Source organism: Struthio camelus, chromosome 2, assembly GCF_040807025.1.
Source record: "Struthio camelus isolate bStrCam1 chromosome 2, bStrCam1.hap1, whole genome shotgun sequence".
Taxonomy (NCBI): Eukaryota; Metazoa; Chordata; class Aves; order Struthioniformes; family Struthionidae; genus Struthio; species Struthio camelus.
In genome coordinates this window covers 50,905,999-51,032,425 of record NC_090943.1, presented here as the reverse complement: position 1 = coordinate 51,032,425, position 126,427 = coordinate 50,905,999, and the positions used below count along the sequence as shown (strand labels likewise).

The 126,427-nt window shown below is 45.3% G+C and overlaps 4 protein-coding genes across 17 annotated transcripts; 3 read left to right on the top strand and 1 right to left on the bottom strand.

Moving 5' to 3' along the window:
* The first annotated feature begins 9,915 nt into the window (after window positions 1-9,915).
* Window positions 9,916-24,011, top strand: TGM4 (transglutaminase 4). Its single transcript, XM_009687810.2, has 14 exons — window positions 9,916-10,055; window positions 13,556-13,735; window positions 13,921-14,027; window positions 14,339-14,468; window positions 14,912-15,030; window positions 16,523-16,630; window positions 17,176-17,350; window positions 17,921-18,059; window positions 18,341-18,444; window positions 19,885-20,136; window positions 20,793-21,179; window positions 22,380-22,549; window positions 23,000-23,136; window positions 23,663-24,011. The coding sequence occupies exons 1-14, from the start codon at window positions 10,040-10,042 to the stop codon at window positions 23,802-23,804; spliced, it is 2,166 nt and encodes a 721-aa protein (XP_009686105.2). The 5' UTR covers window positions 9,916-10,039; the 3' UTR covers window positions 23,805-24,011.
* A 2,399-nt stretch (window positions 24,012-26,410) lies between these two features.
* Window positions 26,411-64,082, bottom strand: ZDHHC3 (zinc finger DHHC-type palmitoyltransferase 3). 14 transcript variants are annotated; one of them, XM_009687812.2, is made up of 9 exons: window positions 63,599-63,982; window positions 61,755-61,824; window positions 61,560-61,643; window positions 49,333-49,662; window positions 46,411-46,535; window positions 43,021-43,117; window positions 41,005-41,086; window positions 39,169-39,299; window positions 26,411-30,282 (listed from the first exon to the last, which is right to left on the bottom strand). In XM_009687812.2, the coding sequence occupies exons 4-9, from the start codon at window positions 49,636-49,638 to the stop codon at window positions 30,037-30,039; spliced, it is 987 nt and encodes a 328-aa protein (XP_009686107.2). In that variant the 5' UTR covers window positions 49,639-49,662; window positions 61,560-61,643; window positions 61,755-61,824; window positions 63,599-63,982; the 3' UTR covers window positions 26,411-30,036. The 14 variants fall into 14 exon arrangements, 13 of the variants coding, with proteins under 13 accessions (XP_009686107.2, XP_009686108.2, XP_009686106.2 ...); XM_068935664.1 differs by lacking the exon at window positions 26,411-30,282 and adding an exon at window positions 34,996-36,701 and having other exon boundaries at window positions 61,755-61,821; window positions 63,599-63,994; XM_068935662.1 differs by lacking the exon at window positions 26,411-30,282 and adding an exon at window positions 34,996-36,701 and having other exon boundaries at window positions 63,599-63,966.
* On the top strand, window positions 63,998-88,713 carry EXOSC7 (exosome component 7). Its single transcript, XM_068935668.1, has 8 exons — window positions 63,998-64,205; window positions 67,558-67,659; window positions 68,378-68,472; window positions 74,513-74,678; window positions 79,120-79,190; window positions 84,174-84,297; window positions 85,264-85,419; window positions 88,578-88,713. The coding sequence occupies exons 1-8, from the start codon at window positions 64,149-64,151 to the stop codon at window positions 88,680-88,682; spliced, it is 876 nt and encodes a 291-aa protein (XP_068791769.1). The 5' UTR covers window positions 63,998-64,148; the 3' UTR covers window positions 88,683-88,713.
* Window positions 88,714-101,072: 12,359 nt separating this feature from the next.
* Window positions 101,073-112,473, top strand: CLEC3B (C-type lectin domain family 3 member B). Its single transcript, XM_068935657.1, has 3 exons — window positions 101,073-101,318; window positions 108,896-108,994; window positions 110,342-112,473. Exons 1-3 carry the CDS (start codon window positions 101,213-101,215, stop codon window positions 110,740-110,742), a joined length of 606 nt encoding a protein of 201 aa, XP_068791758.1. The 5' UTR covers window positions 101,073-101,212; the 3' UTR covers window positions 110,743-112,473.
* Window positions 112,474-126,427: the final 13,954 nt, after the last annotated feature.

The following is a 126,427-nucleotide window of genomic DNA, read 5'->3' as shown; positions in this document are numbered from 1 at the left end:
GGATTGTCCGTGAACAAAATGCTGGAGGATTTCTACCAAATGGGAGTTGAGCTCACTGCCGAGTCCATAGCTGGAGCCCAGAAAAACGAGAAATTTGTTCTTCCCATTCTAGTTTGTGCTGATTGATTAGTTGTTGGCCATTTCCCCTCTTCCTAACATACCTTTGAAAAGATTTTTAGCATAGACTGTTTCAAAACTGCCATTCCCTTACAACATTGCTGGTAAAGGCCTAGAGATGTTTGTACATGTGCAGGAAGTACAGCTGCTTCACCTTTGTGACATTGGCATTTAAAGTAGAAGACGAGAACATAAACGAGGCTGTAAATGGGCTGGACAAGACTTCATGAATACTTGGGGCTGGGAACTGAAATCGGGCTCCAGCCTCTGTGGGAGGGAAGGGTTGTTAAGCAGGGTGCGTTTTTCAGCAGAATTCCCCTCCTCTGAGTTTACAGGGTTTGGCCCATCTCTGCCAGCGGTACCTGTCAGTGCAAGGCCAGGGTTGCAAGGAAGGCTGCGATGGCTGAACAGCAAAATGTTGCCCTTCTGGTAAATACTTTGTGTGTGGTCACTCCAAATGCAGCTGGGATGATTTCTGAAAGCAGCAGTGGCATTTCCAAACTAAAACCCTATCCAAAGCTCAGTAGCTGGAATTTCGTATTTGTACATACTTTAGACCACGTACACACACATGAAAAGTGGTGTGAGGCTAATGAGCGAGCTGTGCCTGATTAGTGCACAGTTCAAATGCGGTAGACTTGGCCAAGTAAGCTGCCTGAAGATCCTGGCCAACCGTAGGACCTTGGCTTACAAGGCCAGAAGGTGGGTTGCCCTTATGCTGGAGCTACCATAGTATGTTTGCATGGAGTTTCTCCACACTTAAGCCGAGGTGTTTATAGAGAAGAGTCTCACCAAATCATTTACCCTGAAACGCCAGTGAAATACCGCTTCTGTTTACGCATCTGCAGAGTACATCTCCCAGGCCTCAGCCGTAATAAGTCTCTCCTAAGCCTTCCCCTCATTCTTAAACACAACCCTAATTTTTTAAGCTGGTGCATTGTTAACAGTGAGGCTCACAATGTCACAAAGGTTGAAATAAATATATTTGAGCTAATGGTGGGAAGTGTTTGAAAAATCTGTTGTATAAACAAGGTCCAAGAATATTCTATCCTAAGTTAAATAATACCTGATACACATTTACAAGGAACAAAGCCAAACCAAATTAGAGTTGAACTGAACCTTAAAGCATAGTTTAACTTGATTAGATAAGGAACTTTACAGCAAACCTTTGAAATGCCCCTGTTGTCATTGACAATGAGCCACTGAAACTTGGAAGGAGCGTATGGTAGATCGGCCACAGCTCATATCAAAAGAACTTAATCCATACTATGTTTTATCAAAGTTGCATGGCTGATAAGTAGCAAAAGTAGATATGATAAATAAGATTGTTAGATTATTCTGCTGAGTCTGGAATATTTAAAATAAGCCCTATCTTTCCAAGGAATTCTATTCAGAGCCAGTTTAAGAAGTTGCTTCAGAGAGCTTAAATACTGATGACTCTGCAAGGGTGTCAGGTATGCACTTAATTGCGCTAGAGCATTGCAGCTTTGGTGTGTCTTCTGAGAAGGAAATCTTGATGACTCAACCCACAACAAGAAAAGTGCTGTCATGGATCTGACCTTGGCTGTGAGACAAAAAAAATGAAGTTAGGAACAAATTGGCAGTAATCCCAATATCTTTGTGGTAGCAATCACACAGCCAGATGCTCCACTCAGTTACTACAGAAGAGAAGCACTAAGCCTCAATTTTGAAGGTTTGTGAGCTGCTGAGGTGAGCCATGCAGAGCGGCAACTTGCCCACAAAAACCTCACACTTCGGGCGCTGCCGCAGGACCGGGGCCAGGGCCAGGGCCGAGCCAAGGCCGGGCTGGCCGGTCACCCACAGTTTAGAGGGCCCGTGGCCGGGCAGCAGTAGGGACAGTAAGGGCTGTCAGTGCCCCCAGGGCCCAGACACAGCCAACGGCTCAATGTCAGGCTGCCAGCCGATAACAAATGGCACACCATCAGTATTCAGTGTCTTCATCAATGACTGGAACAGTGATAGAGCTCTGCACCTTCAGCAAATCTGAGGATGATACTGAGTCATCAGGAGCGGCTGATGAGGCCAATGGTAGAGCTCTGATGGAGGGGGACTTCGAGGATGGGGCCAACAGAGACCCTGTGAGGTTCGGCAAGGAGAAGGACAGTGTCCTGTGCTTGGGGTGCAATACCCTGTGACCAGCACAGGCAGGGTGTTCAACCATGCCAAAAGGGACCTGCGCATTACAGGGGGTGCCAGGCTGAACAAGCTAACAGTGCACTCTCAGGAAAGAGGTAACTGCATGCTGGGCATAGCAGCAGCAGTGGGGCCAGCAGGGGAGCAGACCTTTTGCCTCCCTTCCTTCCGCTCTGACAGGGCTGTATCTGGGGTCTTGTGTCCAATGCTGGACCCCCTCCAGTTCAAGAGAGGTGCTGGGAAACTGGTCCAGGAGAGGGATACAAGATGGCCAAGGGCCCACAAGGAGAGGTTGAGGGACCCGGGCTTGTTTAGGTGGAGGCAAGGAGGCGCAGGGGTGAAGCGGTATCAGCCAACAACTACTTGAGGGGGAGTTACAGAGAGAGCAGAGACTCTTTGCAGTAGAAACAGACACTAGAAGAAGAGGCAACAACCACAGATGGTGTCTTAGGAGGCTCAAGTTGGACACTAGGAGAAAATTTTCACCAGGAGGGTTTAGTTGCCCAGAGGGATGGTGGCGTGTCCCTCTTTGGAGGTTTTTCAAGACCCAGATAGACATAACCTCATCTGACCTGCACTAGTGTTGGTGATCATCCCACTTTGTGCAGGAGGTTGGACTTCCTATGACCTTTAGGCAGATTTTGTGAGCAATACCATGTACAGCTGGCTTGCCTGTTTTCTTCCAGGTCTGACTGTTCCTATTAAATGCTGCTGTGCTACAGAAAGGAAGTATCTTCTTGAGATACCATGCAGTCGTGGGCTACTGGAGGCTTGACAGCCAACTGCAGAAACCTTAACATGTACTTGTGTAGACATTCACAGCCTGAAAACGAAAGCACTGCTATCAAAGGAAAAGACCACACCACATGCAGCTGCCGGCATGCTTTGTATGTTTGAATCTCTGCCCAGTTCAAGAGACAGACTGGTCGTGACTTTCTGGGCAGGGTATCACAGAGCAAACTGCAGCAACCCAGCATGAGGTGACAGAAGCGTCTGTGGGCATTCCCCTTCCAGCGCTCATTCCCAGCGCTGCGTGCGGCACCACATTAATCCATAGCTATAGTAACACAAGACTATATGGGGAACTTGCTTTTTGCTCTCCTGAGCAGCCAACCAACCAGTCTGCTCACTCTCCAGGAAGGGTACAATTTCCTTTTGTTTTCTAATTGTTTAATAACCCTGTTAGTTACTTTGATTTTTTCTTAGAGTTTAGGGAAAAGTGGCTGGTGAATGGCTAGATTGGGCATGCACAGAAAACCCCGGGTTTGCCAAGGGGAGATCGTGCACGCTCAGCGCTCACCCCCTGCGCGGGCACTTGCTGTGCTCCATGGAGATAAAGCCACCACAACAGCCACAGCTGGGAGGGGAGGACTGCAAAGAGCAGTAGCAAGCAGGGTGCAATGCCAGAGGGTGCCACCGCTTTCTGAAGCGCGCACATGCATTTTTGAACCCTTCGCTCAAAAGTGGAAGAGTTTCAGCTGCCTTAGAGGCCACGATGGGCTGCGGTTTCTTAATGCCTGCAGGAGCAGGGCCCTGGCTTTAAGAGCAAGCAAAGAGAATAACAAGCAAAGCCCTGGGGGAAAATCAATCCTTTGTGAATCCCATCTTTCCTGGTGCTGAATGACTATTTCTTAATCCAGAGATGAGATAGTCTGAATGAATTTCTTTCCCTTCAGGACACTCTTGATTACGTAACTTGGACGCGTGGATATGCCAGGAGCTGGAGCTGCAGGAAAATGCTCACTAGGAAACACTGGCAGCTGTTGCACCAGCTGCCCTCCAGGACGAGAGCTTGTGGTGTCCTGGCTCCTGCGAAGACGGGTGAGCTGGACTAACCTCATGCACCACAGTGGCAGTTTTAAACTTCGTTTGAGTCGTGGGCTCCAAAACTTTTCCCCAGGGTGCTGCGGTACTGTGCATTTCCCTCACAGGCAGCAGTGCTGCCAGCTGGGTTGCTTTTCGGGACAGATAGCCATGGATCCTTGGATAAAATCGGCTGTTGTCAGTCGGTCCCACCGTACTAAACAGGCTGACCCCAGCCATGCAGTCCCATGGGACACGTGCATCTCCAGGATGGGCCAAAGCCTTTGCGCCTGCAGCGTCCTGCGATGTTTTGGGCCCGCTCCCATACACGGCATGGCCCAGGCGTCTGGTGCTGCCCAGGGACGGGCTTCTGCCTCCAGACTTTTCTGATCTAGAGAGATTTTTCCTTCTCACCTTCTCATGCCGGTTTCACTGGTAGTTTGCAGGGATGCTGTATGGCATACACTGACCTAGAGTCTATAGACGCCATACGTGCAGACAGAGAGACAGGTGAAGGAAGCTATCACACTACCCCTGCAAAAAAGGGACGTTACTTGAAAATACTGGCATGTGAGTTTCTGTTTTCTCACTTACACACATGTGCGACCAAATAGATCTCATATCCTGTAGGTGGGAAGGTATTCAGTCAGTATTTTCCTTGTTCTCTGAAGCTGTTTTTAATATATATGTAAACTATTTTATCCCTGTTTCAATATTTACGCTATTGATTTCCTTGCCCTTACCATTTATTTTCTGCAAACCTTTCTTGCTTTATTTTTCCTCGTACCTTTTCATATTGTTTGCTTTAGGTGTAGTCTATGGGTACGTGTCCACACTGCAATCAGTACGTGTGGTCGTACATGCATACTTGAAGCTAGTGCAGGGGTCAGTGGCCCTAGGGTGGATGCAGCCCTGCAGTAACCGCATCCACCCCGTTGAACCTTTTCCAAGCACACATCATGTGCTGCGGGATGGCAGAGCCCTTCTTCACATCACACGATGGGAGTCCTTCTCCCCACATCGGGTCACTTCGTGGGGTAGAAGAAAGGTATGAGGTACAAATTAGCAGACCAGTACTATTCAGTGTGATAAAGAGACAATGGTGGTATGTAACAGAGGTCGATAAGATCATGAGGTACATGGAGAAGACAAATTGGGATAACTGTTCACTGATGTCTCTGCTACATGGACAAGGGGTCTCGAGTGAAGCTGGCAAGCAGCAACTTCAAAACCAAAGGAGCTGTCTCGTCATACAATGCTCTCCATCATAATTCAGCCCTGAAGTCCCTCGCTGCCAGACATTGCAGACACTAGAGGTTTGCACGGGTTCAAGAAGGGATAACGTCATGAAAGAGAAAGATGCTGAAGGTCACGGCATACAGATGGCACCTCTGACTGGGGAGGCTGCTGGGCCGCAAACCACTGATGGGAAGGAGAGGTGACATTATGGACCTTCTTTTTGTCGTTTTTGCACACAAGTCTAAAGAAGTGCTTTGCTGAGAAGCACAAGTACCTTATCCTGAGCCACTTAGTCTGACGTATCATGTAATCATCTCAGCACTCAGCATAATTATTTCAGCGTTTCCAGTGAAACAGTAGTTGTACCGCAGTTAAGGCTCAAGTTGGCATAATAATGAAAAAATCAAGTTTAACTTTCACACATGGATGCTCCCTGTGTGGGGACAGATTTTGAAATTTTCTCTCTTCCATCTCAGCCAGGGAAGGGGAAAGCAGTCTTGAGAAATGATCGGAAAAGATATTTTAACATTATGGCATTTTAGTTTGCTATTACAGCAGGTCTGTATTTGCATGGCATGGCCCAAAAACCTCGATTTTCTGTGGTGACCACAGGGGCTTTGCTTTCAGAGAAAATGCTATACAAGGGAATTTTGCCTGAGTAAGAGTTACAAGGCTTACCTCTTACAAGGCTTACTAAACTTACATTTAGTATATATGCAGTTTCGGTCTCCATTTTAAGCTAAAAGGGCTTCTTTGCCTTCTCCAGGGCCAGACTCCCTGGATGGTGCTGGGTTTGGCCCAAAGTGATTGATATGGTTGCCATTCATTCTGGATGTAAGTGCCCAAAGCTAGGCACCTAAATCCATAACCTTAGATCCAAAATCCCTCTCTCAAGGTCCCAGGAGAAGCCAACAATGAGATTTCCGTAATAAGCTTACTGATATCTCTTGCTTTGCTGGTGTTTGCCCGTGGGAAACCCATCACCAGAGAGCCGGGGCCGGTCGTTTTGGAGCCAGTTGAGAGTCAAGCTTGGCAAGCCCCCGTCCAGCCCTGGCGTCCCACCGCCCATCATACATTGGCTCATGCAAGAGCGACCGCCTCTGCCCGCCGGGGACGTGGGATGCCCTCGGGGAGCAGCTGACAGGCCACTGTCATGGCCCATGTTTAATGTACATGAGCGAGAAGCAAGCAGATTAATGCTCCTCTGACAACAGCAGCAGAGAAAGCATGTCAGACCCATTATGCAGACAGGGATGTGTCTTACTATTAGGAAATTCCTCATGACAGAGATAAAAGCTTAAAAGAGAGGTAAAGTGCTAGTGGGGGGCAAAGTAGCACCTCGAATAAGATCCAGCTTAAAAAAGATGAGCAAGAGCCTTAACTGTTCTCAGTCTGTGCCACTTCTTCTTCTTTTTTTTTTCTGCAAGACTTCTCATTACTTATAGTCCTTTAGGCCAGGATTCAGCGAGGACTCGCCCCCTACTAGACTTTCGGTATGAGAGTCACCCCATGCTGGTCCGGGGAAGGTGCCCTCTCCGGCAGCACTCGGGAGCAGGCGGTGGTACCCTGCTGAACGAGGGGCGCCGGACGGATGCTTTAGCTGAGCCTTTTGGAGCTGATGCGTCACTCGCCGCTTGGCACGTCGCAGCTGCCCTTCCCTGTTTCGCTGTAAAACTGGATGAGCATCTACTTTACACGGAGGCTGGGAGGATTTCCAAAGTGCTGAAAAAGGGAAACTGTGGTACTTAAGAGCTGTTTTTTTCAACAGCACTGATTTATTTTGAGAGTTACTCTGACTGGACATGTTTAAAAAAGGACAATACGGAAGCAACTCAAAGACTTACACATTTCTAAAAAATGTAGATCCGCATGTTACTTTTATGAAAGGCGGTTGCTCCATAGCTAAACATGAGGCTGGAGGAGAATGAAAACATAAAGCTAAGGAGTGGGTGGAGGGGCTGCATTTCATTCTCTTAAATGCGATCAATATTTGCGGCCGCGCTTACTCCAGTCATCTTCAACGCACAGAAGAAACCAAAAGGACAAAAGACAAGCCCATAATCAGGGGAGCAGCCCCTGGGGAATTCCAATTTTGCTTGTTTGCGCTCTGTCACCTCCTGCACTGCCTAAGGAGGCGACTGTCCCTCTGCTCGAGGGCGATGATGCAGATAGGACTAGCGGATCCAGCCTCTGGTGTCTGATTGTTGCAAGCTGGGAAGCGAATTGTTGGAGTCTGCCAAGAGCGTTGCTAAACTGATCGGTAACACAGGCTGGAGTCTGCCCAGGAGATTCCTTTCTTCTGTTTATCAGAGGAGACTATAGGCTTTTTTATGAGTCCATTTGAAGTGATTAATTGTTGTGACTGTTCAGGGAAAAAACAAATTCAAAACGACAGATACCTTTCATTGCCTGGAACTAACAAGGAAAAAAAAAAAAAACCAAAGTGCCTAACCACAGCCAGCCGCTCTGTGTAGTTACGTTTAGTTGATTTAGCAAAGCCAGAAAGAGATTTGTATATAGGAAGGACAGAGATCACCTGCTAACAACACAGAACAAGCCAAAATTATGTCCTTGAAAAAAAATTCGTGCAGTTGTTTAACTTGAAATCCCCTTTCTCCAACCTTGCCAACAGCTGTCTCGGAGGGTGTTACCTTACCTGGCAGGGCAACCTTGTGCGAGCTAAGGGAGGAAGGTCTTATGTGGAAGCGTTGTGTCATACACACAACATTAGAGATACCATCAATTTATCAGAAAAGGTAATGGGAACAAGGAAGAACAGCAGCTGCAGAAAATAGAAGGAGAAATTAAAGCTAGATCCTGCCTGCTTTCTGCTGGCACAAGCCAAAAATTCCTGCAGCCGGTGAAAAGGTCAACTATCTTCCAAGATTAAGCAGGCTCGTTGCAGGGCAGAATGCGCCCCATCTAATTTCGTCAATCCTTGCTTAAACTCTGAGGTTCAAACCGAGGATCAGAGCACGCATATTGTTGAAACCAGCCTTTTGCAAAACCCTGTATGGCTAGAAATGTGTCTATAGCTGGTGAACACACTCCCTGCCTCCATCACTGACCCTCCAGCAAACACCTACCTAAAACCTTTTCAGGAGCAAAGTTAATTGAAAGCAGCCTGTCCTGTTCACAAAAATCTATATTTTTTTGCTGTAGGACTATTACGCCAGCACAATTTAAGCTGACTTCAACCAAGCTTAATCCCAAGCTAGTTTGGAATAAAAATTTCTTTCACCTTCTAGCATAAAAGAAATGCAAAACAAAAACAACGCGGGAAAGTAAATTGGGGTTTTAGTGGTTTTTTTTTTTCAATAAGGAGATATGTAGCTGCCAGCATGTTGTCTAATTCTGAAAGGTAAGTGATGCTTGCTCTGTTAGCAGGGTTGGCAGTGCGGACCTTCATATGGATGCACTGCAGGGTCACAGCTGCATGCCGAGCCCGTGGCCGAGCCCATCCCCTGCGATGTGGTAGAGTCACACTCTCGAGTAGGGACATCGAGCAAGCAACGACATGCACGAAGCGTGGCATCTGCCAACTCAGCACCCAGCTTGCCCTTACATTTCAAGCACCAAATGGAGCTTTCCTAAAGCAAATACCCAAATTCCGGAACTGATGGAGACAAGTTGGTGCCTTTGGAGGCTTCCACGGGGAGATCATGTTTAGGGCACTCTTAGGTTTAGATGTGCGAGTCCTGCAGACTGAGCCCTACTTCAGTGGCCAAAATGTGCCACGCGGCACTCGGCCTCGGTAGCCAGATTGCACCGGGGGCTGCTGTAACGTGGGGGGCATTGGGAGGGAGGCTCCACAATGGCATTGCTGGACCTGGTCCCCAGCTGAGCCTCTCCTCTGCTTTTGAGCATTTGGGGATGTGGTTGCATCTCCTTCTGCCGCTGGCTGCTGTGCCCCATGCAGGCTTTCGCCTGTGCTGCTAGCTCACCCCAAGGCACCCCGGGGAGACGATGGGCACCTGGGGCCCAGCGACCCGCCCCCTCCTGGCCTGGGACCCTCGGGATGGCTGTCAGCACACAGCAGCCCGCAAACAGCTCCTGATCCACCAGCTCCCTTGCTCCTTCAGTTTCTCCTCTTTCCCAGCCCACTGCGACAGCCAGACTTTCTCTCCCACCACTGTGTGGTCCCTCGGGAAGGGGCAGCCAGCACCAGGCTCCTCCGGCTTTCCAACCAACGAGTACAAATACTGCGTTTTACCCCACAGCCTCAGCCACTTTAGTCCTAAACCTGACAACAAGGATCTCATTGATTCAAAGAAAGTCACTTCTGCCTCTAGCTGCCCTGATGGCAAACCTGTTTCCTTAAGAGTTAAATGTTCATAGGCTGACTTTTACAGGTAGCCCTTGAATTACAGTTCCCATAGTCTGGATTTTATGGCACAAGTGCCATCCAACCCGTGCTCTGACTGCTCTGTCAGTGAAGGGCCCGTCCACTTGTTGTTATCCAATTGTACAGTCATCTTTCATGTGAGTTGAGATTTAAGTTTCACTGCTCTTCAGGGTCCGAGTATGTGCAGAGGGAGTTTTGTAGTCATTTTTTTCACGGGAACTTCCTTTCGCTAAACACCACCCCTTGGCAGTGGACCTGCTGACACCTCATAGCTAGGCACAGATAAAAAGGGCAGCTGTCTTCCTTCTGCACGTTCAGCAGCAAGTGGCCTAAGAAACCACTGGCATCGCAGACGCTTCGACTCAAACACCAGCAAGAAACATGAGCCAGCAAGCTGGTGAGTTTTTAATGATCAATATGACTTAAAGATAACGTGCGTTAGATTTGTGGCTTGGCAGCCAGGACTGGCGCTCCAGGAGAAGTTGCAGGCTTTCCCATTGCGCTGGGTGCTGCGGAGGAGACCTTGAAGGAAAGTGTTTCTGTGCAGCTGGGGAATAGCTCCTTCTCGGGGATGGGCTTGTTCTACATGTGCACATGGTGGCTGTGTTGGACTGGTAAACCAGACTGAAAAATGCAGCCTAATTTGCGTCATTTTTCACCCTGGAGAAACCTGGCTCCCTCAGTGTTATAGCAGAAAAGAGATGCAGTCTTTAGAAAAGCTCTGTGTCTGGCTGAAAGGATTTTCTTTCTTTCAGGCTCCTTAACCGGGTAGGTTATTGTTCGTTAGTGATGGCTGACATCACCCGACAAATGTTTCAAAACAAATGAGGAGTGATTGCTTTGGCATTGAGCTCTCCCCCAGGGTGGTCCTTCCTTCCCTATGGCCAGGAGATCCCGCGCCTGCTTGGAAGGGTGCTTCAGCCACCCCCGCTGCAGCCACTGGACCGCAATGGCTAGCGGTGCCCATGGGGCCAGCATGACCACGGGGCACCCAAAACCCCGAGCCGGCGCACTCTCGGCGTGCTCGGCCCTGCTATAAACCGTCGCTGACGGAGGAGCCTGACGTCCCCGTGCTCCGCGATCAGGGTGCCGGCCGGCTGCACGGCCTGAGGGCTGCGGGTGCTCAGCGCCCGGCAGGACCGAGCCTGGGGAGGAGAGGCGGCAGGAGGTGGCCGGGGCTGGGGGAAAAGCGGCGAGGGGCGAGCGGCCAGCTCGCTGCGCTGCGCTCCTGGGCGCGAGAAGCACAGCCGGCCAGATCAGAGGAAAGCAACCCTGCGCGCGTGCGCAGATGAGTAAGTGCAGCGGCGTGGACCCGCAGCGCTGCACAGGCACAGGATCTTGGGACGGTGTTCTGGAAACTGAGGACATATTCCAAGATTTCTGTTTTTTTAGTTTTTCTCTGTGTGTGTCCACAATTCCGATTACGTCCAAGAACATCACTGTCAAACAAAAAAATGAGTCCGCTCCCTAAGTTAGAAATGGCGGATCCGTGGGTGCACCCGCCTTTCGGCATGGCGTGCGCACGCAGCAGGAGGCTGCCCCTGGCTCCCACGGGCCTCGGTGGGCAACCTCCTGCCACCAGGCCTGTTTGCTGGTAGCTCTGCAGCCCAGCTCCAAAGCCAGAGAGACCCCAAGTGTTTGTGAGGAACGAGGATAAACAGCGTTTACATAAGGACATCTACTAATTTAGAGAAAAGCATGCTTCCCCTTCCTCTTTCTTAGGTTGGTAAAGCAAGTTCGGTGGAAAATGTTGACACGTACACACGTTGTTGTGCAAAGTGTCGGCTGGGGGTGGGTGTCGGGCATGGGGCATTTCAGCCCCAGTGAAAGCAGGTCGACAAAAAGCACTCAGAGATGCAGTCAGTGAACTGAAAGTGCTGCGTAACTTTAAGTCTGTTTACCGCACTGCTGTTAACGGTTATGCATTTAATATAAACACGGTTGAAACAGTTACGGGCACATTTCAGCCTCTTTGATATTCCCGCGGCCGCTCGCTCGTTCGTGTTTTCGAGTTAAGCACGGCCGCCTGGTGCCGCGCAAACCTGTCGAGCTGTTTTAGGAACTAATCGCTTCCCCATTAACCATTACGCCTTTGGCTTGGCTGCCTCTAAGCTACCGTAAGTGCTTTTTAATGTCCTGACTCGCCCATGTCTTTATCTGAATCACTCATGAGCCGAGTGCGAGTGCCCTGTGAGGTATTGCTACTCCCCACTGTTTACACAGAACTTATCCCTTAAGGTTAATTGGCAGATAACGACGACTGTAGACATACGACAGGCTGGACACGCTGCCGCACAGGTACTAGCTCGCCAACTTCTGGCGCGGTGCGCCTGGCGGGGAGCCTCGCCGGGGCCCAAAATTGTGCCGAAGTCAAATGGCAAAAGCAGCTGTTGGCTTGCAGAGGGCCAGAGCGTCGCCCCCCTCGAGTTCAAAATGTCCCCAAGGCGGGTGGCAGCTCTGCAGGCAGAGCTGGCTCCTTGCCCGAAACCTTCCCTTGGCCTTTGCTTTGTATGGGAAAAACGAATTATTGGAAAAACCTTTTGCAGCGGTTCACAAATGCAGACACCCGTAAAAGGCTGATTAAAGACAGTTGTAACGTCATTTAGGACTAATATTTGAGGGGAAGTATGTTGAATCAGCCTCAGTGTCTTGAAAAGTCCCCTTTCCCAGTCCTTCGGCATCCCTGAGGCTTTGGGGGGGGTCTCAGCAATTTCGGGGGGGAGGGACCTGCATTTCAGCACATTCGGTTCGATTCCCTCTCGACTGCACATGCTGCATTTGGAAAGGAGCAATTAAAGCTACTGTTAATTATTATTTGATGATTACTAAGGACGTGTGCCATGCTAATATAGGGCCAGTCCTTGGCCGGAGGGAAATAAAATCCCAGCAGTGGGGACTAATTTCCAGGCCGCCCGGGGCTAGCGGCGGGCCGCTGGGGCTGCCCAGCGTGCCTCGGCCAGCAGCAGCCTCTCCCGCCGTCCCTCCGAGCGAGTCGCCGCCAGCGGCTGCGCGGACCAGACTGACGGCGCGGACAAGAGGCTCCCGTCCACCGACCAGCCGGAAACCAGGATTAGGGAGACGTCGACCAGGGTGGGGGGGACTAAACCTGCAAAATTGCACCAAGGTAGCCAGGGGGCGACCTGGGGGCAGGAAAAAAAAAAAAAAAACCCACCCTTCCCTAGGAGTCTCCATGGGGAGCTTGACACGGGTGTTGTTATTAGCACGGTAGCTGCTGTTGTTATTTTAATGCCTGGGATAACGAGGAGTTGTTGGAAATACCCCAAGAGCGGACCCTGCTTGCGCGCGGCATGACGCAGCCTGCAGCACGGCGGCCTCGCTGCAGCCCTGGGGCCGGGCGCCGGCGGGGAGAGGAGCCCCCGGGCCGCGGTGGCGGCCGGATGCTGAAACTCATCCGTTTCTGCAGGGACAGGGCTGGTCAAGGCAGTGCAGACACTTGTCTACTGTATAGGGTTGTGTGTACCTGCGTATGTATAGGTTAGCTACCAATATTTCAGATTAACAAACCCAGAGGGATTTAAAATATCTGCTTGATCTGTGCCCGTGGAGTTTTCGTGTTGCTCGTTTCCATCCCTACCAGCTTTCTCAAAAGGCTGTGGTTTCGGAGGATCGTTTCTGGCCAACGTGGCCTCCCGCTCTGCTGGTGCCCGGACCGCGGTGTCCGGTGCTTGGTGCTTAGGGCAGGAGCAGAGAGGGCATTGCTGGCTGTGTTACACCACCCATTGCCTGCAGAGATCCTTGACGTGGTTTCTTACGCGATCGCTGGACGCTCACAGACATTTCTGTGACCCACAAAGCTCCATTAAAAAGAATAAAATTGTCTTTACTGTGCAATTTCATGTCCGACATTTGTCTCCCTCTCTGCTGATGGCTTTCTAGGGACGCAGCTGAAGGTCACTGGGGTTGATTTCCTCAAAAGCCAGAACACGCGTCTGCACCACACCGATGCGTACGACAACAAAAGCCTGGTGGTGAGGCGCGGGCAGGGCTTTCAGCTGAAGCTGACCTTCAACAGGGACCTGAGCACCACCGACAAGGTGAAGCTGCAGTTCACCATCGGTAAGTGAGTCGCTCGCCCCCGGCGAGGGGACACCAGGCCAAGCAGACGAGCCCCCAAGTGATTTGGGCACACCCAGTGGCACGAGGTACCGCCTCGCTGCCCGTCTGCTCACTTTTGCCATTAGACACTGCGGTGCTGTCAGCTCATGCGGCTGTCTTGAGTTTTTTGTTGGATTTGTTTCCAGGGGATAAGCCGATGAAGACCTTGGGGACCCTGATGTGCCTGAACGTGAGGTCTGGGAAGGACTACAAGGGGTGGCGTGCCACCATCATCAAGTCCTCCAGCAATGAGGTAGAGCCCGTAGACAGACACACTGCTCCCCGCGGGTCGACGGCAAGGGGAAATAATGCCGTCTCTGCTGGGAATGGCAGAACAAATTCTCATGTTTCCATCCTGCTGTCCTGGTAATTTTCCATGAGCAGCATTATCTATTTGATTCACTGCTCTGCCACTGCGTACACAAGAGCTGTCCCATCCTTGGCCCTTTCCCCTATCTTGGCCCTTTACTAGCCTGTGCTTGTGCCAGCATCACACAGGTTTGCTTGCGCCGTGCCTGTTGCTACCGTGAAGGATCTGCCATCCCCACCTTGTCCTCTCCCTAGTGCCAGGTGGCTGTGACCAGTCCGGCTGATGCCATCGTAGGAAAATACTGCCTGGAGGTCATGACGGAGTCAAACACCTATAAGCCTGAAAATGATGCTGTCTACCTTTTGTTCAACCCATGGTGTCAAGGTAAGGAGATGGATGTGGCAACCGCAGACTATAATTACTGTTACCAGAGATCATGCTGAGGGGAACTTTTCCTCACATTTTTCTTCCTCTCTTTCCCTGGTACAACTCTTTTTCTCCTTAAAACACTGCAAGCACTGTCCTCATGGAGCCAGCAGTAAGGTGGCAACAGCAGCAAGCTCCACTTCTCTCTGCAGTCCACTATGCATAAACGTTTATTCAAAATGAAGCATTTTTCTGCTATAAAATGGTAGTCTTATAGGAATAAAATAAAGAGTAGTCTTATAGGACATTCCTCCGCAATAGGAAGAAAGGTATGAGTATTGGTATGGCCATCATCTGATGTGAAGGTTACCACCCACCAGCTCCCAAGTTTTACTTGCCAAGGAAAGCTTCCTAGAGTATGCATGTGAAAATCGAATAATATCTTGTGTTTTTTGCTCAAGCGGATACTGTATTCATGGCCGGTGATGCTGAGAAGAACGAATATGTGCTCAACGACACGGGATACATGTATGTTGGATCAGCAAACTACATATACAGTAGACCTTGGAATTTTGGGCAGGTAAAACATAGCTACTTTGTCTGTGTTATTACCATCATCCTCTCTTTCTCTCATAGGCATTTGTTTAAGTAAGTGAATCAAACCAATGAATAGTTTAAGCTCAGGAGGAGCTCAAAGCCCTTGAATAATCCTTCCAGTTTCACTGGGAAGGCTCACCTGCTTGGCGTAATCCTTGTACTTAAGTGTTTCCCTTAGCCATGGCTTGGGAGTAGAGTTTAATGATATGTTTATAATTACACCACGAGACCCTCTTGAAGGATATGGAAATTAGGAACAGAGCATTTCTGGCTGAAAAGAGTCTCTTAAGGAAGCCTCTCTCCTCTAATGCTACTGATTATTGATTGCAGTAAACCAATTGTTGTTATCAAAGTAAGGAGCTTTGGAGAGTGCTAACAAACAAAAAGTCTAATTCTCTACCTGTTGCATCATTATCAAAAAAAATAGAGGAAAAAGCGCTATTGGAGGTTGTTATTCTCTAACGGATACCTTCACTAACAGCTTGGTGGAATGATAGGTACATGACACCACATGTCCTCCCTCTCCGAAAGGTTGCTCCTTCATGATCCCTCCAGAATGACTTCAGTAGAGTGGAATGGGAAACTCGCTTGGGTTAGAGCTAAGAGGTAGATGCTGGAGCAGGACTAATTGCACCCATAAAGACCTCACAGGAGCGCAAACAGAGCATCCGGCACACTCTCTAGGCAGACTCCAAAAATGCTGGGGGAGGGATGCCTTATCAGATTTCTTTTTTTGTTTTGTTTTGTTTTACAAATCTATGTTTTCAAAGTTGCAAAATAAAGCAAAGCCCAGCAAAGGTCCCCATGCTAACACCCTTTTAATACCTTTAACACCTTGCCACAATTGGCAGACGGGCATTGTGTGTAGGGCTGTTCCTATCCTAATATTTATTCTTCCCTTAAGCAATGAGAGTCGATATAGATATCCTCTCAAGCTTCCTGACCTAGGGTGTTTGACATCCCTATGAATTGGGCCTGAGGAACTTTATCAGCAATTGCTAATGAGGAATCTCCTGCTGTAATAATCTGCATTTGTGTACCCTTTTTTTCTCAGAGTGTATTTTTTACCTGTGTCAATAGACTGGGTACCTCTCGGTCTCTCAAATTTTCGTCATTCATATGAGTGAGTAACCTGTGAGCCTTCAGGGAGATGACGCAGGTAACTTAGGACTACTCATAGAGGTAAAGAGCGTTGGGCCCGGTCCCAGCTACGTTTGAAGACATGTGACACGGTGTGTCTTGCACAGTTTCCCTCCGAGGTGGTTTTTCATCTAAGAAAGTCCTTCCTAGAAGAGAACAGCCTTGGAGAGCCCCAGAGGCTAGAGAACGAGGTTCATTCAGTATCATAAAACAAGTTTAGAAGTTAGGACTAGTTGGATGGTTTCCTCCAAGTACCTAAACAGACGTCGTACTGATGGAGCAAATTCTATTTTAGAGCAGTATGTAAAAATGTCTCCACTTTCTCTCCAAAATAGTTTGAGGAATTCATCTTGGATGCCTGCATGTATCTGCTGGACCAGAGCAAACTCAAGCTAGGCACTCGAAGGGATCCTGTGGCTGTGTCCAGAGCCATGTCTGCTTTGGTATGGCTCCCTTGGGGAAGTACTTTGCCACCCCACCTTCCCCTCCCCCTTCTTATTTGTTCTCCTTTCCCTGGGGCTTTGAACAGTATTTCGGGATGAATCTGAAATGGGTTCCTCTGGGAAACTGCAAGGGAAGAGGCAGAGGCAGTTTTGAGTACAGGGAAGGAACAAGCAAAATAAAGCGTCTCCCCAGCAACACAGCTCACAGCCCCGAGGGCTGCCCTCCTCCAGGAAGCTCGCCTGCGGGACCAACGCAAGGGCTGCGTTTCGTGAGGGAAGCAGCTGCTCTGTGCCGTGGCACCGTTTCTGGGGCTGTGGGGTTTAGGATGCGAAATGCAGGCTGCACCAGCACTGCCCTGAGCAGCAATGCTGTCTCCCACTCTGGATTTCACAGGGCAACCAGCCCTGGCAACCTTGCCGGGGGCCACAGGGCGGGAGGGCACATGGGGAAATGCAGGCTGCGGAGGGACCTTGAGGTTTAAGCCCCTTTCAACCTCATTGCTGAATTTGTCTCCTCTGCGCGTGTGTGCGTCCGTGTGCCACAGGTTAATGCCAATGATGACAGAGGTGTCCTGTTCGGGAACTGGTCAGGGGTGTACACCGGCGGGACCTCCCCTGTGACATGGATCGGGAGTGTCTCAATTCTGCAGCAATATTACAAAAAGAAGAAGTCAGTACGTTATGGTCAGTGTTGGGTCTTCTCAGGAGTCCTCACTACAGGTAAACAGTCAGTTGTCTCCCTTGTAATTATCCTAATTCCCATGCAAATAAACCTAATTACCGCACCCTCCCAGAGCACTGGGGGGACAGGGGAGCCTCTGTATGCTCTTTGGGCATGATGTTTTGATTGCAGGACTGGAGCATCTCTCATAGGAGGAAAGGCTGAGAGAGCTGGCACTGTTCAGCCTGGAGAAGAGAAGGCCCAGAGGGATCTTATCAATGTGTATAAATGTCTGATGGGTGGGAAATAAAGATGACAGAGCCAGACTCCTCTCGGTGGTGCCCAGTGACAGGATGAGAGGCACTGGGTGCAAATTGAAACCCCAGATAGGTCCATCTCAATGTAAAAAAACACTTTTTTACTGTGAGGGTGGCTGAGCACTGGACCAGGTTGCCCAGAGAGGATGTGGGGTCTCCATCCTTGGAGATACTCCAAAGCTGTCTGAACATAGTCCTGGGCAACGTGCTCTAAGTGACCCTGCTGAGCAGGGGGGTTGGACAGGATGATCTCTGGAGGGATCTTCCAGCCTCAGCAGCTCTGTGAATCCATGTTTTGTCTGTCTGTCACAGTCATGCGCTGCTTGGGAATCCCAGCCCGGAGCGTGAGTAACTTCGACTCGGCCCATGACACGCAGGAAGACCTGAGAGTTGACGTTTACCTGAATGAAAATGGAGAACAACTGAACAACCTGTCACAAGACTCCATCTGGTAGTGCCAAAGACAGCTAATACTTGCCAGCCTCCCTGCGGGTTGCACTGCACACGCTGCATGTCCCGGCCCCGGCAGGCTTTCCTTTGAGGATTTCCGTATTGCTTGGGGTTTGCTGTCCAGCAGAGGCAGAAAGCCTGGGGTTTTCTGCACACAAATCCCCATTAAACCAGCCCTCTAGGAGGATTAAGCAGAGGTGTAGGTGCTGGAGGTGTATATTATACCACAGTGAACCAATAATCCTTTTTTTCCCCTTTCCTTTGTACCCTAAACGCACCCAGGAACTTCCACGTGTGGAATGATGTGTGGATGAAACGGCCGGACTTGCCAGCGGGGTTTGACGGCTGGCAGACGATCGATTCGACCCCTCAGGAGCAAAGTCAAGGTAAGATTTGCCTAGGAGGGTCCTTCTGTGCTCCTGGGGGAGGGAGGGACATTTCACATGAAAATTAGGGTCCCTGGTCAGCAAAACCCGGAGGTCCTCTGTGCCTCTCCAAGCACTTGGGCAGTGCCATCCACCAAACAGATCAGGGGACGGAGGGAACAACATTTCTTGGCAGGCAGAAAACCAAGCCTGCAGGATGCTGTGGGGAAGTGAATATCATTTCAGAGGTGAGAGCCCACAGCTGGAAATCAGAGCTAATTTCTGTCCCCACCATCCCCTGATCTGTTTGGTGAACCTGAGCGCAGGCAAAGTCCTGTCCCCATCGCTCAGTTTCCCTGTCCTTCATTATCACTCAGAGAATGGAGTTAAGACACATGGATTCACGCCGGAAACATATTTTTAAGGGCCTCAAACGCGGTGCACAACTGAAGGGCAAAGCAGGTTTTCCTTCTCTTTTTTACTTTAGTGTTTAGTGGTCACACAGACACTTCTCCGTGCATTGAGGGCGCTGCGTCGCAGCCCGGGCAGAGGGCTCTCAGGGCCTGAGCAAGGCTCATTCATTGTCTTGCCACCCCCCAGCCTGGGGCACCCGCACAAAGCCAGGATGCAAGGAGAAGTGCAGCAGCATCATTAGTCGCTGCAGGCATTTGAACCTGAGGAAAAACTTCTTCACTGTGAGGGTGACTGAGCATTGGAACAGGTTGCCCAGAGAGGTAGTGGAGTCTCCTTCCCTGGAGATATTCAAAAGCCGTCTGGATGTGATCCTGGGCAATATGTTCTAGGTGACCCTGCTTGAACAGGGAGGTTGGACTAGATGATCTCCAGAGGTCCCTTCCAACCTAAACGATTCTGTGTATTTCTGTGTATTTTTGCTGAGGGCTCGGGACTACCCTACGGAGAGGAGCTGCAGCTTTCCTGCATAATGACACTTTCTATAAAGCTTTCCCAAGGGCGTCATTAGTCCATTCATTTCTAAATGAGAGGAAATCCTGCCAAAATTGGCCACCACCCTCCCTGCACACAGAGGGAATCTAGAGGCAGAAAGAGGAGCATGACTCCTCAAGGCCATGCAGAAGGTCAGCTATTGCCAAGAGGTCGATGTTGGTGCCCAGACTTGGTGGACTCCATCACAGAGCTGTGACTTTTTCGAACCCTAAGATGGTTATGAGGAGAAAAAACACATAAAGGCTCTTACGAGACCTTTGCAGTGTGTACCTTTGATACAAAACACAGTTGGTCATGCAAAAAGACCAACAAACAGCTATTGTTGGAATGAGGGCTTTTGGAGTACCTAACTGAATTGGAGGAGTATTTACTACTAAAAGTCAACTACCATGGCAACAAGTTCCTGCTTTGGGGGAGAGGGGTTCGTGGGTGGAATAAAAGTTGGAGGCTCTGCTCACATTTGAAAAAGTGGATGATGCTCACTGCGCTTTCTAGGTGTTTTCCAGTGTGGTCCATCTCCACTGACGGCTGTCCGAGAAGGGAATGTGTATTTGAACTTTGACTGCAAGTTTGTGTATGCGGAAGTGAATGCCGACAAAGTCTACTGGTACGTGAAGAACGTGAATGGCAAGCAGAAGTACATCAAAATTGCCGTGGATACCAGAGCTGCTGGCAAGAACATCAGCACGAAAGCCGTGGGGCAAAACAAGCGGGAAGACATCACAGCGCAGTACAAGTACCCTGAAGGTGACTTCCCCCCTCCTATAAAACAGTGTCAAAGAGGAGAACCTTGGCCACCTAAGTCATCCCACAGCGTGTTATTCCCAGGAGGAAAGCACAGGGGCAGGTGCAATGGCAAGTGCTGTAAAGCCCGGGTACCTTTGTGCCTGCAGTGACACCTATGGGCTGCTTTCCAAGGAGAGGTGCAAGCAAGCCTACAGGCAGTGAAAGGAATGGGCCAAGCAACAAACCTAGTGTGGTCTGACTCACAGTTGCTTAACTTCTTTCCTTTTAGTCTTTCCAATCCTCACACCACATTAGGAAAAATTCCTAAAAAAAACCCTCCCTCTCCCTGGTTCTCCCTGCCTCAGCCCCAGAGGTGTTGTGCTAGAGTATTAGACCCTTCCCAGCGAGGCGTGGGATGTTCGCAGGCTAGAAAGCTTAGGAGCATCCATCCGCTAAAAGTGTCTCCTCAGATAAGTCCCCCAGACCCTCATCAGTCCAAAAAGCTGCAGTTAGATTCAGTGGTAGTGTAAAACTACTTAAGGCTCCTGAGCTAAGACAGGAGGCAATTGGGGCCCCAATATCCTCTCTGCCCAGCAGCAGCAGGATAAATAAAGGGAAGGTGGCTCTAGGCAAGAAGACTGAGATACACCTGATCACCCACGTTTTTCTCCATCCAGGCTCGCCAGAGGAAAGGATGTCCATGCAGCGAGCTTCCTCCTTCATCTCAGGAAATGGGTTTCTAGCACGCTTTGCTTCAGCCACGCTCCCCATGGCTGGGGTCCACCCTGATGTGCACCCCAGGTCTAGGAGCCCGCATGAGGTGCTCCCTAGCACAGAGGACCAGCACAAGGTGGTCGCCAAGCCTGATGTTCAGCTTGAGATAACCAGCAAAACACCTTTGTATCCTGGTAATCCTATTGATCTGGGCCTCATAGTGAAGACCTCTGCTCCTAGGAGCTGGACCATCAATCTTGCCGCCTCCTGCCAGCTGCAGTCCTATATTGGTCAAATTAAGGCCAATCTTGGATCCATCAAGCAAATCGTCAAGCTTGAAGGCAAATCTGGTAGGCACAGAGATCTCAGCTACGTTCTGTAGACTATTTGTTGTGACAATCTTTGATTTTCCGGAAGCCAAGGTGTAGTGGCTCCACTATAGATCAGTCTATGGCTCTGCATAGCAGAAAGAAAAGAAATTGGCTACCTGCTACCTTCCTCTCTTGTGACTGCATCAGAGAGTCTTAGTCATTGATTGGGATCCCTGTGCTGTGGCAGGGATCAAAACATGGAAACAGTCCCTGCCCCGCTGCAATGTCAGGGAGCTGGTTAGAAATATAGCTCTTTGAGCTGACAGACATTTTCACTGTGTGGGTGAGGTGTGCCTGTGTGTCTCGCTCATGAGCATCACGCGCAGCACGGCCCTGCAAAGCACTGCATAAGCGTAAGCGCTCCAAAGATGGCACCACAGCCTCAAGATGTGGATCGTCCATATCGGTCAGATCCCTCACAGGATTTAGATGGGCTGAAAAATGTCAGCCTTTTCTTTCTTGTTCTTGCTGCTGTAGTGCTGATGAACGGATTGTGGAATTCTTTTCTGAGTTCTTTGCCAAAAAAATTTCAGCCTGTGGGCTGCCAGCGTAGCTGATTCCTAGAGCTGTTTGCTGCTCGCTGCGCATCTCTGAGCTACCTCGGTTGCATTTCTGATCCCCAATATTGTGACTGAAGTTTGCTAAATAAGAAAATAGTAAGTGATGACTAATTAGCAGCACTTGCTCATCCCAAGAATGAGTCACTCATGCAAAAAAATCGTCGCTTCTGGTGCTTTCTGAGTGTTTTCACATATGTACTGTGGCTGTCAAAATGCAGCAGGGTAGGACACAAGGTTAGCTACCTACATTTGGAGATAAGGAAATCTGAAGTGAAAGGCGAGCAGCTAATTATATAGCAGCACTCACTGTCTTCCAGCCAGTGCCTTAGAGAAACCCCAGGGGAAGTGCGCTTAAAAGCATGCAGGCAGATGCTTCTCAGCCACCTTGGGGGCAGCTAAGGATGAGGATGGACTGAGCTGGGCTATGGAGATGCCACACACGAGGCCGAGCTGGTGCTTGGAGAGGAGATGGCGTGAGCCCAGCCAGCCCTTCGCAGTGGTGGTGGCCCCTCATCCCACGTCCCACAGGCACCTCAGGCATTTGCTGGCAGAGCTGGCTTTGCTGCCCAGTTCCTCGGTGCGTGATAGAGCCGCTCTGTCGCGTTTTCTCTCCCCGCAGAGACCCAGATCCCTCTGAAAATAGCAGCTGACAAATACATGGAGGTGCTGGCCTCAGTGGGAGATGAAGATCTCATCAAAGTCACTGTCATTGCCGAGACTGAGGGAACAGATGAAAAAGTCACCAAGGAGACGACGCTGGTCTTCCAGTACCCCCCCATCACCGTCAAGGTGAGGCAGCACCCAGCCAGGCGTCCTCCAGGACGAGGGTGGAAAGCCCTACTACCCTTAACGCCGAGGTTTCCCAGCAAAAGTTTCCAAAAGTAGGAAGCACGCTCAGCTCAAAGCATGCCGGTGTGGCCGCGTTATTTAGCATGAATAGCCGAGTGGGCTGGTGCAAGGCAGGGCCCACAAGGGTTTGTGCCCAGGATTTTGGGGGACCCCACGCTGGAGGTGGGAAGTCTTCCCCAGGAGAGTTTACGGCACGGCCAGGAGGGTTTACGGCATGCAGAGACCGTCCGGAGGGGCTCCCGCGTCTCGCCTGGTCCGGCCTCCTCTGTATGGGTGCTCCAAACGCGCGGGGGTTCAGAGCAAAACGGTAGCAGGTCCGGCACCGACGGTCTTCGTTGCCTCCCTGACCCCCGGCGTTCGCGCCTGCTTCTGTCTCCCCTCCCTTGTCAGATGCCAGAAACCGCGAAAGTGGACGAGGAGTTCACCTGCGCCTTCATCTTCAAGAACACGCTGAGCATCCCCCTGGACGACTGCAAGCTGTTCGTGGAGGGCCTGGGCATGTTCAAGATGACGTCGTTTGACGAAGGGTAAGGCGAAACTTTGAGCGAGCCCAGGCCCTGTATTAAAACAGCACGGCAGAACTGTACTTTTTAAATTCCCCTTAAAGAAGGGGAGAGGGGACCTAGAGCCACGCACCTCTTCGAAAGCCGTGTCCGGGCTCGTGCTGCGCTCGGGCACAGTCCGGGCGGCAGACGCTTCTGCCCGGAGGTTGGCGCATTCGGCCTGGCGTTCAGACGACGCGAGGGCTTTCTCAGCGCTTTTCCTTCAGATCCAAATTCAGCTGCTCCTTTCAGCTCCAAATTTAGCGTTTCAGCAGCACGGGACGGGCTCGGGGGCTCCTTCCCCAGAGAGCGCTGGGACCACCAGCCGGCCCCACGGCGCCGAGCGGGCTCGAGTCCCGCGTGGGTTACAGGACGAGGGAAACCGCAGCGCTAAACAGACCTGATGGCCTAAGTGGAACGAGTAGAAAGCATTGAAGTGAAACGCTTAAGTGATTAAGTGAAATGCTTGCAAGCTCATGCCGAGACTGTTTGGTTTCTTTCTTCTCCTTAGGGACGTACAGCCTGGTGGGATCTTTAAGTCTCAGATAATCTGCACTCCAAAGAGAGCAGGAGAGAAGAAAATAGTAGCCACGCTGACCTCAACCCAGGTCAAAGGGATATCCGTGGAGAAGGCCATCACCGTCAGCGAGTAGGGCTGCGCCGCCGCAGGGTGCGAGCGGCGACCTCCCTAAACGCCTGTCACAGCTGTGCGCCACTGGCGCTTTTTGCCTCCTTGATTGCTGGATAATAGTTCCTAAAAGCAAAAAAAACCCCTCCCATTAAGCTAAGGGAATGTAAGTGACTTAAAGGGCATAGTTGCTTTGATTGCAGTTAACGATGATTTAATAAAGACAGTTAAAAACCCACGGCGTGACTGCGTGCTGTGCTATCGTCGCCCCCCCGGGGCCGGGCAGCGGGACCAGGATCGCGGGCTGGGGCTGGCTCGTCCTGGCTGGGCTGGTCCCAGCTTTGCGCAGGTTTGGCCGGCCAGGCCCAGGAGGTGTTTTTTTGGGGCTGGCGGAGCCGCGGTCCTGTCGTGGGCGGGAGGCTGCCCGGACCTGGCTGGGCTGTGGGGCAGCCGCAAGGCCACCGCGCAGAGCCCTCGCCTCCCCCTGCGCGGACCCACGCTGCAGCGCGAGAAACGCTTGAAGCAAACCTCACGGGAGCCATCTGCTCTCCCTTTTTTTTTTTTTGTAACTCTTTAGACAGCGAAAAGAGCAAGCCTGCGACTGTGGTGCCTTTCTGGAGCCCTTCCAGCAATAGCTATGTCAGGTGTGAGCAGGAGGCACCAGGCACGCGGCGCCGGGCAGGAGAAGGCCAGCTGTGCACAGCTGGATCACCCGCAGCTCCACCCTGCCGGCCCACGCTCATCGGGCTGAAGATGGCTCAGTGCTACGGGACCACCGTAATGGCTGTAGGCTTACGCTTTCCTCCCTCTCCACCGTCAGGTAGTTAGGGTTTTCCAGCGTTCCCCCAAGAAAAGAGCAGTTTGAGCCACACAGCAATATATGTTTCACTGCGATTGTAATTTTGTTATTTGTTTATTTTTAAAGTAAATGTTTGGAGGCACAAGTTCACTCGGCCCCTGCTCCGGGTGCCCTGACACAGTGGTGCCGGTGGCTGCCATCAGCGGCACGAGCGCAGTGCCAGCTCCGCTAAGTCCTTCCCAGCCTTGTAACGCCTTGAAATAGTTTTTGCATTAAGATCTAATTTTCCCGCTGGGCCTCTTCATTCTCTGCTTTGAAATTTCCTAATTTAATTGAGTAAATCAGTCAGCTTTCAAACGGCGAGCAGGAGCTGCATGCAGCCAGAGGTGGGGACGGGTAGGAGCCCAAACCTCTCCAGTTCATGACCAACATCTGTGGCAGGCTGCGAGGGTTTCTTGGGCGCTGTCATCGCCCAGCATCTACTGCAGCGACAGTGACTAACGCTGCAGTCTTCCTGACTTAAGGCAGTTCAAACCCATTTCCAACACGCCAGGCGGTGCACTAGGAGCCACCGGTTGGTAGATGAGCCCCTGCCATTCAAGGCTGCTGCGGCTCCTAAATCATCCCATCAGCAACGGGGAGAGTAAATACCTCCAAGAGGACAAGGTAGGCTAAGCTCTAATAAGAGGAAACCCCTTTAATGCCTTTATTCACATCAGTTACTTGCAAGGCCATGGAAGTTTATGGAGAAAAAACCAAAACCAAAAAACACAAAAAAAAACCAAAACCAAAAAACACGCAGCTGTGCTCCTGCTCCCAGGTTACACGAGCCAAGAGGGAGCCTGGACCAGGATGTGACTTTCTCCCTTTATGCTGCGAGTTAGTTGGGCTTATTACTGCCAACCTGGCCCCCAGCAGCTTGGATTTCTGCAGTTCCTGTCCCTCTCAGTGGGCCACAAGTCTGCAAAGTACCAACTCAGCGTCCAACAAAACGATTCAGGAGGTCCTGCCTCACCTGCACGGTTTGCTCAATGCAGGTGGGTTGCAGGGAACCACTGCAGGAGTGACTTTCCTTCAGCGTCTCAATTTTTTCCAGGGCTCCACCATTCACTTACTAAAAAGAGTCACTGAGCCACATGGGAGGAGACAGGATCACATCCTGAAGTGCCAGTTACAATAGCAAAAAAAATAAAAAAAAAAAAAAAAGTCTGATGGAGGCTTTCCAGTGGTTGCATCCAACTCAGGTTGCCCATATCCACCACCAAAAGTCTCCCAGCAGGGAGCAAGTCTAGGATGGATATTTCCAACAGAGAAACTGGGGTCACCTATCCATGCAATGTCACCTGCAGTCACTAGGCCAGACTCCATCCACGAAGCACCATGCAACGCTGCCCAGCTCCTGCTGAGGAAAAGGCGCCACACAATGTCCTCCAGCAGCCCTCCTTTGCCCGGCTCTTGCCCTGGCTCGTCCTGCAGAAATGCACAATCCAGCACGCAAAAGTGAAGTTCTGCCAGTGCAGAGGAGGAAAAAAAAAATGCCCCACCATAAACAAAAAAAGGTAATTTTTACCACTCCCTCGCCCTTCTAAGATCTGGGGAACACCAAGAGGAGGCAGCCATTTGGCCACAAAATGTGCTCACGCTCCCTCTCACCGCTTGGCCCCCGCGGCTAAGCTGCCCCGGTGCCCCTCGGTCACCGCAAGGCCACCTCCTCCCACGGCACGGAGACGCCGGGACCGGGGACGCCTTCTCTCCCTCCCTCCCTCCACGCAGAGCGGGCACAAGGGCCGTGCGTGTAGCCATTGCAGGGGACGGAGGAGCACGCAGTTCTTAGTGGATGGAAGTATTAAATCTTTAATAAGTACAGTAGCAACCGGACGCATAAAATGAGTTACAAGTAGCAAAATATATATATCTTTGTAAGAGATGTAAATTCTTCACTTGCATAGAAAAGCTGCTTTAGAAGACACCGGCTATAAAGCACAGGAGTACTTTCCACATCTGTCATACCCCTCTCCATCATCAACAACTCATACTTGAAGCAGGGAGCTGATCTCAAGCAGATCGGGTGTCCAGAAAGCTTTACGGTTCCTTCGTTTGGAGCACACCGTGGTGGGGCAGAGCGTTATCCCAGGGCGTCCCACGTTTATAACGCACCATGAGTGCAGTTAGGCATTCACCAAGGGTCCCCGTCCCTTACAAGCCAGACGGGACACGAGGCACCGGCCTTTCCAGTGATCCGCAGCTCTGCTGACAACAAGAAAATTCATAGCAGCAAACAAGTAATCTGGTCCGGAGACTAAGGCACGATTTAAGAAAGGGCAACAAGCACATGGGTGGAAGGTGAGAAAAATGGTGGGCTTGGCTTCAGTTTCACACAAATCACGTTTGGTCTCAAGCTACCAGCTACATATCAGAGAGGTTTACGCTCAACCTAGGAATAAGACATTTTTTGCATCTCATGAAGCCTGCTGCAATTTCAGACTTTTTGCCACGCTACACTGAGACAAAGCAGAGCAGGAGAGATCCCGAGGGCCGTTGGGGACAGCAGGAAGGGGAGGGAAGGAGGCGACCGACAGCCGAGAGAGACCCCAGAAGAGCCAATTCGCTGGACCTGAGAAGTCACCAAACTGTGGTGACCAGGGGGCCCCGGCTGGGGCTTGGGGGACAGCAAGCAGGGGGCTGGACTTGGTTCCCCACAGCTCTGCGTATGGTACAGGGGCATGGCCCTTGACTCTCATTTTGACTCTAATTTCTCCATGGAGTGGAGAACCCATTTCTTCATGGAAATTTAAATCACTACCTACACGTTCAGCTGGAAAAAGAAAACCAAAACCTCTTCGCTCTCAAGAAGTCGACTTGCTTCCTGACAGAAGTTTTGTGAAACAGGTTTTTGAGCAACCCCAGATAAACCAGTCACTTTTCCCTTTCTTGTCAACTATGAAGAAAAATGATCAGAGGCAATTTTCCTATTCTGGTGTTTTCTCCTGCTCTTGGCTGTCAGCCAGGTCTGCAAACCGGGGAGTGCTCTGGGGGAAGGAGAGGAGGGAAAACAGCTCTTCTCGCTTTCCTGCTCTTCTTCACGGCTAAAAGAAAGGAAAAAGCCTAGGAAGGCCGGTGCATGCGGAGCAACGCGAGAGGTGGGAAGCAGAAGTGAAGGACATGACTCCCCACGAGGTAAACCAGGTCTGAGAGTGGAGGAGGAAACGTGCCGCCTCCATCCACGCGTACCCAAAGCAACCTAAGTGGTGCTGACGTCCCGAGAAGCGTTGTCAAACGCGGCGCAGTCTCCGCCGAGCCGGCCTTCAGCACGCTCATGGCAACGCGCGCCTTCCCTGTATTTTTTGGCCCTTTGGAAACTATTTTCCAGAGGCCGCTTGAGAGCCAGACTGCTGTCGGAGCGGCTTATTCGAACGAGCGGACGCTTGCACGAAGCTCTGCTCGCAGAGCCAGCACCACAGCTATTTCCCAGCGGCACACAAGGGACACGTGACTGATCCTCGCTCCAGTCCCTGGTGGAGCGGTCCCGACCCGTCTGAGAAAAACAGCAACAGTAATAGGTCACTCGAACAATCATCACTGCAGATACGACTATCGCATTGCCTCAAAACGCTCTGTTTGCAAAGCTGTCTGCATTTCACGCATTACTTTTCAACTAATAACTACTTTTCCCTCCAGGACCCTGTAACAACCATTCCCACTTTACCGATACGGCAACAGAGGCAGAGAGGCTGACTGGATGCTGAGGCTGAACAGCAAACCAAAACCAGAACACATGAGTTGAAAGGGCAGTCTAAGTTTTCTCCTTACACATCCTTATTTCTCCCTGTACGAAAGCCCTCGCAGATCTGCTTGTGCCCGGACGTCCCTTTGCCGGGATGCCCGACCGGCAGGCGCCGGGCAGTGCACCACGACGGCCTCTTGCCTCGCATCTCACCGCTACGGAGCACACAAATCCAAGACCTCACGTCTAAACGACAAGAGAGGACACCTCAATTCCCCCAAAATACGGAAGGGGTTTCCTTTAACTAAAACGTATCTAACACTACACAATTCCTGCAGGTTTTTTTTTTTCCATCTGTTTTTCATTTAAAAAGAGGTGACACGCAGCGGGGGCTACAGTTTGGAAAGAGCCCCTGTTTTCTAGCCAAGCTGTGCTCGCACCAGTCACTGGACTCTGTGTAACAGTCCCCTCATAGGAAAAAGGGACTGCGGTGGCAGAGGACGACTCCTGCCCCTTAGTGTTATATCTGAAGCTCACACCGTTAATATACATCAAGATGCTTTTGGGGAGGGGGGAGGTGTACAATTATTCCATTTACTATTGCTTCAATCCATAATAAAAACTTCATCTAGGCCTTTCCCCAGCTCCAGCCCTTCATCCCTCAAATCCTTTTTCTTACTTCCTATAAGAAGCAATTATCTTTGTGCCGTGTTACCAGGTGGGGGCCAGACAAAAATCAAACAGCCTGTGGTGGAAAACCAGCAACATGTGTTTCTAAGATCCTGCAAATTTTCCTGATAATTAAGATAAGGTGGAAGACAACATGGAAAAAAAATACTGAAATACAGTCTAAGTCAAAACTACAGTAACTAACATCTGCAAAATGCAGCCTGCATGGCTGGCTTAGAGCAGCTGCCTACTTTTGGGGTTACAAAGTTCAGCCAGATGCCTCCCGCACCAATAGTACCTGCTAAGGAACTGCAGGTGCCGCGGTCCACCTCTCCCGTTTCCCTCCAGAGGGAAGAGCTGGCCATGCAGCACCTCCACGGATGCCTCTCCGACCCCGTGGCCACGCGCCCGTGCCCCCACCCGGCACCGCCACCAGCACGGCTCAGCCAAGCACCATGGGTCTCAGGCAGCCCCAGGAGCACAGTGGGTTAAATTTACCCCTCGGGATATTTCAGAGCCCAAACAAGAGAATCGCACCTGGGCTAAGCTCACCCATCTGCCCGGGCTTGAATTCCCCCTGCTCTTGTAAACCGGAGACAGCATCTATAGGAAGAGTTAAAAAAATAAATAAATAAAAAGGAGACACGTCAAAAAAACCTGAAGAGCGGGGCTAATCTGGCCATTGCCAGGTGCTTATCTTTTAGCCTTCCGAAAGGTGACAAGAACAAAAGATAAACAAGTCCTTTATGATTGCACGTTTCTGGCAGCTGGAACCAACCTGTCCAACCATTACAAACTTTCCTTAGAGGCCAAGAAAAAAAAGTTCAGTAAAGCAATTGACAGGGGTAGGGAAAGGAGCTTAGGAATCACACATCATCTATAAAACTTTCTCTGGAAATTTGCATTGCTTCTGCTAGTGTTGTACCCGACCTCTGGATAAATACTCCTGAATATTTTTCACCTCAACAGTCCATTTAAAAATCCCCTAAATCTTCAGCACAAATAGTTATTAAAAAAAAAAAACAAAACGGAAAGCTTCTCTCGACATCTTGGAGGATGTTTTGGTTATTCATGTAACACTTGGACTGCAACATCTTGAGCTAGAAATTGCTCAATTTCTTCTTGGGTCATAATTGCAGACGCAGGAGCTGCTGCTGCTGCTGCTTCAGGCGATGGTGGTTTTTTACAGTCCAGATTCGAAAAAGGACTGAACCAACCCAAGGAGAAAGCACCACCGAACGCCACTTTCATTCCTTCCCAGCCGCTGATCTTTTCCCAAGTTGGCTTCTGATTTTTAAGACGCTCAATACCCTGCAAGAAGAGAAGAGTTTGGGGTTGTTTCACATTAAAAGTAGGTGCTACAGCGGCTGCTGCACAAACATGTGCGAAACTATGCCTCTACAGCTGGGCTGTCGCTCAAGTTTTAGTTAGCAACCTGTTTTACTGATGTTTCATCTCCAAATTTAATAAACACCTCTAAAACATGACAAAACTCATGCACAGTCTGAATCTTAATGCAGCTATTTCAGTATGAATTCCCATCGATTTTAATGGTAGAAAGATGGCTTCTAAAAAGCCATCCCCTTTGGGACTTGGCTCTCTCCTCCCGATGCTGAGTCCCCCCGCAACAAGTAATGAAATTTTAAGTTGGCATCGTATCTTATTTGCTCATTTTTAGTAGTTCAGACACAGGCAAAATACTGCAATGTTTTCCAGTCACCACTGGTTTACTGTAGCCGTATGTAGCCTAGAAGTTGACGTAAGAGCAAGTTTACTTTGCACCAATTAACAGCAAATATTGAAGAACAAAAATCCCATTGAACACATTCTTAAAGACAAAATCAAAACGCAAGCTTGATACCCACTGGGGTGCGAAGAAATCTATACGGACTGAAGTGCAGGCCTCAAAGCGGGACCCATCATTTTCTAAGAGGCCTTGGTCAGTCAGTATTCTCACTTCTTCTCTAAGAGCATCCCCTTACTAAAACAAATATTTTGACTGTATTTTGATCAGGTCCATTGAATTTTGGCAGGGATGTTTTTCTGGTAGTCTCCTCCATGTAGGAATATGGGACTAAGAACACTTTTAAGGTTACTGCTACCTGAAATAGGGCACAATTTTTTATGCACGTCTTCCGCATTGTATAGGAGAGGAGTCAGAGCTATAGCTGAACGTTATATGCTCATAATAATACCAGTGACAGTGTAGCAGCTCTGTTCTTAATAAAGCAGGGATACTGGGGATCAAAGTTTTTAGACACTTGAGAAAAGGAAAAACAAGCATGTTCAGTTTAAACCATTTAAAACAGCAGTTTTATAATGGCTAGATTAAAAAATTACGCCTCTTGTTATGTTCCAGTTCTGGAAATTTTCTCTAATTACCCACAAATCATTTCAAAACTTTGCAGGGAAAAGTAAATACATGCAATATTTCAGCAGCATCCCAACTGCACTCACAATAGGCCGTATAAATAACATAACATTTTAATGAACAGCAATGTGGTTTTGCAATGATACCAAGTGAGCATAAGCAGGCCCAGGAGAAAAGAAAAAAAAAAAAAAACATCACACCATAAACAGAGGAATTAAATGCAAAGCTTTTGTGAACTTCATTCACGCCACATTTCTCATGCTGACTCTAGAGTAATTCAGCGGTGAATTTGCAGAATGAGAAATGACATGATATCAAGACTCAAGTCTTCGAGGTTGGCAGTTCTGAGAAAAACTCAGCCCCTGGAGCACAAGTGCTCACCTTGCAATGTTAAGCACAGAGGGGTGTGCTTTTGTGCTGGTCCCAAGCTTGCAAGCGCATGGTTTGGACCACGTCCACGTGCTCCGGGAAAAAGCCCTTGCCACCTGCAGCCCCCTTCGGAGGAGGCACGTGGTGCTGTGCACCACGGTGCCCAGTGCCTGCCCTTACCTCCCGGGCAGGCCTGGAGACAGGCAGCACTCACGCACAGCGGAGCTGAACCTTTGCAGGCTGCTTTAGCTTGTTTTTTTCCTCCGCAGCAATGAAGAACTCTCGTTGCAGAGTCCTGCGGCCGGGCAGCTGCGAGCGGGAAGGCTCTTTCGCAGCTAAAAGCACAGAAGCAACTTAGGCTCGCTCTCAGCTGTTCTTTAACCAGTTGGAAAACATCTTCTGTATTAGAACCAAATCGTCATCATGGCTGTAGCATTGGTTGTGTGAGTATTTAGAGAGAAGAAAAACAAGTAGCATGGGGCAGGAGGAGAAACGCATCACGCATTTAAACTCTTCCCAGGCAGCACAAGCTCAAAGCCCGCCCTCGCTCTCGCGCGTAATCCAATTCAGCCGACGTTGCCATCTAAGCCGGGAATAAGAACCTTTAACTTAGTTTCTGGGGAGCGACCCTGCTCCTCCCTGCCAAAACCCAACATCGTTCACCTCGCTCTGAACAGTAATCTGCTAATCAAGGCGATCAGCAAGGTCAACTGGAGGCTGTACTAATGCCAGATTAGAGTGCCGTTAATCAGACTGGATGGGGCATACTTTCTCTCTCCTGGCCTGACCTCACCAATCCCTTTAATGCATGTATTCAAAGCAAGAACTTTTAAAAATTGCATCCTGTCCTAATTTTGTCTACCTGCCCCATGGGCAGTAGGGTCTGAGGAGGATTATGGAAAGGGAGGAAAGGATTAAGAAAACAAACAAAAAAGAGTTTCCAGGAAATCTGGGTTTTAGTGATGCAGAATTAGAAAAGAGAGACCAATGGGGAAAAAAAACAGTAATCAGTAACTTACTGTTTTACTTAAAACGTTACCTAAAAAAATATGGAATCCACAAAATTGTAACCCCCTTTTGCCTTTCAAAAAATATAAGGGGGAAGGAAGAAATGCAGAATTGCCTGTAATGTTGCAGACACTGCATTGCTGTTTAAAGAAACTTTTTAAATCTTTACCAAGTACCTCCCCCATTATTTTAGAAAGTGAGGATGTTGTATTTCAAATCAAGCCAACACCTGTTTCTCTTTCCCATAACGTACCTACTTCACCTCAGGAAAAGAAAAAAATCCTTAACTGTTCCAAACTATTTAATTTTTGAACAAATACTCAAGAGAAAAACCAAACACACAGAAATAGATATTGGCCACTTCCATTTCACTAAAAGGTGGAACTCTGCAAAAGCAGGGATAGTAGGATAAGATTAACCTTTGCTATCACTGTGATGCTTAAGGATATATCAGAACAGAGACAATTGCCCCGTTTCTTACGCTCTTTCCCTTGGTACCTGCTCCTGCGTACCGCTGGAAAGAGGAGGCTGAGCTGGATGGTCTGACCCAGGAGAGGTGATCTGCTGGACAGCTCTCACACGTTAGAAGAGTTATAGGAGGTTCTTTTAACACACTTCAAACCCCAGAGCAAAGAGAACAAGCAGGCATTGTAATGGTTTGTAAATTAAGGTTAAGGCACAGGAAGTATTGCTTACTATTTGAAATCACAATTAAGGTAGACTTTCACAGGAGATCCTCCTGGCCCCATGAAACACCGGATGTCGAAGTTCCTTGAAATCATTCCTGCTTAAGCACTGCTTAATTTTTCAGAAAAGAAAGGCATGACCATGGTGTGAGAATTGCCACTTCGATGCAGAATCTGCCACAACTTATGCCAAGCTGTTCCAATAGCAAATAATCAATTAATCACCTTAATTCCAATCTGAATTTGCCTAGCTTCAACTTCCAGATTTGCCTGCCATAACGAAAAGGCAAAGCTGTGTTTGCCACAACGGCACTCTGCCTGTGATCAAGTTTGTCGTTCCATTTCTCTTGGCCACGCTAAAACAGAACAAGCACCTGCAATCAGGTAATCCTGTTCAAGAAAAGACTTTTCTTGAAGAAAATCTGTAACCTGCCCCTAACACATTAATGCTGGCCCACATTTGGTATCATTCGAATTGCATCAAATTGCACCACCAAATTGGTTGGTGCAAGTAAACCGGATGACCCCGGCAACCGAGACAGACAGGCAAATAAGTGACAGACAGCAATGGGTATTTCTACAAGCTGTGAGGATGTCATATAAAACAAAACCAGTTTGACTGAAAGTATCAGTATTATATAACACTGTTTAATAACTTGAATTTGCTAGAAACAAGAAAAATGGAGTAACAACGCATTTTTTCCACAATGGTCTGAACACCAGAACAGTGTAACCGATCTTCCTCCAAAACACGCAGGCAGTAAGGGTAACTAAAATAAAGCAAAACTGGAATGTGCACCAGTCAAATTCATAATCAAAACCGTTTTTAAAGCTGTGAAATGTATGGAGACATCCATCTGTGAAATATATGGAGACATTCATTTGTTTTTTTCTTGTCTAGGTAACTAAAGGCAAAAAAAAAAAAAAAAAGTCATTTGAGTTTGTGTCAAGACTGTTTTAGGGCCAGATGCTCCACCAACTCAAGTTACCACCTGCACACACCTCACCAGCTGAACTCATACTGCCCTAAGAGCCATCCCTTAACTGTTAAGCTGGCAGCATTACCTGAAGAAAACCATATTATATACATACTAAAATCAGAGCTACATATTTATTTATAATAGCTTTCCACTATCAGCAGACCATAAAAACAACTAAACTTTTTAACTTTTCTCCACGAGGAAAAATTGTGACCACAAAAGCCACATTTCCTTCACGGTATTTTCCTGCCCACTGAAGCACAAGTGGGGATAACGCGAATCCTTACGCACAGTCTTGTAACAGAGAGGTGACAACATGGTTGTGCAGATCAAAACCTGAACAAGCAGGAGAACACAGGCTATGGCAGAAACAGTCAATTTGCACAGCTGATGCAGTTACTGACAGCCACTTCCCAATGCGGAAGTAACACTGCTGATTAACAGATCAGTACATTACTGATTAACTCATATTCAAACTTAAAAGTTGAGCACTAAGCTAGTTAACCTTCATTTGCTTCTGCCAGCTTGCATAAAAAAGTGAAAGTTAAGAGAGTACCATTACAGATTTTGCCAATGTTTAGAGCGAAGAAAGAAAATAAGAACAGCAAACCATTTTTTGGAAAAGTTTTATTGCATTTGTTTTCCATATGGAAGCATTGACAGATTGAAAAGATGCAGCATTCACATTACTTCCAAAGTGAGACAGCCATTAATTTCTCCTTCCCTGATTTCCCTCCCTTCCCCCACGGCTTTGAATAAGTCTAAACAGGTCATTTTCCAAAAATATGATTTTATCTTAAACCAACGAAAGAAAAGATTCCTCGGGACTCACGGACACAGTGGATTTACGTTTTTCCTTTGTTTATGATCATTTGGTGAGCCCATGGGAGTCATGATGCAAAAATATAATAAAATTCCTGCCTGAACACCAGATGTCGGCTGTGGTCATGAATAGTTTAGCTTTACCGGTTTTTGGAATGCCTTCTGTCCCTCCCACTTTCGACAGCCCATACTTTATTAACCACACAGTTCACGACAGCATGCATGCTCCTTACCATCAGTATTTCCCAATTTAAAATACATACACATATATGTGCGTGTATTTATACACATAACACATGTATGCATAAATAACAGATTTACAAAGCTCTAAACCAGGGCAATGCTAAGAATACAGAGTCAATCACCCTGGTGTACCTACACATCCCATCAATATCAGTTTTTATTTCAATCTGTCTGCCTCTAGGCATTCATATCAGTTTTTCACATTAATAATTTTTTACCAGGCATTGCTCTAACAACTCATTTATCAAGACAAACACACACAAACAGATATTCCTGCTATCCTAAACACTTGAAAATTAGATTTCTTTTTTTCCTGCACATGTAAGGCATTTAAAATCCAGAAGGTCTTCTAAGTCTGCCACAGTTACCCTAGGAGGGCAACAGTTTTCTGCACACAAGGGAGGAAACAGACAAAATAATGCCAGAAAGATGAATTCAGTTCTGTGGCTGGAAGGAAAGGGTGGAAGGAAAAAGGCCAGGGTGGGGTGGGAGTACGGAGAAAGTGGTGTTGGCAACATTTGTTTTAAATACTTTAACTGCACGTGATCACCAGGTCAATTGGCTCTCTTGCTGTGTCGCACTGTTGTCTTGCACCTTTTGGTAAATGAAGTATCTACTTCCCAGTTCAAGTTCATTTATGAAAGAGCAACATGCTCCTTCAGGAAGTCCAAAGGTGTCTGTGTAGGACTTGGCACTCATTCGTCTTCCACAGAGCTCCTCACGGTTAGGAGACAGCACAAGAATCGACTCAGAAGTGGTGGGTCACAACAGAGAAAGAGGATCCCCTTCACATTAGTTACGCCATACAGAAAGCAGATAGAAACAAAGGCCAGTAAAGTTAACAAGATTAAAAAAAAAAGAAAAAGAAAAAGAAAAAGAAAAAAAGGAAAAGAAGCAGCAGCAGTTTCAGCCAGAGATATAGAATTATCTAAAGTTGTGGAATACAGGGCTTTTTTTTCTCTGCAATTATCAGCCATTTAATAGACATAAAAAAAGTTTGTTTTGCTTTTTGTTTTAAACATTCATGGAAAATTTATAACAGTAGTGCTGTATTATGTTTCTGTTTTAGTGGAAATGCTGGTCAAGAATTCCTCAGACCACATATTGGTACGGGTCTGCTTTTCCTTGATCTGGTGTTGCGAATGGGCTAAGCCATGCTATAGAGAACGGATGGCCAAATACTGCTTTCATGTTCATCCATTTTGTTTTTTTAGCCCATCTTCTCTCTTCCTTTTTCAACTGTTCTATTCCCTGAAAACAGAAATATCACATTTTCAGTCAAATACTTAATTTGGGTTCTGGATTTGGGGGAAGTCTACCCTCAGTTACCCCTTATCCAAGGGATGCTGTAAAGCCTCTCCTTTATTTCCTCATTGTATTATACTAAAAAAAATTAAGGACAGAAAATATTCACTGGAAATAAAATTACTCTTGTTTTTTTCAAGCCTGGAAAGTTCATCAAACTTTAAGACCGGCCCTCCAATTGCCACAGATGTCAATTAAAAAAAGCCCACCAATTAAAACCAAAGAAAAAGTATGTGTTTTAATGGCTGAAAGCATTATGTGCTAACCAGATGGAAGAGTTGTAGAGGAAACCATTATAAGCTTGCAGACAAAAAAAACCAAGATAATCTCTATAATGCTCCCAGATTCACCAAGCAAGTTCAGGAAGTGCCCATGGTTCAGTGTGGCTGAGTCTACCTGGTGCCTCTTCATGTTTCATTAAAATCACTGCCAAAACATGCATGGGCTGACAGCAGGGAGAAAGGGTTAAATAAGTACACTGATTTGAGAGAAATCATTGGCATTGTTTAGTAAAGGTTAGAGGGAGAACAAAAATAAGCCACCAAGCAAAATCAGCTGAAATATTCACTAGTCACTCACTTAAAAAATAACAAAAAAAAAACAAACAAACCCCACAACAACAACAAAATATATCATATCTAAAACCCACAAAGTTAATTGGGCCTTCCAGGAAAGCTATGCCTAGCTGCCACAGAAGCAAAATTAACCAGTGCAGACACTGGAGAGCATTACACTTCAACAGGTATGAGCAGCAGACAGATGATTCTGCTCTTTAACTTAGGATCTTTTGAAAGGTAAGCTTCTCCTGACCTACATCTCTCTTCTGTGCTACAGATTAATGCACTGTAATGTATCTGTGTGTCTCAAATTCCTGATTCTCAGAGCTCTGCAGGAACAACACAGTCAATTGCAAGAGTTGCACTGACTACTGGTAATGTCACGTCCAGAGATAACAGCCAAATACTAGGGTTCTGGGTCTCTTCTGGCAGAAAGGAACCATCACTGTGGGACAGTGTACACCAGATGGTGAGGTGAACTTTCCCAATGGTTGGAAGAGGGAGGTGAGAAAGGGCAAGACAAAGCCCTGTCTCTAAAATGTGAGGTACAACAGAAAAAGAGACCACATCAGGAGAAATTTCATTGGGAAATATTCCTCCACTCAAAGCACATTGCATACCAGACATAGCTAGCCCAACGCTAGCAAAAAAATCAACAATGAGAGATATCATGGACAACACAGAAGTTTCCAAAGAGCAAAATCCCTACCTGTAAGTATTAAAAACAAAACAAAACAAGCAAACCAAAAAAGAAAAAAATCACTAAACAAACAAAAAAAATCCACCACATACACACACGGGGTAGCCTATATTTCATTTTAATTTTAGATTGTGACATAGGCAATAACCTCTATGGGTACCCAGCATTTGAGAGAAGGGGAAAAAAATCAAGGGACTCATTTGGGTGCCTGGCTGTAGGAAACAGGTTCTAAATACTCTTGCCAAGCTCTCAAACACTGAGAAATTCAGATGATGATTTCACAGATAGCATTATTAATTTATGTGGTAACAAAAAAATTCAAGCTTGGGAGGATCCTGTTGTTCTGTATTATACTGTACTTCCTCCTGAGAATCTCCCCATCAGAAAAAATAGTTGAAATCTTCCTCTGGACACAGAGCAGCTGCACAGTGTGATCATCAGCTTCTTGTAGAAGCCCAGCACAAAAACAGTCATAAAAAGTCAGAGGAGCGATGGGTTCTTACACTCCATGGTGCCAGTTCTAGCTCTCTTATGGCATCAAGTATACATATGCCAGCTTCAACTGGCCATGCGCAAACAAATGAAGGGGAAGGAAAACTTAACAGGGGGCGGGGGAGAAGCAAATAGAGTTGTTACTCTTAAGATAATTGCTTCTCTTCAGCCTCTCCAGTTCATTTCAATCTCCTAGGGTGAGCTATCACAGATTTCTGAGCATGCTTGGTGAAGGTCAGCCAGTATTCACAAGTGTGAAAACATCACCACAACTCACTGCACACAGTGATGTCATGGCATCCACAGCATTTCAAATTTAAAATGACACCAGTGTAACAGCACTCCAGAAAAGGAATAAGGTCCTCCAATCCACAGGGACAAACGCTCTATAGAGAGTAATCGCACTGACCAATGCTACCTTATCAAAGGCACCGTCAACACAACATCCCAGCCTACAAATACACAAGTGCACACTAGTTCTCACAGTAAGAGAACTTCAGAGAGTACAACCCAGGACTGTGCTAGCTCAGTTTGTTACATCAGATTTTTCCTCAAAGGGTACACATACACAAAGTCCCTGCACATTGAGGTAGAGCCCTGTAACATTTCACTGTTTCTACAAATGGCGAGAGAGACAGGGTGAAGGACAGCATGAGACACCCACCGTTTCATCAGTGCAGATGGAGTGAACTTGGGTCCCAAACATTACTGAGGTGAAGATGAGGAATAGGAGAGCCTCAAAACACAAGAGGATGAGAAGAATCACTGTAGTTGGCGGAGAGAAGGAGCTGCATTCTGCAAAGACAAAACAATGGAGTTGGGAGGGGAAAGATCAGGTAATGCAGCAGCTGCAAAATGTCCGCTAATCTACAAGTTTTCCACACTAAAATTGTAAAAATAAGCTAAAAGAGTGACCATGCTCAAAAAGGCATATGAGGAAGTTCTGACATTCTTGAAGATATGCAACAATGAATTGATCACTCCTGTAAAGTGCCAGTGCAATATTTTCCATAATGATAAAGTCCACCAGAAATCTCAAGCTGGTAGTCAGGATGCAAGGAAGATTGCTTCTGCACCAATATAAAAATAGAGCATGCTTTCTTTCATAACTCCTTGAAGTCATAAACCAAAGAAGCGTACATTAAGTCAAATTCTTGTTTTTTCTCATACTCTACCTATACTGCAACCTCATAGCAAAGTTTAGTGAGAGCTGAAAAAGGCAGAAAAGGTCATTATAAAGGAGGAGCAGAAGAAAGGAAGAGGGAAGAAAATGTTATAGGGCAAAAATCACAAGGTGGGGTTGGTTCATCAGAACATTTCCAGGCTTCTCTGAAATCAACTAGTAACACTTAAAAAAAAAAAAAAAAAAAAAGTATTTTTCCCCCTGTGAGAAGATGCTCATCTTTAGCAGACATGCATTAATCAGGGGCCAACACCATCAATACAGATCCCTGACAGAAGGACCAGCACATCCACCTCTGTTCTGCCACCTGAATTCGGGGCAATTGGGAAAGTGCTTCACCTACAGAGACCAGGCTCTGAGAAAAGGTGCAGAGGAAACTGCTTCCTTTGATATATCCCTCCCACGAGGCCCTGGCCACCATAGTCAAATCCAGACTCGATCAGTGTCATTTGGCACCTGACAAATTCCTGCAGAATAAGCTTGTCAAGTTCAGTTCATATGTGTAAGTGCACACATCCTCTGCAGCATTATTTACTAAAACTTGACATTATATTGAATGACAAAATTAAATGCCGGTAAGAATGAAGCTAGAGCTCTTCCAAAAAATCTTCAAGCAGCAAAAATGCATCTTCACACAGATCTTTCATCAGCTAGCTGTTTGCCTCAGCATTATCTAGGTGATTTCCTATGTCTTATATTCTTTTCTTTAAAAGACAAGCAAACAAAACAAAAACAAGAAAACCCATACATTTGAAACAGTTTTGTGAAAAATGTACTCGTTGGACACTCCAGAGCCAGGGCTGGTAGTTTTGCTTGTTTTGGGGGGGGTTTGTTTGTTTGTTTGTTTTAAATGGAGAGGAATTGTTTGTTCTTGTGAGGGTGGATTTTTTGGTTCTACGCTGACATGTTTTCCTGGCAGTCTTGCAAGAATGAAAGAATGATTCACATTACTCTTAAAAAGAGCATACACGTTCTTCTTATCTTGCTTTGACATTCAGGAAATTACCCCATGCAACACTTGCATAAACAGTAAATTACTGCACACATACTGTCTAGGAGTTTTTACATCTCAGGACCTCGGCAGTCTCAGGCTAAAGTTGAAACAGGACTTCTCTCTTGAGGACAGAGATCCTAGCACATTAGACAGAATTATTAAGTTCCAGGATTGATCTTAAAAATAGAGATAGCACAACACAGCCCTGAAAGCATTCCTCTGACAGCAGCATTAAAAGGGGTTGCCTTACAAGCAAAGCGCATTGTAAGGTCTGCTTCATAGGCTAATCTGATATTTGGAAGAGATACTTTGTTTGTACTCACTTGTCCAGTCCTCTTCAAAGCAATATAAGAAGTGAAATCCCACCATGATTAGAGCATGCAGGGAAATCAGTGCTATATACATCTGAAAAACAAAGGATGCAACACAGCTATCAGGCAAAGCTTAAAATGAAAATTCTAAATCTCATAACCACTGCAAAGAAAGCAATCAGAAAGCATTATGATTTACATATACTAAAAAAGAAAAGAAAAGAAAAGAAAAGAAAAAGAAAGAAAATAAAATCGAGCCCAGAAATGCCAAAACCACATATGCGCATTCTGGCATTGCTAATAGCTCTCAGTGCCATTTTACAAAGGCACAGGAAAGGGACTGTTTTATCCAAAGCCAGCTGGACGCAGAACCCAGTCACCCACGCCCCAGCGTGGTCTTCCACATAGCCTACTACCTTCGTCTCTGCTGGGTACAGCACAGCTTTCAGAGAACAGCATCACTCTGACATCAAGGTATCATTGCAGAGCTTCAGTCCTTGCTCTCAAGCATGAGAGCACTGTACTTTCCCAAAGAAACAACAACTAATTTGTGTTAATCACAATAAGCACTTTCTCTGTTTTCTAGAATAAGTTTGAGAAATACGATTTCTTTAAAAAAAAAAAAAAGTATTTCTTCTGAGGTAGACATTGGCATGGAAAATTTTTGTCAAGATTTAACAGTTTGTACTTAACCTATTTTTTAAATTATGTCTTCGCTTTGTAACAAAAGCTTTAAATTATGCATAGTGCTACATGCACACTCTACAATTTACAGACACAGAACTAACAGGAAGACTCCCCTGAATGTACAGACTGCAACAAGAGAGCCCGTTGATGCTGGAAATGAGAGAGATTGTGTTACTGGGAGAGAGTGCTCCCTGGGGAAGCAGGAAAAGGATAGGAAACTGTTTTGCTTTTCCTTGAAGCTTTAGTGTGCAGCCATTTTTTCACCTCCCCAGGTCTTAGAAAGAGTAAACAAAAATAAAACCGGTAATCTTTATTTTGCTTCTCTCTCAGCCAGATTAAGCATTTAAACACAGCCCATTTCAAAACAGATGTTAGTTTTAACAGAAACAGAAATCCTTCTGATAGGATTGAAGCCACCAGCTCACTCTTTGCAGTGAAAGGACCTCTGCTCAGGGGAAATGAAATGGCAATCGTTTTGTTCTGTAATTCACATCCCAACACCTCACACTGTAGAATGCAAGTTTAGGAGTAAGCCTCTCCATCTAACTGAAAATGTTCCCCCCTTTTTACCTGGTAATGAGAACATTCTTCTCTGAACTTAAAATTTCCCATAAGATTTATTAATAAAACAGAAACTGAATAATATTATTAATAAAACTGAAACTCAGCCTTGTAATGCTCACACTACTCCCACAGCATATATGCAGTTGGCTTTGGTGAAACAGATTCCAACCATTCCATAAATATGCGGTATTAGAATTTGTGCTCCCATTTTCTTATTCATTATAAGATAGATAAGGTATAACAAGTTAAACACCTCCTTGATTTTTGAGGATGAAAATAAACTATTTGCAAGTAGAAGGCAGATAATCCTTGCCAAAAGGGATGGAGACTTCCTACTCCTTCTCATCAAAGCAGCAGCAGCAACTCTTGATTTTACGGTCCCGCACAGGCATTCATGCAACTACAACATTTAAGAATCCTAGATATGGACCAGGACCCTACTGGACATGACATACCATAAAGCAGAACAAGACGGCCCATGCCTCAAAGATCTCAATGCAATAATAATCTACGTGCATTACTAAACAACACGCTAAGCAACTGATTTTAGAAACCTCACAAAATCCTGGCAAATACTTCTTGTGAGGCCTTTTCCCTTTTGCTGTATCATATGTGTTCCCTAATTAGCAAAACAGAAGTCTGCAATACTTCCCTATGAAGTTTGATGGTTAACAGGAAAGAAAAGAAAGCCAGCCTCCAGAGCTGCTTCGCAAACTACACGCGGCATTGCACTGCTGCCGACTGGACAACTGCAACCACCGCTTGCAAAATACTTACTGTAAACAGTACAAAGTACTTCTGGTTATTCTCTCCTACACAGTTATTGACCCACGGGCAGTGATGGTCCATTTTCCGAATACACCTCTTGCAAACACTGAAAGAATACAGATCTTTATAGTACATTTAATTCCAGAAACACAGCAAGAGTTCACATGCATTTTGGGGACGTGGAGAAATAAAAGGGAGGAATCAGAGATGAAATCTGAACCTAAATAAATTCACTGGTCACTACGTTCACGTTTCTGGTTTGCTCACTTGACTATTTCTGTTCAAAATGAACCATAAAATGCCAAATCACTGTTGTAAAAAAAATAACACCAAGTAAAACACATTAGCATAACATTCTCATCAGTGGTTATGCCAAAACGTGGTTTGAACAATACATTTAAGCAGATGATATTCGAATATGTATGTTTCAGTCTAGGTTTAACCTACTTGGTCTATGAAAATACCCGCAGGTTAGAAAAATAACAACAAAGGTATGAAAAACAGTAACAAATAACTTCTACAGTTACTAGTAAATAAGCCTTAATTTGTTATTAACACTAACCAGCAGCAGGTGCTCACAGGAAAGAAACATAAAACGTTAGAAAAGATTCTTGACATCAAGGTAAGGCACACACTAGCATAAACCAGCAGTGGGAGTCAGTCAGGAATACAGTTCCACAATATCCATTCAAGGTAAAATTACATGTTAAAGCACTTCACAAAACCAGACTAATAAAATACAAAATTCAAATCCTGCTAGAGTGCAGACTGGCTAGGAGTCAAACAACTAAAAGATTACTACTTTGTCTAAACATCACACTCTTGGCTAGTAACTGCTTCTACTCACAGCATAAAAGAAGTCTTTTTCTCTGCTGCTTTCTCATATGATAGGAGAGGAAAGGCAGTCTCCTGACACCACATTGCACAAACAAGTACGAAAATCAAATATGAAAAAACCCCAAACCCCAAAACAAGCGGAGAACCAAAGGAAATAGCCATTTCAGAACAATTCTGGCCGCAGGGAAACAAAAAGCATTGAGGGCTCTGCTAATTTCATTTGCATTTTTCTTCTTGTAAAGAAAAACATTTTGACCTTAAGGGAAACATATAACAACATCCAAACACTTAAGAGAGACCAGAAACACTCTCAAATAGAAATGTAAATGTGGTCCTGTGAACACATATGAATAAATAATAGAAAACCTCTCTCAGAACAGCCTTGCAATCAATCTAGGAGATAATCCCCAAGGATACACGCCATGCCTGAAAAACAAATGAACTGGGAGAGCCCTGATCCTACAGGAAAGGCTGGCCAGGCAGGCCCAGCTTCTCAGCACTTGGCTAGATCCAGAGCCACTTTTCCCCAGGTAGGCACAGGTAGCCTATTTCCCGCAAGCCCCAGGTACAGTGGTCAGCAGGAAAAGCCTGGTCTCGTCGGGAGAAGCAGCTTGAAATGAGTTTGAAGCTGCATGGGGGCTGAAATCAGCTGGCATGGTAAAAATAATAAGTTATCTGCCCAGTAATGCCATACTCCATTGGACAAGCATCAGCTATTGGTATTAAAGAAAAAAAATAAAGGGCAGGGTGAGGGGAGAGACTGTAAAGAAGGAGGATGCCTCCCTGTGGTCTAATTTACTTTGTACATTTTTCAGCACATGCACACACGCGTCCCTTGGGCTCTTAAATGGTAAGTACCAAAGTGACCCTTCAATTGCTCCTAGGTCTTAGTCCCCCCTCCCCTCCCCTCCCCCCCCCCAGAGGGGCAACCTGAAGCAGCCAAGCCAAAGACGACCTCTGCGAAGGAGGTAGCTAAGGTGGAGAGGGGACTTTTCATTCCACACACACTTTCCAAAAGCAGTTAGAGGCAGTCCGCGAAACTAGCCAGTGAAAAACGAAACAGAAACTAAGATTAAGAACAGTAGGCAGTAGGGATTGTCCACGTAAGACACCCCCACCAAACCACCCAGCTTCCAAAACCTGGAAGGAGTAGTTGGCTGGGCATGGGGGACTCGCTTAATAGCATGAATCAAAAAGCCCTCTCCCCCTCAGGCACACAGCTAGCAGTACCTCCTGCCGAAGCACGCGCACAATCTTGCTGTGTCAAAGTCCAGCACAAAAAAAATCCACACACAGAAGATCAACTGAAGATGCTCTACAGCAGCAGTGCTCAGTGGATCAGCTTCCCAAATCTTAACATCTATACAACTATCTTGAAGCAAACAAAGAGGTGCCTGGAGAGGAGGTTTTGAGTTCAGCTAAATAGTCTTATCCATTTTCCTACACTGCGAGTCATCAGCAAGATAGCATTTTAGATGCAAATTTTCATTCATAATTGAATAAGTGTCAGAGGAGATTTTACAGTAGCACTAATAAGTGACAGGCACGATCACATTGCTCCTGCTGACTAACCAATTCCTGGTTTTGACTAAAATAAACAAACAATCAAAAAAGCTCACACCACTGACAAACTGCAGCTTTGAAGAGAAATTTGAAAAATGCAGACAGTAGAACAAGTTTGTTCAGCTCAGTACCATGTGCTCCCCTTCCCACAAAACCCCTGCATGAATCAGCAGCAATGATACAAGCTTTCTCAGTATGCATTGGACTTGAGTAGCTAAGAAAGGGATATCTGTGCAAACCCTTTAACTACTTACTGGAAAGAAGATTCACTTCTTTTAAAAGCTGAAGAGAATTTTAGGAAGTAGGGTTTTGTTTTGTTTTTTACTCACTGTCTTTAGCACTAAAGAGCTCACTATCAGTAACTCTCTTCACAGAAGTTTATCATACTAGAAAAAGAAAGGACATGACAGATCAGTAGGCATACTGATCTATCACAAGGCACAAAGTTACACTATTTAATGACAACATGGAAGTCAGAACCTAAAAAAAAGTAGTTACTTGAACTTTAGTTTAGAATTTAAATATCACTTCTAAACAGAATCTACAGTTAGACAAATGGATCCTTGAGTAACGAGTAAAATCAAAACTAAAAGGGACACTTGCCCTTTGAGAGTGATTACATTTTATGAATTTCTATGCATTCTCATATCAAACGTCCCCTTTCAAGCCATGGCTACATGATGATACGTGCTAAGAAAACTTATGGAATGCCAATTAAAGTCTGAAGTCAAGGCAGTACTAAATTGAAGCGTTTCTCACTTTGTGAGAAGTGGCCCCAGACTGCTGTAGATTAAAACTGCACAAAAAAAGGCCAAGATTTTTTTTTCAGAGTAGCTTAAATGCGTTTGGCACTACCAGTAACAGAATTTGGATGCAAAACTCTTTAATTGAACCACTGAAGTCTCACGCTCCAATAATACATTAGATCAAGGCACACTGGATAATCCCTGAGCTCCAGTCGCATGTGGTACAAGAGCAGTTCCTCAAAAAACACATTACCTGCAGTGATGTGCTCTGTCTGGTTTGATGCTACAGCATTTTGGGCACTTATAAACCACCTGTCCTGGCTTTAGCTGTAAACTCTCAATGAACTCCTTGGTGGCATTACCTTTGGGTACAGCACCCTGCAGAGAGAAAAAAAAAAAAAAAAAAAACAGAAGATTAATCTGTGGACACAACCAGCGCTAAGAACAAAAGACCTAACTCAAAACTATGAGAGGGGAGGGAGAAGAAAGACAAAAACTTCCTAAAACTCTGTTGACATTAAGGCAAGAAGATTCAGGAAAGAAATTAAAATGAGGTCCTAATATATGGAACCAGGTACTAAAACCTAATTTTGCATTTATCTACCTTTTTTTTTTTTTTTAAATCAGAAGCAGCGATTAATCCTCATTTAAGGGATTAGTCTTCTGTAATCCTATAGTACAATTACCTTTACAATATTTAAAAATCCTTATCCCTTTCTTGACATCTATCAGTGAATTTATCATCCCAGTGTTTCTTATCACAAACTGGAGGCTACAAATGTTTCATTCCAGTAGAAGCAGCAACTTCTGAAGTATCAGTGTGTACATTAAGAGTTGCTGATAAACATCTCAGGTATTTATAGCCACGCTTCCATCTGTGTATTTGTTATTTAAGTGAGGGTTTAACATTCAAACAGTGCACACTTTCTAAGGATTCCCCCTTCCCAAAATAAGACTAGAAAAACATTCTTAATTATGCAATTTCCACTATAAATACATATCTTTAAGTGGGCAAAGCACTGTTCCTGCAGGAGCATGAACTTTCAAAAGATACCAAGTCTACACTCTCCAGCCTTTCTAGGACCACGCATTAACTCAAAAAATAAAATAAAATAAAGACAGTCATGAAACACACTGCATGAAGTCACTGCTGCTACATAGGCACAAATGCATCTCCAAAGACGCAGGCTTTTACATCAAAATAAACAGGAATGTAACATTATAAACAGATTTCTGAAGGAACAGTCTCCTCCTGACATATTTATACAATCCCAACAGCAATAAACTGGAATAGTACACATTAATAAAAGAACTACACCTTAAGTCACTATTTCAAAACTTTCTTGAGCAGTCTTTGGTTTTTTTTTTTTTTTTCCATAAAACTTCCCAACAGGCCTGACCAATTTAAAAATCAACCAAGACCAATTTCCACAAAACGCTACAACTCATGTCTGATTGACGTTCCCTCTCTTCGGTGCACAGGAAAGCTCAAGACCTTCGGGACGTATTTAGCAAGGACACCCAGGAAGCTGATTCTGAAGAGCATGACACACGCTATCAACTTCTAAAGGATTCAGGTTTTCATTTATCCGTAAAAAGAATCCTATTTCTGTTTGCCTCAATAGTGCTTTCTTTTACATTCTGATTCTAGATGTATCCCTCGTTCTCCATGTCCCAGCATCCTCTTCATCCCAGACTCACACTGCATGCACTACATTGCTGCATCCCATCTTGCCTCTTATCTTTACCTCCTCCATTTTGTTTCGTTGATTTTCTCATAAAAATACCTCCAAAGAATAAAACAAAATCCTACTGGCTCTCTCCATCCATGCACAAAAAACCCCACAACATACTTGGCACTAACATCTCTTTTTCCTGATTACTCTGCTTTGCGATTCTATCTGTTTCTCCTACAATTATTTTGCCCAGTCAGCTTTATAATATAGCTTTTGTTTCAAAAGAGCTATAGCTAACTCGGCAAAATAATTCTGGAGACTCAAAGATCCCTAGGAGTTAAAGCCACAAAACATATAATAATTAAAAACAGCAAAGGTTTATGTCTCTCAGGATATAAGCTATGTAACAAATCGCTGCCACCCCCTGTTCCTGACTCCAATGGCTAGAAGTTTCAGCGCCTCAACTGCTGCTCACAGTTTTGCCAAGCAGCGGTAGCATGCAAAGAATCAGTCTTGTCTTTAACAGTGAAACTACCCAAAATCAAGACACTTCTGCAGTGCTGTGGCTTCTGGGAGAGCTGGAAGCCAAGCAATAAAGACTACACTGAAGTTTCAATGGCATGTGACAAAGTTCTATATAGGAAGTGGCATTTAGAAGGAATAATTAGAGTATCAGAGACCCCCTGCCATCCCCAGCAGCAACACGTAGACTCAAGAAGAGGGGAGTAGAGGAGGCTAAGCTTGTTTCTTCTCCCACTGACGAGGGGAGAAGAGGCTTTACATTGAATTGACTGTCCAGAGGTTGATAAGCAAAATAAACCATCACAGGGCATTCAGAATGAGCAGCATGGTATGAAAACATAGCTTTTCACTAGCTGAAAGATGAGGAAGCAACAGATCAGATCTCTCACGATCTGAGAAAGCGGGCGGGTGGGCGTCTTACAATCCTTAAGCTTCCTGCCTGCCTAGGAACTTTCGGCGCTCTGATTCAGGAATCCGGCAGCTTACTGCAGACGTAGAAACACAACCTCACTTTCGTAAAGGGATTTAATGAAAAAGCATGCCCAGGTAATATTTAACGTGGCCTGATAAACTTGATGAAATCATCAGTATGAGAGATGCAACACAGCTTTTCAATTCTGCTGAAGCAATACTTGCCAAAGCAGACAACCAAAACCAGTTTTGCCTAGCTTTCCTGTTTGCCAAGACATGACAAGCCCCAAACACAGATCTGGCATTGGTGAGAAAACAGTGTCAGAGAGAAACAGTCTTTGTCAGTGTGAAAAGAAGAGCTGTTCACACAATGCGAGTCTAAACCTCGGTCCCTGACTCTACCTCTGACTTGAGCCGGATGACAAATTAGCATACCACATCAGCAGCTGACACCCAAAAGTTATTTAAAACTGCCACTCACTCAACAAATGAGTTACTCAGCATCTAGCAGACAAGAAAAACACTGCCCGTTTCTTGCTGAGACATACAGAAAGAAATATACTTACTGGATCTGTCAGCATAGCACGAAAATGTGAAGCCAAAGCGAGGAAAGCCAAGGTGTTGAACAGTGTGCCATTGATCACGCTATAAACATAATCTCTTGATGGAACTAACATGACAAGAAGGACTACAAAGTCAGCATAGAACACCAGCATCCAGGTAACGACAGCACACGCAATACCACAGCCATCCCGAATAAACCACATCGTTCCCAGGGAACTGCGGCTGGGAGGTGGAACACACTTGTCTGGCTGGAGGTATTCAGGTTTCCTTTCAATATCTCTGGAGCGGTGGACTGGAGTAATCATCATAGGCTATAATGTCCATACTTGCATCTGAAAAAGGATCAGAAACAGTTTTTCACTGCTTTGCGAGAAATGCAGAGCTTCTTTCACACAATGGTATGAGGATCGTGTGGAAAATTACAAGTTGCAGAAAGAGTTGAAAAAGCAAAAAAGATAAATAAATCAATCAAGAAATAATGGATTTGGAAACCAGACTCTCATGCTTAGGAAAACACTTCTTACTCAGAAGAATGCAAAAGTGCTTTTAAGACTCGCTTAATTACACATTAAATCCATGAGCTGGCCACCTCCGCCCCTGTGGAGAAAAGGCAACAAGCGTTTAAGGAAGAGTACCGTGATTACACAGGTGCCAACCAGAACAGCCACAGCAGGGGTTGAAGCAAGAACTGGACACTGGTGTGTGGGAGAGGACTAAAGACTTGACACAGCTGGCAAGATCCCTGATCTCTGGATCAGACCTCAGGAAGGGTCTCCTACAGACATGGCAAGTTTAGCAAGTGGGAGAGGTTTCCTTTTTCCCTTCCTTATCCATGGACTCACAGCTTTGGGGAAGAAGTGCAAAACCAAACCACTGAGGAGTCACAGTGACAGGAACTACTGAAGAAACCATCTGCACAGAGATCTTTTCAGGAATTTCTAGTCTTCTCTGGAGCATACCTGTCCTGAATGACAGCTGTCTCCCACTCTCACCGCTTCTTCTAGCTTTATATCTCTCTCAAGTCTTTTACTCTGCTTTCCTTCTCCTGCCACCTCTGCTCCACACCCCAATGGCATTTGCTTTACCTCCCCTTTAGCACTCCTAGCTACATCCAATCCACTATAATCAGGGCGATAACATGACATTTGTTGCCATTGCCATGTCCTCTCTGCCTCTCCAAGCACCTCATCTATCCAGAGGGTAAGGGACATCTCTGAGGCAAAGACTGCACTACTCCAGGCGTACACAGTGTTAATTTACTCCCACCAAGTTTAGGCGTTTGGGGAAGGAAAAACAAACAAAAACCCCAAAACAAACAAAAACCCCAAAACAAACAAAAACCAGCAGCGCCCATAAAACTTTGGCAAGGAATCAATCAACCTGTGCTGAGAACTTACACCACTCCGAATGTTAGCACACACCCGAAACGTAACACTCTGAAAGCAACTCTTTACACACCTAGGAACTTCTTCCAAGGACGCTTCTTTAAAAGTGCCAAAATTCATACTTACACAATGCTCCTAGTGCTCAAAACTCAATCTTCATATTTAAAGATCTACCTTCTAGAAAATCAGATACAACAGTTTTGCTACCAAATACACTGTATTCCATATACCTAAACAGAATGGTTCAGCCTCCTCCTATTTCAACACGTAAGGATCATTCATAAGGAACGTTCATATTTCTGGAAGCCACTGAGAAAAGTACAGTGCATTTTTCCATTTTAATTCAGAGAAAGGGAGACTGTATATGCAATATCAACTATGTCTTCTGCCAAAGAAGTTCATGCTGTAGTTATGTTTGTGTTTAATTGTTCAAAACTGACACTGTTGCCCAGACAAAATGGATAAACTACACAGAAAACATGCTGAGATCACAAATAATAACAAATACTTATTTATTTGTTATTTAACAAATATTGCAGTTTCTCAAAACATTTATGGTGAAGTTCTGTCATTTACAAGGCAAGAGCTCTATTTGGCTGTAATGAGTAATGTTGACCTGAAAGGAGATGCTACTGCCCCTATCTAGACAGCAAAGGATTCGATAGCTTGCTTTCTGGTTGTTATTTCAAGAGGATCAAATTCATAAGAGGAAAATTAGTTTCTTGCAGTCAAAGGTTAAGGCTATATTATCAGGATAATTAAATCTAAACATAGAAGGGATGACCTTGCGCTTGTTAAGGTAAGTGACATGCAAGAAAGGTCACTGGATACTTAAACGGAGCTGGTATTGCCACACAGAGGCAAAACTCAAGAAAGCGAAGCTGCCGGTGCACAGAAGTGGATGAATCACACAGGCTATGAAAGCAAGTACCTGATCAGCAAGTGCTAATCACAGCAATTTTTTTTTTCTAACATAACACTGATAAATGAATTAAGAGAATTAAGGTACTTTCTTATCTTTCTGCTTTTAACATTTAGTATGTTGTCCAGTGAGATAGTTTAAGGAGTTTTATGAAACTGAAAAAGTTGCATGAATTAATGTTAAAGCATACCAGCTTGTATATTTATGCATGTAACATACAGAACAGAAAATCAAGATTAAAAATGTGCATATGCATATCTTATTTACTTTGCCGAGGGAGAATCTCCTCTCCTCATTCACAAAATTCACATACCACATTGTAATTTGTTTTCAGTTTTAACCATAGCTACAATTTAGCTTCAGCACTCCTGATACTCAGAGAAAGATGCTATATAATTTTCAGAAACAGCCATTATCCATACAATCTGCTAGCATAAGGTCAAATAAATCAATTCCTACAAGTAAGTCCATATAATTTCCCCCATTTTTCACTATCTCTGTAAGGACAATCACTTATTCATACGTTTATACAGCTTAAAAATGTTTCACAGACTTACTCTCTCCCACCACACACATAGGTTAACAATTTAAACTTCATTACATCATTTCATAATCTTATTACAAATTAAGTTGGTTTGCCGACTCAAAGTAGAGCTAACAAGATTAAAGACTCATGCCTGACAATAAAGTTTTAATTGGCAGTAAGATCATATTAAATTAAAATGAAGAAAAAACTAGTTTTAAAATTTAAACACCTAAATTACTAAAGTTCTAGATCTGACATCAGATGCAGTAACAAGCTGGGATAGTCCTGAATATAGACAGTCATAAATTTTTTTTAACCTAGACTCTGCTTCACTTATATTAAAAGGTTTGGTTCTGTTTTCCAAAGCAAAGCATGGAAAGGGTCACATGAAAAGTAAAATCCTATTTAAAAGGGGAATTAGTCTGACAAAAGTCACTACGCTTTTTTAGTGGAGACTGATACCTAGGCAAATACACAGCGATTAAAACTGTGGTTCCATTCTTGAATAGCACACTACCAAGAGTCAACTAAAAATTCAGATCTCTTGCAAACGCTGGAAGTGGTTTTGCTCCAGTGAAATATCTACAACTCTCTCTCATAAATATCATTGGGGTGGGAGGAGAGAGAGCGAGAGCGCTATTGCTGCGGAACCGCCTAAAGAGGAATGGGACACCACTGACCTATCTCAGCCTGAAAGTCTGGAGACTAATTTCCACAGTGCAGAAAAGAAGTGGGTAAGTGGACACAGCGCAGGTGTTCAACTCAAGACTTCTGGCTGGAGGACAAATCTGTTATTAAATACGCTTTGTTAGTCAATACTTGCTTAAGAGAGAGATCTTCAGGAGACAGAATGAAAAATCAGGACTCAGTACATAAACACCATTCATTACTTGAGAAATACATAGGTATTTCCGTGTATATTATCTTAGAGTCATGTTATAGGAGCACAAAGTCTCAGGTTCTCTTCTATGTGGTCTGGTCAATTTTTTTTAATTCCTCGTTCTTATATATACAAACATCTGTTTTTGTTTACAATGGCCAACCTACTATTCTCATATAAACAATATCCCCCTCCAAAAAGGGGGGGAGGGAGGCGTAAGGGGAATAACTCACCCTAACTGATCCGCTTTTGAATCATACTACATGTGAACTTAATTTACAACACACTGACAGAACATGTCAGCCCTTCCTGCTCTGCAGGGAACCCAGTATTTAAACACTAAAGGTAAAGGACTTAATCACAGCGTAAGACTACAAGAGAGGCCACTTAGTAAGCGTGAGACACAATGACAATAAACGCATCAGTTTAGCTTAAGGACATGTCAGAGCAAAGATCTTTTCTTTTGCATCTGGAAGGCATTTGGCATTGCAGGCATAATCAAAAAATACATAACATATGCACTAGAGATATAAATAAATTAAAATCAATTTCCTGCTGCAATGAACACTTAAAATACGCTTTTACACCCTATATAAATTGAGTAACTTGTTTTTGACATGACATAAGCCATGTCCAAGGGTTTTGTTTTGTTTTAAACAGCCTGGCCTGCAACTCCTGAAGAACGTGTTAACAATGAGCTAACAAATGATTTGGGCCTTCATCCTACTGGTAGCTGTAGGGTACCTGTGGTTCTGATGCTATAAAACTTACACTAAGCTTAACACCAACATCATCATCCCACTTACTTCCATATAATTACTCATGCTATAATTGTCAAGCACATGGGTATGACTTGCGAAGCAACAGTATTACTATTAGGCATTGCAACCATTTCCTCTGCTAGAGGTCTACTCACATTCAACTTCAGGAAGAGCTTACATTTTGTCATATCAACTCAACAAACTTCAAATTTTGGCAGTTATATTAAAACAATTTTGAAAACAAGAACAAGGCCATGGGCAAGTACTGCAGCTTCTCAGGGTTTTCAGTTTGCTTTTTACACCCTTTGCAAAGACACTTTGGAAGACTTTATGACATGCTCAGAACTACAGTATGTTAACTACAGCATGTTAATAGCTGACAGACAATACTTAAAATTAACTGTTTATTGTTATCAAAGGGAAGGAAACATCCATTGCCAGTTATGTTATACTCATGACCGCTAAACTAGGTAACATAGGATAAGAAATGTATTTAAACAAAAAAAACATAGGGGATATAGATTGAAACCATGAGAGAGACCATTTGGAAGTTCATTTCCATTTTCTATGTGTAAAGCTTAATTGATTATAACATCACATATTCAATCTTCCTTCACAACAGAAATGAGAGAACATGTGCTGTTTTCTAATGAATAGGCTACGAACCGGTGCTTCTCCTGCCACACTTTCACACAGTTCAAATCTAACAAGAAGTCTGTCAAAAATTGCCAAAGCAAGTTCTAGCAGGAATATCAAGGAAATATCAATATTCTGTATACATTTCCTAATGGTTTCTGCAAGGCCTGAAAAGCTTTATCTGATCAACAGGAAGGAAACAAAATAACCCAGCTATGCAGAGAATTTTTGGCAGTCTCCTGCAGATTGATCCAGATACCTATCAGCATGGCAATTTTCACCCCAATTTACAGAACCATGGAGGGTCAACAGAACACTTCTAACTGGTCTGTGAAAGGCAGCTAAAAAAGCAAGCCTATTATTAGCAGGCTGAAATTTGCTATCCAGAGATCCATATTTCCAGTGGAATATTTTCAAGAAAAAGTTGAAAACTACTTCACTGGTTAAAATGGCAAAAGCAACGGGGAAGGATCAGGCACAGGGATCTTATCACTGCACTGACCAGTCAGCTGATGACCCACATCAAAATGTCACAGTGGAAAGCGAGTACCGCTAACTATTCCAACTACCCCAGGAGCAGGGCAACAGAAGGATTGTGCTGTATGTGGGTATGGGTATGTGCAGCTACCCTCGTGCTTTTAGCAAGAGGCTCCTAAGATCTCAGATTCTCCAGAAGCCTTTGGCTACTCGAGACACGCCGCTACACCAGTTTCAATTTTCATAGCAAAGAAAAGTGGCATAAAGAAATTGGATTGTGAATTATAATAAATCCCTCAAAAATATTCTTAAAATAAAATATCACAAGACGTAAAACAAACCTATAATTTTTGAGGCTAAATGCACAAGTTCAGAAATCTGTCGAGGGTGGGGACACAACGCCAAACAGTAACCCTGTTAAATGTTTTCTGTACATGAGAGGAGTAAGTGACTACATTACAACTCCGAGTCATAGTCACAGTTTAGAAAATTGTTAACGTTTTACACGTTTATTTCCTTATTTTGATAGGGCCATGATCAAGAGCTAAGTGAAAATGTACACTTAAGAGGCGAGAGATTTTTATTGTTTTTCTTGGAAGCACCTTGCTAGAGGTGAAGATTTAATTGTAGTCTTGCATTTCTGAAGAATACATTTGAACAGGGATATGTATACACAGAGGGAACTTTTCCCTGAGGAGAACAGGGGTAGCTGGGAATAACCTCAAAGAGATCTGTCAGGTCTAGAAACTCCGATATTCCGAGGGCCCAGATCAGGCCGAGACTGACAGGCTTAAACAAGACATAGCCACATAAGGCACAAACCTTAGTTCTCCTCTCATTTACATGACTGTAAACAAGAAGCAACTTCAACTGTGTCAGTGGAATTCCATCAGCATAATTGCCAGGAGAATAAGGCCATGTTTTCTCAATTAAAAACGTGTTTATTTCCTATCCTAATATCTGTGGTATACAATCTCTCAGATGGTAACAGCTTCTTGGTTAATGTCTATACCAGTTCTGTTTTATCAACGGAAATGCAGTGTATAAATAAATCATAATGTAAAAGGATGGAGATATTTGATAAATGATTGCTCCCCCATCTATAAGGCCTGCTAGCCTAAACAATGCAGTTACTGTTCAAGGTACAGAAACACCAAACTAGTAAAGACCAGTGGCAAAACTGGTTCATCATCTAGGAACAGGATACAAGTCAAAAGGGCAGTAAAGACTAAGGGTCTAATCCCAAGCTTGGTGATCTTAATAAGCTTTTGACCAGAGATCTGCAGAGATCTGAAGTAGTTTACAAAACTGTCATTAAGTATGAACCATTACAAAATAACAACTACCATAATATCTTAACTCTCAGAGCAGCGAGAGCATTAGAGGAATTCTGTTACTTAAATAGGAGCTACTCAATCCAGGTAAAAAAGAGAAATATCAATTCTGAAAACATAAATAGAAACTAGCTTTGTGGCATTGCTGACTATTTGGAACAAGGATTAGAAGCACAGAACAATCTTGCAGAAGGGAGTGCACTAGGTAACAAAACAAATGCAGACATCATGCTTTCCCACAAGACTTGAGTTATTCTAACTAGACAGCGTTATGCGATAATAGACAGAAGAAGCCTTCCTGGTCCTCTTTCCAATTTTGATGCTGATTCAGGACTTAAAACAGCAAGGCACTGGCTGAAGGGATTTTAAATTCTCAATGTGTATGAACTTTTTAAAATTTTGTAAAGAATTTCTTGGTTAGCAAACTTAGCTTTCCTTGTTCCGTTCACAGTTGTGGTAGCAAGTACAAGTGACCCCTGCCTCTGTTTAAAAAAAAAGTGTGTGTGTGTGTGTGTGTGTGTGTGTGTGTGTAAATATACATATACATACATAGTAATTTTGTTACCCTTTGAAATATCGAGGCTTGGGGACCAGACCAACTACAGTATAGAATACACTGCATATCTACGTTATATTGGACGCCAGTGATTCAAGCAAACGCATATTGCATTTCTATCTCCCTTTATCTCCTGCTATAATCTTCTCATCTCCCTGGATCTATGGTATGGTACTACTGTCTTCCCACTAGATTGCGTGGATGTTTCATTGCCCCTCCCTCCCCTTTTTTTTCAGGGCACAGTATTTTATTTCCCTTTATTCACTCTATTTGTTTCAATTTCAGTCCATTCACTGTAACTTCTGAACACTGCATCACTTTAAAGGCTTCAGTCCCTGTCAGTTCTCACTGCAAAACTTGTAGCTGAACTTCACAAATGCACCGTCCACCAGGCTAACAGCAAAAACATCAACAAGGGCCTTGCCTTTCCTCCTGTTCAACAATTTTCCATTGTTCAAAGGGGTATTAACACTGGATTTTCCATGTTTTTATTTCCTACTAAGGTTCCCAAGCAGCAATTCCCGACTATTTTTTTTTTCTTTTTTTTAGCTGAACCCTGCTGCTGCAGCCTTCTTTCTCACTTCCTTACTTCCCCACCCCTACCATCAGGTGTTTTTTTTTTTTTTTCCTCCCCTCATTTCCTTCCTACTCCCTCTCCCCTAACAGGACCGATTCTGTGTGGCCACCTCGTAACCCGATGGGGTGAAGATCTATTCAAGCAAATCTAGACAGACCTTTCTCCACTCACCAGAGGCTCCCAAGCACCATGCACCTCCCACTCCAGAAGCACAGCCAGAACCAGGCCAAAGGAGTTAACGTGCCTGAGCTCCCATGCATTAAGAGCCAGCACACAGCTGCACCTTGCCTGTAATGCCTAGCACCTCCTTAGCTGGGAACTACTGCTGCAAGAGGCCTCTGTCATCCATAGCCTGTGGATGCAAGTTGGCTCTTTCTTTCAGACTCCCTATCAATAGGGCGACATGCAAAGCATCGCTGTCAGACTTGCTGCACTGCAGCTCCAATGAAGCTACAGGCCATCTTTTCTCTTATTGTCTGCAGATCCTAGGAAATATGCAAGTCTAAGTAGGAAAGCTTTGATTTCTCTTTTTCTGTAAAGCAAACTTAAGGTTCAGATTAGTTGCATGCATAAGTCAAGTAGGATGTTCTGGATACAATCATTCCCACTTGATTTGCATTAAACAGCTAAACATAGGACAGAGAAACCAAAAATTGACAATATGCTTTTATATCTTGTCATATTTTACATGACCTGCTCTCTTCTGGCAGAAAGGCAGAAAAATTCTATTCCAGGATATGAGTCTAAGCATAAGGTCATGCCTACACTGTGCAAAGACCAGAGATAACAGTAAGCTCAGTCAATTAACATCTGCACTAACGACTGGCTGAGATCCTGCCAGGCCATTTCCATACCCAAGCTAGGTTTGATACCCATCACCTACACTGCGGTCCCCTCTGCAGGAGGCATAACCCTTTATGGATGTATACTTAGAGCATGGCTGCCTGAGCAAGTTACCACGAGATAACGTAACACGTAGCTTGAGAGTACATCGCTTACGTGACACTGCTGGCTCCTGCTCTGTGGGAAACGCACAGTAACCCACCCATCAAGAAGACTAGGTTCAAATTAGGTAAGCAAGAGATTCACCAAAGCTGGGTTACCATTGCTCAAGCTACAAACATACCTCCTCAGGCCATCAGTTGCTCCCCTTTGCCGAGGCAAAGTGAACTTCCCAGAAAAAGAGACGTAACTACTTGGGCATAGCAATCCTGTATCTGCTGAATGAAGATTACAACTGACATCCAATGGTTGGATTACATTACGTGTCATTTTAAGGGCCCACTCACTACTGAATAAGCAATTTCAGATTAGTATACACACCTTGCCTGCAACTATACTACTTAAAATGAAAACCAAAAACATGGAACAGAAACATAAATACAAATACTCAGTTTATGTTACATGTTCCTAAAAACATCTTTAGTTTTTAGGCAGATCTTAAATTTGTCCTTCCATAAACCTATAAATGCACAGAGCTTCTGGTTGCATCCTCTAAATTCCAACGAATATTCAGTCCAAATACAACTTACCACCACGAGCAGCTCCCATTGATGTGACAAGTAGTGCTATCTCACTGGTGGAATAGTAAGAGCTATATTGACACAGCTGTAGTATTGGAAGGGCTGGGTCTTTATTGCACGTGGAATTATATTCTTAAAGACACACATGAATTAACGTGTGGCTCAACTTATAATGACTAAAACGTCTATAAGCTTATACAGAAGACTTGCTGTTTTCATTAAGCAAAGAAAAAACATGGTACTCACTAAAGGCTTGCTGCCTACAACAGCAAGGATTGGAAGCAGTCACTTACTCCACACTATAAATCCCTTCTCTGTGATACCATTGTAACAGAACAATCATCTCAATTTGAGTAAAAGCTGCCTTTCCTATAAGTCTTAACAGTTTGCATCCTTGCTGCATCAAGAGTCTGGCACGCAATCTCCCTCTTCCATACCGAAAAATATACTTTATCTTTTCTGAATCTGGAGCAAAGGAAAACATGCTACAGAGTTCTGGTGTCCACCAGGCATCCCTTCCTGGCACACAGTCAGAGGGAGAGCACGTAAAAGACCAGAATTTTGCCTCCTCCATTCGTATGCTTTCTCAAAGCTTAAGGTTTCCTAAAAGGTCATACTGTTTTTAAAAATTACTTTTGAGAAGTACTCCAGAAATATTCAGAAGTTGTTGTTTAACAACAGATTTACAATTAAAATACAACTCACTGTCCATTTCAACTAAAGCAGCCAGAGCATAGCATCCTAGTTTCAGCACAGCTTACTCCCAGCCTTGAAGTGCATCACTGTCCTCCGATCCCATTGCAAAGCCGCAGTGAAACCTCAGGTGACATGCAGAGCCACCTTTGAAGTCAGCACTTCTGTTTAGCTGTCTGGCTGCTCCCTTCGATACCGCACCAATAACCGCGTTTCATCGCTACAGCTCACTAGCGGATCGTAAGACCCCGATGAAACTGCTGAGGCCTCAGAATTTAAATTTCCTGCCGAAGAGACATTACGCAGCCCCGAACGCTAGCCTTTAGTAACGCAAGCACTGAAGCGGACCTAAACAACATACTGAAGCTAACGTTCTTTAAAACAAAACGCTGCAAGCCAGTGCAATGCAGACAGGAGCCCAGCGAGTGGGCACAGCGCAGGATTTCTCCTGAGCAAGGCGAGCGTGAAACCGCCCGACGCGTTCCCATCTCGCGACCGAGGCGAACGGCTCCAGTAAACAACCTCTCGGGACGCCACCCGCGCCGAGCCCTCGCCCCTGCCCCTGCCCCTGCCCCTGGCGCAGCGCGGGCACAGGGCGGCCCCCGGCTGGCCCTGCCGGCCTGCCCGGGCCCCACCGCGGCAACGGGCGGCCCCCCCCTCGGCGGCGGGGCCTCACACACGCCCCCCCACCAGCCCACACCCGCCCACGCGGGCGCGGCCCCCGCTGCCACTCCCCACCACCTACCCCACAGGCCGCCGCCGCCGCCGGTCCGGCGCGCGCCCCGCCGCCCCCACGCCGCGCGCGCCCGAGCGCACGCCGCCAACGCCGCGCGGGCCAACGCGCCCCCGGCGCGACGCCCCATCGGCCGCCAGGAGCCGGCGGCGCGCTGCCCCCCCCCCCCCCGACCCGGCGCGGCGCTGCCCTCCCCCGCCGCCCCTTACGCTGGCTCGGCGAGGAGGTGGGGCGGGCGGCCGGGAGGAACCAGGAAGTGAGCGGCGCCGCCCGGCAGGGCGCAGCCCCCTCCCCCCCGCCGGGCGCCCCGGCCCACGCGCGGGCCCCGGCCGCCGGGCTCGGCCCCTCCGCCCGCTGCTGGCCCGGGCGGGCGGCCCTGGGGAGGGAAAAATGCGGGGCTCGTGAGGAAAAAAACAGGTTTTAGCAAGGGGGGAAAAAAGACCGTCTATATAAGAAGTATGTTTGTTAGAAGGAAAAATACGTTTTTCAGAAGGAAAATGCAGGTCTTGGAAGACAAATACATTTTGTATACGGAATAAAAAATGGTTTGTGTAAGGAAAAAAACCCCACTTCTTGTATAATAAAAAAGTACTGAAAAATGAAGGGCACCAACGTACACAGCAGCCAGAACAAGGCTCCTGCTTCTGCCTTGCGCACCCTCCCACCAGCCTTGTGGGCTTGTAAGGCTTCAGGATAGGGGCTGCCCTCTGATCCCGCAATACCGGGCACGTCAGGAGTCATGCTGGACATACAAGAGTGGGGGTGCTAACGTTTCTTCGTCATATGCTTCTGTGCGATATCCACTGTCTGTATGCTGAAGGGTAAGCATGTATATACATGCATATGTATGTCACAACTGATGCACTTCCATGTTCACTCTTGAGCACAAGACAGATGGTTTGCAAATGTCCAAAACACTGAAACATCAAACAGGACAGAGCATATAACTGCAGGTGTAATCACTCCCAGGCACCTGCTTGTTATAGATAGGGCAGTTGTTAAGTTTGCTTGACACTCTCCATTTTAAGCCACTGTTTCCGATGTTTACAACTTCACCAAGCATTAATCATGCAGTGTGAATTTTTACATTCCAGGTGGTTCCCTCAGGCAGATTTAATTTTTCCATTTCAGCCAACACATGTCATCCATTTACCATAATGAGGTTAGAGAAAAAGACATTGCTTTGCCCTTGTTAACAAATCTGGCAGCCTTTTTCTCTGATATACCTTCGTTGTTGCTTTGCCTTGGATAAGGGTATTCAAGTGTACTAGGATGTGGCCTTCATGTCAAGCAGATGCCTTTTGCCATCCCTGAGAAAAACAAACCAGATACAGACTTACGCCTCTGGAAAATTGCTGTTCTCATGTGAACAAGGAAGATTTGCTAGCTAGGCATCTGAACTATGCAAGTATTTGACTCACTTTAGGCAGACTCCAAGCTGGGATGGCAGAGGGGAAGAAAAAGCAGTTTCCTTGCTACTGCAGTCAGCTGCTGTGGATGAAGCCAAGAGAAAGACAGAGCTAGGAGCCAGCATACAGTCTTCCCTGTGCTCCCAACAGAAAGCACAGGATGCATCTGCGTTAGCCCTTTAGTTCAGAACAGGAATTCACTTTTTGAAGGGACTCTCTCAATCACTTCCCCTTACTGTAGTGTGGTTTACACTGTCAAGTACTACAATGTAAGAAATGCACTGCTGGGTGACACAAAAGGTCCATCTGTGTTGGACAGCAGCATTAGCAGATGCTATTTAGGAAGAGCACGTGAGCCTGGCCCCTTTTCTTCAGGGTCATTCCCTTTCCCTCCTACTCCCCAGCCTCACAGCTGTTGGCAGGGACCAGCCCCAGGAGGAGGCCTGGCCCTGCTCATCTCCTCAGGGTCAGGGGGAGGGTGCTCAGGAACAGGGCAATGTACCCACAACACCGCCTACTGCCACAGGCCTACTGCTGCCTCTTTCCTCCCTGTCTTGCCCCCCTCCTGCTATTTTGCTAAAAATGAAAAGACTGGGTGCCTGCTCGCCATCCTGGAGGAGCTTGTGGCCCTGGGTCCAAGCAAGGAGAGGATGAGCCCCGACAGGCAGGCCCTGAGTAAAGCACAGAGGCAACCCTGGCGCTCCCTCCTCTCCCTGCTTCCCAAGAGCCCCTGCCCTGGGATGGCTGACTCACCCCCCTGTCCCTGTCTGCCAGGACCCAACTTCCTGGGCCAGCATCCATGGGGCCCTGGAGCCCCACAACCTTAGAGACTAATGAAGATCTTCCAGACGCAAGGCTGCCAGTGCCAAATTTGCCATGGTGCCCGGGGCCCCCTGACATGGGGCTCCCCCATCCCTCATGCCCCCGTCTTCCAACCCCCATGCATGCAGAGCAATGATGCACTACACCCACCCAGCAGCCTCCAAACTTCCCTGAGTGAGACCCCACTGCTGACCCTTTCTGCTCAAAAGTGATCAGTAATCCCAACTAAATAACCGTGGCATGCAGGAACGTGATTCTTTCTGGATGCAGATAAGCAATGGGAAGCATTCTAGAAATGTACCTACTATGCTAAATGAACGTTCAGCCCACTAAAGGGACCAGACCAGAGCTAATCCAAAGTAAAATTCCCAAAATGTGCTTCACTACAGGATAGCTGCCATTGCATGCTTCAGATTGCCTGCTGAAGTAGGCACAGCCAGAAACGCTTCGCACATCTGACTGACCAAGGAGTTTAGGGAAAGAGCACAGGAAACTTCTACAGAAGCTCTGGCTTTGTAGCGTGTCATGCAAGTCACTAGTCATCCTTGTAAGCCACGGGTCTTTTTTACCCAGCTATCTGTCAACATGAAGATATTGACAGATATGTCAATGTGAAGATATTTAATATTGCCAGATAGCAATATTAAAAATAATTCAAAAACTATACACAAGAGCTGTGCTAAGAACATGCAACTTACAACATTAACCACTTGTTGTTATGAAACACTCAATTAGGGCTGTCAAAACCCCTTAATTTAATTATTGGGTTAATATATAGTATGGGTTTTTAATTGCATTTCCCATACTACTTTCCCAGGGATATATGGCACAGAACCAAGAGCACTCTCCTAATGAGAACGCCTTGTTTTTTCCCCGCTCCTGCACCAACCTGCCCAGCATGCTGCAGCTCACGCAGACCCTTCTCCGAGGTAAAAAAACCTGTTTATTTTCTCATTCTTCTTAGGGTACTTATCACTGTGCAGGCCCTTCCCAAACGCTCGTGTATTTTCACAGCTTCTATGAGTAACTTTTACCTTGGCAAAGGGCAGGCAGAGAACGATGAACAACCCCCTTGGCCTATGACGAATTTGAGCTTCTCGGACGGGAAATTTTCCGGCGCACTGGCTGCTCAGCAGGCACCGTGTCCAGAGCAGTGCCCGCGACTGCCCAGGTGGGGCTGGAGCTCACTGCACCCCAACGAGACAGGCGCCTAAAGCCGGGAGAAACGCCCCCCATCGCCTGTCCCCCAGGAAAAGCTTCCGAGGAAAAAATAACGACTGCGCTCCCGACCTTGCCTGCAGGCAAGCGGGGCGAGGGGGAGGCAGGCGGGGCGGCGCAAAGTCCCCGCCATCAGGGGCGCGCACGGCCTGCCACGGGGCCACGACGGCGGCCCAGCCGCCCCAACGGCCGGGGCGCGCGCCGAAGGCAGTGCGCAGGCGCGGCGCCCGCCTCCCCGCTCCGACGGCGGCCGCGCTCCCCGGCGTCACGTGGGAGCGGAGCGGAGCGGCGCGCGCGCTCCCTCGCTTCCGCCCGCAACGGCCGCGGCGGAAGCGGAAGCGCGCGGCGTCCGCGGCGGCGGGAGCGATGGCGTCGGTGGTGCTGAGCGAGGCGGAGAAGCTGTACATCGTGCACGGCGTTCAGGTAGCGGCGGCGGGGAGGGTGGCCGGTGGTAGCGCTGCCCGGTGAGGGGCGAGGGCAGGACCGTCCGTCCCCCCCCACTCCAGGCCTGGTCTGCGTGAGCGGGCGTGCGGGGCGCTCCGGGACAGCGGCAGGCTGTAGGTGTCCTGCCTTGTTTCTCCCTTCCCTTTTTCTCCGGGGGGTGGTTTGTTTATGCTGGGAAAGAAAGCCTGGGTAGAGATGGGGCTACGTTGTCGAGGGGCTTTTTATTGTTATGACTTATGTGTGATAGTCTGCTTAAGGAAACTGTGCAGGTGTTACTGAAAATACAAATTTTCAGCAGAGTGTACTGCAGTAATCATCCTGACAGGTGTGCTCACTGTGGAATGCAAGCTGGGGAATGCTTATTATGCATGAAAGCCTCACTAGTATAATCTGATGTTTCAGGCTCTTTATTGTTTACTTCTGTGATATCAACAATGTTTTCAGCCCTGTAGCTCACTAATCATTTGTGGGGAAATGAGTTACAGTGTAGATTTTGTGGGTGGGGGGAAGCTTTCCATTATCTTGGGTCTAGGAGAGAAAGCTCTGGGATAATCACCCATTTGTGTCACTCTACCAGAGCTGTCACTAAACATACGGAGAGCAGACCATCAGAGCAGGGAGAAGATTGGCAGCAGGACATGGTTGTCTGGCAAAACTCAAAAAGAAGAAGGAAGTGTACAGAATGTGGAAAAGGGGACAGGCCACTTGGGAGGAATACAGGGACGTTGTCAGAGTGTGCAGGGATGCGACAAGGAAGGCTAAGGCCCAGTTGGAATTAAATCTGGCAAGGGATGTCAAGGACAACAAGAAGGGCTTCTTCAAATACATCAATAGCAAAAGGAAGACTAGGGAAAACATGGGCCCGCTGCTGAATGGGGCGGGTGCCCTGGTGACGAAGGATACAGAGAAGGCAGAGTTGCTGAATGCCTTCTTTGCTTCAGTCTTCACTGCTAAGGCCAGTCCTCGGGAATTCCAGACCCTGGGGACAAGAGAGGAAGGCTGGAGAAAGGAAGACTCTCCCTTGGTTGAGGAGAATCGGGTTAGAGATCTTTTGTCCAAACTTGACATCCATAAATCCATGGATCCCGATGGGATACGTCCACGAGTGCTGAGGGAGCTGGCGGATGTTATCGCTAGGCCACTCTCCATCCTCTTGGAAAGGTCCTGGAGATCAGGAGAGGTGCCTGAGGACTGGAAGAAAGCCAATGTCACGCCAGTCTTCAAAAAGGGCAAGAAGGAGGACCCAGGGAACTACAGATGAGTCAGCCTCACCTCCATCCCTGGAAAGGTGATGGAACAGCTCATCCTGGAGGTCCTCACTAAGCATGTGGAGGACAGGAAGGTGATCAGGGGTAGTCAGCATGGATTCACCCAAGGGAAATCATGCTTGACCAATCTGATAGCCTTCTATGACGGAATGACTGGCTGGGTAGATGAGGGCAGAGCAGTGGATGTTGTCTCCCTGGACTTGAGCAAGGCTTTTGACACTGTCTCCCATCACATCCTCCTAGGTAAGCTCAGGAAGTGTGGGCGAGATGAGTGGACAGTGAGGTGGATTGAGAACTGGCTGGATGGCCGAGCTCAGAGGGTTGTGGTGAATGGCGCAGAGTCAAGTTGGAGGCCTGTGGCTAGTGGTGTCCCCCAGGGGTCAGTCCTGGGTCCAGTCTTGTTCAATGTATTCCTCAATGACCTGGAGGAAGGGACAGAGTGCACCCTCAGCAAGTTTGCTGATGATACTAAACTGGGAGGAGAGGCTAACACACCAGAGGGCTGTGTTGCCATTCAGAGGGACCTGGACAGGCTGGAGAGGTGGGCAGAGAGGAACCTCATGAAGTTCAACAAAGGCAAGTGCAAGGTCCTGCACCTGGGGAGGAATAACCCCATGCACCAGGACAGGCTGGGGGCTGACCCTGCTGGAAAGTAGCTCTGCCGAGAAGGACCTGGGGGTCCTGGTGGACAACAAGTTGACCATGAGCCAGCAGTGTGCCCTTGTGGCCAAGAAGGCCAACGGTATGCTGGGGTGCATTAGGCAGAGCGTTGCCAGCAGGTCGAGGGAGGTGATCCTGCCCCTCTCCTCAGCCCTGGGGAGGCCCCACCTGGAGAACTGTGTCCAGTTCTGGGCTGCTCAGTACAAGAGAGACATGGAGCTACTGGAGGGAGTCCAACAAAGGGCTACAAAGATGATGAGGGGTCTGGGGCATCTCTCCTCTGAAGAAAGGCTGAGAGAGCTGGGCCTGTTCAGCCTGGAGAAGAGAAGACTGAGAGGTGATCTGATCAATGTGTACAAGTATCTGAAGGGAGAGTGTCAAGAGGATGGGGCCAGTCTCTTCTCCGTGGTGCCCAGCGATAGGACAAGAGGCAACGGGCACAGACTGAAACACAGGAAGGTCCATCTGGACATGAGGAAAAACTTCTTGACTGGGAGGGTGACAGAGCGCTGGACCTGGTTGCCCAGAGAGGCTGTGGAGTCTCCTTCCCTGGAGATATTCAAAACCCGCCTGGACACAATCCTGGGCAATGTGCTCTAGAGGACCCTGCTTGAGCAGGGGGGTTGGACTAGATGATCTCCAGAAGTTCCTTCCAACCTCAACCATTCTGTGATTCTGTGGTTCTGTACTTTTTTTCTCGTCCTCTCCCCCCTCTTCCCTTGCTCTTTCCCAAGTTTTTGCAGTCGTATAGCGCTTTAGCCTGTTACTAAGCTGGAGAGTAGTGCGTGGAGCAGGGAGGAAGAGTGAAAGACACGTGGGGAGAAGTGCCAAGAGAAAAAGGATTATACCTTCTACAAAGTGCAGAAACTGTATGTTATTGCAGAGAAAACTGTATTTTCATGGGGATGAACCGTAGCTTTTCTGAGGGTGCAAATTATCTGTATGTTTTCAAAACATGAATGAACAAAAGTACTTTGAAGGCTGATGGGGCTTTTTGTTCACTTGGTCCTAATTATATATATATGTATATAAAGAGGACTTGGGGTGTCCCAAGAAAGAGCTGTGTTGTGTTGGGTAAAATAACTTTTAAAGCCAGAACCTGTGTATTTTTGTAGTCTGAAGCCTTCTGTTGAAACTGAAGGGATTTAGAGCTGGATTTCAGTTCTGCCTACAAAGAGCTTGATGTAAGTTGTAGGCAAATGAGGTGAATGGAAAAGTACAATAGATTCTGCTCTGTAGTTTTCACTGGAAGTTGGTGAGCAAGCTGGGAACTGTTGCTTTCACCTTCATGTTTACTACTGTGTTTGACAGGAAAAGGAAACTTCAAAATCACAGATTTTAGTTTTTACTTTTGCTTGATTATGAATTCCTTTTAACTGAAACACATTGATTGTCATTATTAGGAGGACCTTCGTGTAGATGGTCGTGGCTGTGAAGACTACAGGTGCGCTGAAGTAGAAACAGATGTTGTATCAAACACAAGTGGATCTGCAAGAGTGAAGCTGGTACGTAAATACATTAGGGATCCTGCATGTTGCCAATGAAGACTTCTGGGTTATGTGATTGTGGTTTTAAATTAAGCTGAAGCTATTGGGGGAGGGGGAGGAGTGTGCACCCACCCACCACTATCTGAAACTATGGACCGTTAAGGTAATATTGAAGGGATATGTAATTTATTAATTCGGACTGCTTCATTGACTTGAACTAACTTTTTGTAAAGTACATCAGGAAAGCCTTCCATGTGAAATAATCTACAATTTAATCTTGGAAGAAATGAAATCACTGTTGTGCCTAATCACTAGAAAAATAATTCTCTTCTTTTAGAGTGAAGCAAGGCTACTTCCAGCATGTTTTGACTTGGAAGAAAATATCCTTTGCAATGTTACAATGGTTCTGCAGATGTAACTATGCCCAGAACCGGAATAATAAAAGATTGCGGATATTCAGAGCGTCGTCTTAACATAAAGAAGCTTATATGTATAATAAAAAATATTCGAAGAAACTTACTCAGGCTTAACATTGTTCTCTTAAAGTGTTTATTGTAAGAACTAATGTAACTTTAAGTTTGCTGTGATAGAATGATCAGCACAGATAACTGGAAGGTAAAATTGTGAGCTGGCTCTAGATGTCCAAATTAAAGAAGTAATTTTGTAATTACTTCTTTAGCATCTTTTGCAATTTGGACTATATTTTCGGTTGTATGTTGTGTTTTTGTTTTAACAGGGACACACTGATATTTTGGTAGGTGTAAAAGCTGAAATGGGAACACCAAAGTTGGAGAAACCAGATGAAGGCTACCTGGAATTCTTTGTTGACTGGTTAGTATGCTAAAAGAGAAGGAAATATATCTAATATTTGGAAAAAGTGGCTGATCAGACCTTACCATTCTTCTCAAGTTTGCATTTCAATTCCACCAGCCTGCTGTAAGGATCTGAGTAATAGAAATGTGTTATTTTACTGCTCTTATTAGTGGAAAGTGATCAGAAAATTACTTCAACTTCTGCAAAAAGTGAGCAAAACAGTAGGAATTAAAGGATGATACGAGGTTAAATAAAACCACCATGAATCGTGTAGCATCGCTACAGCTGGAAAAGATTAATGACTCAGTTACAGATCTATTTAACTTGACTTGATGATTATAATGCTAGTAGTCTCTATTGCGATGATAGAGTAGAGAAAATATTTTTCAAAAATGAAGTATTCCAGATATGGAATGTACTTCAATACAGATTGTACTTAAAACTGTATAAAGGATTTTGCTTGCTTTTGCTCTGAAAGCAATGTAAAAATAGTTAGAATTGCATTTTGTTGGGCATATAGTAACAGTTTAATCCTTGCTATATATTTCAGATGCAAAAGTTAATTAGAAAACTAATTTAGTGATCACGTTTCTCAGTGAATCAGTTTCATGAACTAAAAACAAATGTGTTTTTAATCCTGCTCATGGCTTTGTGCTGTAAATGGACTGCTGGTTATCCTTAGTCTTTATAGTGCTTGAATTATGAAGGAAGTTAGAGGAAAACTGAAAACATCTGTTTTCAAGTTGCTTTGAGATAGCATGGTAACGCCTTAATGTGATTACAGACGGTTTCCTGCCTGAAACCACAGCATCCAGCTCTTGCAGACTTCCTAAAGCTCTCCTTTGTGAAGTAATGTGCTTTGGGAACCTGCGTATGAAAGTCTTAGTGCTGACATGTTAGCTGTTCTGCGTGTGATTTTAAAAAAAAAAAAAAAAACTTTTTAACTCTGACATTAGACCAATATACAGATAGTAAACCTCAGGTGTAAGAGCTACTAAGTTAGCAAATATCTGGTAGTATTCCTGATCTAGGTGACTACATCTATCTTAATGTTTGTATGTCTCTATCATTATGCAAACCGATCAAAGAGTGCCTCTGTGCATTGCAAGATGCTGACTAACTGTGGAACCTTGTGGTTCATGGAGGTAAGAAGTTACCTGTGAATTAATACTTTGTCTATGACTACTGTTAGAGAAACATTGGACAAGATACTCTTCTCAAATGTGGCGCTGTTGTTAGAGGGGAGCTCAGTTTGACTGTGCATTAGAAAACTTGTTTATGGAACATTCTATATAGTACTTTCTTGGTCATGATGGATTCTATGTGAAGAAAGTCCAAGGCGGAAAGTTTTAGCACTGCTCCTCTACCTTGTGTTAGTATCATTCTGTTACTCAGCAGTGCTTGTTTGAGCTAGGTGCCGGCAATAATCTCTCTCGGTTTGGCATGCAAGTAGTACTGTTATTGGTCAGCAGGGACGCTCAAACAACTGGTTTGTGGCGTTATGTCATTTCTGTGATGCCAATTTCATATACAAATGAATATTAGAAAAACTTTAACTCGTTAGTGTTAGGTTGCATTTTGTGATTGGTAGTCTCTGCTTCCTAAGATGGTGGTAAGGGAGATGTGCAGGAATATTGTGCACCATGGGTCTTGTCAGGTCTATAAATGTGTAAAGCAGTCCTCACTTTCTGTAACAACGCAGAGCAAAGCCTAAGTTTGGGAGGAGTGGTTACCCATATATAATGCTTGTGCCACCAGGGAAAGGTCATTTCTAGCTTCCAGAAAGATCCTGTAGGTGAAATGTGACATTGCCTTGTCAGAATTGCTTGCTTTCTGTAAAAGCAAATGAGATGCTGCCAATACTGTGACTGCTGATGCTTTTCCAGGCTGCCACTGGGTGGTAGTAACTGAGCATAAGTTGGTATACTACATCTGTTTTTGGAGTTCCTGTACGCTGTACTTAGCTTTTATATTGTTCAAACTAATAATGAAAATCCACATTGCAGTGTGTGCTGTCTTAAAACGCTTACTTCCTGAAACTTTGTTGGCCTCTTGTACTCTTCAAAAATCATTACTTGCTGGATCAATGTATAATTCTCTACCCCAAAATTCTATTTCTCATCATTGTGCTCTGAGACCTTATTTTGTCTCTTGAAATCTGAGAAGTGCATTTAGACCCCTTTCAAGACAGACTTAATTGCTAGTCTTTGGAAGAGATGACTTTTGGAGAACTAGCTGGTGATACTAGAAATTAATTATTTAAAAAAAAATCCACGTCCTATGCAATGTCCGTACTCTCCATCAACACGGGGAAGACGATCATCTTTGTCACTGGTGTTGGAATGCTGCTGTGTCTTTTTTTCTCGTGTTTGTATTTTGGGGTTGTTCAAATACTGACTCGTTAATTTTTTAACTGAGGCAAAGATTTATAACTTTCAGAGTATAAGAAACAGCCTTAAAGAAGAACAACAACAAAACAAGAAAGATGACTCTAAATTCCTTGAATGCCAGGGATATTGATTTTTGGAGTGAGGGAAGCAAGAAATATATTTGTCCAAGTCTGACCATCTGCTTCTCCACTTTGAAGGCCAGATGTGCTTTTGTTCCTGCTGGGACAGTGGGCCTGTTCCACTGGTGCATGCACAGAACACTGGATCAGATATGATCTTAAATATTATAGATGGCAAATAGTTCTCCAGATTGTAAGCGATCACAGTATTGCAGAACCACCGCATGAGAATGCTCTTAGATAATCACATCCTCAAATACTGTTTTTTTGGGGGCTTTGTGGGAAAGGAATGACTTCAAACAAGTTTCAGTGCAGCTGCCTAAGGATATGTCACTTGAATGGTGGCTGTAGTAAAGAAACCTTCCCCCTGCCTTCAGTCTGCAACCTGATATGGTGGGAACTGTCTCTTACAAAGGCAGCAGGCAGACTAATGAGTGTTGAAGGAATCAAATGTCTTTTATAGTTTTTAATGTACTTCTTCCATTAAAGACAGTTGGTACTTGGATCGGATTTGGCTCAGTTTGCAGAGAGAGAAACACCGTCTGATGCTTGGTTGCTTTTGAGTAAAACTGTTTAAAACTCTATAAGCAGATGTTTGCATCTGATGTGAAGTGTGGTGACAGGTAGCCTGGTCAGAGACCTGAGTCAGGAAATCCATGTTGGTGGAGTTACTGGTTTGACTAGACTGAGTCCAAACCCATGTTAGCCCGATTCTTTGTGGAGCAGAGTTTTTAGAACTTGAATATCAGTCGTGCTAACACAAGCAGACATCATCTGGACCTGAATTCGGGTTTATCCATCTCTGAGGGGTCTGTGTGCCCTCTTCCTTTTTGCTTCTCTCTGTAGCCTGGATGAAGTGAGCCTATATGTCTGCCCTGGCAATCTCAGTATGTCGTAAGTGTGGTACATTCTGGCTGCTTTCTGCAAGGGTAGATTATTAGTGAGGTGGCTAACTTACTGTTGATCCTAAAATGATGCAATTGTCGTCTTGTTGTAAATGATTGTATCTTTCTTTGGGTATGAGAAAAGAAACCTAGTATTGGTTACCTGAAGTAAGTACAGCTTTATGTGAAGAATATCCTTTGGGTAGCAAAGCCCTGGCAACAAGCCCTAGGTATCACAGCTTTCTGTAATCTCGAAGTAGATTGGCCTCAGAGACTCTTCTATTTAATGTTTTCTCTCGGTTATGATTATTTACCTCATAGGTGATGATATGACAATGGCTGGAGCAACAGATGGAAAGTACTGAGCTACTTTGAAAGAAACATATGACCTGATAACAGCAAGGGTTTTGAAAGGAGAGATCTTCTGTGGTAGAAGCATCCTTCTTCTTTAGCAGGAGCTTAGATTGTTAGGTGATGGGACATTGAAAACTGTTTGAAAGTCTTTTAGAATTATGTTCTGTTTGAGAATAGAAATCTTGTCCTCCACTTGACACTACTAGGTTCTTTCTGTGTTGCAGAAAGCAAGCTTTCTGGCATTTTCTTCTATTAGTGTGCTAGATAACCCTTTTTTCAAAATTTACCCAGTATCAATCACTGTAATATTCTGTGAGCATAGGGTGGCAGTATTTACCACGTAGTTGTTATAATACTACCCTGCCAACGTTATTTTTTTATTTCTCTTTGAAAGGAACCAGATACATTAAAACAGTAATGGAATTAAGATGCAGTAAAACTTGCACTGGTGTCCTGAGCAAGTCTTATTCTTTCTTCCTTACTTGCTGCCAAAGAAACTGGCTATATGTATCAAAAACAACAGCATTTGATAATAATGTGGTGTAGACTGAGGTTTGTATAATTCTTCTTAACTTAAATAATTGTTTGGAAGCATAACGCTTGCATAACCAATACTTCAAACAAAACAGTTTAAACAGAATAGTCTTGCTGACTTGCATGCAAACTGCTTCCACGGACAAGTGCTCGTTTAATGTAATCTAAAGGCCTAACTCAGCCGTGTTGCTAGAATTATTAGGATCATATCTAAATAAAACTTATCTTATAGGATTGGAATCTAACCTTGCACAACTGCCAAATATTGTTATTAGTGTCACGCTTGTAGTTATCTCTCAGATGGCAAATACAATTTGAAAGCATAGATCAGTGCTTGACTGGTCTTTGTTTGGTTCTCTCCCCCCATCATATTTAGTGCAATCTGTTTATAGAAGGGGCAAACTAATTCTTAGAAAATCCAGGAAATCTTTCTGGCATCCTGAATCTTCATCAATTCTGCCAAGGAATACCTTGGGAGAACTACTGATATAAGAATTTCCCGTACAGACTCTGCGGTGTGGTTAATACGACTCATTTGACTGGTATAAGGCATACATAGCTAATGTGGATCTTTGGTATTATGAGGGATGTTTGCTTATTTGTTTTAGGTGAAGGGCTATATTCCCACAGTTTGTTCCCTGCTGTATGTTTGCATTCCCGTGGAGCTCTTGTTGGAAGAGCAGGGGACAAAATATGCATGAGAAATTGGCACTGTGTGGTGCCCAGCCAGTGGAATTCAACGTTTTCCTATTAGAAACACATCAGCCTACTTCTCAGGAACCATCTGCTTTCCGCCATCCTATAGTCGGAAAGTAAGTTTGGAGAGGTCAGACTAGTTTATTTGATAACAAGAGCTGCAGGACCTCTTCCAAAGATCCACAGCTTGAGAATGCTCTTGCCCCCTCTGTAAACCACAGAGGTTCAGAATATTTATTTGTTATTTTGGTGTGTTTTTCTCTGGGCATTTCAGTTTTACTTCACTGGGATTTGGAGGGTTTTTTTTTTTTTTTTAATAAGCCTGTTGTCTTTTGTTGATAGAATTTTGTTCTTAGCTGTGTACAGGGCCCTGGCACCCAAGGGTTTTCTTGCATGGCTGCTCGTAAGCAAAGTTTGCTATGTTGGAATCGGGGAAGTGAAGGCTGCATGCTTTTGTCGGATCCCTTTTGGGAAAAAAGATGTCCTTTAATTGGTGCTCTCCATAAACTGCAGTTGCTGAAGATAATGAGATGCTGTCAGTAAGCGGCTTGAGAGCAGAGAATACACTCACTAAAAAAAAATTACCAATTAAGGTCAGGCAGTCATGTCACTTTAAAAAAAAAAAAAAATTTTCTCCATGTCGTATTGTCGCATCTTCCTCTTCTTACCCACTCTCTTATCTTATTAGCATTCACCTTTAACAGGCTGCCGTGTTAGTTGTTCTGAACTTAGAGCAGTTTTCTCTTGGTGTGTGTGTTTTTTTTGTTTTGTATATATGAGGGGGAAGTGTTGAGGTGGTTGTTGAAGATGATAGTGCTAAAAAAAATAATCCCTGAGACAATACTCAGTGAATTTTAACTTGGGAAATACTACTAAAGATAGTAGTGGAATTTAATATACCTATGGTCTGTTACCAGCTTTGATACTAATTATATGCATTATGATTTTTGTTAGGTAGAATAACTTCTTCACAGGTGGTGTGCTTATGCTTGTATGAATTCTTGGATATTCTTAATATATATAAAATGTTCTTTGGATAGCGGCTGCTTCAGAAGTGAGAGTATTTTTTTTCTTTATCTAGTTCTGCAAATGCTACTCCTGAATTTGAAGGCCGGGGAGGAGAAGAGCTTGGCACAGAGATAGCAAATACGCTCTACAGAATATTTAGCAGTGAGAGCTGTGTAGACTTGAAATCACTTTGTATTAATCCCCGAGAGCACTGCTGGATTCTCTATGTTGATGTTTTGGTAAGTAAGGAAATAAAAACTAATGAGACTTAAGGAAGTCTTCAAGGGACTGACTGACTTCGCACAACCATGTGTATTTTCATATTAAAAGTGCTTCTCATGTAACGCAACGTAATACTTCACAGCACAGCCATCCTCTTGTGAATTTGCCTAATACAGTTAGTTGCTGCTTCCAGCTTGTTCTTTTGCTCTTCTGCTGGAGGTCGCTGCTCTGCTGCAGAGCTGATTAAAACGCTGAATATTCCAGATCTACCTCAGATCAAAATTGGTGAATTTAGACTGATGAAGAAATTACCACTGAAGAAGGCTAAACTGTTCCAAGCTAGATAGATGCCATGAGTGACTATCTCATTCTGTTGCATGTAAGTGAACATGTATATGTATTAGAGTAACATAACTGTCCATCAGGTCTACCTCTTGGCACTGTTATCAGCACTAACTCAATGAAATAAAACATAAACTTTTCTGACAAGAAGTTTATTTGGCTTACGCACTTTTTGATGGAAGTTACCTGCAAGTATTGAATGTACAAGAGAAACTGAATGTTTATTCCTGTTAAAAAATGGAAAGTAAATTTCATGCGTGCAGACTTTGGGTATGCAGCAGCTCAGTTTCCAAGCAGTGCTGATTTTAAAGCTTTCTGGCACAGGAATTTAAAACAGAAGTTTGGGAGTCAGGCTCTCCTGAGCTTTCTTTCCAGCTTTTACTGGTCCAAAGCTGACTCCCCACTTGTCAAACGTGTAAATGAAAATATGTTGAGGGATCTTACTCAGTAGAATCAAGTAATGTCTCCTGAAGTGATTTGTAAAATGTTAAGCTGCATTGCCAAAAACATTAAATACAGGATTTGTTAAAACAAGAACATTCGGACTGAGGCCTAAATAAATTTGAAAATATGAGTCCATTAGGTTTTTTTTTAAAAAGCAGTAGCGTTAGCCTAATAGTAGACTGGCACATACTGTGACATAGTCTGCATACAGAATGATCAAATATATACTACTGCTGAGTGCTTTAACAGTTCTAGCGACCAGCTTACTGGAGCCTGGCATAGTTTAATAGGGAATGAAGTGCTAGTTCTGAGAAATTGCATTGGGACCTTTAGTTACTAGGTAATTGTGAGCAGAGGTACAGAATATTAAGTGCTGTGCTTATTTAGGCAGTGTACTGCTTCCGCAGTGTAAACAAACAATTTCATAAAATTGACTGTAGACGTAGTTGTATATAACTTTTGCATGACAGAGTACCGCTAATTTGGAGCTCTTGGATTCTTCTTGGACAACGTGTTGGTATCCACAGATACAGAGGAGCAGCCTTGGTCTTTTTACGTTGCTAGCTGTATCAGAATTATGAACATGCATGAAATACCTTTGGTCTTGATTTACATATAGCTTTATTTACAGTACCAGTGAAAAATCTATTGTAGGTTTATAACTAAGACTCTAAACTTGGTGAGTCTTTTTAATGTAACGTTTTGCAATGATTTTGCACATGAGCCGTTGAGGAGCTGCTGGTGTAGTTAGAACGAGACACTTGGTATCTGTCTCTTACTGTTTGTTTTTTTTTTTATCTTTTCTTTTTCCCTAGGTCTTTATTTTCATGTTTTAAGATATTTGTACTGTGTGCTTTCCTAGATTGAAGACACATTACATATACACAAGATACAGGATGTTTATGCTATAGATGGTATAGATTCTTGATACCTGCAGGTTTTCCTGAATCTGCTCTTCCTAAATACTTGCTCTATTTTAATAGCACATGGTGGAAGTATGACACTTGTGCTAATAAAAAAATATATATATTTTAAACGACCTCCTCCATCTTTTGAGGGAGGAAGGTTCTAAAGGTTACAGTGAAGCTTAATGGGAGTCCTTTGGATGAGGTTTTCCTTCAAAATTCCTGGAGATACCTCACATGAGTGCTTGTGTGCATAGTCAAGTTGAAAGGAAAATTAGGCCTTAAATCTCTGTCCTAAGGCTGAAAATACTGGTATCTTGTATTCGGATAGAAAGATAATTGTTTTCAAATCTCTTATTCTGAAAGACAAAGAGCCCGAAAGAGTGCTGTGAACCTGGATGTATTCCATTGCTATGTATTTTAACCATGCAGTTTCACAGAAGTATCCATATTCAGCTCCTGTGTGTAAACAAAACTTAAGATCTGCAACCTCAAAAGAAAAAATAATATATTCTAAGCAGTCAGACAGCTTATAAATTAAAAACATTTCTCAAATACTCTTTTAGTGGTTAGTGTAATTGAAAGGTCTTAATTGTGTATAGTCATACTGGAACTACTCAGAATGGAAAGAAGATGACTTCAACTGTGCATAAATGCATGGGTTCTTGGGCTCTAGGCTAGTATTCTGCAAAGTACCTTGTGCTTTCAAAATACTTTTTTTTTAAATAATAGAAGAGGGGTCACTCTCATAAGAGTAGCTCATGAACGTGGAGTATCTCATACTGCAAAACTATAGTCTGTTATCATCCACTGTCTCCTTCTTCACTCTTCCCCCCCCCCCTTTTATAGTTACTGATTTCATAAATAGCTTTTGGGAGTTTTTTTCATCATGTGTTTGACAGAAGCATAGCCTTGTTCACATAAATTGCCCCAGCAGCCTGCCATGTTGAGCAAGGAGAATAAAAGTTGTGCAGTCTCTTTTCGTTCCTCCACCCCCTTACAGCACCCTGTTTGTGTGAGGAGGATCTGTCAGGTTCTGCTGAAATTTTAGCAGTTCCCTGCTGAGCATCCCGCAGAGGGTTTCTGAATCTTTTCTGTTCCCCCCAGTTTGAAAAAAATCTCAGAGAAAGCCCTCTTTTTTGAGGAAAAACTTTATTAAACAAGATGTCTAGAATGTTATTTTCTTTACCTCCAATATTTTTTATATCTGTAGATTAAAAATGAGTCTTTAAAAAAGACTGCCTTTATTCCCACAGCTGAAATAGCTGTGTAGACTTTCTTCATTCCTTTAAAAAAATGGGGAGGGGAACCCCCAAGTACAGTGTGCTTCAGCTGAGAAGAGATTGTTCATTTATTTTTGGAGGAATTGTTGTACCATGCTTCATACAATAGCTCCCTAGCCTGTTGGCGCCACTGCAATATAGATAAGCTTTTGGAATAGCAGCCTGCATATAACCCCAACAGTACAGGCACATCCCATTATTGTGTTTTAATAACAAAGATATTGTGGGTTTATTGCATTATCCAGTAAAATCCAATAACTACTGAAAGGGACAAGTTAACCTTTCTGTATCCAGCAGCTGTTTGCAGAATAATTTGATCACCTTTGTATTTAGCTTTCTATCCCAACTTGTTGTCATACTTCTTACACAAGTCAGTCCATCTTGGTGAAAGTAAACTCCCCCACTGCGAGTAAACCATAAATCAGATATTCCAGGAAGACAGTTTATCTCATTTCCTAAATAGATTTTGAAGAAGAATCAATGCAATCAGTGTTGCAAAACGTATTTTGCTCTCATCGTGTAGAGTAGATAGATGTAACGGAGAAGCATCCATATATTTTTACTGCAATAGGTTCAAGTGCTTGCTGGGGATGTGCGTGTTCGTTGAACAGTACCGGCAGCTCAGAGTGGGGCTTGTCAGACAACTATCACTTGACTATGGCCAAATACGTTTCTGAGTCATCCATCTTGTAGAAGGTACTGATCGTTATGTGAGTCCTGCCTCTCTATATGGTATGCAGTGCTAGTCCTTTTTCTCTGTTCTTCTCCTGATGTTAAGGTGGGAGCGAGGAACAAGCTAGACTCCCTCCTCAGGCTCGATCCAAAAGACATTGCTACCACAAGTGGACTACGAAATAAGATTTCCTTAGACTTTTTTCAGTTACAAGAGAAACTTGCTGATGAATCCTTTTCCAAAAAAGAATAGAGAATAAATGTGGATGTGCCTTCAAAACCATACCTTGTATAAGTAGCTTCCTTTAACGCTTTATGTAATAATTCCATGCTGTTTACCGGTTGAGAATTTGAATTGTTTCTTTGAGAACAGAGGTATTCGTTGGGCTTGTCCAGGTGATGTTTGAGAAGGTTTCTCTTTGAAATAAAGTACAGAAAGCTGATTTTCTTGATTTGAAGTTAACAAACTAATATCAAGATTATCAAAAAAGATTCTGGTCATAGCCTAGCGCAGAGCCTCAGCACAAGAAAAATGAGAACACTGGCAGTTTCATTTCAGCCTCTGTTAAGTTTTATCATGAATAAGTGCTTTCACCCTTCTATTTTGCATGTATAATGCAGTTAGCTGAAACTGACACGTGTGGCATTTATTTTCATAGATAGGTTTTAAAGACAACTTTAAAAAAATATCGCTATATGCATTTTCTGGTTCTTAAACTTACTTGAAAAGGAATAAATTAAGTAAAATAAAAGATTTGATTTAAGTGCTCTAACCTTCTTTTCGAAAGATTATTTTTTTTTCTCCTCCCCAGTTACTGGAATGTGGTGGGAACCTCTTTGATGCAATCTCTATCGCAGTGAAAGCAGCCCTTTTTAACACAAGGTAAAGCGCATATCTTGTTTCATTTGGGTGGAAGTGGCATAGAGAAGATGAGAGCAGTGTTTTCACAGAATCACAGAATGGTTGAGGTTGGAAGAGACCTCTGGAGATCATCTAGTCCAACCCCCCTGCTCAAGCAGGGTCACCTAGAGCACACTAACTGGGATTGTATACAGATAGCTTTGGCATATCTCCAGGGAAGGAGACTCCACAACCTCTCTGGGCAACCAGGTCCAGCGCTCTGTCACCCTCCCAGTCAAGAAGTTTTTCCTCATGTCCAGATGGACCTTCCTGTGTTTCAGTCTGTGCCCGTTGCCTCTTGTTCTGTCGCTGGGCACCACTGAGGAGAATCTGGCTCCATCCTCTTGACACCCTCCCTTCAGATACTTGTACACATTGATCAGATCCCCTCTCAGTCTTCTCTTCTGCAGGCTGAACAGGCCCAACTCTCGCAGCCTTTCTTCAGAGGAGAGATGCTCCGGTCCCTTAATCATCTTTGTAGCCCTTTGTTGGACTCCCTCCAGTAGCTCCATGTCTCTCTTGTATTGTTTTCTGTGAGCCAAGCATTTTTAATGCCGAATTCTTTATGTCATGCTCCTGAATCAGAAGCCCTCTGTCAATACAACTACCAATGTATAACTAGCCCTTACTTCCCACTTCCGATGTTCTTTCTCTGTAACTGTTAGTCCACCGTTCTTTGTAAAACTAAGGGCAAAAAAACGATGGTGGGAGGTTGTGGGGAGGGGGAAGTGATGTGCCTTTAAACTAACTGAAGTCCATGTGTTTTTGGTTCAGAGAATGGAAGAACAAAATCTGGTGGAATCATTGAAGCAAGTGCTCTGTGTGCGTTTCAAGGCTAGCATTCAATGAACTATTTTTCTGATGTTTTTATCTTCATTATAGATGAAAAAGTTCAGAGTTTTGCAGCATCTTTGAGAAAGGAACTAGTGAACGGCTTTGAAAAATCTAATGTAGGAAAAATAGCTGGAAGAGCTGCAAAAATTAGACTGTTACAAGCACAAATGTTCTAAAATGGATCTCAGATTGTTCTGCAGCTGTAAATAGAGCTCTGCTGAAGTCACTGGCATAGTTCTGACTTACTCATCAGGGAATCAGTGCACAGCACTGGAACTGGGAAACAGCATGCCAGAAGGAAGAGGAAAATACACTTTTGAAGACACAGGCAGTATGTCAGGTTATAAACATTTAAATAAATGAGGAGGGAATCCCTCTGAGACTAAAACTTGTGTATATTGCTGAGAAAATTCCCATGTTAGTCAAGTTCTCAACAGTACCTTTTAACAGGATTTTTTTTTCTGTAACATTAAATATTCTCACACATGCAATAGTTCCCAAAGATTTGACAATACGCTAAAGAGGGAAGAAATGCTTACATCTTTGTGTGCAAGCTGCCAGGATGCAAAAGTCATAGTTAAAACAGGTGTTCCCACATGGGTTGTTTTGCAGATCCAAGACACATACTTTATTTACAAGGTAATTGGACCTCTTTTCTTACTTTAACCAGGATCCTAATTTTGAATAAAAATGAAAGAGTAAATGAAAATTGGAAAATGTTGCTGCTGGAAGACAAACAGCATGGAGACAGTGGTGGTTTTAATTGTTCTGCTTGGATTTTGATTCTTCTGAAAACTGTCCTCCATATAATCTTCAATTTGTGGGCAGACGTCCTCAGTCTTGTGAAAGTAGGATAGCAAATCAAAATGCGGTACAATTTAACATGATGTTAAGCCTGTTGGTTTTGACCTGCAAAAACCCTGAGAATAGCTCATCCTGAAGTACTTTGCTTTGGAGAAAGCAAAAACAAAAAGAAAAATTAACGAGCTCAGAATTTAAAGTGACTTTCAAAGCAAAAAGCTCATGTCCTTATCCACTAACCCCACTTTCCCTTAGTATCTGCTGAATTTTCTCTGGATTAATACAGAGTTGTTTAGAGTAGCTGTCTACTCTTCATAAAATATTATTGTCCAGTTAAGACTTTTCAAAATAATTACATTTTAAAGATTTATAATCAATTTGAGGATCACTTCAGATTAAGTGTTTTGAACTTAGTTTGATCTCTGTGTCCCTCTTTCAGACTTTTACTTGCCTTTGGTAATTTGTTTACAACCGGGTTTTTGTTATAAGGGTTTTCAGATCATTTTTTCTCAGCTTTGACTGCAGCCTTAGAACCAGGAGCAGGGAGTTGAAGCTGCTGAAATTTGTTGTTTTATTTTTCTTTGAAGTCGTAAATTTTTAGTTTCAGAATTCAAACAGGCATTTGAAAAGCCCAGCTTCATCAACTTTGTCCTTAAAATCTAGCTCTTATCACTTTTATAATAGTTATGGAGACATTCTTCCTTAGGGCTAAATAAATCCACAACAGTAACTTCAGGAACTTTGTGTAGGAATTACAGGATTTAAATCCTTTGTGTGTCTGACCTGACTCATTGTATCCCATTCAGACATGGAACAATCAAAATACGGTTGTTTTAGGGGGAATATTTACTCCTTACAGTTGTTCATTGTTTAACATGCTCTAAAAACTGCGTCAAAACTGTATCTGGGAAGTTGCAGATACCAAGCTTTGTTCTTAACTATGTGTCTCCAAGGTACTTAAGGCTGCATTTATCTGTGATCAAAGTGGATATCGCGTAAGTGTGCAAATAGCTACAGTGCCAGGACTAACCATTAAAGTCACTCTTGTGGAACGTGCTTAACTGCAACTGAGGCAACAGAAAGTAGATAAATGTCAAAAGCTATCTAGTTTATAACACAATGGCCTTGAAATGTGGTGCTCTTGCTGGATGGCATGATGAGAGACAGAGCTGATGCTTGCAGGGGTAGAACGGGTTTTGCAGTTGTGAATTCTGGGTTTCCAAGAGCAGTATTTGGCAAATGACTAAAACCCGCTGAAAAATTTTCTACACTGATTCATTGCAGGAGTCAAAAGTGAAGAATAAAAGTTGCAGAATAAACATGTACAGCTAGTTTCTTCTTAAGGTAAATCTTTACAAACTGGGAAGAGAATTCTCAGATTTTCTGGAAGTGCACTTTATGCTACAAACAGTGTCATCTTGGCTCAGTGGGAGCCTTTGTTTTTGTGTGTGTATATACCCCTCTCTTTCTATGCCACTGCAACACTTGCATCTGCTCAGCTATTTTTCTCCCTGTGCAGTAGCACTAATCCATACCTCTGTCTCTTCCGTTCTTCGCTAAAACAGCTCCGTGCGGAGATATTTTGGGTATTAATTCTGGCAACTTAGCGCACTACTACTTGTTGCAGAGCACACGTTGCTCTGGCTTCTAACAGATTATGTTTCTTGGTCTTCCTCCTAGTTTAAACACTGCTTTGGCTTATATTCTTCTTGTGTAGGCTGTTGTCCAGTGTTGTCCATTGTCTCATGTAGCTTGAGGGTTAGTCACCTTGTGCTATTTTTCCATTAGTTTTAATGGAATATTTTAGCTTAAAATTAGGGTGCTTATATAGCTCTGCAAAGCATTTTGAGTTTCACTTCTTGAAGTATATGATACAGTTGTGTTCTGCTTGCTGAAAGATTGTACTTACAGCTTGATTTGAGTCAATATTACGTAGAGAATTTGTATCTTCTCACTGAGCCAGGTTAGCTGTTGCGAAGTGCTTGCCTCGAGGACTCTTAGCTGTGAATAACTGAAATACTTTTTCAGGGAACAACAAAAATCTTTGCTTTGGTGAGGAAAAAGGTCATTAAGTCACTCCCAGTATTCTCCTCTCTCTTAAGAGAGATGTGGTTCCCGAGTCTAGTTATAACACACAACGCTACTGAAAAGTACTAATATAGAAACAGATTGCGGTCACGTTCCACGTGGTTACTGAAGTTAGCTTTCCAAGGATGTCATGAAGTGTTTAATGTTTTCAAGTGCAAGTGCGTAAAAGTGGGAGAAGTTTGAGCTCTGTGTGTAGTTTTTTTGTTGGCCAATAATGCAAAGTCTCTCAGTCAGTACTCTTCCTGGTGGACGCCCAGATTACTCTGCAACTCTGACAAGGTCACAACTTGGGGTGGGGAAGGCAAGTCACCATTTAAAAAAAAAAAAAAAAAAATTGAGGGATTATAAGATGCTGAGGTTCTTGGTTCTTGAGATACCATCTCCAGTTAAATAGCTAGCATCATGAATAAAAATATTTCAAAGAAAGCTATATTAAATTCTCATGTACAACTCCCATTCAATGGCTATAACGTGCAGTATAGTTGGCACTGATAAGAAGCCTGTGGAACTTGTTATGAGAGACAAAATCTCTTGCTAATTGACAAGAAAGAGTTTCTTGGATTTTTACCTGGGCTTTTATCCTCAGTCCTTGCGTTTGTATGTCTGGCTGTAGAACAGTAGAGACTTCTGGTGATCTCAAGAATGCGAATATGCTGCTGATCTTCCCAACCTCTAGGGAGAAAGGATTTTGCTAGTGTCTTCTCTCTGCTTTTCCTAAGTCTCTGTAGTTAGTGTCATCCTTCCTGAACAGCTTCACTGCTTTTATTTGCTGATGGTGTCATGACTTTGCCAAGTAACGTTAACTGCTGTAATTCTGACAACTTCACTGCTGTCTGCAAGTTTGGGAACCACAGTATGAAAGGATTCAGTTTTGGTAATTTCTCTGCTGTTTTGCCAGGCAAGCATACGCAGAAATATTCAGAATTGCAATGTGCAAGCTCCGAAAGATAACACTGAATCTGTTTATTTGCTCCCTGTGGCATAGTATAGAATTCAGTTCAAATTCTGATGCTTTGAATGATGCATATAGATGGTCTCATTGTGAATATCTTCCCACTTGAGATGTTTTTTCCTAGCCTCAGGGGGTTAAATATTAATACTTTTGATAACATTCCAGGGTATTTTTTCTAACATTTAGCCTTATTTAGAGAAAAGGACACTTCTTGGAGTTGAAACTATAGGATGCCTGTATTCATTATCTGTTCTGAGAGCGATTTTTTGCATGTATTTTTGTTTCCATAGAATACCAAAAGTGCGTGTTTTGGAGGATGAAGAAGGCTCTAAAGAGATTGAGCTCTCTGATGACCCTTATGATTGCATTCGACTTAACGTGGATGAGGTGCCCTGCATTGTCACGCTGAGCAAAGTAAGCCAGACAAAATTTTTGACCTTCTACCTAGAGACTTCAGCCTCCATTAGCTCCACCTGATGCTTATTCTTCTTTAGAGATAAAACTTGTATTCCAAAAATGAGAGGTGTCCAATATGTATATATTTGTTCATCCTTTCTGCTATTTTGATTAGAAGGAGCTTTTACTGAATGTGGGTTTTTTCCATTCTGACTTGCAGATTTCCACTTCATGCATTCTTAAAATCTCTTTTTGCATACAGAAGAATTGTTCATTATGTATTCATCCACTCATTGCTCAACATCCAGAGCAGCAGATAATTCAGTACATTACTGCAAATAAGCGTTGTTGTGAGGCACAGAGAGCTTGAGTAATCTGTCTAGAGTCACGGAATGGGCATTTGTTGCTGGGGACAGAACTCAGTTTTCATGAGTGTAGCACTGTCTTTTCCTTTCAAACGGGTGGGTTTTTTTTTTTTTTTTTGTTTCCATACATAGCACACAGCTAGCAGTCACTTTGCTGGATGCTGCGTTTTGCGTTGTATCAGTTAGTGATTTTCTTGGTCATTTGGAAGTTTGACGTATTTGAAGCAAGTTGCATAAATGGTAGAAAGGCTGTCACTGAAGTGGGGGCTCACCCGAGTTTCTGGCGTATAGTTTTTTCCCGTGGGGAGGAAGGTCCGTGTTTGCAGATTGAGGAAAGGGGAACGCGGAATCTCATGAAAGGGTAGCCGGAAAGGAAAATAGTGTGAAGTAGTGACATGCTTATCTCACTTCGGTTATGTACATACACCCAGTCTGGAGTGAGAAGCTGCTTTTAAGTGCTGTGCTATCTGTCGACTTGGTCTCTGAGCAGCACCGAAGATCACGTGATATTAGGTTGCAGGCTGTAGATCAACTAACAGAGCTACCGCTGACAATTTAACTTCTCAAAAAGAGCTTAGGCAACTGCAGACTAATATGCAATGTTGTCACTAACTTTCAGATCGGGTATAGGCACGTGGTGGATGCTACCCTTCAGGAAGAAGCCTGTTCTTTGGCCAGCCTGCTTATTTCTGTGACCAGTAAAGGTGATCTCACTTGTATGAAGAAAGTTGGAAAAGGTAGTCTTGATCCAGAGAGCATCTTTGAAATGATGGAGGTAAGGAGTTCTGAACAGTTACTATCTTGGACGATACCGAATGAGTCAGAACTTGACTCTAGGAAAAGCTGCGATAAGGACTTTAAGAGCAGAGTTGCTGGCGTTTCATTAGTGCACAAAGGGACTTGTTGAAGGTCCCAGGCAGTTCCTTAAAACAGAATCTCATAGGAAAGGAAGTTACCTAAAACTTTTAAATGCCTGAAATATATCATACTCCATTTACATTCACTGTGGTCAAGTACCTCACAGCTGTAAAACTATAAAGCTTCGGTTGTTAAACTTTTAAGAATTTTTTTAGAGGAAGTTTCCTCCCTCATTTTTTCCCCTGAAAGCAAGAGAAGAGCAAAACCTCTAACATGGAAAAGTCCCTATAGAATTAGAGATGGTACTTCAGGGTGCTAGTACGTTGCATTCTGTTGTAGCACAACTCATTTTTCCTGTGATAAGCTTACTGTTCTCATTTTACTATTGTTTTTCTTTGCTTCCTTACTGGGTTTTTGATTTGCTCCTACCCCATGAAAATACTGTTATTTGGCTGTTAGAATTCTCGTGCGGATGTGAACAATTTTAAACATTTCTTCAGGCTGTTCTCAAAACTCTGAATTCCAGTGTAAATTCTCATGCCTGGGCTTGGCCTTAAGCATCAGGCAGAAAAGAGTTTTGAACTTTGAATCAGAATGAAAATTAAATACTTAAAACTGTGTCTGTTTCCTAGAGCTCCAAAACTAATATCAGCATAGCTCTAGTGAGGAATGCAGAAATTGGAAACCAAGTTTAAACCAAGAAATTTAAGCCAAGTTTAAAACAACTGGTTTCAAATGAAATTACACGTTGAGTATATAAGGCACTTAATTGTTTCATGGTGTAAATCCAGAGTGCTAATGTTGATGTTACCAATGGGCTATTTATTTGCATCTAGAGAAGTCGCTTACCCCCACTTAACATCTGGGTAGATGCAGAGGAAGTTTATCTCCAGTCTGGCATCTCCTAAAGAAACCAAACTTGTTTGATATGGACATCTGATATTTGTGTCTTCCTGATGGCTTTTGAGTCTAATTCTAACTAAGTGTCAGAGAGGAGTTCAGGTTTAGGGTGTACGTCTCCTGTGAAGAGATGAGTGCTTAAGTCAGGTAGACAGGTTCGTGGTGGAAGCTCGCTCCCATATAAATTATGTGATAGCTAAGTGAAGAAAAGTTTTGATTAGAGCCTCTACTTCGATCAGCCATCGCACTCCACACTGAGCTCAAACTATGAAACAAACTTCTTTAGTTTCAGAATTCAGGAACTACTTGTAGAGCCCACCCCCAAAGTGTGCACTTGAGACTATACAGTGCTCATCTGAGCACACATCAGAGATGTGTGTACAAGGTAACCACTGAAACCTTCAAACCTTCCTACTGTGCTTAAGAGCTTTAGTGAATTTGTCCCTAATTGTTGATACAAAGAGTTAAAGCTAATAAGGACATCACCCAGTGCGTTGTACTGTTTCTCACCTGCTCTGGAAGATGCGTTCTCTCCTGGGTGGCAAGTAGTTTGCTGAAAGAGCAAAGGAGGAAATCGCATGGAAGAAGCAAAGAGGTTTTGTGGGAGTCAGGAGACCCTGCCTCAAACTCGACTCGTTGACTGGGGAACCAAGAAGAAAAAGAAGCATAGTCAACACCTGGGAATGTCCAGTGAAAGGGATGCATCGCCCTTGCTTGACATCTCCATTCCCTAGTGATTTGGCTGCAGGTTAGAAAGCGTTCAGCTTTGCCTGCCAGGGAGAGGATAGATATCCCAGCTAGGACATGCCTCTTAAGAAAGTAGCTTCATGGGAAGGTTTTGGGAAGCTGCCAAAACTGGGCATTTTACTGGCCTGTATCATTCGTAAGGGAGGCAGGCAGGAGTAAGAGATGGTAACGAGTATTGTGCAATTTGTCAAACTCTGAAGCTTTGTGCAGAGCCCGCTCACCTTGACTGAGTGTGGGTGACATTGTCATACGTTTGAGGAGAAGAATGAGCGAAGTACATCACCCCTCTGGACTCCAGAGTGCTTTTGTGAGCTTTGCCCCATTGCAGAGCTGTAACAGTTCCTGTGTGCACCCCCACTTCCTCAGCATGACTCATGCTGTCTAGGATTGACAGTCAGCTAGTTTTTGATTAGAAATGTATCTTATTTTAAGGTTTGTGCACCTACAGTGTTGAGAATTGTCATCAAAAAGTGACAGACAGCTTTTGTGGGCCTATAGCCGTATGACAGGTGTAGACTTCATTGGACAGATCAGGAGCTAATAAACTGAATTGAATATAATCTGACTTTGTTTTTTAAGGACAAGTGGGCTCTGTTCCTCTCTGTAGAGAGTCAGTACTTCAGGTCATTCAGAGGAACCGCAGGAGAGTTCTAAGGCACCATTGCTTTAAGATCTTTATTTCAGCATTCCCTTGCATTGCTCTTTCCTGCAGCTTCAGCAGCACAATCGTGCATGTGGGAAGAGTAGGGGCTGTCGTCAGAACTAATCCTAGTGGATTTCCACTGCTGGGAGTTTATTTCTGTAAAGAAAACATGCTGCTACCTTCTTTAAGGCCCTCAGACTGTGCAGAATTGCTCATCATAACGAAGAGTCTGGCCCACAGAGACTGATTTGGTGATGCAGCCGGTGTGCGTTTTGGGCTTCTAAGACTGGACTAAAACCTCTGGCAATATGACAAGGTGCAGAGTTCGAGCATGTTCAGAAAAGTTTGAAGTTGGTATCAGTAGGCTTTCTTGCTGGGTCAGGTATCTCTTGTCCTCTGGCAGCTAGCATATCGTTTCATGTTGTGTGTGCTGGCTAATTTGAGTGTGTGCTTGTGTCTGATGTGAATTTAACTTGTACTCCTGGGTAATCCAATGGTGCACGGATCTGGTATTAATGATCATGGAATGCTTCTCTGAGGAATGGGAGCACTGCTTTTATGCACACTTTTTTCCCAAAACTTAATCAAATAAAGATGAGACTTCTACCATTATTTTTCTTAATTAAAAAGCATATTTTTAATTATACCAGCTGGTGTGTATTTATCATTAAGGGGAAAATATTTATCAAAAGGAAGTGTTCCATTTGAGTTGTCTTCCTGTTAATAAGCATATGTCTCAGATTTGTTTCTTTTTTTTTTTTTTTTTTTTTTTTTTTGCATTGCAGACGGGAAAGAGAGTAGGCAAGTCATTGCACACATCCCTACAGAAGATTTTGGATGAAGAGGAGAGTTTGGGGACCACACGGCAAAAAGTTGGATTTCTAGGATGAGTTTTTATTAAATATTCAAAAGTGTTTTTAATTGATTGTGCAATCTTGTCCATTTGTATATGGAAAAAGGTTATTTATTCCAGTACCTGTATCCTTCCAACTAAGAGGCTTTTAAAAAGTTACTAAGCATAAGGAAAGCTACATTTTAAATGTGAATAAGCAAATTTGAGATGCTTTCCACATGGATGAGTGCCTGCATGTAGGAAGCACAATACCAGCAATCGATACAATTGCCTGGGAAAGGCTTGAGTCTGTTTTCAAGAGTGGCTGGTGTAAATTCCAGACCAGCTGCTGTGTTTTGGAGCATGCGTGGGGGTGTCCTCAGTGCAGCACAAGCCAGATCTTGGGCCTCTCGGGATTTGTTTGTTCACTGGCCACATAATTCTTCCTACCAGGGATAAGAAAATAGCGTCTGGTGGAAGTCTTCCTTCAAATTATCTTATTTCTCTTTGAATAAAATTTGGTTAGGTTTCACTATAAATACAACATGGTCCCAAGTTTCCAATTCCTATTTTAAACCAAGATTTCTTTGCTAGTAGAGCCCTATCTATCCCTTTTGCCAATGGGTACAATAGTAACCTAGCTGAAATCTCACCATGGCCAAGAAGAGAGGCATGGCTAAGGTAGAAGGGAAAATAAGTTCATTCTGAAGGGTTTGGTAATTCAACTGGAAAAGCATAGTGGCTATTAGTAATGATCTTTTACATCCTGTGCTGGACAGCACTGCCACAGAGCTACAGCCTCCTGCTAAATCCTAATCTGTAATGACACAGGAGATACCTGAGAGAATGCAGGTGTTGGCTTTGCTGGGCTGGGGCCAGAATGAAAAGGAAGACAGTTGTATAGGTTGGAATAAGAGGAGTACCCTTGTCCTCCTGCTACGTTTTCACAAAGGCAAATTCCAAATGGATTTCACGAAAGCTAGGAAAGGTGGGAAAAGATGCCACATCACCAGGTTTTCAAAGCAGTAGGTGCCCTGCATCAGTTGGCAGGTGCGGCAAAGAGTAAGAGCTCTTCCTTCTGTGGGATCGGAAGAAACAATGGATGGGAGAGGCTGAAGAAAGTTATTTTTCAAGAAGTTGAATAAGCATTAAGGCAAAAGCCACTGCAGTAATCCAGAAATCATTCAGCTCTTACTCAAGCTGCTTTTTCTCAATTTCCTGTTTTAATTTCCTACTGTCAGATGAAGAAGATTCTGTCAATGGGAATATGTTTGGTGGGGAGAAGAAAAAGTTCTCTGGCAAAGGAGAACTGCGGATCTAGGACAAAACATGGTACAACTTAATAATTGTGATCACATTGAAATATGTGGTGTGCTTCAGACTGCAAAATCTCTTCAGCCCTTTTCTTGCAGCTGGCTAACATAATTGTTCAAGGTGACTGCAGTACTACTGTGTATCTTGGCTATGGGTAGCCACTATATTAAACTGTGTGATGAACAGTCAGTCAGGTTAAAAACTAATAACAATCCATAAAGTTGGGAAAAGATGATATCTGTCTCAAAGGGTTTTTTCAGTACTTTAAGTAATGGGTTACGTAGGATATGGTAGTGCTCTGTAGTAATACAGGCAAGAAGTGACGATGATTATATATAATCATCTTTAAACACTGCAACAGAGTTATTTCACTTGGGGCAAAGACTAACTTAACAGACTTTTACAGTAGTTGTGGTCTGTTCCTTGCCACACAAAGCTACTTGTAAGAGTATAGAAAGAATGAAAGCTGAAGGAAGAAAAAACATACTGTAGCTCAGATTTATCATAGGCAGTTTTTTGTTTGCTCATGTATTGTTTAATAATCCAGAAAATAGTTAATCTAAGTGAGCCCGAGTCTTAAGCCACAGCTGTTCTCTGAGTAGCTGTTGCCTGTTTTACTGTAGATTTGTGCTTAGGTACCAAAAGGCTTCCCAGAGTTTCTGGGGTGAATATTGTAACACGTTGATTAATAATCAGTGTGTTTCTGCATAGCTTTCCAGCTGAAGGATCTCCAGAGGTTTTGTAAGTTAGTGATGGTGTGGTGGCTCTATCATTAACAGATTCGTGTCTCCTCTCAGGGTGTGTGGTTTTTTGTTTTGGGTTTTTTTTTTTTTAACTTCTAAATTGTAGTATTATGAGAGCTGGGGGGGAAAAAAGTCACCCTGTTTTCAAAGTCATTAACCGACATATCTGAGGAGGTGAATGTGCATACATTCCCTCTATGGTTCTTAGTAGGGAAGGGAAATATTCAGCCCATCTGGGACCTAGGCCATGCGCTCAGGTACCTAAAAAGCAAACTGTTAGTGCCTGAGCATCTGTAGTACCTGAGCATCTGTCTCTGCTTTCAACACAGGGAAGCCTGTGGAGCGGCCATGCTTACAAAAATGGTTGCCTCAGTCCCAATATTCTGGGGCCAAAAAGCTTCCTCCATCAGCAGGAGAGCTGTCAGTGCAAATTACCATGTTGCAAATGTCAGCAGTGCCTCCTTTGGCCCTGCATGTCCTCCCACCTGTGCTTCTGTAGGGTATATAAGGAGGCACAGAATGAAGTGGGGGGCGTAAAGGACCTCTTAAAGGTCCTATTCCTTTCACACACTCCCTCACCTCCCATTTAATGGCAGCGAAAAGCAGTGGGATGGAGGCTGACCTCCCTCCCCATTCTCACTGGGGCTGCTGCTACCCCTGAGATGTAAATAACGAGTCTAGCCAAAAACATTACACAGCTTCCAGTTGGTCTCAGCTGCCCCTGGAGATTTGCTGCTACCAACTCATATCCCAAATGGATAAACAAAGCTCTGATAGAGGGAAAAGGGCCTACAGCTATCCCAGTTGATATAACATCTGCCAAGAAATCTTTGAGACTGTGGTTCTCAGGCATGTTAAGGACTATGCTGCCCATTTCTATTTTCTTAGCTCTGTTTAACCCCTCCCTTCCACATCCAAACATAAATAGCGGTTAGAGATTTTAATAGAAGCTTCAACCAAGGCTGCTCCTGTTCCCATTTGGGCTGGTGGAAAGTTCCATGAGTTGCTGTGCAGATATTGCCACGTTTTCATTGACTCGAGTCCAGTAGAACTAAGAGGAAACATCTGTGGAGCAGGATAGCTCAGTGTTTGTCCCAGAAATGTTTAATTGCTCCTGCTGGGAGTGTCGAGTGGCTGAAAGCTGTGTATTAGAGCTTGAGGAGTCCAGCAGCTCCTGCTGGGCTTCTGCTTGTGGTGCCCAGGAAGCACCAAGTTGTAATTTGTCCTTCTTTTTTTTCCCCGTGTATCCCAGGCTAAGGGCTGTTTGACAAGTATGGTTTCCTTGAAGCAGAAGAGGGCTGTGTTGTGGGTTCTTGGATCTGTGGTTTGTTTTCATGTTCTCTAGATCTGTGTTTGCACTGACGGTGATGCTCACCAAGCTAGAGAGCCCAGTTAGCTGCCGTTTGGCAGCTACAGTAGCCATTCGACGTTGTAATGGTTTGGTTTGAGAAGAAAAGGGGAGCTGCTTCTGGCTGGGGGTTTGAAGCAAGGGGGAAGAGAAAGGGTTCATGCCACCTACGTTTAGGCTTTTAAAAATTTACTTCACCACAGCCTATTCTACAGCCAAGTTTGTAGAAGCTAGAGCTCTCTTTTGTGGCTCCCTGGGGATTTGAGTGTGCAAGTCTCTCTTTTTTTTTTTTTTTTTTTTTGGAGGGACTCAGCATCTTGATTTGACATAGATAATATCTCATGGAGTTTCTGCTTCTTCTCTGTAGTAATATAAGTAGGAATTAACTGAGACTTATACCTTCATTTAGGGCTGCCTCCAGTTTTTCTATTAAATTTCAGCAGACACCACCACTTTCTTCAGCAGTGGGATATTCTGCAAGCCCTGCCATGATACTGGTTTACTTTGCCTGTGATAAGCAACCACTGGGCCCCAGAGAGGGGGAAAAGTCAGTGTGACTCTGACTGGTGAGAGCTGGGAGGAGAGCCCCAGAGCCTTGTACGCTGCTTTTTAAAAAATGTCTATTGAGTAAAGCACAAGAGTAGGCCTGGAAGTGGAACTGGAACTCTTCAGTTGTCAACCTCTGTGCTATTCCCTCCAGCTCCCAAACCTCTTGTCTCCTAGTATGCTCCTGTCTGTCTGTACATCCTGCTGCTGTAGCCAGCTATTCCCACTAAGGCAATATGTGGATACTTGTGTTCGCTGTGCCTCGCAGAGGCAGGTTTCACTGGCCTAGCTCCCCACGGTGCTGTAAGGGAGGCAGGTGCCTGGTGCCAGTTTCAGGATTGCGCTTTTAATCCCCAGTCCCTCAAGTCCTTTCTCTTTGGTCGAGCCTGGGACTCCCAGGCAGAAGGGTGCTCATTCACAGGCCTGACTTCACGCACTGAATGCTTGGTGTTTACTGAAGTAAATGGGGATTTTCTGCTGCTCACTTTCTAAACCAAAGTCTCTCTTCACAATGACCAAGTCAGAAATGAGTGAAATCCAGGGCTGTGGCTAGGCATAACCCCATGGAAATCCCAGAACTAGATGGGATATGGCTTTACTTTTCATACTTACAGAGCTATGTTGCCTAGAGGACCTAAGAACTGTGAATCAGGTCTGCCGTTAAGATGATGGGAGCAGTGCCTCAGGTCATGCATGCCTGCTGTCTTGCTTGCCATAGTTGTGCTCCAGAGAATGGCTAAGTGTGTCTGAAAACACAAACGATGGTTAAACTAGGTCTCTGCAGAGGGTGGCTGCTAGAGGCATGTGACGCAATGGTTAGTATTTCCGGCTCTTGACAGATACTTTGCCAGGACCAGGCATAATGCTTTAAAGAGAAGGAAGTCACTGGGAGCCTCTTTTCCCCACAGCCCTGGCATGGTACAGAAGTGACCACTACCAGCACTGACTGGCTGCAGTCTTCAAGGAAACAGCCAAGTGCAACTCTTACACACGCATCAACAGCACCAGTGAAGCAACAGTCGTGTGAGCTTTGCACTGCCATGGGCTGGAGCCCAGACCGCGGTCGCTGCGGGATGTTGCTGACTCCGGACAGCAGCCATTGCACTGCGCTCATCCTTCGGAGCGTGCCTGGCTCCTGAGAGTGAGGTAATTGGAGCCCATAACCCATGAAAAAGCAGAAATAAGTATTCCTTCTAGGTCAGTATAATGGCCGGTGTTTTCAGATGATAGTACCGAGTTTAAGTCTGTCAGCCTGCAATTTATGGATATAAGTCACAGATATCTAGTTTTCAAAGCATCAGCAGCTCTTGTTGGTTTCATGGACTTGCAAATAAAAAAAAGCCAAACTAGGAAGGCAGGGCACTTTGTTAGGTACCCATCTTCTCACAGAGAGACTGTAGTGCTTCTGTGTTTTTTTTTTTTTTTTTATTAATTAGCCATGTTTCTAGCTGTCTAGTAACAAGGACTTATTTTCTATTTCTGCAGAACAATTCTAAGCTCTCAACTGGGCTGCTGTTAATGACTCTCCAGTGATGCTTTTAAGCGCAATTTAATCCACTGGAACACTTTAATAAGGCCAAGGTTATCTTAAGAGCGCTAAACATTTCTATTGTCATCATGTTCTCAAGATTAGGATAAGATCAGCAATACAGGCACGCCAGAGTGTTCATGTCACGCCATTTGTGGATCAGATTTGATCTCCCCAGTTGAGACTCAGAAGTTCATAGTTACTGAGGCCGAGGGCTAATACCTTGGGAGAGGAAAAAGGAAATGAAATCTCAGCCATTTTGTGATGTACTGAGACCCTCTTCCAGCCAGTTGACATGGCAGGGACCAACTCTTCTGGAGACATGCCAGTTCTGCATGGGTGTTGAGCGTACTCACACACACGAGCAGGGCAGGCGCTCCCTTCCAAAAGGGTTCTCTCACTAAACATGATGCCATACTTGGCAACCTTATCGGTTCAAAAGTCATGATTTAAGTCCTATTCATTCCTCCTAGAGAGAGATCAATTTTAATCTGATTTAAGTTTTTCAAGAGTATACTACAGACTGGGAGGGCAGTAAAAAGTTCCGTTCTTCCTGCTCTCTGATCATGCAAACTTTTCTCCAAACTCAAGCAAATTAAGAAATTTGTAAGGCTTATGTTGATATTCTCTTGCAATGCCTTAATACAGCAACCACAGCTATATGAAAGGAAAGATTTTGCAGTAAGATCATAAGCTGGCAGTACTGCTGTCTGCTTGCTAGTGCTGTAACACTGACTTATTTCGACAATAACTTTACTTCAGCTGATGCCGAGACAGTTTCTTGTGGCCTGGCTAAACTGCTCAGCAAAGCTGCACAATTAGGAATTTCTCCAGAGTTTTAGTATTAGATTTAGACGTTTGACTACAGGTTTCCATTGGCTGGTCGGACTTTTAAGAGGACGTGGATGGCAGGCACATGAAAGAAGAGCAGCAAAGGAAGACAGATTTACCCCTAGCCTACAGGAGCCTGGATGCCCTAGGCAAAAGGGAGGGTGAGTCCTTTAGTGAAGCTCCTTTTGGAAACGGGAGGATTTTGAGAGGCTGCTAGCACCTGAACTCAAGCTCTCCACATTTGGCTTAAACCGGATCCAATGTAAGGCCCGCGGATCTCCTTTGGCACAGATCCTTCTGTCCTGCGATCTCTAGAGAGCCATGAGGTAGGGAAGTGCCCATGCTTGCTGCGGGATGTGATGGGAAGGCCCCCTCCCTAGGTTCAGAGCTGGCTTCCTAGTGTTGGCGCTGAGTATAACGTTTTGGCAAAGTGCTGGCTCCTTCATTTTCCCCATCATTGTCCTTGTGAAAGCCACCCATTTCCTCAACTATTATCGCGTTCCATCTTGATTGGTCCCAAAAACAATGATCTGTAGATTCAGCTCTTTCCATTTTAACCTGTTCTGATGTTGTTTATGCTGGTGGAAATCAGGAAGGATGCCAGCAGTGGCTAATATCAGAGATTTTCATCTGTTATCCCCACTTCCTTGTAGCATGCTTTTTACTCTCCACCGCTGTTTCTGTCCCCTTCATTCCTCTTTGAAGTTACTGTGATGCTGCTGAGATGCAAATCCTCCCTCCATAGAGCGGACCCAGGCATGGCAGCAGACGCCCCAAGCACTGCATGTTGCCCCTGCGGTAGGTCAAGCTACGGAGCTGCACAGACCACATCTAAGGGCGCTTTCAGGTCTCCCCTTTGAATTCGTAGTGCCAGCACCGGCAGCAGAGACAGGCATCATCCCAAAGGAGAGGGGCTACAGCCTCGCTTTGCACCCACGTTCCCCTGCCCTGTAAAGAAAAAACACAGTTTGGCATTGTCTCGGGCTGCTTCTGAACAGGTAATTTAGCCGTGAAAAGTCAAGGCTGGTAATTGCCCATCTTGATAATAAGCACACGAATGCTGTTATCTGGTCCACCCTTCTACTTTCCAGCCATTGTGCAGAGGCATGCTCTTGTTTCTTAGCTTGGCAATACCTGCTCGTTTCCTAGGATTTGAATCAAAACAGCCTCTGATCTCGCTGCTCATTTCCTTGCCTAGCTGGGCACAAAAATCAGAGGTCTGCATCATTGCCAGAAGGATCCAGCTTCCTTTCGTGGTGTTATTCCAGCCACTGTTTTGCTAACCGAAATCCCTCCAAATTCAGCATCACAGCCTACTTATTGGGTTCCCCAAAGCCACGTAAACTTTTCTGACTGCTTCCTTTCACCCCCAGCTCACTGTTCGTTCTTCCCTGCAGCCTGGGACAGCTTCCCTAAGCATATTTTCTTTTGCCCTCTTTCATCTCAGCTAATGGGAGTTACTGGCTGGCTGACCAGGAGACTGGGCATGAAACAAGGGAAATAAAGTACTTCTACTTTACTGGGAAGTAAAATACATAATTCCACAGGTTTAAATAAACCTGGACACAAACTGGTTTCTTGGGACATTATAACCTTCCTCACTCTCGTTAATCCCTCCATAAATTAAGTGCCTCTGTCCTTCCCTGTGAGGCAATATCTCCTCTCTTGTCCCCCTTTTGGTATCTCGCCCATTCCACAGGTACCCACTGTCTGTTTTCCCAGGTGGGCTGTTCACATCCAAGGAAACTCTCAGCTGTTGATCTTTAGCTCTGAAGTTTGCTGCTTCTGTTTCAACCCTGAAAGGAAGGGTTTGTGTGCCTAAAACCTCGCCTACTTTTGCCAATTATGTTAGTTCATCTAGTAAAAAGGATTACTTCTACCCAGGAGGTAAGGATTACTTTACCCCTCTATCCCCCTACACCTTACTTGCATAATAAGTGTGAATCATCAAGGGCTCAGAAGCATTATATCTGGCCAAAGAGCCAACTTACAAAAGACCACCGATATCCATGTTATTTATCTTGAACTATAGCCTCCGATCTCAGTAGAAGCCCAGACAGGGAGTCCTTTGGTATGGGCAAGAACCTTGTACTCTTTTACACAGCACTTCCCCGTACACGTCCCATCAGCGAGGTGCTGTTGGGTGAGTTTGTGTGGGTTTATGAGCTATTAGGATGTCAAGGATTTCTTTTTTTCAGTCTATTTAAGACAGAATTGTAGCAAAGCCCCCTTTCATGTAAGTATAACAGTCAGAGACAAGCTTTTTAAGCCTCTTTCTTCTTCTGTCCCCGCCTCCTCCACCCAGCTCAAACTCTGGCATTTGGTGCTTATGGAAGGTGGGAAGTCCCACCTGAGACGAACCTGGTGCAGGACCCACAGACTGGCAGGAGAGACCCTCTTGACGCCCGGGCTGGGCAGGGACCATGTGCCCTGAACAGAGCTGAAGTAAAGCCCTCTCACTCCTGTCATGTCTGCCCAGGCTGTTGCTCACACCTCTTGGGTGACTGGTCACCACGTGGCACCCGTGGAGAGAGCAGACACCTTCTTGTGGAAACCACAAGCTTCCTCAGCCTGAAACACCAGCTCTCAAGTAGAGGAGGACTGTGCCTAGTGTGGTGAGCGTGGCGTGCATGTTAGCCAGCGACAACAGGGAGCCGCAGAGCAAGATAAGTGAAGCGAGGCCCCAGGAACACGGCCCCTGGGCAGCTCTAGGTGGAAAAGCGTGGCCTAAGCCAACTGCGGGAACAGCTTGTCTCAGCCGGGCAGGATCACTGTAGTAGGCCCATACTGGGAGAGATGTTGAGGATCCTCTGCCAGCTCAGAAATTGGTCTAGGCAGTGCAGAAATACAATGCTCGAGCTAGTCCCCCGCCACCCAGAAACCCTGTGGTTAGGAGCTGTGTCAGCCAACTCCACGTTAGAGTCATCTAATTAATTTTGCACACAGCAGCAAAGAGAGAATTTCAGTTTTTCCCTGGTGGGGCAGAACATTAATCAAAGAAAAGGCAAGCGAGCAAATCTGGAGCCAAGGAAAACAAGGAGGTGCTGAGCTGACGAGAAGTACTTTGGATTAGTAGATGTTGCTTGAGTATTGAGAGATGGGGACATGCAGGCGTGTGCATAGCTGTCTGGGATCTCTTGGGCACCATCCTCTTTTGGGGTGGCCCAAGAGGGAGGATAGTAAATCCCAATAAATATTTATCCTTTTGCTTAAATCTGTGGGGGACTGTGTGTATGTGGTAAAGGGGGAATGAAAAGCAAACCCATTCTTCCCTGGCTTCAAAGATCTGGGCTGCAACTGAACTAAGTTCAGGTAGGGTATAAGGCCAGGATTTTCCCTATTCACCAAAAGAGCTCAGCAGTGTGACACAATTATAGCCAAACTAAACCAACAGCAGCTTTTTTTCCAGCTGCACCCCTTTTTATCTCAGACTTTTTATGCCCATAAAACTCCAGTGGTTCACATTGTGTTGGGTGGCATCTTTCCTTAATTTTTCAGAAAGGATTTAAGGGCAATGGCTGATGTCCAGAGCAGTTTGCTCCCCCCGAATGCCTGGCCTCCCTCTCTCCTCTCTGCACAAATTTCTTCCCCTTGCTCGAAGATTCCTGTTCCTGCAGCAGGAGAGACTCCCCTACTTGTGCTGCAGCTGCACCCCATACGTTGGCAGGGATTTTGGTCTAGGCTGCCTGGCTGCTCTTCAAGCAGCTGAACTGCTCTGAAGTCAGACTGGGAACCTGCAGGAGAGATGAGGGGAAAGCAGCTTTTGTGGGAAGCGTTTCAGTCATGCCAGGTTAAGCTCACCCCCCTCACCCGTTGCAGCTCTAGAAGCCTAAACTTGTTCTCAAAACTAAATTAAGATCCAAATTTCAAAGCACGTTTGGTCACTTAATCACTCAGGTGGGCCCCTGGGAAGACCCTCACGTACTTAGCTGGACTCTGTTGCAGTGAGCATGAAGCACTAACAGGATTTTCAAAGCCACAATGCCTTATGAAGTGTCTCAGGGCTTTTAAAAACCTGACCTTGAGATGCTCTGGCTTGTCCACCCTGCTGCATGCTAGACCTTCTAGGTGCAAAGAGCACCTTTAAATTTTGGCTCAAAAAAAACCAACCTGAGCCAAAGCGATGTGCTCGCTGTTGTCATGAATGACACAGTCCTTAGGAAGAAACTGGTGCCGAGCCAGGCAGGTATAACGTGCTGGGTGCAGGGATGCAGCAGCCTCCCTACTCGCATCAGCCTCCCCTCTGCCGCAGGAGGCAAGCGTCCTCCAGGCTCTTTCCAGCCCTGCTTTTGCCTAGGCTGCCTTGGTACCGCTGCAACAGGACCTGGGCCAAGCCGATATACGTTTTCCAGAAGCACATCGCTTGTTCCTCTGCAAAGCATTTCACAGGGGGTTGCTTTCAAAGCGTGTTTCTTTAGGGCCTGCAGCAATGCACCTATTTTTCAGATCACTTTTCAGACAAGGACACGGGTGTAGAGCCTGGAGTCAAGATGGCCCCTTCCTTCTGCGTAACTTTTCCAGCTCTGACCTCGGGCAGCAGAAGGGGTGAAAGAGCAACCTGCTCCCTCGGTCCCTGACTCCAGGTTCCTACCCGGGGTATTGTACCTTAATGAGTAGCCCTCAATTTTGATTAAAAACTCCAGAGCTACTGTTTGATTTCCCATCCTGAAGAACTGCAAGCGGTTTTGAGCGTGAAAAGTATGGAAGCAAATTACATTTCAGATAAGCTCCTCTTGCAACTGGGGGCTTGGGCCTGTTCCAGGCGGAGCAGGTGGAACGGAGACGGCCGAGTGTCCTGGTTTCACCTGGGCGCGTGAATGAGGCGCCGGGCTGTGAGCGGGTTTTGGAGAGGAGGCGCTCCCATGGTTCAGTCTGTGCCTGAGGGAAGTCGGCAACCTCGGGGCTGGCTCTGTGCACGGACAAACGGGACGGCACAGGAATGAACGCTGAGCCCTAAATACAGATGCTCTTTCCAAAAGTGAACAGAACTTTTCCCTGGCTTTAGGTCTAGCTGGAAAAGGCAGGAAGAGTCACTAAGTATGTCGCAAAACTGTCATTAAAATCCTTTCCCCGGCAGCAAACTGTTCTCGAGCTGTTCACCCAGCCTGTCCCCCCCGGCTGCCAGCTAAGCGGTAAAATTATTCTTACCCCGCAGCCTGCCCCGAGAGCCTCAGAAACTAGAGATGGTGTGTGTTTTTGTGACCCTTGTGACCATCACTAGCTTAAAGCTGCAGGTGAAGCGACTGCGTGGGCTGGAGGTGGGAAACATTTGCCTCCGAGCTGTTCTCGCTGCCCTGGACGCTGCCACCCCGCCGCCGCGGCCTCCGTGCTGCTGCCGCGCAGCCCCAGAGCATCGCCGCTCCTGTCCTCAAGAAACCGCCGCGTAAATAAGGGACGGGAGGGCAATTTCTGCTCTCCTGACCCTCTAGGGTGGGACGGACCGTAGAGCGAGACGTTTCTGCTGGAATTGCCCAAATTCGGCCATTCAAGCTCAGGGATGGAGGCGGGGGGGGGGGGAGGAGGGAGACGGACGACCCTGCTTCCCTCGTCGCCTCGGTGCCCAGAGCAGCTACGATCGAAAGGAGAAGCAGCTTCCCCAGAAGGGCCCGGTGGCTCTTCGGTGGCTTGGTGCCCCGCGGCAGCCGGAGGCCCGGCGTGGGGCAGGGCAGCCCGTCGGCGGGGCGTCTGTCCTCCGCTGCCGTGCTGCCGTTTTCCTGACCTCGCCTCGGCAGCAGACAACGAGTTTGGGCCCGAGGCGCTGCCCCTCGCGGCCCGAGGTGGGGGGGGGGGGTGGCGGACACCCGCTCCGGCCCGGCTCTGTATCCCTGTTACCTCCCAAATTCCCCTTTCAAGTTTTCACTAGCCACAGTAGGACACGCGATCAATCCCGTGGTGTTTTGTTTTTTCTTTTTTTTTTTTTCCCCCCGAAACACGTAGGAAATTATTCTGGCTGCGTTCCTAGCCTTTCTCTATGTTTAGGTTAGCCGCCTTTCAGTCAGTATGTTCTTACCCAAAGAAAAAAAAAAAAAAAAAAGGCCTTAAGAAATAAAAGCTGGCCGGGACGTTTCCAGCAGTCGCTGGAGTCGTTTGAGCGCCGTCCGAGGCCGGGAGGCCGGGTCTGGCCAGCGCGCAGCGGAGAGGCCCCGCCGGGCGGCCGGAGCGGGCCGAGGGCCGGCCACGGGCGCCCCGCCGGGCCCAGGCGGTTTTGATTACAGCCCGAAGGGGAGACGGGGCGGCCGGCGGGCAGCTCAACCAGCGCCTCTCGCCTCCGCAGCGGCATGGCGCTCCGGGCAGCCTGCCTGCTCCTCTGCCTCTTGTCCCTCGCCCACCTCTCCGGGCAGCAAAACGCCAAAATCCGGCAAAAACCCGCCGCTTCCAAGAAAGGTAAGGAGAGCCTCGGCGCCGGCCGGGGCGGAGGGGAGACCCTACGTGGCTCGGGACGGGTGGCGTTAGCACGGTCGTTTGTACGCTTAAGGCTGCTGTAATGATGGTTATTTTTTTAAAAAAGCACTTAAAATGTAATAAAGTGGCTTTTCCCCCGCCCACCCCCCCCCAGCCGTAGGAACGGTTGCGTTGTCCTTCGGTAAAACAGGGAGGGTGCCGGAGGGTTTCCCACAGGTTATCGCCTGGCTTGGACGGGGCCGTGCGTTCGCCGTTGGAGAGAGCGCGGCGTTTGGCTCGTGGCCTTCAGCTTGTCCCCAGGCTTTTACCGCGCCTAAAATCGCCTCCTTCTCTGACCCTTTCCCCCCCACCACCACTTCTACTCGTCCATTTTTCCCCGAAGAAAACAGGCAGTTCTTGCAGATGTGGAGACGAGGGTGGGCAGACCAAAGGGGCAATATGTCACTGAGCGCATATCAGCAGGGATCTTCGTTTTTCAACCGTTTGCACCCCGAGTATATTTCAAGCAGTGCAAGAGATGTTTTCCCCTCAGGCTTACTAAAAGCTAAGGCTCACGAAAAAGGTGCCTGAGGTCCTAGGTGGGTTTGTTTTTTGTTTTTTTTTGTCTTCTCGTTTTTTTTTCCCTGCCACCCAGTGCTTGCTTTCTGCCTGGCGCACAACGCACATACTGGAAGGACAACCCCCCCCCCCCCCCACCCCGGGGAAGTCAGAGGTTTGCGCTGCAGCCCAGGCGGTCGTGATCCCCTTTGGTCGAGGTATTTGATTGCGTGAGTTTTGGATCCCTTCTAGCGTGCGCTTGGCGGTTGGGAGCAAACTTGAAAGAAAAAAGAAACATGTGAGGAATTCACTTGGCCAGGCTTCTTCCCTCCGCTCTCCCTTTGGCTCGCTCTCTCAGGAACTTCTCCCATTCTCTCCGAGCGGATCTTTCAGCGAAATCACTACATATGTGCTTATTCCACATTTGTTCTGTGTCTATTTTCAGACTTAGGCTGGTACGGAGTACATGTGTGCCTTGCACTTCACAGTTGTCCCGGGGGGGGAGAAATGTGTTTCCTGGAGAAATCTTCTTTCTCCCTCCATCTCACTGGAATTTCTGCTTGTAACTGAGCGGCGATAACCAGGCTCTTCCAGGGAGCGGCAGGAAAAAAAAAAAAGCACCTTTTTGCCAGGCAATTTGGCTTTCACTTTAAATACGTTTCTCAAAGCGGGGGCTTCTTGCCTTCAGTTTGTCTTCTGAAAATCAAGCCATGTGAAACGGTTGATGGTGATTTTTTACTGAGAGCTTTGGGGGTGCTTTAGGTTTTCTTTCTTCCGAAGGAAACTTCATGTTTTCCGGGGTGGAGGAGGTTGCTAACCCCTCAGCCTTTTTTAGCAGGCTGCCTTCTGCCAACCATGATGCTTTAGATACCCTGCCCTTGCTGCACACTTCTCCTGAGTAGCCGTTTCTTGGGTAACTTTTTGCAAATTTGGAAGCGTACAGGGCATGGGGAAAGGGGCAGGAGAGCGGGAGGCTCCTCTTTGCCCCAAGCCCTGAGCCACGTCCGCGCATGGGGCTCAGGCCACTGCAGGGTTAGGGCATTTCATCTCATAGTTTTGCTATGAAGCCAAGCCACAAACGTTAGAATAGAAAGCAGTGCCTCAAGCCAAGCTGTTTCGGTTCTCTCTCTTTCTCTCTCTCTCGCTCTCTCTTTTTTTTTTTTTAAGGTGAGGTAATTATTGCTTGTATTTAGGTCTGTTTCAGAACAAAAACAGTGTTTGGAAATGAAAAAGCCAAAACATAGCATTTAGAAAATGCTGAAATCATATGTTTGTTTTGCCTGTTTTTTCCCCCCTCCTCCAAATTGCTCCTCCAATGATTTTTTTCCAGATAGCGATTCAGCACAGCCTCCCTGAAAGTGCGCTTGCTGCAGGGCAGGCGACAAGCTTCCTGCGGCCAGGAGGGCGGGCAGGACGTCGGGGCACAGCAGCACGCAACGGTGCAGGACACAGGGTGCCCAGGCATAGGGAGCCCCAGCCCTGCCTCCCTCCTCTGGGGGAGCTTGGGGAAAAAAAAAAATCTCGTTATTTTTCCCGCTGTGCTGGTGCCAGGCTAATGTGTTAATGTTCACTGAGAGGGAGGGAGCTTGCTGGCTTACTTGAAGGTGACAGCAAGAGCACGAGAGTCCATAGCCCAGATACACCAAGAGGATGTCGAAGCTCAGACCTGAATTTCCAGCCCCGACGGCCTGCTCCGTGACCAGGCACATGCTCTGGGGTCTACGTTCTTCTCCTGCCATAGTAATGCAAGTGCAGCCACAGCCTCCTTGGTGCTCTGTTAGGTAAGGCAGAGCTTTCAGAAAATGCCTCAGAAGTGACATGGACCAGCCGCAGGTGTGTTCAGGCTCCTCCACCGATCCAGGGCCTGGAACAGGAAACGACTTTTCTGGCTAGAACGTTTATGGAAATACCTAATATTAAAAGAAATACTGATGGTAGGTGAGGTTTGATGAGAGAAATTACAAACCAGAGCTATGTTCATCCAGCTGAGGAACAGAAACCTGTTCAGACAGGAACAACTCAGATGTCAACCTGTCCAGTCAAAGCTAAGCAACCCAGATGCAGATTTCACATATCAAATAAGGATAGTTAAATGATCAAAAAAATGTACAGAGGGAATCATTTATTATTTAGTATATAATTAGAACATGGAAAAACTGGAGAGAACTCCCATTCGCAGGCAACAAATACATTATTTATGAAGCTTTCATAACTAGCAGAACATTGTGACCCATCTCCTTTTGTGAGTCCCTTCATCTTGCTTCTGCTAGTACTTAAGTTTGCTACTCCCAGTTAGCTGCACAAGGATTTGCTCCAACTCCCACGGACAGCACTGGCAACCCCCCCACTGACTTCAATAGGAGCAAAACCAAGATGTAATAGCCTTGATCATAGGCTTGAGGAGATGAGCCTTGAGGAAATAACAGCACACAGACAAAAATTTATGGCAAAAAATAGAAAACTCATTGTTTGTTGACATAGCTGTGGTACTTATTTTTTAGTTAAAGGGCAAATGATCCACTGAAAAGGAGTTACCGGAAAGATTAACTCTTTTTGTAAAAATATATCATTTCATTGTTCTGGGGAATGTGATTTATCTGCTATTTGGATGTGTGTCAAGTGGTAGGGGCTCAGTTCTGTAAACTGTACTGAGCACTTAACAGCACCATGACAGAGGGTTGCTCACATAATTAAGGCGGTCCTGTACTGTATCATAAATCAGCATGTCATCTGCCTCAGACCAGACTTTGGAAGACTTGTTATTGTTAGACTTAGACTTGTTCTGTTTTGAGTTTTTTCAAGATGACATACGTGAGCTTATATCACAGCTGTCACAGATTTCATCACGTTGTTACTTAAATTGCATCTCACTTGTCATTTTGAAGTTTGGGGATTGTGATAAGAAAGCAGAGGAATCACATTTTTCCAGGCGACACCAGAGTGACTGGTGGAACTCTGCTGTGGGAACATCTTGTGGCTAAGGACTTGGACACAAGATGGGAAAATGGAAGCAAAAAGGGACTGGGCACTAACGCAGCTATCTAGGACATCTCTGATACCAGCTCACAGGTATCCTCTAGCACAGGAATCTTCCCATCTGTCCAACAAGAACAATGTAAGAAGCTGCTCCAGCAAGATTCATTAACAGCATCTCTCTATGGCCTTTGGATGTTATTTAAACCCAAAAGACATTAATTCCATTGCAAGAGAGGCTTACATGGAAAAACTACTGCATTAATTAGCTGTTTCCCCACAAAGTGTTTTCATCAAAGGCACCAAAATGATAACTAGTGCCTCAGTGTTGACTAAACCCATTAAAGTTAATTGAGCAATGATTAAAGCAGCTTAATACCCTCCTCCTGATGTGTTTTTCCTTTCGTATTCGTGACACACTATAATCTTGGTTTTGTTGAGTTTCCAAGCTGTTTCTGCTTCTCTCACTTAGTAACTCAGCTCACCATCTCCTCGATCTTGAAGGAAGCCCGTTCTACTGTTTTTGTATGAAAATTACCCCATTTTCTTTCACTCTGTGAGAACCACCAGAGGTCAAGCTAGGTAAAGGAATATCACCTAAGGAGCAGCAAGGCCAATGCAGCGAATACAAACTCCTTAATGTTGAGTTTCCCATCACATCCAAGGCATAACAGTTCTTTTGTTCCTATGTAGAAGAAATTAGAGCGCTGATTAATAGCTGTTAGAGCAGTTGTGGTTGTGCTAAGCTGCATATCATGGTGGTGTGTTCAGTGAGACAGAAGATGGTTTCAGCCAGCAGCACAAGGGTGCTGAACACATGCTGAACAGACCTGCCTGCTCCTGTCCCTGCTAAGGGCTGCATCACCTACATGGACAAAAACCTCTCAACAGCCATAGGTAATCCTGAAGGAAATACTGGGGAGTTTCCACTCTGTCTCCATCGGCAGGAAGGTGGTCCCTACCTTACCCAAGCTTACCAAAGACTGGAGGCTTTGATTGCCCCAAGAAGACTACGGCTTCTTCCAAGGAGCTGGTTGCTGGGAGAGTCCGAAAAGCAAACAGGCCAAGTTGTCCAACCTTGAAGCCTTTTCTCTGAAGTGATGTCTTTCCTGTTGGGAGGACCGTATTGGCCTCAGCACAGGATGTGCCAGTGTACTTCCTGCGGCCCATGCGGTACAGGAGGCCAGAGCAGATGATCCAGATGAGCACTTTTGCTACTGAGTAATGTATGAAACCACCTGCAGCTCTAGGGAGCCACCAGCCTGAAAATCCGCATCCCCTCGATGGCAAATGTCACCTCCTGCTGGGAAGCCCTCCTCCCATTGCAGCAAACTCAACTGCAACACATCTCCCTCAAAGTGACACCAATATCTTTCAGCGCCCTCTCTGGCTCTCTCTGCCAAAATTTGGCTGTTTCCTTACATTATATTGTTAGTGCTATCTCCTGGTTAACACCTAATGGGTTATAATGCAGAGGAGTCAGTACTCATTTTCAAAGCTGCAGCCTCCTCTCCCTGTTCAGCCAAAGCACCTGTTACCCCAACCGGTTGCCCAGGGCTCCCTAGGTCGGGCTTGGTACCTGGCCTGTAGGTCCAGGGGTGGAAACGGTGCAGCAAGGGAGTCGGCAGGGCACCGTGGAGCACCTGGGCCCTGGTGCACTGACCAGGCACAGCAGGAATGGGAGGACTGAGGTCCTGGCTCTTGGCACCTTGTTTTAAGCCCACAGCTGTGGTGCCAAGTGAGGGGGAGTTGCTGTGGGTGCTTTCTCCTACCAGGCAAGTGTCTCCACCAAATCACCTGCAGGAGCTGTTTGCTACTCACAGCTGAATGTAGAGGAGGCCCAGGAGGGCCAGGCTTTTGGCTTAGATACAGTAAGTAAGAAAAACTTAGTAAGTATGAAAGCAATGGCTCCCGCTCCCCAAAGGCGCTAAGGGCTGTATCATACACTGATTGTAGCTAAACAAACAGTCTCATCTGTACTCAAATACAAGGCATGAGCACAGTGACGCGCAGGTTCATGACCCTGAGGATTTATTGCAGAAACAGATATCGCTGCAGAAAAAATCTTCCCAGCCCTGAAAAACTTCCAGCAGAAGCAAACCGTGTCTGCACGGGTCAGCACGGGGACATCAGCTGAGTACTCAACTCTCTCTCTTCGTTCCCTGTTGAAAGCAATGCCCAGTTTGAAGTTTTTGCCCCCACCATTTAAAGAAAGCCCTCTGTGGGGCTGACCTTAGCTTACAGCAAGCCACAGCTCCTTGCATGGTCTGACTCACCATGGGGGCTGCAATGCAGCGGCACAGCACTGTTGTTGACCAGCGACAATCCCCACTTGGGTATACAAAATTTTTTCCTAAAATATTTGAAAAAGGTTCTGCTTATCTTTTTGGCTGCAGCATCACAGCCAGGTACAGATAAAAAGGGAATTTTGTACCAGAATGCTAAGGCGTAAAAGAGGAGTGGTGAAATTCCTGGGGGAGGGAAGAAGAGACATAGGGCAAGAGACTCCATCACTGCCAAGGACTGCTAGAAAAATCTTAGTAAAGAGAGACTTTTTTTTCCTATCACTTCCCATCAGAGAATAGTATACAAGGCCAGGGTTGCAGGAGAGGAAAGTTCATGAGCCTGCTGGTTACGGACCCAGATATAGGGAAATGTCTTCTCCTGGATTCACTGCTTTCCAAAGGAAGGCATGAGGAAAGTGGTGCCGTGCTTGGCTCCGCTGCATTTCTGATCTAGGGAAACTACAGGCGACCGTTATCTTTCTGATCCCATCACTATGCTTCCCAGAAGAGTTTCGGAATAGGTCTTGCCAGTGCAATGCTCATTTGCAGATGCTGAGGCGGTGCCCGTTGGAGCGACACTGCTGTCATCATGTGCTGTCCCCGCCTCTTGCTTTGCTGGAAACATCCTGAGTATTAACTCGTACACCATGAGAGCAGCTGTGTCCTTTGCCCCGAGCCTGCAGTGTGAGGACTGCCGTGGTCTGTCCCTGCAGGCAGATCCTACGCTCAGTGGGGCGCGTGTGGTCCTTTGCTGTCCACCTGAGATGGAAACAAAGTAAAGGAGGGGAAAATGAGCAAAAATGAAAAGTGATGTTGTGGGGGGGTGGTATTGTCCTTAATGCACTGGTTCTGGTGTGCAGTCATCCCTTCCCCAGGTGTCATCCTTGCAAGGAAGGTTTGGGTCTGTACTTCCTAGGAGAAAGCGCTTTCAAAAGTCTTTAACTTACTATATGTTAAGAACAAGTAGCATTTTTTGAAGAAAGTAGCTCTGTGATCTCTTTATTCTCCTACTAGCAATACCAGAGGTGAAAAACCTAACAAAATTCAAACTTTAGTGATAGGCTACAGCCAAATCCCCAGCCAAGGAGGTGTCTTCTCATGGCAGGAGACCAGCACTGGCCAGTTTTCAGGTGCTGGAGGCACCTGAAGGCCTCAGGGCTGTGACGGCCCGAGGGAGGCAGGGTGCTGTGCTGACGTAGGGGCAGACCTGGCAGGGGTACCACAGTCCTTTCAGGCCCTTCCTGCTCCCCTAGCAGCTCCTGCATTAGCTGAGCCTGAGCCTGGTAAGCAACACACTTCCCAGCAATGCATAATTTTTAGTAGTTAAAAGAAAAATTCCTATTCATCAGCAGCAACTTAAAATTCTCCATAAAGCACCTGTATGCGGCTGGACCCCTGCTTAGGAGGGTGGTGTCAGACTGCAAGCTCCTGCTTTTGGGGAACATGAACCCAGTTCATGTTGCCAGGCGCATGCCCTAGCCCCAGGTTCCAGGGAAGACCTTGCACCTTGCTGGGCCCCTGCCTCCAACTTGGCATGGGGTGCGCACCCCAAAACCCAAACTGGGAACGTGGAGGTGGCGCGACCAGTCTGGAGAGCCAACACTCACCCTGATGGGTGCATTAGGGGCCAGGCCTGGACTGTAGGGATCCTTTTCAGCGTGTATTTTCTCAGAGAGACAGGAGTTTTGATGTCAGGAATAGCTTCTGCTGCCTCCCTTAGGGAGGCAGGCGACGTTTATGCTCATCCCGTGGTTTTTCCAACAGATGGCGTGAGCGTCAAAATGATTGAAGACCTGAAGGCCATGATCGACAACATCTCCCAGGAGGTTGCGTTACTGAAAGAAAAGCAAGCACTTCAGACAGGTAAAGGGCTCACTGACGAAGGCATGGGTTTTGCTTTGAGAGGGTAGCCGCTTATAAAGTGGTTACAACTGCTCTGCATGCTTTGGCAAGAGACATCCGACAAGGACTCCGTGGGAGGAGTGAGCTGGGAGAACAAAGCAAAGAGGGGTCTTGTGCAAAGCTTCTAGGCAGCTGAAGCTCCTCCAGCGGTTAGTGAGTGACGTGAGCTGTGCAGCGCATGTCCCTGTTCTTCATATGCTAGAGCTTTGCGTTTTTACAGCTATTGATATTTCTATGACACTAAGCCAGATGTTCATTTTCCTTCATGAATCAGAGGGACGGGTAACAGATTGTTGTGTGCTTCAATCAAATATACTCTTTGCTACCTGCTTTTGCCCAAAACCCAGTGAAATGGGTTAGGTGGCCTGACCTGCTGTATACATTGCAGTATTGCCCAGAGAAACTCACTGAAGGTCAATCCCACCGTGCTTTGTGCGATATGAGGACAGTGCCAAGATGGTCATCTCCTGGACATGCTCCACGGCTGCTCTGTGTGGAACATCATAAGCGAGGGGCCTGCAGAACATGAAATAGGGGTGCGAGAGAAATGCAGGCTAAGGAGCATTTTCTCTCTGAAAGAAAAGGAACACAAGCACAATTAAGGCTTTAGAGCCAAGTCACATTCCTTGAGATGTAATTGGTTTGGATATTAATGCATGGCTCTAATTAGTTATTGTTTGGATGGAGTACCCTGAGCTCTTGGGGTTTAAAGCTTAAAAAAAAAAAGTTGCTATTCTTAACAATAAAATCAGATGCAAGTAGAAACTTCCTCTGAAGACCTCAAGCTATGCAAGCACAACACTTCCAATCAAACTCTATGAAAAACACATTTTTCATGTGTGCATAATTAAGATGATTGAATTAGATTTGTACACTTTTTCCAAAATTCTTCAGCACCCAGCAGAGACAATAAAAAATCTTGCCTCCACAGGAATTTGTCTGAGAAAGTGTAACAGCAGCTGGAAAATAGAGAAGTCAGGGAAAGGAGAATGAGAATCACATTGTAGCTTTGCTCTGGGAACACAAGAGCACAGGACAGTCGTTTGGACACCCTGAGGTCCCTTTTTCCTAACTATTTAGCAATAGGAAGCACATATCCCTACAGCCATACCGTGCAGCTTACCCCAGGTAGGAGAGAGATGGCCCCTAGGGATGCTCATACTGTTGGAAATGACATTATGAATTGCTATAGGCTTGGAAAAATGAACTTTGTAATTTAACTGCTGTGTTTGCTGCTGCCGACTATTCCTGGGTGCAGTTTTTAAAGCAGATTCCTTTTCTGTTTTTGTTTGTGTGGTAATTTCTTAGTTTGTCTGAAAGGCACCAAAATCCACCTAAAATGCTTTCTTGCGTTTTCTGAGACGAAGACATACCATGAGGCCAGCGAAAACTGCATCTCTCAGGGAGGCACCCTCAGCACTCCCCAAAACGGAGAGGAAAACGATGCACTCTACGACTACATGCGGAAAAGCATCGGCTCAGAGTCAGAGATCTGGCTCGGCCTCAACGACCTGGCAGCTGAGGGCAAGTGGGTCGACATGACGGGCACCGGCATCCGCTACAAGAACTGGGAGACTGAGATCACCACCCAGCCGGACGGTGGCAAGTCGGAAAACTGCGCGGCCTTGTCGGGGGCTGCGGTTGGCAAGTGGTTTGACAAGAGGTGCAAAGACCAGCTGCCCTACGTTTGCCAGTTCATGATCGTGTAATACCAGGGCTCCTCCTGCCGACCACGTTATCCCATTTGGCAACAGGTTTATAAAGCTATAGGTATGTGTATGTGTACATATACACACACGCACGCACACACACACACACACACACGCACACACACACACACGCACACACACACACACACACACACACATTCAAATAGAGTCACTCTGCAAAGAAAGTTGTCGTGGCTTGGTAACGGATTAGGGAGAGTTAGACCTGAGCTGCATTGCATGTGGCTACATCCAGCTCTGTTAGCAGCTGCACTGTTCTTACTAAAGCATGATTTATAGATATATTTTTTTACATGGGAAACTTATTAGGATGGCGTGATCATTTCAGCAAAGAACCGGTGCAACGTTCCAGCCTTGCAAACCAGCCGCTTTGGTTGTCTGGGGCGGCCGCTCTGCAGTTTCTTTTCCGTTCTTGCTGAATTTGTTGCAAGACCAGCAAAGCTAGTTTGTGCTTTTTTCTTCTGTTCTTCTTCCTCATAAACCCTGACAGCAGTCCATGGGAGCCGGGCATAAGGAGCGCAGAACTGAGCTTTAGTCACTCGCAGTGCCCAGATCCACTCTCCTGATCTTCCTGATCCTCCTGATCAAGGTCCTGTCTCAAAGAGCAGGGATAGTTACTTCTGCTTTACGTTGAGAGATATAATTGGGCTTACTGGCTGAGTACCCTACAACTCAATAGGTGGTCAGACTAGTCCAGCTACATGTATGAATGGATTAGCAAATGAGAGTCACGGGTCAATTTGCTGAGAAGAAGGGTGACCTTTTCAGAAGCACTTCCTATTGTGTTGCTTCATTTCTCATCAGTCAGCGGCAAATGTTCCACTGATTTCAGTGAGAGCTACCCCCAGTGCCAGATCTCTTACAAATCCCACCAGAAGCTTTATTTGTGCTCCAGCATCAGGGAGGAAGCTGCGATTCTTCTACAGCTTACTCAGTCAAATATATTCTTGGAAATAGAAGATGAAAGTATTAGGTAAATGACAGAAATTTAAGGCAATTATGAAATAGGCTGTCATACAAAAGACAGCTGTCTATTGAAAACAAATCCCAAGAAAAGTGATTTTAGCCGTCTTAGGAATCACAGGATCTGTTTTAGTGATAGAAACTCAGCTGAAATGTGCCAGTCCTTGTTGGTCAAGGCTCAGTCCTCAGCTAAAATAATTCTGCTGAGCTGTGTTTGGGCTGATAAAGTCATGCCCCACCGAAGATCTGGCTGCAGTATATATTTGCTGAGAAAAGGGTTACTGCAAAAAAATTTAAATGAGCAGCAATGATGGGAAAAAAACGAGTTGCAGGCCACTCTGACAGCTCAGTGAGGCTGTGCTAACGTTGATTTGCTTACTGTTGGCCGAAACGTATCAGCGGTTCTTTGAATTTCAGTGCTTGAGAATAACTCATCCAGTGTAAGTTATATGCCCCTTGTGCTATCAAGTAGAGGGTGTCAGGATGTAACACGCGCTCTTGGGGAGCCCACAGAAGAAGTATTTCAATGTGCCGCTTGGTTTAAAAACAGCACAATTATGTGTCTTCCAAAATGCTGAGCGGGAGAGCCAAGTTGGAGGAATCGAAATACACACACACACACACACACACACACACACACAGAGTGCATACTTCTGAGGCTGTCATTATTGCCAAACTCTCCGCTGTTCAAATGACTATAAAATAAAAATATATATAGCTTGCTGAAAGAATAAAGTTGAGTCAATTTGATTGGACTGCTTTCTTTTCTCGCTCCTTATATTTTTCTTCAGAGCGATGCCAGGGACCTGTCAGAGGATCAGAGACCACAGAGGCAGAGAGGAAAAGCAGAAAGCAGGAGCCTCCTGCTCTATGATATCGTTTACAGGATTTTCCCTCATGTTATCATCACATTTGCATGCCACATGAGAGAGAGAGAGACAGGCAGGGAACCCTTTTATAGGCAAATAAGATTTACTTCCCCCTTGCTGCTGGGAAAATTAACTCCAAAATAGGAGCCAGCCCAGCAGATAGGTCCTTCCTGGCCCTGAGGAGTCTCGCCCTGCGTTTGGTAGCAGCAGCCAAGTGTGGCCGCTCCAGCGATGGCGGCACCTTGTGCTACCAGGGCAGCGCCAGCATTTCCCAGGCTGCCTCCCAGCTCCTCCGCAATGAGCACAGCTGGAGCAGCCACATCTGTCCTTCCTCAACGTGGTGGCAGCTTCTTCCTCCTCCTCCTCGGCTTCCCGTGGAGGAGAGGAGCTCATGCTTCCCCTTAGAAGAAAATACTTGGCACCAGCCGGGAAGGTTTCAACTGCTGCCAAATTTCGTGGGAAATTCAGCCCCTTTTGCACAAGTGGGCAGCCGCATGCTGAACTTCGCTCCCCCAGCCCAATCCTGAGGGTTTCCGGGCTCTTTGCCCATAGATCAAGGTTGCACTCTACGTGCCAGCTTCACTCTGTCCCAGCATGCATGCTTCAGGTCTCCATGGCTGAAGCACCCTCTGTTGGATGTAGGATGCCAAAAATGACCATGCAGTTTTGGGGCTAGATTTATGAGTTTAATAAATATTTTTCTGTACATTTCCTATTGATTGTACATTATGAACTATGAATTGTTTTAAGAAGGCCAAGGAAAAAAAAGGCCAGTTCAGAACAGACAGATGAGCTGACCATTTGTGTATTCAGTTTCTCGGTGGCAGGGAAATTCTCAAAGATCTCTCATCGTTGCCTATGACAGTACTTTTTTTCTTTTTCTGGTCTTCTGAAGTCCAGCTTGCAAATATTTCCTCTGTCCTTGTTCCACCTCCTCCTATTGCAGGATTTTTTTTTAGCATAGCCTACCATAGACTGTGCTAATGTCTGCAATAGCAGAGCGAGGCAGAAGCAGTGGATGGAGGGGAAGAGGACAAGCAGGAAGAGGAAAGGCACCCCTGGCACTATGTACGGCGTTTCTGTGGCCAGTCCAGACACTTGTGCTCACAGCAAACACCATGGGATGAGTTTGAACTAGGAGCCCTGGTTACCTCCACATGGGCCCCATCTGCTGGGGGCTGGCACCAGCATCACCTTTTTGATCTTTCTTTAACTCTTTTTGGCGTTTGTGGCAAGCCAGAGGGAAAAATCTGCCACCCACAAAGTGCAGTCTCCACCAAAGGCGCTAACGTCTGCAACGCAGACGAACGGAGAGAAACCTCAGCTCTTCCACAAGAAGAAGAAATGCGGAAGTGATCATATTGGAACCAATATATTGTGATGCCTGAAATCTGAAACACATCTCACGTTATTAAAACAGATAGGTACGGTGTCAGATCTTGTGCCACTGACTATGCTGCTCAGCTGCCTGTGACTCTTAACAGAGCAGTGGAAAGACGAAGCACCAAAGGCACATATATTTATATAAACAAAAGAAAAAAAGTGACTGGGTGAGATTGTCAGGCAGTGTTAAGCCAGCACCACCCTGCCTACATCTGACTTTGATAGAGCTAGGCTAATTTACACAACTTATTGCCCTGACCCCAGTTCGCCAAGGTCCTTAAGGACAGCTAAAGGACCAACTGGTTAAAGGTGGCATGGTTAACCATGAGATGGTTAATAACACTTTTAAATATCTCATTGAGCAAGGGCCAGAATCAAGGGCCCGTTATTAATGTACATTAGCACCCAGCCCAGCAGCCAGATGGCTCCTGGCTTAAGCCACTGGTCGGGGATTAGTGCAGCAGCAGCAAAGGTGGGCAAGAGCCTGGGAGCCACAAGCCTACAGCAATGCTTTGGGTCCTGAGAGTGAGCAGTTTTGTGGAATTCAGTCCTAACCAGCCTGGGGAAAATCCAGAACAACAAGCTCAGTGACACGGAAGAAGGACCAGGACCACAAGCTCTGATAGGAAGACAAACTGACGTTGAGAACGAGCACCCAAGCCCAAGCTCTCTGCATCTGTTCATCCCTGGAGGCTAGGCAGGCTGGCGTCTCTCGCCACACAGGTGTCCTCTCTCCCCGTGATCTTCTCAAGGAACAGCTCCCGCCGGCCTCCATCCCCGCCTGTCACTCTGACCAAAGTATAACACCAGCTGTAAGATGCACTGGCAACTCTCCAAAGGGAAGGAGCGCCTCCCCCTTGCACCACCACATCTTGTTCTTGCTGTAGGATTTGCTCTTTGGTCCAGCTCCTACTTAAGCACTGAGCGCCCTGTTTAAGTACCTGACCTCCTAGTCTGTCCTTTCACAAATAAGGTTGCGCAGAAGTTACAGGTATCTTCCTCAGCGGCTGGCACACACACACAGAGGAAACACAGATCTGTGAGGCTCAGCAAAGGTCAATAAGCCAAACTGACAGGAGCATAAATTTAGGAAAGAATAGGGCTCAATGCACTGATGGAGAGGGCAAAAATCATCACTCTTAGGGTGTACGAAAAAGCAGGAGAAGAGAGGATATCAGAGCACGGTGTGCAGAACAAGTTAAAAATGCTATCTCCACCTTGAAGCAGCCAGAAGTGTCTCCAGGGAGTCTAAAGGTAACAGATGGGGACTGCTGTTAATACAGCTAAAAGGAAAAGCACAAGAGTCTTAGCTGTGATCCCCGTCCAGCAGCCTTACCGTTCTGGTCTGCTGTTTAAAAACAGGATGGCGGCTGTGTTAGCTCCCTGTAACCTCCAACACAGATGTTTCACTAAAAGTCTGGGCCATCGCTGCTGGCAACTGCTGTAACATATCCAGTGTCTACAGCCTTGGCCTTTTCTAACCAATGCTGTATTGTGAACATGCAGTCTTGCCCGCAGCAAAACAAGAAAGAAACGCAAAGATGACTGCACGGCTAAGATCTGAGGCCAACTGCTCAAAGGGAACTTGTTCCTCAAACTCTCAAATGAGCTTGGGTACAGCCACCACAGCTTCACCTAAACCCCTTCATGTGAGGGCTGCTAGACACAGGCTAGACTTTGGACACCAGGAGGTTGCTGTATTGCTTGCACGTTTTGGGCAAAATCTGTAGTTAAGAGCCTCTGCAGCAGGGCATGATTTCTCACACAGGTAACACCACAGTTGCTGCATGCGCCTGTGTATACACACGTGGGCAGGCAACATTAGCACGTAGACTTGAACTAAAGAATATAACAAACCAGAGAGTTAATCACAGGAAATATTTGCTTTCACTTAAGTCCTGTTAGAAAGCTAACCCTGATCCTATAAACAAGAAAAGAAAAGAAAACAAAACAAAGAAACCACTTAGCAACCTTACGCGCTGATAATGAAGAACATGTTTCAATAAGCTATCTTTAGAAAACACCGTTTTGGAAGCACTGCATCTTATAACAGTAAATGCAATAGGGGAAATAAAGCCTACACTGCATCCTGCTTTGCAGAAATACCCTGAAGCCCCACTGCAATAAGAGTAATGCTTTTTATTTTTGTGACAGCCATCAACGGTGAATCACAGGGATCTCAAAAGCAAGGTCTCTGTCATTGAATATTGTACCCTGTTTCTATGTTTCTCAGCACTGGTGAGACCACATCTGGAGTGCTGTGCCTGGTGCTAGGCTCCCCAAGAGCACAAGGGAGACACGGACATACTGGAGCAGGTCCAGCAAAGGGCCTCAAAGATGAATAGGGGGCTGGAGCATCTCTCATATGAAGAGAGGCTGAGAGAGCTGGCACTGTTCAGCCTGGAGAAGAGAAGGCTCAGGGGGATCTGATCAGTATGTATGAATATCTGAGGGAAGGGCTGGGGGGGGATAAAGATGACAAAGCCAGACTCTTCTCAGTGATGCCCACTGACAGGACAAGAGGCAATGGGCACAAACTGAAGCACGAGAAATTTCATTTAAACTTAAGAAAAACTTTTTACCATGAGGGTGGTCGAACCCTGGACCAGGTTGCCCAGAGAGGGTGTGGAGTCTCCTTCCTTGGAGATATTCAAACCCAACTGGACATGGTCCTGTGCAATGTGCTCTAGGTGACCCTGACTGAGCAGGAGGGTTGGACCAGCTGATCTCCAGAGGTGTCTTCCAGCCTCAGCGGCTCTGAGCAGACACAGACACTGAGCAGGGGATCCTACCTACCTATCTGGCTCCTCTGCTACAGTTACAGGAGAGGAACAGGCAGTCCAGGGGCACTCATGACTCAGACACCCAATAAATGAGCTGTCACATGGAAAGTCTTCCTATAAAGGAAGGCTATCAGGGAAGTTGAGAAAACTCTCTCTCATGAGACACAATTGTGACAGCCCTAGAGTTTTAGACAACTTTTTTTTTTTAGAGCTTTGTCAAGAGTGATTAAATACAAGAGCTGAAAGTCGATACAGTGATTCAGCCCAAAGCAACTGAAAAAATTCCACTAGAACACCAAAAAGGAAACAAGGCACATCGTTGTATATTAAATGATCAGTACCAAAACACTATTCATGATTGGGTAGATCCAGCTGTGATACAGCATAATCACAGTGAGGTATTGCTTTACTGTTAAATCAGCATGGTCCATAGGCAGATTTAATTTCATCTGGATTCACATGCAGCCTGGATGCAGTCTCCACCACTGGGACTGCCTGGATCCAAATCCAATCCCCAGGCACTCCGAGCCACCCCGACGCACGGGATCCAGACTTCAGCCTGTAAGAGATGCTACAGGTCCTACCAGCCTGTGTGTCAGTGCAGAGTTTCTGAAAACCACTCCAGTAGCTCTTGGCTTTTGTATTTTATTCTATAATATGTCAGAACAGAAAGCCAAAACCTCAGGAAGGTGGACTTTAAAACAGTCAGCTTTTAGGAAATACTCCAGAAATAGCCCTGCTGCTTGTGAACAGCTAAACAATGGTTCCATTGACCAGCACGGACTGGGAGAGACTGATGTGGGTGGGGTACTATGTACCTGCGGTCTATGACTGACACTTTCCTGCACGGCCTAGAAATGGAATGTGCTTCGAAAAGTGAAGTAGAGCAACCACCAGCACTTTTCACTCCTATATTAAAATATACACACACACAAAAGAGGGATGCAAACAAAGTGAGTAGTAGGAGTGTATCACTACGGAAACGTAAGCCAACCTGAAAGCATGGCATTTGGGGGGAAAAAAAAGTATACAACACAGAAAGCTTCAAAACAAACAAAAATCATTAATGAGAATTTTTCCTTCTCTTGACAAACATTTATAGGAATTGTTATGTCAGCCTATACAAGTAGTCTATTTTTAAGCCTGCTGGAATTGCAGGCGTAGGTAGTGTCCAGAGCCAGATTTAAAACCACGGCGGGCATGTGGCCTTTATTAAGCGCTGAACGCACATCAAAAAAAGAGCATATAGCTCATGATGCCAAATTGCAGTGAGCATGCAAAGCTGCAGCCTCTTTTCATGCAATAATCAGGGGATCTGAATGACCCTGGAGGTCTACAGAAATTCATAACCTTGCACTTCAGGAACTGGCTATATCAAGGGCAAGACTGTTTTCTTGTTCCATCTCTATCTTGTGGAACAAGGGAGGCATCCATGTACTGCCAGGACCTCTCGGGACATCTGCCAGTTTGTTTCTTCCTTTACCAGTTCTTGTGTGGTAGAGCAAGCCGGCCACTGCAGAAAACCCTGCTGCAGAGATGTGGCCTTATGACACAAAAAAAATTCAATCCACTTCCTTCCCTCTGCTCCTGGGGCAGAAAGACACAGGCAGAAGGTAGTTATTTTTGCCCTAGCTCATACAAAGGTCAGAGGCAGAGCTCAAGAAAGTGCTTGGGGTCCCGAGACGTCATCTTGTCATCACCCTTTCTCTCTCCCATCCCCTGCGCTCAAGGACCTGAAGAACCAGTGTCAGTCTTTGGGCCAAGGATAACACTTCCTGGCCTCCTTCCTCTTTCTCAATGCCCTGAATGCAGGCACCTTGGATATTAAAGTTGGTTGTTCCAGGCAGAGAGACTTAAAGTTGCATTAAAATTTTCTATCAAAACCCCCAGAATCCAGCAGCTTCCCAGTCTGTTTATCAGCTCTCCTTCCACAGGAGCTGCATCATGTCAAATCTTATCTGCTTGTGTCATATTTTGCAGCTCTCCCACTACTTCCTCAGCTGCATCTCCATGGCATGTCGCAAGCTGTGATATTTAGTGTAGCACTGAGGTGTACGAAAACAGCACTGGGATTTCAGATAACAGGAACTGCACCCGTCTAGAGTCTCAGGAGATCTGTGCACCAAGAGCCAAGTCCTCCGCAGGTAGGGAAAAGGGGCTGGGTGCCTCCCTCTCACCCCTGCTCCTCTCACATACAAGCTCTCGGCCGCTGGCTGGGGAATTATTAATGCATTATATAAGACCAACCACTCTGACACCATGTAGACACAGAACAGGCTTCTGCTGCTGCGTAAAGCCAGCGCGCGGAAATTTTAAAGGCTGCGAGTCACAACAACTCCTTTCCAGCCCTTTGCCATGGTAACGTCCCAGAAACTCCAATGCTATTTTGTTCATCTGTCAGGAAAGTCAAACGCCCTGTGTGAGCAGCGCTGAGAGGCTGGTTTAAAGGCCCAGGCTCAGATAAGAGAAGGCTCCTCCGTGCTCGGCACCCACGCTCAGGCGCACGTCGGTCCGGAGAGCAGCCACAATAACCCCGGCAGCTGGCGCAGTCCTGCCTTCCTCCCTCCACCTTTCTGTTATGGCTGTGTTTGTAATGCAGAAGGCACTCAAGTATTATGAACGTTATAGTTGTAGGGCTTCAGCTTCAAATCCTGCACAATTAGAGGTGCACGTACGCACAGGTCAAGACACTAAGGCTGTAAAGCCCAGGCATGTAAAAATCAGGAAAATGCAAAAATTAAGCTCGCCTGGAAACCCCGATTCAACACCCTTCTTGCATTATATCATCACGCGTTAGCGATTCCAGTAATTTCACAGCAGGCTTAGTACACATTGCTGCTGTTATGCGTGCAGTAAAACAGCAGCAAGTGCTATTATAGCAGCAGTTTTGGGGAAGAAGGTGAAAGGTAAGTACCCAGGCACAAGCACACCCTCCCTACGCAACCATTAGCAGGGGAGCTCCTTCTCCCTCCCACACTTTCTCGGGTTGCGACCTAGATTTCACCAATATCTTGGCTGCAATTCACATGGTGGCCTCCAACCCAGACCCCAAATTTGGGGGCCAGTGCTAAGGGGAGGGAAGGCGTCGTCCAGGGACTTGCTTGGGCAACGTGGCCGCCGCCCCGCAGGTCGGCTCCCGGGGCTGTCGCAGCCGCGCAGTGCCCGACCCCCATCGCGCCGCTGCCAAGGAGGGCCAAGTCTTACCGACACGGCTGCGTGACGGCAGCTATTCAGCACAAAGAGTTATTAGTCACAAAACGGACAAGCAACCCTCCCGTCTGAAACAATCCACCCTAAAGCTGGTTATAAATAAGCGCTGAGCACGGATAAGCGTATTCACGATGAGTAATCACTTGTCAATGAAAACACACTGCAGTTCAGAACAAGTGGCAAAACGCTTCCCTTTTGCTAGGGAAAAGGCTGGTTCTTTTTCTTTTTTTGGGTAGGGTCCACAATCAATGCCTACAAAGGTAAAATCTTGTTTATCTCCCCATCGCATAAAGATATCTAAAGACATTTTGCTGGAAGAGGTTGGTGCTGAAAGCGATTTTACTGAATGTCATGACTGAATGTGCAGACCCAACGGTCAGAGGGGTGGCAGCTTAAACCGATATCATCAAAAGCAACGGCAGAAGCAGCTCCTTGCAGAGTCCCTGTGCAAAAGGTCACAGCTGACCGATGTCTCGCAGAGACAGTGTGTGCACATGAGCTGGCTTCGGAGGGCCTGGGGGCAGCACGCTCAGCATTTATCACCCCCAAAAGCTCAGCACACCCTGCCTACCCACCCACTGCGTCTCCAGGACGCGGGCAGGGAAGAGGGGTGGTTGCAATCCACCAACCGGAAAAGATTTGCACACAGCTCCCGCTGCAGCAAGGGCTGCTCAGAAAGGGAGTCTTCCTCTGTGTCTCTGCATCTCCATGGTCACATGAGCCAAAGCAAATTTTTGCATTGATTATTAATTAACAATAATAAATAATTAAATATGAGTTGAAGTTACCAAAAAATATCTGAACTGGATCCAAGCCATTACCACTGAGTGTCAGGAAAACAAACACCCGCTAGCACTGACAGCTTGCCACGTTCAATAACCGATCTCCCTTTGCACTTTTATTTTTGCGGCACCTCTTTGAAACCGGGTTGTCCGAGCATATTGATCAGAAACTGCCCAGGGCACAGAGGAGATTATTTGGAAGTTCAGCCCCTCCAGGAGCTTCGCTTTCAGAGGAGCAATCCCACCCCCGCACACACCCTATGGGGAGTTTCAAAGTTTGACAGCCGCTCACTCCTTCCACGCCAGTCAGGCAGCTCCCACCTGAAGGGCACTCGCACCTCACTCCCGCTATTAGAAATAAATCAAGAAAATTAACTCCTGCAAACAGCCTCCGTGTTGTGGGAAGGAGCCTGAGGGCCTACGGACACATCGCACTCGCTTTACAGGCAGCGGTCGTCTTCCCCCTGACTTCAGTGGGAACAGGGCAGCGCCTGCAGGGTGAGGACAAGTTTAAAGCCCAGCCTAGGCTTAGATGTCAGCAGGATACAGGAAAATATCCACCCTCAGAATACAGGGTAAGTTTCACCTTAATGATTAGATGTTAAAATTGGTATTGGAGCCTCAAAACGTAACAGTTCAAAAGGATAGCGATGCGCTATTCTCACGATCTTTTTGTACTTTAAGGTAGCAGGAAGGGGAACAGATCTTCTGTTTTGTTCGTTGGTGAATAGAAAAGTCACAAGTCATCACCACTGCCCCACTCAAGGCAAAGTGTGAATTGTGGAGACATTTTTGCTATTCTAAATGTTAGTGAAGCAGTTACAAATTTTGTAAAGCTCATCTTGGAAAGAGGTTACATGATTCATAGCACCATTCATGGGCCTCGGTTATTGTTCTGCATGTTTCCGTCTAATTTGGTGTCTAATTGGGTATTACTCATAGAGGAGGTCATTCAAGTAAAGAGAAGTGAGAGTTTCCAGAATAATTTGAGTCTTTCTTACCTATATTAATGTTTTCCCAAAGAATTCTGCAGCTACTTGAAATTAAAGGCAATTACTTCAAGCACTGTCACCTCATTCAACTCTAAAGTGGATTTGTGTCAGCAAAACGTGGGAAGCCCGCTGTTGAAAATCTCACCCAACTTGCTTGCTGTAAACCCTCCAGCCAGAAGGAAGGGAGGGAGTCAGCAGAGACGCTTAATTGAGTTAAACCAAGCAGGTTTAGGTGTGGCTGGGGTAAGAAATATGCTGTAGCCAGAGGTTAAAAGTTATTTCACTCCAGGATTTCTATCTGAGCGTAAATCTCTCAGAGAACAAAATTTGCCAAAAACGTGGTTTCTGTTGACTTTCAGCTTGAATTCTGCTGATTAGGGAGCGTGGGAGGAGAGGAAGAGAAGATGTGAAACTACAGGACAGAAGGAGTAGCAACAGAATGGGGGATGGTGACAAAAACTCGCCTTGCAGTCAATAACTGAGTGTTTGGAGAAACTTATCTGACATACAGTTCAACATCTCCAGGTTCAGTTGTCTTATTTCAGTTTCTTATTTCCAGCTAGACACAGATTCCTCTAGTTTTTAAGTTCCCAGGAGTAGTAGCAGGCAGCATTATCACAGAAATTCAGCATCTCCTTTCAGCTGAAGCTGCATTTGATCCTTTGACTCAGTATGGTGACCAAGAAAACCTAAGAAAAACATGTAGGAGTTCCATCTGCAGAACTGATCAGCCAAAAATCTAAAATCAAAATATGTAAATACATAGTAAATATCAAACACCTGAGGAAAATGAGCTAAGACAGACAAAAAAATTAGATTTTGTCTTCTGGGATATTGGATATGTGCATGAACCTGTGACGTCTGCTAGGCTGGTTTAAGATGTTTGGAAACTTTTCTCCATTAACACACAGAATAGAAATTCCAAAGGAAAACATAGTGGCTTGCTGCTTATTTTTTTTTAAATTGCTCTGAAAGCCTAATTGGTTACAAAATGCTAAAACGGCAATCACACTAGAAGATTTCATCCTGTCTTTGCTCACTTTTAAAAAAGTTTGCCACTTTATAAAATAAAGAGCCAGACCTATTCTCATTAACTTCAGGAAATGAAGGAAAGGAAAGAGTATGAACCTTGTCAATCTTTTAAACAGAAAGAATTAAGCTGCGAACATAATTACCAAATATCTAAACAGGCCTGATTTTACAGGAAGTGAAATAGTTTTAATTTACTTTGGAAATGCAAAATCATAAAGATTCAAGCTCTTGGGCTTGCACAAATTTTAATACAGGCATTCTTCTTATACGAGAACATCCCAGCATTTATCTTTCAACTCTTCACTTTTGGAGAGACCAGAAGTTGCATTATTTTTCAGTAGCAGAACTTCAAAAGTTTCTAAATGCACTAGTGGACGCTGCAGGTCTCTGAAGTTTCAAGTCTCATGCAATCACACCCTGGAGCACGAGTGTGCAGTCTGGTATGAACAAAACTGTACTTTTCTGCTTAATCTGTACAGCAGTCATTTTAATCTAGATAAAAACGACTATTTAGCCTCTTAGTTAACTGCATGTTACAGTACAAAATTTATGCATATTTGTTTTCATTTCTTCCCCCCCTACCAAGATCCAGCAATTAAATACAAGTAGCGCTTTAAGAAGAGAAACATACCATTAATTTGCTTCTCTTTTTCCTTAAGAAGATACTTTTATACTTTTTCCGCATTTGTAGTGACGGATTTGAAGCAGATGCTAAAACAATTTGGCTCAGGGATCTGCTGTTCATACTCTTGAGACCATGAGGTGAATCTAACTTAAGGCCAAGGTCTTCCTTAGAGAAAAATAGATTTATATCCAAGTACTTAGCTGTCTTGCAGCAGTTAAATCCTATTGAATGAGGAATCTGTCTGTATAGGTTCTACCTGTTGTGTTTTCAGTCCTTAAAATAAAGATTGAAGGGAACAATACTTCTACTGCAGTGGCAAGTAGCAAAGGTTCAGTGTCTCCTAAGACCATCATCAGGCAAAAACATGCCCAGGGTTCTTAAGAGAAGGGTATACCTAAGCTGGTTGCTATTTTATTCGAGAGATATTATCCTAAAACAGAAACTTCATCTCAGCTCTCCCAATATCTACCCAAACAGCAAACAGGTCTCCACTGAAGGACATAGCATTTCGCAGCAAGCATCTAGGGCAGAGCTTGCGGTGGTCTCAAACAACATTCGGAAATTAGCCCCCATCTCTCCAAAGGCCTTTGATAAATATCAGAAAAAAGGGTAATCAGTCACAGCTACAGCAGTGACGAAAGCCTCAAGTAGAGCGCCAACGTTCCCATTTGTCAGGAGGCCTAAGGCCAGTCAAACCTTCACGTGATTTACCTTTCAGAAGGAAAAATTTGCATTTTCCAGTGGAGGCACTGCCTTAGCTGGCTGATGGAGACATGCCAGGCAGAACATGTCTCAGCTGGAGAAGTGTTTCAGGGCTGAGCAACGAGGCCTTGTGCAGCCCCAGGCCATCCACAGCTTTCGGCTCCTTCTGTGGAGAGGCCACAACTGTGCACACATTGGGATAAAAACTAACACTCAACCCTTGCTAAAAAAAACAGCAGGAAGGTCAAAGCTTTACAGTCTCTCTAATGTATCCTGAATCCATTTTTGTGTCTTTCACAAGCTTTTCCTCTTGCTTTCTGGACTCCAAAATATATGAACTTCAGAACGAAAAGCCTCCAGAAGGAGATATGAAACGTATCCAGGAGGCCTGTAAATGCCTTTTGCTCGCTAGGGCCCAGCTCCCCACAACATCAGTCACATGTAACAGACCATGTCCCTCTCACCCTCCTTTTCACCCTTCCCTTGGTGGGATATTCAGAAAGGTGCTTTCAGGAAGAGGCATGGGGCACTCGCCTCTGCTCCTCTGGCAGGCCCCTACTTGCTTCGTCATGAATTTGCATCTGTGTGCATTGGACAGATGTTTTCTTTGGTGAATAACTTCAAAGTTCAGCTTTGTTCTGAAACAAAACTAAAAATAATAATAATAAAAAGAGCAGGGGAGAATGTGCTTTACATTGAACATTGAGTAACTTTTATAATAATACATTCTGAGATCAAATTATTCCCGAATAGAAAAAATAAAATTGTTTTGCCACAAAGATGCCAGAACACTGCCAGAGCTTTCCCCCACATTTTCTTGTGAAAAAAACCTTTCAGAGAAATGATGCCATTTTTCTGGTCTCTTGTCTAAAAAGATGATAGAATATTGCTCTGTTAAAGCATCTTTCACAGGATGCATCATGGTATTCCTCTACTGTGAGAGACTGTAGGGATTTGTTGTACCAGGATAATTAAGAAAAAGAAGTATTAAAAGAAACCAAAGAGTTCCTTCCTTCTTTGAGGTTTCTTGTACATGGTTGGGTGGCCATTCTTCAATACAACAGATGGATGTAGTCCCAGCTACGAAAACAACTTTTAATATATTAAGATAGTTGCAAATTGAAATAATTTGCCATGCCTCATTTACACTGATGGAACAACACATTAAAAGTTTGTAATCCCTGTCTGTAACAGGATTGTCCCTTCTTCCAAGGTGAATCACTAGTTCGCACCAGAAATCCTGTTTCAAAGAAAAACAGGTAACCCTCACTGAATTGTTGGGAAGCTATACTTTATCAGAAATCAAACCATCATTAAGCTGAATGTACAAAACCATTAACACTAAAGGAATGAATCCCTATCAATTTTTAAGTTTCCAGCCTCAGAGTTTTCTGGAGGATAGTTTTGTTCCCACCTTTCTGTATACTACAGCTTGCCTTTAGACACCAGGTGGTGAAGATGCATACATAGATGAGGTTGTTCAGCATTTTGCTTCCTCCCTGTCCCTATCCCTCTCCCCCCCCAACATTCATATACTAAAAATTGTCAGATCTACAAGTATCCCAGGATACAGTTTCTTCACAGTAGCATGCATTTTTTTTCTTTCGTCAGGGAGCTGAGGTCTCAAAGTTATTCTGATGTCAAAAACAAAAACCCTTTTTCATTTCTTAATGGTGCTCTGCAACTTTCACTCTAATCCAAAGTAGAGTAACTTGGCTCTTGATTTATCTCAAGATTGCACTAGGACTATTCACATGCTTAAAATAAAGCAATTTGAGTGTTTTGCTACATAAGGATTTTCAAGCACCTCACAGTATCAAACTCAAAAAGTGTTATCCCTCCAGCTTTGCTGCTTTTAGGAACAGAAGTCTCTGTTTCTCTTCGCTCTTCAAAAGGAAATTATAGTCTGGCCAGGAGGTTATGAAATGCTGTCCTTCTATGGACACCTACCTCTCAGTGAATTAACTGAAATTAGCCATTTTCATCGTTAGATAAAGATCATTGCATAGGAGGCTGCTCCAGGATGGCACAATATCAGTCAAGATCCAAACGACTGAGTATCTTCATTTACATTTATATTAAGTGGCAGTTTTGGAAGGGGCCCAGAGACTGACCAATCCTTGCTCAATTTCTGATGCCTTCCAAGAGCTGATCCGACTACTTCGGCCTAAGATGCATTCCCAAAGATCACTGAAATCCTCAAAAGTAGTGGGGATTTCAAGCGCTACTTTTTGTGCATGAAATTTGCTTCAAGATTATAAAAGAAACAAAAAAGCAAGCAGCTATACATACAGATTCCCTGCACTTTAATTTAGAAACAAAGAAA

Excerpts from the sequence above, each read along its gene's own strand:
- TGM4 (XM_009687810.2), top strand. Across the intron at positions 13,736-13,920 it reads GAAGCTGCAGTTCACCATCG|GGGATAAGCCGATGAAGACC; the intron begins GTAAGTGAGTCG and ends ATTTGTTTCCAG. Across the intron at positions 22,550-22,999 it reads ACCCCCCCATCACCGTCAAG|ATGCCAGAAACCGCGAAAGT; the intron begins GTGAGGCAGCAC and ends CTCCCTTGTCAG.
- ZDHHC3 (XM_009687811.2), bottom strand. The coding sequence starts at position 49,638 with ATGATGATTACTCCAGTCCACCGCTCCAGAGATATTGAAAGGAAACCT. Across the intron at positions 43,118-46,410 it reads GACAGAGCACATCACTGCAG|TGTTTGCAAGAGGTGTATTC; the intron begins GTAATGTGTTTT and ends GTATTCTTTCAG. Across the intron at positions 30,283-39,168 it reads CCATCTGCACTGATGAAACG|GGTATTGAGCGTCTTAAAAA; the intron begins GTGGGTGTCTCA and ends CTCTTCTTGCAG.
- EXOSC7 (XM_068935668.1), top strand. The coding sequence starts at position 64,149 with ATGGCGTCGGTGGTGCTGAGCGAGGCGGAGAAGCTGTACATCGTGCAC. Across the intron at positions 67,660-68,377 it reads GATCTGCAAGAGTGAAGCTG|GGACACACTGATATTTTGGT; the intron begins GTACGTAAATAC and ends TTGTTTTAACAG. Across the intron at positions 85,420-88,577 it reads GCATCTTTGAAATGATGGAG|ACGGGAAAGAGAGTAGGCAA; the intron begins GTAAGGAGTTCT and ends TTTGCATTGCAG.
- CLEC3B (XM_068935657.1), top strand. The coding sequence starts at position 101,213 with ATGGCGCTCCGGGCAGCCTGCCTGCTCCTCTGCCTCTTGTCCCTCGCC. Across the intron at positions 101,319-108,895 it reads ACCCGCCGCTTCCAAGAAAG|ATGGCGTGAGCGTCAAAATG; the intron begins GTAAGGAGAGCC and ends TTTTTCCAACAG. Across the intron at positions 108,995-110,341 it reads AAAGCAAGCACTTCAGACAG|TTTGTCTGAAAGGCACCAAA; the intron begins GTAAAGGGCTCA and ends GTAATTTCTTAG.